The 144,179-nt window shown below is 41.0% G+C and overlaps 2 pseudogenes; one reads left to right on the forward strand and one right to left on the reverse strand.

The window, feature by feature from the left end:
* Positions 1-5,818: 5,818 nt before the first annotated feature.
* On the reverse strand, positions 5,819-119,625 carry LOC148033629 (uncharacterized; annotated as a pseudogene).
* Positions 119,626-127,367: 7,742 nt separating this feature from the next.
* LOC148033630 (uncharacterized) lies at positions 127,368-129,057 on the forward strand (annotated as a pseudogene).
* Positions 129,058-144,179: the final 15,122 nt, after the last annotated feature.

A 144,179-nucleotide genomic window follows, 5' to 3' on the forward strand; every position in this document is an offset into this window, starting at 1 on the left:
TGATCTCTGAACAATATCAACAAATAGCTATGGATATCAATTTTCTTAAGAAGAAACATAATTTGATAGAGAGCCGACGCCCTGAAGAGGTTGGTCCCTCAAGATTCAGCTATAAGTAGTGTGGGGGCCAACATTTCCCTAGGAATTGTCCGAATGTCAAATGTGATATTTGCGGAAAGTCTGGCCATTTAGCTGCTACTGGTTGGAGTAAGTTTAGTTCTCTCCAACAAGGGAGTAAACATCTAGGTCTAGTTAACCATCACGCACAAGGAAACAATCCCTAGCAAGACGATGGACCAAGGCAAATATTGCAAAGAGGAAAGGCTATTGTAGAGGAGTTAACTCATGGCAGTGGAGTTAGCCTTATTGAGGCTGTACGTGTCAATGATGCTTAGACTTCTAATCTACAAGCCATAACAAAATGTCAAAAGGCTAAAGAGGGTGAAAAAGATAATGCAAAATCTGTCGAGGGAAGCCCTAAGCAAGATGCTAAGGAAAAGTGAGTCCTCCTGATAAGGAAGGTGGACCATTAAGATTTGTTGGTAGTAAAGTCAATCCTGAGAAGGATAAAGGATTGCCAAGAAATAAGGTAAAGGCTAAAAAAGAGGTACCAAAGCCGATGGAAAGACCAAAGGAGGGAATGGTTTGGCACGAGAAGAGAACTTTGGCTAATTATCATGACTTTGATCTAGCAAGTTCCCTTTGCAAAGTCAAACCAGACGTGAATCTTTTGCAAGTGATTACACTTTCTCTAGGAGTACGCAAGGAATTCCAGAAAATCCTGCATATAGGGTATATAGTAGAACCTTTGGGCATAGCTAGAGTGGGGGAAGATTGGTTTGATCATGCTGAAAAGCATTGCCCTAGGGTTCCAGCATATGTGGATGGAATATTAGTGGAGCACGCTATCATGGACACTCGATCCTCCGTCAATATCATAAGTTCAGACTTGATGGAGAGGTTAGGTCTAGAGATCCAAAAAGACCGCTCCACACTTCTTAGGATGGCTAATGATAGTCTAAGACAACCAGAAGGTTGCATTACTAAGGTCCACGTTACAATTGCGAGTGTGGAATGCTATCTGGACTTTAGGGTGATAAGGTTTGTAGGACATCCTAGTTATCGGGTTTTGCTAGGCAGGCCATGGATTCTACGGACAAACTGTCAAGTCGATATACCTACTGGTCGAGTGATTCTAGGTCGAGGTGCCCATCGTGTAATAGTGGATGTTTACCTTGAGTCTCCTAAGAGTGAGAGAGCTCCACTATCCTCCACTAAATTAGAAACAGTAGATGATCCATCTGGTAGTGAGACGTCATCGAGCGATGGATCTAAGGAAGGGTCCACTATAGAGGATATTTATTAGATAACCTTGAATGAGCCGATATAGCCTCATGATCGAATAAGAGACGCGGATGTTATTGAGCTGAATCTTGGTACGCTAAATGATTCGTGGCCAATAAAATTAGGGTCCATTCTTAGTTCGAAAGAAAGAGAGGATTATGTGTCCTTAATTTGAGAGTTCCGCGATATCTTTGCTTGGAGCTATGATGAACTTTAGGGTATTCCTCCCAGTCTAGTTGTGCATACTATTCGTGTAAAGGAAGGTACCCATCGTATACGACAGAAAGTAAGGCATATGCCTTTTGAATTAAGGGACGGGTTGTACAAGGAACTACACAAGTTGCGAAAAGTGGGTTTGATCTTCCCTGTTCAGCATACTGAATGGTGCTCACCAGCTGTGATCAGGAAGAAGAAGAATAATCAAATCCATCTTTGTGTAGACTTTAGAGAGCTGAATAAGCACATTGCTAAAGATTACTACCCGTTGCCATTTATTGACCAAATTTTGGATCAACTAGCGGGTAGGAAAATCTATTCGTTTGTGGGGACTGCTTTGCAAGGTATAACCAAATGGTGATTGCTGAGCAAGTCAAGCTAAAAACAACGTTTATTATAGTCTTCGGTACCTTTGCGTACCATGTGATGGCATTTGGGTTGTGTAATGCGCCTGGTTTTGGCAAAGAATATCCAACAAGTCCTTTGGTGACATCTCCCCAAAGGAGCTGAAAGTATTCATTGACGATCTAGGGGCAACCACCATAAGGGATAGACAGTTGATCATTTTGCACAAGTCTTTTGAGCATTGTAGACAATTTTGCAAAGCTCTTAACCCACGGAAGTGCACCTTCGGAGTCCATTATGGGCTCTTGTTAGGCCATGTGGTCAGTTCCGTAGGGATTGCGACTGATCTTAAAAGGATCAAGGCCATAGTCGCCATGAGTCTGCCATGTACTCCAAAGGAAGTGCATAGCTTTCTGTCATCACTAGGATATTATCAGAGGTTTATAAATGCCTTGGTAGAAAGAACGTTGCCGCTAACAAACCTATTGTCTTTTAATTATCAGTTTACATGGAGTGATGCTTGTAAAGTGTCTTTCGATGATGTGAAGCAGAAGCTTGCCAAAGCACCTGTTTTAAAAGCACCAAAAAGGGGAGAAATGTTCTATATATTCTCAGCAGCAACTATGTATAGTATCAACTGCTGTTTGGCTCAAATTTGGGAGGAAAAGTGGTACCATCCAATAGCTTTTGCTAGTTGGAAGTTGGGCATATCGAAAATTAACTACACCTATATGGAGAATTTGTGCCTTGCAATGGTATTTGGGATCAAAAAGTTCAAGCACTACATTCTTTATGAGAGTGTGGTTTTTTATACGAATGTGAAAGGGCTTCGATTGTTGTTGAATAAGTTACAGCCGCCTCACCATTTGCAAAGTGGTTAATCACTTTGCAGGAATTTGATTATGAGATTAAGAGCAAGCCGCCGAAGCTTCAAGGCATTGTAGAGTGTCTTGTGGATTTCGAAGAGCCAAAAGAGATCTTGGCTGAAGGCAGTGACATGGAAACTTTGTGCAAGATTGATACAACATCTATTTCCTCCTGGTATGCTACTATAACACACTATCTTTCTACGGAAGAGACTAGAGCTGGTTTATCAAAATCAAAGAAGAGGAAAATTAAACAACATGCATTGAAATTTTCATTGATCGCACGCACATTATATCGGCAGGGTGTTGATGATATCTATCGCCGATGTGTAATGCTTGTCGAGGTTCCCTTTATTTTGGAAGAGTGCCATGACTTCGCTTGTGGAGGGCACTTTGCTGGGCGGTTAATGGCACAGAAGGCTTTAAGAGCTGGATATTGGTGGCCTTCCATCTTCCAAGATTCATTGGACTATGATACATGTCAAAGACAAGATAGTCGAGAGAATAGGAAGTGTCCACTTACACCTATTATGGCTATCCTTCCATTTGAGAAGTGGAGCATTGACTTTGTGGGTCCTTTCACCCCGTCGTCTACTACTCAGAAGAGATATATTATAGTAGCAACTGATTACTTTACAAAATGGTTAGAAGCACAGGCGACGAGGCAGGACAATGCAAAAGAGACTGCCAATTTTCTACTTGAGCAAATCATCTGCCATTTTGGTCCGCCAAAAGAAATAGTATCGGACTGTGGAACCCATTTTTTAAATAAAGTGATTAAAAGTCTGACTGAAGCTTGAAAAATCAAGCATAACAAGATGATCCCCTATAATTCGCAAGCAAATGGACAAGTTGAAAGTACCAATAAGTAGCTTGTGGGTATCCTATCCAAGATAGTCTCCAAAAAGAAGTGGGATTGGGATACAAAATTATATGTGGCGGTTTGTGTGTATAATACCACGTTTAAATGAGCCACTAGCCACACCCCATTCAAATTAGTTTATGGGGAGGAGTGTGTCTTGCCCTTAGAAATCGAGTTGCCGACCATTAGATTCGCAATCAATCATTATCTGGGTGATGAAGATGCCCTATTTGAGCGGTTTACGACTATAGCCCACTTGGACGAGCTCAAGTTGCAGAGTTTGTTGCACCAAGAGGTGGCTAAATGTCAGATGAAACAGTTGCATCATCTAAAAGCAAAGAAATATTCCTTTAACAAAGGGCAGTTAGTTTTATATTACGATGTCGTAGAGTTCACGCAAGGGCTGCAGAACAGGGGGTTCAAGGTACAGCAATGAAAGAGATTAACAAGAAGAACTCAAAAATTTGATGCCAAAGTTCACTATATTCCTTGTCAAATGAGTTACAAGAAGTTCATGTTCAGAATAAACTGAAGTTCATCATAAAATGTTTCCATTCAGGTGTATGTTGACAGTAGCAGTAGGAAGAAAAGCATTCTTCACTTCAGCATGTTCGTTCATGGTAGTTGCCCTGTTCTTCAATTCAGCATTTATTGTAGTGATCACCTCTTTCATACATGAAAAGCAGTTACAACAAGTTGTTCATCCTTTGAGTTGTTTAGGAATGACACAAGATTGACAGCTATTTGTGAGTCATTGGCAGAAAACTCCTGTTATGTAGTCACCAGCAAAGCTAAGTGCAAGCTGTATAGTATCACAAATTCCATCTTGTGTTGAATGGATTTATGGCTAAAGAAAAGGACAATGTCACAGCCACTTCAGCATGTAATTACAGACACCGGCTGCTAAATAGTTTAAAGCTCTTGATCTTTCACTTGGAATCACGTCCTTCAATTGGTTCTACAGGCCCTCATTATGTTTTTTAGCACCATACTGTTATGTGGGACCCCTGTTCAAAATCGCAGTTGGTGCAGTCACTTTGCTAGTGCTCTTGATGTGAGATTGCAGGGAGCATTGAAGGTGCAAGGATCGTCCGAAGGTCTCACAGGCAATCAACTGTCGTACAAGTCATAAATGGTATTCTTCCCCTGGATCAGCCACACACAAGCTAAGCGATTCCGTCGAGTCTTCTTACGAATTGAGCACCTCAAAATGAACGCAACCAAGCCAAAGGAGTCAAATTTGTGTCAGAGGCATAAACCTTTGTCCGGCTAGACAAAGAAGAAGAAGGAATCAATCAAAGCATGCTGCTCGAAGGTCCTTGCAGACGAACGGGCTTAAGTCCTTAGTTGTCTGGTCTCCTCAAAAGCTTCTTCAGTCTGATGCTTTATGTCCAGTGCGGGAGACAGAACACACACGCGCGGGGGGAGAGAGAGAGAGAGAGAGAGAGAGAGAGAGAGAGAAGGGACTTCCTTCTTGGCTAGCTTTCTTGTTGGGAGAGGCATAACATATTGCCTTTACTTGACGTGATGGAGATGCGAAAGCACTAGATCCCTTAATATTCAGCACAGAGGGTCCAGAAACTGGCAATTCCCAAATCCAACTCTGGTAGAACGAGTTAAGACTCTCCCCTTTCTTTCAATCTCCCTCCCTCCGTTTAAGTAACAGATATGGTGGCTTTGCACAGACAAATCTGTAGAAACCAGGTGATAGAAGCGTGTTCTCCCAATCTCACAGCACAACCAGTGTGGGTCTGTGGAGATAGACCCTTCACAAGAGCCAAAAACCTCTAATCAAGACGTACCGGTTCATGAAAAAAAGAGCTCCCTCTCCCGACGTTACCATGAAGGCCTCAGAAGAGAATTCTAAAAATTCCCCCTTGAGACCAGGCTGTCGGGACCCAAAACAGCGATCAGAAACCAATTTTAGCATGAACCCTGCAGTGTCTTTCCACCAGTAAAAAAAACCCAAGAAACTTTTGTGCTTTTGAGGAATCTTAAAATTCCTAAAACAAGAGAACTACTCCACTGCACATTTGCTTGCTCAAGTGCCTTCGCAACTGCAGAATTCCAAGAGTGTAAAGCATGGGTGAATGAGAGTATGTCAAAGCCCTCATGTATATAAGTCACAGACCTCCACTCTGACAAAGGAAAGTCTTCTTCATACATGTCATCACCACCATAATCTTCACAAGAAAGCATTTTCATTTAGCTCATCTAAACTCAGCTCGGGTGAAATTTCTCTTAATAGAATTGTGGCCTCATCCAGCTTCCCTTTTACCTTCAATGCCGTAATAGCTGGCATTAACTGCTTGATAGGTCTGTGAAAATATTCCTTCATTTCATCCAGAAGTTCCAGCACCATTTTAACTCTGTTTGCTTTGGCAAAGCCATTAATGACGATTTCAAAGGTCACCCTGTTTGGCGTCATATGCATGTCCTGCATCATTTCTTAGAGATCATCATTGAAATTATCAGCTTGATAATGTCCTTTGGCATCAGTTTTTCATATTTTTCTAATACACACACATCATGCATCCAAACAAAAGCATACACATGCACTAAGGGAATATATAGATTGGATGCGGATTATCGAAACGCATCACACAAACAATGAATCACACGCAGAAATTAACAGAAATGCACAACAAAAGAAATGGAGGTGTATACGACTCGGATGCGCAGCAACACGACAACGATGTACATAGGGAGCTATTTCTAGGAAAGTTGGAACCTCGATGGGATGGCCCTTACAAGATAGTTCGAATAGGTAAAAATAAGTCCACAATTCTATTAGCTGATCTACAAGGAGTGGAATTTAAGAATAAGGTTAATCTTAATAAGATTAAACCTTATTATTTCTAAGTATGCTAACGCAGAAAAATGCATTGCAGGTCCATGCTGGGGCTGATTTGAGACCTGCAGGAGAGCTTAAATTGGTTGATGGGGCGGTTAATCCCTTATTTGGAGCACCCATATCTCGAGCAAATATATCATCAGGGGAGGCTTATTTGGTGGAGCAAGGGATATAAAGTGATTGAGCAAGAAGACGGTATCTTTGTGTGGAAAATTAAAGTTTTCTGACATCACTGCTTACAAATCTTGACAAGCATCCCTGTTGCGTTTACTGAAGAAGGTGCGATTGAGCCGTCATTTCATCCTCTAAATATGTTGAAATTTGATTATCATAATTACAAATAGGAAAATCCTTGATGGCTGGCTGTGTAAACCCATTATGGACGTATACATTATACTTTGATGGAGCGTCCAAGGGGCCCTAATAGAAAAGGAAGTGTTGGAGTAGTCATCGCAGATCCCTGACATAGAGTCACAATGAAATTAGCTGCTTATCTCGGGGTAGGATTTACTAACAACATGGTCGAGTATAAAGCCTTGATTATGGGATTGAATATTTCTAAGAAAGGTGGCATTAGGCGGTTGTTAATAAAAGTGGATTCCCAACTAATCTTAAATCAACTCAATGGGACATATACAGTTCGGAATCCTCTCCTTCGTATGTATCATCGAACTACTATAACCCTATTTGCTGAATTTGAGAGCATATCTCTTCAGCTGATTCCACGTTATTGGAATCAGTTTGCGGATTTCTTAGCTAATTTTGCTTATGAAGAGGACCTCTTTTCAACTGTGGTCCTAGTCTAGACGACGTCGTTATTGATAATGAGACAAGACCTGGTCACTTCTGGGGAATGTTATCAGACCATGTGTTATATGGCAGGTGATGGTTGATATGGGTAATGCAAAGAGTAGCCGAGACCCATCTACCGTTGTTATCTTGGACCCATAGGTTAATCCGAAGACATGTTGGCTTGTAATTCTTTTGAGATGACTAAACCAGATATTATGGTTTCATCTAGCAAAGATTTCCACTATTCTAAGAACTTAGTGGCATATTATTCTTCATGCATAATGGGAGTAGATAGCTTTCTAAACATGATCATTTGATAAACAATATTTGTGTGTTCATATGTATTGTTGAAGAATTCCCAAATACCTTTTGTAGTGGGTATTGTTCTTACTAGTTGTACTTGTCGATCTCCAAAATGGACAAGTATTTCCATTCTTGTAGCTGCATCTCTTTGCATCCAATCTTCCTTGTCTTCTCCTTCTTTTTCAGGGCAGTATTCTTTTCCATTGATAATATTCCATAGATTTGCTTGAGATAGGTAAAGTTCCATCCTTAGCTTCCACACTTGATAGTTGGTGCCATTGAGTTTGTTGATCTTGATGTGTTGATTGTAAGAGGTGGTGGCATTAACAAGAGCCATTGAAAGAATGAGAGTAAAGGTGGATGAGTAGTTTGTGAATTTGAGGAGAGTATGGTGAGCTAGAAAGATAGGACTTGATTCTCTGATACCATGTAGTAAAAACCAAGAACTTGAAGATAAGAGGATAATGTGCACAATAAAAGATAGAGATAGAGACAATATAGAAAAGGTAGTTAACTGTAGCTAAGCATTTCATTGCTAGTGGTTGCATATATACAAGGTACATTAAATGAGGTAGGTGAGCTTTATCTCTAAATATCAGAGATATTTACAACGTCGATATCTATGAGATCCTTTTGTCCACATACTGACTTGTCTTTATCTTATCCAAACTTTTATCCTTATCCATAAATTTATCTTAACAAGAAATGCATCTCTTGCATGATCTTTTGCTTGAATGGAGAAGTGTATGGGATGGCAATCCTACCCTAAAACCATAAGAGACCGTTCTTAAGCTGATATGGAGAGTTATCTTCCACATGCCCTTCTTGTAAATTCTGGAAAATGTGGCTGAAATCAAAATCTAACAAATAGGCCTCCTTAATCTCTTCTATCCAATCATTATGAAGTTCCATGATGGTTGAAACCTTACAAGCCCACATTCTAGATAATGAATCAGCAACTACATTGTCTTTCCCCTGCGTATGTGTAATGTCAAAGTCATAGTTCTGCAATGTAGCTACCCATCGGTGTTGTTTGGGGGTAAGATTAGACTAAGAGAGGAAATACTTGAGGGCCCTATGGTTGCTCTTAACCCTAAATCTACTGCCATACAAGTAGTAGTTCCATTTCTTAATGGCAAGAAGGATGGCTACCATCTCTTGGTCATATACATTCATGGTCATCTCATTTTCAGCAAGTTTGTAGCTCTCAAATGCTATAACCCCATGCTCTTGTAACAATACAGCCCCTATGGCTTTGCCACTGGCATCACACTGAATGGTGAATTCTTTCGACAAATCTAGGAAAACTAAGATGGAAGCTAAGGTAAGAAATTCCTTGAGCTAATTAAAGCTCTTATCAACTATATTACCATCCCAGAAAAAGGCCTCTTTCTTAAGCCTATCAATCAAGGGACCTGCAATAGTGGCATAATGTCTAATGAATCTGCGATAGAATGATGAGAGACCAATAAATCCTTTAATTGAAGTGGTATTTGTAGGTGTGGGCCATTCTTTTATACACTGCACTTTCTTAGGATGAGCCCTAATTCCATCTTCACTAACAATGTTCCCCAAGTATTCCACTTCTGTATGCATGAAATAACATTTTGTCTCCTTGGCAAAGAGTCTATGCTGCCTCAATACATCAAACACATGCCTCATATGCCAAAGGTGATCCTTCAGTGATCTACTATAGATGCGGATGTCATCAAAGAAAACCAACACAAATTTGAAAAGAAAGGTCTGAAGTATTTATTTCATTAAACTCTGAAAGGTGACTGGTGCATTAGTTAACCCAAAAGGGATAACCAAGAAATGATAAAGCCCTTTAGTTCAAAATGATATTTTGAACTCATCCCCTACCCTCATGCGGATCTGGTACTTATTATATATAGTTTATTGCACCTACTTACAACAATTGGCATAGTTATATCATGAGTTTGTTAGTATAGTTAGCTATGCACTGTTTGACTTAGTAGGCCACTTTCCTTTATGTTGTATCTTATCCATACTTTGTGTACATTGTAAAGTGTGAGGAAGAAGAATAAGAAATTAGCAAGAAAATTTTTTGGCCTCCATCTCTCTTCTTGTGTTCTTGAGTGAGCTTCCTCTTATGTATATGGTGTATGTTTGGTGTAGTAACTCAAGCAAGTCTCCCCACTAGTGATTCTTCACATCCCCATGAATCTCCTCCTTGTTATCTAGGCTACACTTTTTTAAGATCTACACTGATCTCTCTAATTAAAGGGTCCTTAGTGAGATGTTTTTGTAAAACTACATGATGGAACTGCCATAAATTGCAAACCATCAATAGCTTTTCAAAAAATGTGCATTGGAGGCACTTCAATTACCTTTTCTCTTCCAAATCACTCTTGAGAGGCATTCAAAATGTTAACCTCATGTTAGCTTCACTAAATCATAGCCTTTTAAGTTGTGTTTGGCGATTCCGTAAACCAACCAAGTCTAGAAGCTCATCAAAATGGTCACCACATTCCATCTACCATATAGACAACCATATAAATACTAATAAAGAACCATTTTATCTTAGCTTGAGATCTCATCCCGAGTATACCCAATACCTCCTAAAGAATAGGGAGGTCCCTTTTTCCATATGTGATGCACAATAAAGTAGGTAGCTAGCTCCTTTTTAGTTGTAACTTTGATTACCTCTCCAAATCTTGAAAAGACAATTGGCAACACTACTGAAGAAGTAAATTGTGTGAGTTATTCTATCTCTTTGGAAAGGATATTTCATGTTCATGATGGATATCCTTTTATTACTGATTTTGGTGCTACGGGAAACATTACATATTAGTCCCAATGGTTACATAACTATCATTTTATTCATGTCAAGAAATTGGTTTATCTTGCTGATGACATAACCTACCAAGTCAAAGGTATAGGTGATTTATATCTTGGTACTCTTTCTTCAACAAGAAATATGTGTGGAGTTTTACATGTGCTAGATCTACAAAGGAATCTTCTTTTGGTTGCAAGACTTATGGATCTTTGTCTCTTTTTCCATTTTGACCATACCAAGTGTCCCATTGAGAAAGATGGCCAAACCATCGTTGTTGCTCCTCGAAATGATAATCTTTTTCAGTTATCTTAAATGAAGATGTTGAAAATTTTGTTACAACTCCTAGCAATCTTAACATCAAAATATGACATCATTGCTTTGTTCACTCTGATTTTGCAAAGCTTGTCAATCTTTATCAGTGTGACCTTGTTCAAGATATGGAATTCAAAGCTTGTCCTCGTATGGGTATTTGTGAATATTGTGCACTGGGAAAGCATTTTCATAAACCCTTTTCCATTTCCATCACAACTCATTCTAGAGATTTGCTTGATCTTATTCACACTGATATGTATGGACCTTTTCCTCCATCAAAATCTCAATATCATTATTTCATGACTTTTATTGATGACTTCTCAAGATACACCACAGTTTTTCTCTTGCAACAAAAATAAGAAGTGAGAGCGGAGTTTTGAGCCCAGGATGTGCCTAAAATTTGCCAAAAAATCTAGAATTTAGGGAGAAAATATTTAACATCGAAGGCGGCGGCTCCAGCTAGGACGATTTTAAGCACCAAGTGAAAGACAACTTTTAAAAGGCGCCCGAGCGACACTTGAAGATTTTTGATAATTTTTCAGACTGCCGTGCGGGATGTTAGGAGTTGCCAGTCAATGCAGAATGTCAAGCCGGACGCGCAAAAATTTACAGCACTCGAATTGGAGCCAGGACAGGGAAATGGCCACAAATGGGGCAAGATATGAAAAGGTGGACATTGGAGAAGACCAAAAGGGGTGCCCTTTGGAGCCTTGGACTCCCCCACACCCCCCCCTCCCCCGCGCCCCTCCCACCCCTAAAAATTTTAACCAAGAATGAAGCAAAAAACGTGGAGAGAGAATGTGGGAGCATGGCGTGATCAACAACGGCCGAAAATTGCGCCATGGATCTTCATGATGGAGATGGCAGGTTATACACAACCCATCCAACTGATGATACCCCCGATCTTCTCCTTTCTTGCTGGTCTTATCGCCTGTCTTCACTCGTGGAATGATGGACTGAATGAAGAGATGGAAATCTAGTCTTTCTCTCTCCTCCCTCTCTCTCCCCTAAGGGGCTGTTCTTGTGTGCAAGAGGAAAATGAAGAATGGTGAAGGAAAGCTTGTCCGGTTGGGACCGGATTGCTTTCGGGTCAATGTAGACATGAAGATTGCTGATTGTGAAGATGATGGACATTGAATGTGGGCTGACCTACGGTCCCGCATCAAAACGAGATCCCGAGACACGGAGCCTAAGCGGTAATTCAATTTTTATGGAAGAAAAATGAGTTTTTATGCAATTTGATTGATGAAACATTGTTCCCATGGGGTGAATACGCATTATAATGTTTTTTGCTATAAGTTTCGACAGTTTATAATATGAAAACCAGAAAATCATAAGTGATATGGCTGAAATTAATGTCATAAAACCCATAAAACATGCGTTTAAGGGGTAAAAATGGGGTTCTTGCAAAATAAATGGGAAATATGAGACATAATACCTACAAAACCTGAAATTTTGCTGTCAAGGAGCCTAAGGGCCACAGCGCTCAATCAATATTAATTTTTAGTCATTTTTTATTGAAGAAAATAGAGGAAAAATACCAAAAAATGGTGAAAAGTGGATTTTAAATGGGAGAAAATTAGGAAACGGTAAAAAGAAACTTTCAAAAAATTACATGTGTGTTTGTGCAATGTATAATGAAGGTAAAGCATGAGGTTGGCCTCGGTTTACCCTTGTTTCTATGTTTCTGTTCATGTTTATCACTTTCTTTGTAAGGAAATACACATAAAATGACCCTTCTACCCATCAACGAATGCAAAACATTAAACGATAGGGTGAGAGGGGAGGTTGAGTGTCAAAATATAAATTAAAATCTGGTTTAGGTGTTGCCTCATGCCTATAGGACGTTGTTTCAAAATAAAGAGAAAGGTAACATGAGCGTAAGGCTCGGTGTCTTTTCAGCACATAAACGTTAGCATGGAAATTATGGAAAGATTGGTTTCGCACGATGCACAATGCTGATTTTCTTCTGTTTGTGCACTAAACCATTCACATTATGCACTATGCATAGTTCATGGTATCAACGGAAAAGCTCCTCGACTGCATAGCAATTGTTTTCTTAGGAATTGGACCCACGATTGAGAGTGTAAGGTTATCCCTTGCCGTAGGATAGAGGGTCGGTTTCCTAAGGGACTGTTAAGTAAGGACACATGGTATATCTCCTGGAAATACGAGAAATATAAAAGAGAGGAGTTTGTGTTCGTTTTTGTTATATGTTGAGCAGCGCATCAAGGGACCAATCCCTACGATGTAGGAGAGCTGCAGTGGGGCCGCGGTGTTCCTACAGAGAGGTTGTCTCCATATATGTGATCGTGGCATTGCCAATGTGTATGGGATCTCCCTCTGTGGAGCTTATGGAAAGGGAAACATTGGACTACAAAACGATGAAATTATAAACGCATAGATTAGGCTTTAGGGAAGTTTGTCCTTTAGCATTAGATAGACGCTCCTAGTCCGCGAGGCCATGAGGGGGTGTTTGTCTATCATGAGTATGAGGTTTGGCTAGTGCCATAGCCAGTGCCGGCCCATTTCAGGTCCCATCAAGAAGCTTTATTATCTATTAAGCAATATCAAGAAGCTGCAGAATTGAAAACAGTTGGCTACTCTCCTCATCAAAATGGTATTGCTGAACATAAAAACAAGACTGTTCTCAATGCCATGCAATGTATGCTCATTCATTCTGGCTTATCTTGATGTTTATGGTTTAAAGCAGTCTTAACTGCAATATTTGTGCAAAATCATCTTCCTACAAGTGCTCATTTTTGTAAAATACCGATTACTACTTGGACACGTAAAACTCCTTCTATTTCATATTTTCGAACTTTTGGATGTATTGCTTATATTCAAGCACCCAAAGAGACTCGCAAAAAACTTATTTCTCCCAATTTTAAAGTTATTTTCATTGGATATTCAACTTTTCCTAAGGGATACAAGTTTTATGATCCATCTTCCCAAAAGGTAATCATAAGTCGTGATGCTATTTTCCATGAGCAACTTATGGGTAGCACATGGTCTTAGGAGGATGTTGGGTGGATGTGGTCGCTAGAGAACATTGATGATACAAAGTCATTACTCACTTCTTTTCCTTTTCTATATGATGATTGAGAGCGGAATTTAGGTGACGGGAAGTGCTTAAAAATAGCTAAAAATTATGAAGATCAAGGGAAAAATATCCACTGTCAAAGGCGGCGGCTCAATCTAGGACGATTTTAAGCGCCAAAGTGCTTTAAAGGCGCCCGAGCGACACTTGGTGATTTTTCATAATTTTTCAAACAGTCGTGCGGGTTGACACGAGCTACTGGCCAATGCGGGATGCTAAGCCGGACGCCCAGGATTTTTCAGAGCTCGATTCCGAGTCCGGACGGGGAAAAGGCCACAAAGTGGTCAAGATTTGAAAAGGTGGACCAAACTTTGGTCAAGTGGTCATGACCCTTGGGGGGGGGGGGGATGTAACATTAAAATGTAGCACAAATCGTGGGCAAGAAAGGAGAGGAAAAAACGTGGAAGCATGGCGCCTGTCAACGGCCGAAAAATGCGCTATGGGGTGGATGGAGGCAACATGCTGGCTGTGAATACCCTACCCAATCGACATTGGGGCTTCAATCCTCTCTGTAGGCCGATCTTATCGCCATTCTCCGCTCCTCAATTGATGGCCTGAATGCTGAGATGGAAATCTAGTCTTTCTCTCTCCTCCCTCTCTCTCTTCTAAGAGGCAGTCCATGTGTGGGAAGGAGCAATGAAGAAAGAATGATGGAGGCTTGTCCGGCATGGACCGGATTGCTACACGGGCTGAGAATGGTGATTTGTGATGTTGCTGGACATGAAGTGTTGCTGTTTTCCTGATCTACAGCCATGGACACAAAACCCGAAACACGCGTTTAAGGGGTAAACCAAAAAATTACAAAGAAAATTTAGTGTTTTATGCTTTTGATTGATGGAATGCCGTTCATATGGACTAAGATTTGATTATGTTGCTGATTCTTCTGAGTTCTTACTGTTTATAACCAGAAATTATGAAAACATGCATTTCATGGCTCGAAATAATGTCAAGAAACCCGAAAACGCATGAAAAATGGGGAAAAACAAGGGTTTTGGGCATATAAATGGGGAAAACCGTCGATACACATCAACTAATCTTTCAATTTTGGTGCAAATGAACTAAGGGCCACAGCCCATAAACTGGTTTTCATTTTCAGCAATTTAAAAAAATACCAGAAAATGAAGAAAATGGGGAAAAATGATAAAAACACCCTTGAAAAATAGGGGAAAAATACATTTGGGGCTACGAAAAATATAGGAAAATAGGATTTATGTTTGTTGATGTATAGCAAGGCTGGGGCATGAAGTTATGCTTCAGTTCAGCCTTGTTTATATGTTTTAGTGCGTGTTTCCTTCCTTTCTCCACATAAAATGACAAGGAAACCCTAAAAGAAATGAATGCAATGATGCACTATCAACGGGGAAGGGTAGAGTTGTGGAAAAAAATGGTTAAATGCCGCTGAGCATGAGGAATAATTTGCTGATTTTATATGCATTGCATCTAGGACGGAATAATAATGATAAAAATTAAAACCTAGTAGCACGAAGATCACTTCGGTGCTAGGTGTTGCAACGAAGCACAGTCGTTAGAAAGGAACCATTAAAAGGATGTTTTTGCACTTGCACGCTGCTGGTTTTTAAAATGTTTGAGCACTAGGCATCCACCTCTTTGCATGATCATTTAGAGGAAATTAAAAGTATCAGAGTTAGCTCCTGGATATGCATAGCAATTGTTTTCAGTAGGCCTGTGACCCACCGTTGAGAGCGTGAGGTTCCTATGCTGTAGGCTAGTCGTGGGATAAAAAAGGGGAAGTCAAGTAAGGACAATGGTACATTCCTGGATACGTTTATTTGGTACCTTGAGCGACGTTTGTGCGAAATGTCTAAATGTTGAGCGACGCATCGAGGGGCCAATCCCCAAGGTGTAGGAGAGTCGCAGAGGGTTGACGGCATTCAGCCGTAGGGGGAACCCCATGTGTATGTGATTCGAGCCTTTTGGCTATGTGAAAGGGACTCCCTCTGAGGAGCAATATTGGGTTAAGATCAATTGGACTACAACGTATTACAAACGCAATGTTTAGGAAGGCAGAGATTTTGATAGACGCTCCTGGCCGCGAGGCCGAGGGGTTGTCTTGCGCATAGTGACGAGGTCCGGCTAGTGCATGAGCCAGTGCCGGCCCGTTTTTAGGTCCATCAGTGGTGCGTCTGCCAGGAGCTGCTTAAAAGTGGCGGTTCTCGAATCCTGGTTGTTTAAGGACCAACTAGTAGTTTATGCCAAAGGATACTGAGATTGATCCGTTATTTATTGATAAGCATCGTCTAGCAGAAATCCAAAAGCAAGAAAGAGACGAAAGAGCTAGGCGACGTGCTAAAATTTTTAGGAGATATTCCCCTAAGCGTAGCGGTGCTGAACCCTTACGAGGGAGTGGATCTAGTGGTCTTAGGACCACGAGCAATAAGTTAGGAGAAGGTGGAAGCTCTAGTGCTCCCCTTCCTTCTATAAGCCAGTCCACGTCAAGTACGGGAGGTGTAACCCCACCGGTCCCTATTCCTAGTGCAAATCCAATCCTCGTCATGGCGCAGCCTATTGCAATTCCAGCAGGAACGACGGATTTGCCGGCTCTAGGTTACCCGCTACCCATTTTTAATGGGCTAGTTGAGGAAGATGCGGAACTCCACATTAGGGAGTTTCAAAAGCTGATGTTTAACTGTCGCATTCAAGAAGAAGGGCATTTAATGATGTTCTTCAACATGACTCTCAAAGGAAGAGCCGCTATACGGTATCATGGTTTAGAAGCCGGAACTATATTGAACATTGATGCATTTTATGGAGCTTTTCGAAGGGAGTTTGCCCTTGAAAGGGGTGGGCAGTATTGGTTGCGTGTACTCAATGTGACCCGCCAAGATCCACACGAGGATATTCGTGCTTATGCGAAGAAGATAAAAGAGGTCTTCCGTAAGTTGGACACCTCCATTCCTATCTCCGCAGCTGCCCAATTGCAATATTTTCTACATGGGTTGGACTTCAATATCCAATTGCAGTTGAGTAGTGTCCCCTTGGGGGATATAGACACTGCCATTACACGAGCACAAGAGGTGGAATCCCGACTACAAGCAGCTTATGCTTCTCGAGGCAATTCGAATATGGGTTTAGTATTGGGAAACAATATGGCAATAGCCAATGGTAGTAGTGGCCAAGGGATAGCGATGGCTAATCCTAATGGGAGAGGGAACATGATGCAGAATGTCCCTTTATTACCAGCTCCCCCTAGCATGTCGATGCCTACGGGCAGCCAAATGGCTCCAAGTGGTGGGGGCCAGGCGGTCAATTCTAATCCCATGCCTGTGGTTCAACAACCAGTGCCTAATCGAATTGTTCGGTCGATGGAGCGACATGGTAATGACCAAGGCTATGAGTCGAGTTCTTCCAATGTTCTTGGCGAGGTTAAGGACATGATGAAGCATTATACCGACATGATTACGGAGCAGTATCGACAAATAGCCGTTGATGTCAACTTCCTTAAAAAACAACAAAATTTGATAGGAAGTAGATACCCGGAGGAGGGTGCACCGTCGAGGTTTAGTTGCAAATGGTGTGGCGGGCAGCACTATCCAAGAAATTGCCCAAATGTTAAGTGCGACATTTGCGGAAAATCTGGCCATTTAGCGGCTACTTGCTGGAGTAAGATTAGTTCCCTCCAGCGAGGAAGTCGGCAACCAGGGCCTGTCAATCATCGTGCCCAAGGAAATGACCCCCAGCCAGAAAATGGGCCTAAACAAATACTTCAACGACCAAAGACTACAGTGGACGAGCTACCAAGTGGAAGTGGGGTTAGTTTGATTGAGGCTGTACGCGTTAATGATGCTGAAACCTCTAATCTACGAGCTGTCCTTACAAGAGGTAAAAAGGGTAGAGAAGCCGACATGGATAAGCCTGTCGACGGAAACCCTAAACAAGGCGACAAAGGGACGCAAGTTTTGGATCCTGCCCTAGAAGGGGGACCTTTGAAGCCCGTAGAGAGTAAAGCCGATAAGGAAGCACCAAAGAAGAAGGTGAAAGTTAAGAAAGAGGCAATAAAGCCAGTGCAGCGACCTAAAGAGCGGATGGTTTGGCGTGAAAAGCGAGCTCTATCGAACTATCATGAATTCGATTTGGCGAGCTCTCTTTGCGAAGTCAAGCCGGATGTGAACCTTTTGCAGCTTATTAAGCTTTCCCCAGGAGTACGCAAGGAATTTAGAAAGATCCTACGTACCGGGTATATCGTAGAACCTTTGGGTATTGCACGAGTTGGTGATGACTGGTTCGAGCATGCTAAGAAGCATTGCCCAAGGGTTGCAGCCTATGTCGATGGGATATTAGTAGATTATGCCATTGTCGACACGGGATCATCTGTTAACATTATGAGTTCTGAACTGATGGAAAGGTTAGGTCTTGCGATTCAGAAAGATACCTCCACAATTCTCAGAATGGCAGATGACAGTTTGAGACAGCCGGAAGGCTGCATTACTAAGGTCCATGTCACTGTTGCAAATGTAGAATGCATGTTGGATTTTAGGGTGATTCGTTTTGCAGGGCGGCCAAGTTACCAAGTATTACTTGGACGACCTTGGATCTTGCAAGCGGATTGCTAAGTGGATATACCCGCCGGTCGATTGTTATTCGGCAGAGGTGCCCAGCGTGTGGTGGTTGATGCTTATCCTGAGTCCCCGCAGAGTGAGAGAGCTCCTCTATCTTCTACAGAATTGGAGACATTAGAAGATTTATCTGCTAGTGAGACATCATCGAGTGATGAGTCCAAAGAGGGATCCACCACAGAGGACATCTATCAGATCACTTTGAACGAGCCGATAGAGGCCCAAGATCGTATAAGAGATGCAGATGTTATCGAGCTAGACCTTGGTACGCTTGATGATTCGCGGCCAATCAAATTAGGCTCTATGCTCAGCACAGCAGAAAGGGAGGACTATGTGGCCTTGATCCAGGAATTCCGTGATATCTTTGCCTGGAGTTATGATGAGTTGAGAGGCATTCCTCCTAGTCTTGCTGTTCATACAATTCCGTTGAAAGAGGGCAGTCGTCCTGTACGGCAGAAAGTAAGGCGTATGCCTTTCGAATTGAGGGACGGGCTGTTTGAGGAGTTACAGAAGCTTCGAAAAGCGGGTTTGATTTTTCCTGTACAACACACGGAATGGTGTTCGCCAGTTGTGATTAGAAAGAAGAAGAATAATCAGATCCGTTTATGTGTAGACTTTAGAGAGCTGAATAAGCAGACAGTTAAGGACTACTACCCATTGCCATTTATTGACCAGATTTTGGATCAATTAGCGGGTAGGGAGATATATTCATTTATGGATTGCTTTGCAGGATATAACCAAATGGCAATTGCAGAAGAGGACAAGTTGAAAACAACTTTCATCACTGTATTTGGTACTTTTGCGTACCACGTGATGGCTTTTGGTTTATGCAATGCGCCTGGTTCGTGGCAACGAACAGCCGATAAGACATTCGGTGACATATCCCCTGAAGAGTTGAGGGTGTTTATTGATGACTTAGGGGCCGCCACCGTGAGGGAAAGGCAGTTGATCATTTTGAGAAAATGCTTTGAGCGCTGTAGACAATTTTGCATCGCCCTAAACCCACGGAAGTGTGCTTTTGGAGTACCTTATGGGCTGTTGCTGGGCCATGTGGTCAGTTCGGTAGGAATTGCGACAGACCCCGAGAAGGTCAAAGTTATAGTCGCCATGGGTCCACCACGCACTCCGAAAGAAGTTCATAGCTTTCTGTCTTCGGTTGGTTACTACCGTAGATTCATTAACGCCTTAGCAGAAAGAACGTTGCCACTTACAAATTTATTGTCCTTTAGCTGTTCATTTGTATGGGGTGACCCTTGTAAGGTAGCATTCGAGGATGTGAAACAAGAGCTAGCAAGAGCGCCCGTTTTAAAAGCACCTAAAAGAGGTGAGGTGTTCTATATATTCTCAGCAGCCACCATGTATAGTATCAGCTGCTGTTTAGCCCAATTTTGGGAAGAGAAGTGGTACCACCCGATTGCTTTTGCTAGTCGGAAGCTGGGGGTATCCGAAATCAATTACACCTACATGGAGAAGCTGTGTCTAGCGATGGTCTTTGGGACCAAGAAGTTCAGGCATTACATTCTCTATGAGAAAGTCGTGCTTTATACGAAGGCGGAGGGACTTCGACTATTGATGAATAAGTTACAGCCGCCTGATCGTTTAGCGAAGTGGTTGATCACTTTGCAGGAATTTGATTATGAAATCAAGAGTAAGCCACCAAGGTTGCAAGGCATCATGGAATGTCTAGTGGACTTTGGGGAGCCGAAAGAATCTGTGGCTGAAGGTAGTGACATAGAGATGATATTTAAAATAGATACGGCATCTATTCCCTCCTGGTATGCTGCAATAACGCATTATTTATCAACGGGAGAGGCGGGATCCGAATTATCTAAGGCTGAGAAAAGGAAAATTAAGCAGCAAGCGTTAAAGTTTGCCTTGATCGCAGGTACATTATATCGGCAAGGGGTTGATGACATCTATCGCCGATGTGTGATGCCTGACGAGGTGCCATTCATTTTGGAAGAGTGCCATGATTCTGCTTGCGGTGGCCATTTTGCTGGACGGCTTACAGCACAAAAGGCTTTAAGAGCAGGTTATTGGTGGCCTGCCATCTTCCAGGATGCGTTTGCGTATGTTAAGCGATGCGATATTTGCCAACGACATGATAGTCGAGAGAATAGGAAACGACCACCCACCCCTATTATGGCGATACTTCCATTTGAGAAGTGGGGAATAGACTTTGTGGGTCCTATTACTCCGTCATCGACTACGCAAAAGAGGTACATCATTGTAGCAACTGACTACTTCACAAAGTGGTCAGAAGCACGAGCAACAAGGAAAGATGATGCTAAAGAAACTGCTAGTTTCCTTTTAGAGCAGATAATATGCCGGTTTGGTCCGCCGAAAGAATTAGTGTCGGACCGCGGAACCCATTTCCTGAATAAGGTGATTAAAGGTTTGACAGAGATGTGGAACATCAAGCATAACAAGACAACCCCATATAATCCGCAAGCCAATGGTCAAGTTGAAAGTACCAACAAGCAGCTTGTGGGCATCCTGTCCAAAATTGTGTCGGAAAAGAAACGAGATTGGGATAAAAAGTTATACGTGGCAGTGTGGGCCTATAATACGACCTTCAAACGAGCCACTGGCCATACCCCGTTCAAGTTAGTATATGGGGAGGAGTGTGTCTTGCCTTTAGAGATTGAGCTGCCGACTATTCGGTTTGCCATCAATCATTCTTTGAGTGATGAAGATGCTCTTTTTGAGCGCTTGACGACACTGGCACATTTAGATGAGCTTAAGCTGCAGAGCTTATTGCACCAAGAAGTGGCGAAGCGCCGAATGAAGAAGCTACACAACCTCAAAGCCAAGAAATACACCTTCAAGAAAGGACAGCTTGTTCTGTATTATGACGCATGACGAGAATTATTTCCAGGCAAGCTAGAACCCAAATGGGATGGGCCCTATAGGATCGTTAGGATAGGAAAGAATAAATCCACAGTTTTGTTAGCTGACCTTGAGGGGATAGAATTTAAAAATAAGGTTAATCTTAATAAGATTAAACCTTATTACTTCTGATTGCACTAATGCTATGACTGCTTGCAGGTCTAGGCAAGATTGATCAAACATCTGCAAGGAGATCGTGATAGAGGTTGATGGGTCGTTTGATCCCTTATTTAGAGCACCCATATTTGGAACAGAGATATCATCAGGGAAAGCTCATTTGGTGGAGCAAAGGATACAAGGTGATTGAGCAACAAGGCGGGACATTTATTTGGGAAATCAAGGTCTTCTGCCATCACTACCTACAACTTTTGACGAGCATCCCTGTTGAATTCAATGATGATGGAGGGATGGAACCTACAGTCCACCCGTTGAATATGCTGAATTTCGATTACCATAATTACGAGTAGAGTTCAGGATGGTAGAATATGTAAACCCTTTATGGACGTACACCTTGTACTTTGATGGGGCGTCCAGGGGTGCATGCAAAAAAGGAAGTGTAGGAGTTGTCATCCGAGACCCCCGCCGGCGCATTGTTATGAAGTTAGCCGCTTATCTCGGGGCGAATTTTACCAATAATATGGCAGAATACAAAGCCCTGATTATGGGTTTGAATATTGCGAAGAAGGGTGGTATCCGCCAGTTGTTGATAAAAGGGGACTCTCAGTTGGTTTTAAATCAACTCAATGGGACGTACATGGTGCGGAACCCGATCCTTTGTATGTACCATCACACTGCCATAGCCCTGCTAGACGAATTCGATAGAGTGTCTTTTCAGCTGATTCCACGGAATTGGAATCAGTTTGCCGATTCATTGGATAATCTTGCGTATGAAGAGGACCTCTTCTTTAATTGTGGCCCTTGTCACGATATATCTATTGATGGTGATACAGGACCTGGTCGTTTGTGGGGTATGCTTTCTGAACATGCCCTCTTTGGCAGACGATGGTTGATTTGGGTGATGCAAAGGGTAAGCGAGACGCATCTACCTTTATTATCGGGGACCCACAGACTGATTAGACGACATGTGATGCGAACACCTCTTGCGATATACGCAGGGGGGATAGGTCATAATCTACTGCACCTAGTTTAGGGCTACAAGCCCTGTTCCCCTGGGAATAGTATGCTTTGATGTCTATCATGGTTGTTTCCAGGAGGATGTTATGCATAGTATTGTTTTATTTCATTAGGCCAAGAGGGCCGATTCAGTTTTATAGCAAAGTCATGTCTGATTTCATTAGGCCAAGAGGGCCATTTTCCTGTCTAGTGCGGGTGCGTTTAATTGGGTTTTTGTTGAGTGTTGTGCTGGACAGGTTTCGTGGTTCGTGGAATTTGGTGGAGCCTGGAGGAGCCTTTGCTGCGATGGAAGCTTCTTGTGGCCACTCCAGGTGATATTTCTCCTTTACGAGTACCTTTCTTTCCTGTTATATGTGTATTTGTACTTGTCAAGGGGACACATTTTTTTTGGGGACCGGCAACCAAGGCATGAAGTCCCAGGTTTAGGCTACGTATGTTTGAGGGAGGTCGGAGTAGTCATTGCCTCCTGTAAAGACATTGTTCGGCATTGAAAGACCTATTTTAGAAGGAAGTCCTAGTGGCTCTGTTCTGCTAACCTGTTAGGCAGCCGTTCTAGGAGTTCTTGTTAGTAGTGAGGCAGTTAGAGAAGCCTGCTAGAAGATAATAATAATGATGCCAAGAAATCCTGAATATCCTAAAAGATGAATATAAATACGAAGGTGTGTAAAAAGGGGTTCTAACCCCTATCAATGAAAAGAAAAGACATGAAAATATATAAGCAGTTGATCATTGCCTTGCGAAGGCCTGGTAGGTTCCTGGGGACGAGTCAGACCCGGGGCCGATACCTTGTCTTCCTCGGGGTGGCTTCTTGCTGGAAAAATAATATCAAAACAAGGAAGGTTGGAGCGAAAATAAAAGTGAGCGTTAGAAAAGGATTAAGTGTCGCCTTGCGAGGGCCTGGTAGGTTCTTGGGTGCCGAGACAGGTCCTGAGGCCAATGCCCTGTTCTCCTTGGGTCACTACGCTCAGCTCCCTCCTTTTTACATGCCCAAGTATGTTCATCCAATCAAAACCTTCAAAGAAGAGAAATGGACTGAAAGAAAATATCCTTTGTTCAGGCTATAGGAGTCCTCGCCTTGTGGGAGCTCCTAGTTGTGTTGTCTTTAGTTGGTCAGTAGTTCAGACTACTACTTAGGCCAACCTCTTTGATAGGTTTTTTTGTTTGGCTGTGTTGGAGCAGCTGGTTAGTGACTCACTTCGGATCTTCTATTAGATGATGCTAGGCCTACTCCTTGTGGATATCATGCCTTGGTTTTGTCTAGGGGTAGGGGGAGCATTGTGCTGAGTTTTATGATGATAATTGTTTTGTATCAGTTTGATGCTTCTTTGGTTGTTTATGTGCAGATATGTTCGTGGGTTCGACGGACTAAGTCATCCTATCCCGTGGTCGCCAATGAGAGCGGAATTTAGGTGACGGGAAGTGCTTAAAAATAGCTAAAAATTATGAAGATCAAGGGAAAAATATCCACTGTCAAAGGCGGCGGCTCAATCTAGGACGATTTTAAGCGCCAAAGTGCTTTAAAGGCGCCCGAGCGACACTTGGTGATTTTTCATAATTTTTCAGACAGTCGTGCGGGTTGATACGAGCTACTGGCCAATGCGGGATGCTAAGCCGGACGCCCAGGATTTTTCAGAGCTCGATTCCGAGTCCGGACGGGGAAAAGGCCACAAAGTAGTCAAGATTTGAAAAGGTGGACCAAACTTTGGTCAAGTGGTCATGACCCTTGGGGGGGGGGGATGTAACATTAAAATGTAGCACAAATCGTGGGCAAGAAAGGAGAGGAAAAAACGTGGAAGCATGGCGCCTGTCAACGGCCGAAAAATGCGCTATGGGGTGGATGGAGGCAACATGCTGGCTGTGAATACCCTACCCAATCGACATTGGGGCTTCAATCCTCTCTGTAGGCCGATCTTATCGCCATTCTCCGCTCCTCAATTGATGGCCTGAATGCTGAGATGGAAATCTAGTCTTTCTCTCTCCTCCCTCTCTCTCTTCTAAGAGGCAGTTCATGTGTGGGAAGGAGCAATGAAGAAAGAATGATGGAGGCTTGTCCGGCATGGACCGGATTGCTACACGGGCTGAGAATGGTGATTTGTGATGTTGCTGGACATGAAGTGTTGTTGTTTTCCTGATCTACAGCCATGGACACAAAACCCGAAACACGCGTTTAAGGGGTAAACCAAAAAATTACAAAGAAAATTTAGTGTTTTATGCTTTTGATTGATGGAATGCCGTTCATATGGACTAAGATTTGATTATGCTGCTGATTCTTCTGAGTTCTTACTGTTTATAACCAGAAATTATGAAAACATGCATTTCATGGCTCGAAATAATGTCAAGAAACCCGAAAACGCATGAAAAATGGGGAAAAACAAGGGTTTTGGGCATATAAATGGGGAAAACCGTCGATACACATCAACTAATCTTTCAATTTTGGTGCAAATGAACTAAGGGCCACAGCCCATAAACTGGTTTTCATTTTCACCAATTTAAAAAAATACCAGAAAATGAAGAAAATGGGGAAAAATGATAAAAACACCCTTGAAAAATAGGGGAAAAATACATTTGGGGCTACGAAAAATATAGGAAAATAGGATTTATGTTTGTTGATGTATAGCAAGGCTGGGGCATGAAGTTATGCTTCAGTTCAGCCTTGTTTATATGTTTTAGTGCGTGTTTCCTTCCTTTCTCCACATAAAATGACAAGGAAACCCTAAAAGAAATGAATGCAATGATGCACTATCAACGGGGAAGGGTAGAGTTGTGGAAAAAAATGGTTAAATGCCGCTGAGCATGAGGAATAATTTGCTGATTTTATATGCATTGCATCTAGGACGGAATAATAATGATAAAAATTAAAACCTAGTAGCACGAAGATCACTTCGGTGCTAGGTGTTGCAACGAAGCACAGTCGTTAGAAAGGAACCATTAAAAGGATGTTTTTGCACTTGCACGCTGCTGGTTTTTAAAATGTTTGAGCACTAGGCATCCACCTCTTTGCATGATCATTTAGAGGAAATTAAAAGTATTAGAGTTAGCTCCTGGATATGCATAGCAATTGTTTTCAGTAGGCCTGTGACCCACCATTGAGAGCGTGAGGTTCCTATGCTGTAGGCTAGTCGTGGGATAAAAAAGGGGAAGTCAAGTAAGGACAATGGTACATTCTTGGATACGTTTATTTGGTACCTTGAGCGACGTTTGTGCGAAATGTCTAAATGTTGAGCGACGCATCGAGGGGCCAATCCCCAAGGTGTAGGAGAGTCGCAAAGGGTTGACGGCATTCAGCCGTAGGGGGAACCCCATGTGTATGTGATTCGAGCCTTTTGGCTATGTGAAAGGGACTCCCTCTGAGGAGCAATATTGGGTTAAGATCAATTGGACTACAACGTATTACAAACGCAATGTTTAGGAAGGCAGAGATTTTGATAGACGCTCCTGGCCGCGAGGCCGAGGGGTTGTCTTGCGCATAGTGACGAGGTCCGGCTAGTGCATGAGCCAGTGCCGGCCCGTTTTTAGGTCCATCAATGATGAACCTCCTTCACATGATAAATTGACTCTTCAAATCAGGATTCACAATCTGCACCTATTATTGATGATGATGACCTTGGCATTGATCTTTATTTGATCTTCTAATTGATAATGAGCATGGTACTTGTCATGTTGATGATTTTAATATTCTTGAGAATGCTCCTAATATTTGTGAAGATCCTCTCTCTTATAGTAATGCCATGGCATCCCCACAAAAGGAACAATGGCAAGAGGCCATGGAAGTTGAGTATGAATCTCTTCTCTCTAAAGATACATGCGTTCTAACTGGGTTACCACCTAGATGTACTATTATTAAATGCAAGTGGGTTTAGAAGACTAAAACAAAAGTATATGGAAAATTTGAAAAATTCAAAGCAAGGCTAGTTGCGAAATGTTTCTCACAACTTGTAGGAGTTTATTATTAGGAAACTTTCTCACCTATTGTTCCCATTACCAATATTCGGGTCTTGTTAGTTTTGGCTATTGAGTTTGATTTGAAGGCTCACCAAATGGATGTGAGAACTTCTTTTCTTAATGGTGATTTAAAGGAAGAGATATACATGGAGCAACTAGAGGGATTTGTAGTCAAACATAAGGAAAATCTTGCTCCCAGAATTCACTGGGCACTCTATAGTCTCAAACAATCGTCATGAGCTTGGTGTCAAAAGATTGATCTCTTCCTTACAAAACAAGGTTTTATCTCTTGTTCTTTAGATCCTAACTTATATATCAAGCACTGCAATGATAGTTTTGTTATTCTTTCTCTATATGTGGATGATACCATACTTGTTTCTAACAATCTCAACTTCCTTCAACAAGTAAAGGAGGTTTATCTTATGCGTTTCACATGGTCGATCTTGGAGACATACACTCATATCTTGGTATTTAGATTCAATGCTATCGAGTAAAGGGTGTTCTATTACTACGTCAAACAACGTTCCTTTAAGATATTCACGATGGACAATTAGCATTAAATCAACCTTATGTAATTTTATTGGATGTCTTCAATTTGTTGTCTTAAATTCTTGACCTGACATTCTTTTTGTTGCAAATTTTCTTGGACAACATCTTAGTTCTCCATGCCTTAAACATTGGACTACAACTAAAAAGGGGTTTTGAAGTATTTGAAAGGCACTAAAGATTTTGGGTTGGTTTATTGATGCCAACAAAACTTTGATTCTCTATATCCACTTCAACTTTTGGGCTATACAAGTGTAGATTGGGCAAGCTCTCACTTATCTATGCATTTTACAAGTGGAAATTATTTCTTTGACTAGTAAGAAACAACGTTGTGTTGTTGTTTCCACTGCAACGGCTAAATATGTAGCTGCATCTTTAGCACCTTGAGAGTTAGTATGGCTTTGATAGGTTTTATTAGATATTGGCCATCCTCCTCTCTCCATCACACCACTTCGATGTGATAATCAAAGCGCTATTAGTCTCGCTAAAGATTATGTTCGACATAACAAGTCTAAACATATTGCACTGCATTATCATTATGTTTGATATGAAGTAAAGAAAGAAACAACCATGATTGAACATTGTTCAAGTGATCAGATGATTTGAGATATATTCACCACTCTATTATGACATTATAGTGCCATTGTCATAATCCTTGTAGGCACCATATACTTCGCATATGCACATCTACCTCAAACCTCTTGGTCATCTTTGTATAAACATATTTAGTTTCACTTCAGATGCACACAATAATCCTTCTTGATCATGTTTATATATTTGTATATAGGAGCTCGGGTTTTTCCCTTGTGCTATCGAAGAGTTTTTTCATTTGCACCTAGAGACCTTTGTTTGAGTGGGGGTGTTGGAGCTATATATAGCTCACCCTATCTAGACTAGGTCTCACCTATATATATGTAGATTGTGATCAATATGATGTAGTCTTTGGGAGTGTATATGTTATGTCTCTTCTCTCTATTAGAAATCTGAGTGAGAGATGGACAAAGGAACATGAAAGAAGGGTAGTAGGCATGCTCCCTGTTCATCCAATTATCTTCAACACTATGAAGTCAACTCAAGTATAACACACTCATACACAAGCAGTAACCTAGTTCAAGTCAATATGACTTAACCTTATTCAACTAAGGTAGACAACTGATAGAAGACTATGAACTTGAGTCTCAACACCCTGCCTCAAGCTTAAGTGGGGTACTTCACTCCAAGTAGCTCTCTGAAATGCACAAACTTATCTTTACCCAATTACTTGGTAAAGATATCTGCAACTTGGTCTTTTATCCTCACATGTACCAAATCAATGTTACGTGCAATCACATTTTCTCTAATGAAGTAAAAGTGTACCTCAATGTTCTTAGTCCTAGCATGATAGACAAGAATACTAGCTAGGAGCACACTAATCATAACCCATTTAAAATGAAGAGACAATGGATAAGTTGGTTGCAACCCGTCTCAATGCCTAAGTGATGAATACCTTTGATAGGTAGCACAAGATTCCACAAAGTCAATAATGTCTGCATACATCCCCTTCCACCACCAATATATTTTTCTAGTTTTCTCAAAGGTGCCCCACACACCTCTATGACCTCAAAACAACATAAGATGCAAAGAGACTTATGAAGGAGCATAAGAAAATAGCTTGTTGGAAGAAGAAGACCAAGAAGTGCAGGAAAATTCTTAAAATCAAGAACAAGCCATGCAAGAAAGAAAATGCATTTTACCCCCTTGTAAAAGAGCTCCAAGCTCCCTTCTTTGCAAGTTGTAAATGAAAAGGTGCATGTAAAAGAGCCACGAGGATAGGAAAAGAATAGGAAAGAAAGTGGAAAGGAGGCCCAAGGTCGAATTGCCAGTCATGGGAATGGGTTGGGTGCCCAAGGGAAGAAGGGCATGTATAAAAGTCAAAAAGTGAATGGATAAGCTCATTCTTGGTGTGTTTGCAAACTAGCTCTTTTCTTATTCTTATTATTGCTTCTTTCTTATGCATGAGAGAGAGAAAGAGAGAGGAAGAGTGTGAGTGTGTGAGAGTGAGGGACCTAAAGAATCTCTTCTTCTTCTCTCTTCTTCTTCTCCATCTTCTCTTCTCTATTCTTGCATGCACGACTATGGAGGTTGGAGGTTGGAGCTTGGAGATGGAGCTTCCTTGAGCAATCACTTTGAATTGTAGATCCATTTAAGGATTTGAGGAAGAGGACTACAACGATCAGATTCAACGGTAAGCTCAATGCATCCTTGTGCGAGAGCATGCACGACTATGTGAGAGGTAGCCATTGCCACTTGCTTAAAAAGTTTGACTTGATAAGTGATCCATAAGGTCTTGGTCGTTACTAGTGATAGCAAAGACATTTTGGTTCCATTGTTGGGACCAATGGATTCAAGCTTGAGTGCTTGCACGCTCCCAATCCAGTGATGGAGTAGGAATTTGGCTTCAAAATGGTGCTTGGTTTAGGTAGGAAGTGAGGGAATTGGACGATCTCCTTTGTCGGATAGTTTAGGTGTTGGAAGATTTAGAAGCATTAGTTAGATCATTGGTAGGAATTTTTTCATTAGTAGGATGCATTAAGGTTTGGAAAATAGGAAAAATAAAGAAAACATAAGTTTTTGTAACAACCAAAAAATAGGAGAATAGAGAAAGAAAGGAAAAAAAAAGTTTTTGAATATCTTGGAAGGAAAACAAAGAGCAAGGAAAGAAAGAGAGAGACATTAAAAGGAGAGAAAAAGGGGGGGAGAGCTCATTTCAACTTGTAAGAAATTGAGAGAGAGCAGGAGGTTAGGAGGAGCAGTAGGCCAAAGGAGTAGTAGAAATCCATGTGTTATCAACCTCAGTGGTTATAAGTATGCTTAGAACCCTCATTTCGTTGATGACTGATGAATGAGGATAGGATCATATTTAGGCACTTGCCATCAAATGTTTTTTATTTGGCATGTTTTTCTATCACCACTCGAACAACGCCCCAAGCATTGAGTGACTGAATCCTTATTGGTCTCGGATAGTAGAGTCACTTTTGTCCACTTGGACAACTCTCACTCGAACTTGGATGGTCCCCCCTCAAACCGCTATGTTGGTCCACTTGAACACTTAACAAGTCCACTTGGACAGTCCCACTCAAACACCCATATGACCAAATTTTCCTCTTTGACACATCTTCTTGGACTCGGATGTGCACCTCTATCCGAGTCGGATCTGACCATTCGAACAAGCCAAACTCACCACTTGGATGACCGAATTTGAAACTTGGATGGTCAAAGACCTACAACTCAGATGTCCAAATTGGAAGATTATCATGACCAAAACACATTCTTAGGGACCATCGCGACTCCCACACATATTAAAGTCTATGAGCTAAATATTGAGCAACCCTAGCTGGATCCCAAGCAGCCTGCGAGTGTGACCATAGAACTTACCAGCACCAGAATTTTTCTCGACATGTCCAAGAATTAATCAAATCAATCAATCACTTGCAACTTGCTACCTAGTAGAGACACTATTTGAGTGCCTGGTGGGTGTGTGAATGATTTCATTGAAGGTTGCACATTGCATTGTAGGCACTTGGGTGCATGAGAAAGTTGAAAGCTTGATTGTGCACAACTCACTATGCATTGCACCATCCAAGTGTGTGAGTAGGCATAAACTAGTAAAGTGATTTCATTAACAAGAAACACACTAAAGAGGATTTATGCAAAGAAACAAACCCACCAGTAGGACTTGAAACACCCCTAGGACTACAAAAACAAACCAAACACCCAATACTAATGAGAGTTGAATAGCCTTAAACCACTTATTACCCAAGTGAAGAAAGAAATGGACCAGAATTAGAGACATGTCCTTAGCTGACCTAATCACCCTTATGACACCTTAGTGGTTCATGAGATCACCAACATGGTAGGTGCTAGCATGAACATATGTAACCTAGACCTTGACCTAGGCGATTTTCGAGTTGACATACAACAAATCATATCATGATATGACTGTCAAATGCAAATAGCACACCACGGGAGATCCATAGATGAAATCATAGCAGATCTCGAGGAGAAGAGGAGGCTAGGAAGAGTTTCCTTCATCACTTAGCTAACTACAACCAAGAGTAATGTGCTTAGAAGCTACACTAGGAAATAGAGCTCAATGAGGTGCAATGAGTCCTAACCATTGCAATCAAGATATAGTTAGAGGAAATGTTGATAGGGAGACATCATTGGAGACTGGAGTGAGCTTCTCATGAATCGATTGTTGGATAACACTATTGTAGAGCAAAGTGGAGCATCCCTAGCAACTTCGTTGATAGCAGGACTAGGAATCATCCCAAATGCCAGAAGCCAAACCAAGATACCTATAGTTGCAAAGAAACATGAGAACTATCAAACACGTAATGATCCTTATAGCTTGGTTGAGTAGTTTGAGCAGGTGTGCAAGGCAAAGAGCCTTATGGATCCCACTTAGCATGCACAAGATTTTGGACTCTACTTAGGAGACAAGGGACGAACTTGGTTTACTAGCGTAGACAATGAAGAGTGCAACAACTTCAATATCTTGAAGGATCTTTTCATTAAAAGATTTTCCAAAGCAAGATACTTAGATAGCCTCATTGTTAGGTTGATGAATGTTAACCAAAAAGATAAGGAGGAAATCAGAGACTATGCCACTCACATGAGAAGCCTCTATAAGAGGATTCCAGTGATGGAGCAACCCAAGGAGAGAGCACTCTCCACCATGTTTATCAATGGAATCCAAAATGAAAAAATTTATAAGGCCTTAGCTAGTAACTGGAACCTACAAAGGGACATGTTAGCCAAGGTCTTTGAAGAGGTGATATGTGTGGAGGACTTGCTGAGAGAGAGAAGCTCAAGAGTCACACCACAAGAGAACACAACTTTGAGAATAACCAAGTGAACAATGACCCTTAGCGAGTGATCAAGCCATGGCATGCAAGACAAGGGGAAAAAAATCAACCAGAACTAAGAAATAGCTGACTTGAAGTTAGAGTTGGCCAAGCTACAAGAGATGTTGAGAAGGCCAGTTTAACCCCACATGTAGTGTGTGCGTTGTGGTGAGAATCATCTTCCAAGTGAATGCCCTGAACCTAGATCACAGCCTTGTGCTATTTGTAATAGGTTTGGACATGATGCGTGGCACTGCTAGTTGCCAAGAAGGCTTCCATACCCACAACCTTATAGTCATCCCTACTATCCATGGAATAGGTATCCCTACTTTGGAAGCCCCATTAGCTCTACTAGTGCCCAATGACTTGAAGCCAACTATCCCTAGGTTAGACATTAATCCTATGGAGATCCCAAGGCCACCTGGACCCATAGTGACCTATCCACTAAGAGATGATTTGATACACTTTGTAGAGGAGCCACTTGAGAATGAAACATATGTGAATCCTTATGTCTCATATGATTAGGAGGGTAATCCTATACTAATGGATGGATTTTAGACCCATACTCATTATAGCTTTAGGCAAGGGAAGAAAGATTTTTGGAGCGGGTGTCGACCAAGAACCACTAGCATATTGAACTTGTGGACATCCTCAAAGCATTTCATCTTGATGTCTTGAAAAGGAGCATGCAAACAAGGATAAGGATAACTTGAGATGTCCAGAGTGTGGATTTATAGATTTGTATGCTAATTGCCCTAGATTAAAACCCTCCACTAGTACGGAAATTGTGCCATGAGTGCCACTTGGACTCTTTTGTCCTTTCTTCTTGTAGTAGAAGCACTCTCCTTGAGACTTCTTCTTACCGCCTTCTTTCTTTTATCACCATCATTTTTGGTGGAGGAACCACCTTAGCCTTTTGCATTGGCAGAGAATGCAAAATCTCCATTATTGCTTCCTTCTCGGGCTTTCAGCCTCAACTCCTCCTCCAGCAATAATGCACAAAAAACCTCAAAACTCAAAGCTTGAGGTCTCACCTCAGTATTAAGGGCAGTTACTAGTCCATCAAACTTTTGTGGTCAAATATGAAGACATCTCCTCACTAGCTCCTCGCTAGACTTTTGTATCCCAGCACTAGCCATTTGGTCGGGTAGATTCTTAATCCGAGTGATGAATGCTTCAGTTGTCTCTCCTTCAGCAAACTTCTCCGCTGCTAGTTGATTCTCTAAGTTTTGAATCCCTTCTGGTTTCGTGTTTCATACTGACTCCTCTGTACATTCCAAGCCTCTGATGCTCTGGTTGTATGCTGAATTAAAGTCAAAACACTATCAGAATAGCTTGTAACTAAGGCACACAATGCATCTGCATCGTGGATGGTATTCTCAGAAATCTCAGTCCAAGTCTCGTGGGAAGTCACATAGCAAATCCCGTGGTAGGAATGCAGATGTTACTTGTCACCATTGTGAGAAAAAGGGCCATATTAGGCCACAATGCCATGAATTGCACAATGAAAGGCACAAAGATAAGGGGAAAGACAAAGTGCAGCCTGAGAATGTTGATGATGATGATTATATCCTAGCAGCTTCTTCTAGTGCTTCACAAATGACAAAGATACACTTTATCTATGCAGAGTGTTGGCTCTTGGACTCAAGTGCGTCCTTTCATGTGACACCTTGTCGAGAGTGGTTTCATTCATATCATACTGTTTCGGGTTCTGTGCACTTGGGTGATGACAGCTCTCTTGATATTGTGGGCATTGGTGATGTTAGGCTACAGTTTCCTTCTGGCAGCAGTTTTTATGCAGGATGTATGTCATGTACCTACTTTGACATGTAGTCTCATGTCAGTTGGACAGCTTGATGACGCAGGATATCATGTATGTTTTGGAGATTCTGCATGGAAGATCACTCGTGGTATACTTGTGATTGCGAGAGGTGCCAAGACTGGCAATCTCTACCCCTTGATTGTATCAGCTTCTTCCCTTAATCATGTTTTGTCTGTGGATTCTATCCCACATGTATCTCTTTGGCATACACGTTTGGGCCATATGTCTTTGAAGGGAATGAAAATTCTTTCTGGTTTGCAGTACTTAGCGCTCCTTGATTATGCATGTTTTGATTCATGTGAGCATTGTCTTTATGGCAAGCAGACTAGGTCTACGCATAAGAAGTCTGGTAGGCCACGCGTGAGTGAGCCCTTGGCATTGGTACATTCGGATGTCTGTGGACCCATGCCTTGTCAGTCTATGGGTGGTGCAAAGTATTTTGTTACGTTCATAGATGTTTTTTCACGAAAAGTTTGGTCTTATACCATTAAGTTGAAATCCGATGTCTTGGCTATGTTTCAAAGATGGCTTGCATTGGTTGAGAACCAGTATGGGTATAGGCTAAAATGCCTAAGGATAAATAATAGAGGTGAGTATGTCTCACGTGCTTTTGAGCAGTTATGTGATGAGAGGGGTATTAAGCGTCAGTTGACCATCCCCTACACCCCCCCAGAATGGTTTGGCTGAGCGGATGAATAGAATCATCCAGGAGCGTATATGCAGTATGCTTAGCCATACAGGCCTACCACAGAGATTTTGGGCTGAGGCAGTTAGTACAATTGTGCATGTCATAAACAGGTCACCCTCTAGTGGTTTGGATTTCCAAGTTGTAGAGGAGGTATGGACTGGAAAACCTCCCTCTTATGCGCATCTCCGTGTCTTTGGATGTGAGGCATTTTGCCATGTGCCTAGGGACAAGAGAAGTAAGCTAGATTCCAAGAGTGTCAAATGCATTTTCCTTGGTTATGGGGATGCAAGCAAGATGGATTACCATCTCTGGGATCCGCAGGCGCGAAAAGTCATCCGCAGTCATGATGTAGTCTTCCATGAAGACAAAATGCATAGGCAGCTTGAGAGAGTTGTTGAGATCCGTAGGGTCATATTTCAGGAGGAGCCGAGAGCTCCCCCACAGCCAGTTGGACAGCCTACAACTGCAGCAGCTGCTCATGGTCAGGGTGTTGGACAGGCAGCTGGGTAGGCATCAGAGGCTGCCATAAGACGGCGGTCTACTAGAGACAGATGTCCACCTAATAGATTTCAGCCCTCGATGCATTATTTCTTGGTTACAAATGCAGGAGAGCCTTTAACCTATGATGAGGCTATGAGCAAGGATGACAGTCACTCTTGGGAGAGGGCTATGCAGTCTAAGATAGACTCCCTGCATAAGAATGGCACTTGGAATTTGGTTTCCTTGCCTATGGGTAAGAAGGGTTTGCCATGCAAGTGGGTGTACAAGCTAAAAAGTACCCCTGGACACCCCAAGCGGGCATACAAGGCTAGATTGGTAGCAAAGGGTTTTAAGTAGGAGCATGGTGTGGACTTTGACGAGGTCTTTTCTCCTGTGGTTAAGATGACCACCCTGCGCTTAGTCTTGGCTTTGGTTTCTTAGCTTGACTAGGATTTATACCAGATGGATGTTAAGACAGCTTTCTTACATGGGGACTTGCATGGTGAGATTTATATGGAGCAGCCTAAGGGCTTTGCAGAACCTGGCAGACAGCACCTAGTGTGCAAATTGAAGAAAAGTCTTTATGGCTTGAAACAGGCACCTAGGGAGTGGTATCATAACTTTGATGCCTTTATGCAGTCACAGGGCTATAGTAAGAGTGCTATGGATCCGTTTCTTTACACGAAGAAAGCCCATGATGGTTCTTTATTGATTTTGGTACTCTATGTGGATGATATGCTGATAGCAGGGAAAGCTCATGATGAGCTAGATGCTCTTAAGGCTTAGCTCAAGAAGAGATTTGAGATGAAAGATCTGGGACATGCCGCTCACATACTTGGTATGCACATTAGACGCGACAAGCATCAGGGACCCCTCTACTTGTCACAGAGGGAGTACATTCATAAAGTCCTTGAGCGCTTTTGCATGTAGGACGTAAAGCCTATTGGCTGTCCATTGCCTTTTTATGTGAAGGTATCATAGGCTGATTGTCCGCAGACAGATGAGCAGAGGGCCGAGATGGCTAAGATTCCCTATGCATCCGTAGTGGGCAGTCTTATGTATGCTATGATAGCCACTCATCCAGATATTGCCTTTGCAGTTGGTGTTGTGGCATGCTATATGGCTACACCTGGCAAGTGTTAGAATATCAAGCTCATTTAGTGTGTGTTGACCGACATGAGCTGGACACAGCTAGTCTAGCCATAGTAGTTAGATACATTAAATAAGTCGGTGCCTTTGGTGTGAATGGTCTTATGACCGTAGGTTGTATCTTTCACTATTGAGTGTGGTATAAATAATAGAGTGTGTGAGAGGAAGCTGGTTGCTTCACTCTGTCTGTCATCTATCTGCCTCTTTGAATCTGAACATGGTATCAGAGCTTCATCCATGAGGCTGTGGGAGAATGGGCATGACAACTTGCAGTGCAAAGGAGATGGAAGTAAGGAATCAGGAAAAATCGTGGACTGCCTCCTGAAACCTGTGTTTGAAAATCGTGGACTGCCTCCTGAAATCTGTGTCCTGAAATCGTGGACTGCAACATGTGTCTGAAAATCGTGGACTGCCTCCTGAATGGACAGCAACTTGTATCTAAAAATCTGCGCCCGCTGATCTGAATGGATAGCAACCTGTATCTGAAAATCTGCGCTTGCTGATCTGAGTGAATAGCAACCTGTCAATCTTCAGTGGGGCACCTGGATAAGGTTCATAGAGCATGTATGCTCACTATTGAAGGTATTTGAAGTGTGCAAGGAGTAAATGCTTGTGTGGGAGCTCTGTTATGAGCTGGAGTGACAGACACAGACCTGTAATCATTTCTGAACTGCTATAAACATGAATGGACAGCATGCATTCAGTGATTACTGACACACAGGAGCCTTGTACTACACTCAGAAAGCATCTTTGGAGCACAAGAATGTGTCAAAGCATGTATACATTGGATCAAATGTCTTGGAGCTGAGATCTCTTGCTCAGAATACTCAGATCTAAAAAATCTGAAAACTGTCATACACAGTCAATGACAGAATACTCAGATCTGAAAATCTGAAAACTGTCATACACAGTCAATGACAGAATACTCAGATCTGAAAATCTGAAAACTATCATACACAGTCAATGATAGAATACTCAGATCTGAAAATCTAAAAACTGTCATACACAGTCAATGACAGAATACTCAGATCTGAAAATCAATGATAGGCTGAAAACTGTCATACACAGTCAATGACAGAATACTCAGATCTGAAAATCAATGACAAGCTGAAAACTGTCATACACAGTCAATGACAAGTACTGTGCATTACTGAAGCAATACAGGTCATCTTGGGGGTTCCATCATCTATATGAACTGGCCTATACATGCTAATGCATGGAGAATTGAAGCAAGCAATGAGCATCATTGAAAACTAAATTTTGAAGCTGAAGTAAATGCAGTTACACTGTCCTGGCTAATTACAATTTTGGAGCTGCTTGGAGCTTGGTATGCTGAATTCTGGTTGACTGCAACCTGAAACTGAATTTGTTGACACACTCAGTTTTGGACTTGAAATTGCTGCTGGTTACTCACAGTTTACAGTTTTCAGACTGCATGTATGTACCCTGGCAGTGAGGTTACATAAGCTTAAGCTGTAGCAAACACATAGCTTATGTATTGACAATTATATCTACAGTTGAGACCACTTGTTTGTGGGTTGTTTTGGGGTGTCAGTGGGCTGAAATACTCTGGTTTTTTTACTGCAATTAATTGCAGAAAACTGTCATAAACAGTTCCGGGCTGAAGTTGAACTGTTAAGAAAATCTTGGTTTGCAGGTAGTCAGGCAAGGTCTGCAACATGGCAAATGCTGATAGAAGTGATAATGTAACCCAGATTGTGGGAGAAAATCTTGATAGCAACAACTATGCAATATGGAAGTTCCGCATGGAGAACTTTCTGATAGGCAAAGGATACTGGGACTTAGTGACAGGTGTTGAGGTTGAACCTGAAGTTCCAGATAGGAATCCTACAGCTGATCAAAGACGAGCACATCGAGCTTGGACGGAAAGAGCTCGCAGAGTTTTACATTGGCTGTCATTATGTATATCGGATGCTATGGTGATGCAGATCATGAATTGTAAATCCCCAGCAGATGCATGGAACATATTGGTCAGGTACTATGGCACAACTACAAGTGCCAGGAAGATACAACTGAAGCAAAAATTCAACAACATAGAGAGGAAGAACAGATCCATACAGGACTATGTCACGGAGATTAAAACCTTAGCAGATCAGCTCGCATCTGTTGGCTCACAGGTAGAAGATGAGGATATGGTTGCAGTGACCTTAAATGGCTTGGGTCCGGAGTATAAGTCTTTTGACACTTCAGTATCTGTGCGGGCTGAGATGCCTGACTTTAATGAGCTGGTTGCATTATTGATTCATGAAGAGGTGAAGCTTGGCTTAGCTACAGGGTCAAGCAGCTCTAAGAATAAGGATGCAGTTTTTTATTCGAATCAGCGTGGTCGTGGTAGCCGTGGTAGAGGCTTTGGATCTGGCAGGGGAGGCCAGCAGAATGCATCCTATAGTAATAGCAATCAGCAGTCATCAAATGCAAGAGGTAGTGGCAGCTTTCGAGGTAGGGGGAGATCGAACTCCCGTGGCAGAGGCTCATGGCAGCAGCAGCGTCAGTCAGACAATCCAAATAAGGACAAGGATTGTCACTACTGCGGAAAGTATGGGCATATTGCAAAGGATTGCTGGAAGAAGCAGGGAAATCAGAAGGGCAAGCAGCATGGACATTATGCTACGTCCAGTCAGGCAGATGACTCTGGTGATAGACTGTTTGCCATGCAATATGTCAAAGATAAGGCTGCTCAAAAATCATCTGATGATGTAATGTGGTACATTGACTTGGGGGCGTCGAATCACATGACCCCTCATGGTGATTGGTTCATGGATATGGTGGCTGAAAAGCATGGCTATGTATGCACAGGTGATGACACGCAACATAGCATTGAGCATAAAGGCAAAGTGCCTCTGGTTGTACATGATGGCAGGAAGAAGAATCTTCATGATGTTTTGCATGTTCCTTCGATTACGAAGAACCTATTGTCTGTGGGTCAAATGACAGAGCAGAACTTGCAGGTTCGCTTCAATAAGCATGGCTGCTTTATTGAAGAGTTTCGCAATGGATGCAAGTTGATCGCGAAAGGCCACAGAAATGGAAGAATGTTCACTCTTGATGCTACACTGCCAGAGCTGAATTCCGCTATGTTTGCTCAGGGTTCTGGCACTATCAGGGACTTAGAGATTTGGCACAAGAGAGTGGGGCATGTCAATTTGCAGAGGTTGCAGACCATGCAGAAGAAGCAGCTGGTAACAGGGCTACCTAGATTCCAATATTCAGATATTGGTCATGTCTGCGAGGCTTGCCAGTTTGGTAAGCAGTCACGATTGCCGTTTGTCAGGCATGTAAGACAGAGTACATGACAACTGCAGTTAGTGCACTCTGATGTTTGGGGACCAGCTCATAATGCATCTATGGGGGGTTCCAGATACTATGTATCCTTCATTGATGACTACAGTCGATATACCTGGCTTTACATATTGAAAACAAAAGATGAGGTCTTTGCTGTTTTTCAGAAATTTAAGGCACAGGTTGAGAAGGAATTTGAGTGTTACATCTCTTGCTTGAGATCTGATAGCGGTGGGGAGTATGTCTCCAATGAATTTGCTGATTTTTTGGCTGAAAATGGCATTCGTAGGCAGCTAACCTGCAGCTACACTCCGCAGCAAAACGGAGTAGCTGAAAGGAAGAACAGGGTTCTAATGGAAGCTGCCAGGGCCATGATGAATGAGAAGCATATGCCGCTTTACTATTGGGCAGAGGCTGTTGTGACAGCCGCATATATTCTGAACAGGACTCCCACTGCAGGCATTCATGACATGACACCGTTTGAGAGGCTCTATGGCTATAAGCTGGATGTAAGACACATGAAGGTCTTTGGCTGTCTTGCTTATGTGCACATTCCAGATGAGAAGAGGAAAAAGCTGGATCCCAAAGCGCATAAGAGTGTGTTCATTGGATACTCGCAGGAGAAGAAGGCATACAAATGTTATGATCCCTCTACCAGGGAGACTTTGGTAAGCAGGGATGTCATCTTTGATGAGCTGGGCTCTTGGTATGTCTCACCAGTTGCAGTGCTATCTGATCTGTCTTCCACTCATGTCTCTACAGTTGATATGCAGCAGAGCACTGCTATGACAGGCCCTATCAGTCAGACAGTATCCCCATGGACAGGGAGATTGAGGAGCTCACCGTCCACTGACACGGGTATGTCAGTGAGGGGGAGACATGATGTCTTGGACAGCAAAGGGAAAGAGAAAGTTAGTGAGGATGGTATGATGACACCTGGCAGAATGACTTCGGGCTATGAGTCTAGTGATACTTTAGACAGCGAACTTGGTATTCCGACTGTCTATACGCCTGGCACGAGGCAGAACAGGTACATTCCGCCTCATGAGAGAGGTGAATCGAGTAGTGCACCACAGCCTAGACGATCGCAGAGGGTCAGATACCCTGTTGACAGGTTGACGTACTCTGGTTATTCTACAAAGCATTATGCATACATGACAAAAGTGATGGAGATCAAAGAACCAGGTACTTATGCTGAAGCTGCAAAGGATGAAAATTGGTGCATGGCTATGGACGAAGAGATGAAAGCCTTGGCTGAAAATCAGACTTGGGATTTGGTACCACTGCCTGAAGGGAAAAAGCCTGTTGGCTGCAAATGGGTGTATAAAATCAAATGTAAGTCTGATGGCAGTGTAGAAAGGTACAAAGCAAGGCTGGTCGCTAAAGGATATGCTCAGCAGTATGGCTTGGATTATGATGAAACATTCAGCCCGATTGCAAAAATGGCAACCATATGAACTGTTATTGCCTTGGCTGCTGCAAAAGGCTGGAAATTGCAGCAGATGGATGTTAAGAATGCATTCCTCAATGGCGATTTAATAGAGGATGTATACATGGTTCAGCCGGAAGGGTATGAGCACCCTGATTTTCAGCATTATGCGTGCAGGCTGAAAAAGGCACTGTATGGGCTGAAGCAGGCTCCGAGAGCCTGGCATGCTAGGATCAGCAGTTACTTGCAGAGTCTTGGATTTGTTGTTGGCAGGGCTGATCACAGCCTGTTTACAAAGAAGACTGACAGTGGCTTGGTAGTGCTGGTCATATATGTTGATGACTTGATAATCACTGGAAATGATGACATGGGAATTCAGCATGCTATGAAGATGCTGAAATCTGAATTTGACATGAAAGATCTGGGAGATCTGAAGTATTTCTTGGGTATTGAGGTCGTACCAGCTGAAAATGGCTTATGGCTAATGCAGAAGCACTATGCCATGGAAATGCTTAAGAAGTATGGCATGGCGGAATGCAAACCACTGGATACACCTCTGGACCAGAATGTAAAGCTAGACATGAACACTGGGGCTGAAGTAGAAGATGTGACTATGTACAGGCAGATGGTCGGCAGTCTGATTTACTTGACCATCACTAGGCCTGACTTGAGCTATGCAGTAGGGCTGATAAGCCAGTTTATGCAAAAGCCGAGAAAGCCGCACTTGGATGCAGTTAGACGCATCATGAGGTATGTTATGTCCACTGTAGACTATGGGTTGTTCTATGTCAGAGATAAGCCCTTGATACTGATTGGATACACAGATGCAGATTGGGCAGGATGCTCAACTAACAGACGATCTATGAGTGGCTATGCCTTTGGCTTTGGTAGCAGCATGATCAGTTGGAGCAGCAAGAAGTAGCCTATGGTTGCTTTATCTAGTACTGAGGCAGAGTACAAGGGGGCTGCATTGGCAGCATGTGAGATTGCTTGGCTGCTCAAGCTTATGGCTGACTTGGATATTCAGGTTGATGCTCCAGTGAAACTGTTATGTGATAATCTGAGTAGTGTACTCCTGGCCATGAATCCAGTTTACCATGCTAGGACAAAACACATAGAGGTACACTACCACTTTATTCGTGAGATGGTTCTTGTACAAGAAGCATTGGGATGCCGTGAGGGGTATCATGAGGTACCTGAAGGGCACTGCCGATATGTGCATATGCTATGGCAGCTAGGATACAGGAGTCGTGGGGTACACTGACTCTGATTATGCAGGACATGCAGATAGTAGGAAGTCCACTTTGAGCTATGTATTCACCTATGCTGGAGGAGCTATTTCTTGGATGTCCAGGGTGCAGAAATGCACGGCCTTTTCTACTACAGAGGCCAAGTATGTTGTAGTCACTGAGGCTTGCAAGGAGGCCATTTGGTTGGGTCATTTAGTTGCTGACTTGGTATTGATGCTATCCCTACACTGCATTCGGATTCTATGAGTGCAATTCAGTTAGCCAAGAATCCGGTCTTCCATGTGAAGACGAAACACATTGAGGTGAGGTAACACTTCATACGTGGGGTCATTGAGGATTAGTCTATTGTTCTTTTCAATATCTCGACTGGCCAGAATCCTGCAGATCTGCTCATGAAAAGCCTCTCTACAAAGCACTTTGCCTTCCTCAGGAGGTTGATGGGCATGGATGAGATGGCGTCTTTCCTCATCTTGTTGTACATGTGTACATGTTGTACTGTCCTTTTTATTTTTCTTTTCACTCTCCTCACTGGGGCAGATTCACCTTTAAGTGGGAGGTTGTTGGGGGTAAAGGCGCCTCTGCCTAGCCGCCCGTGTATTACTACACTGACAGTCACTACCACTGCTCACTATAGGTGGCGGGCGCCCGTCACCGTCACTTTATTCTTTATTATTTTAGTGACAGTTTGAATAAAGGAAGGCCTGATCACACATTGTAACTGTTGGAGTTCCCATTTCTAGTCTCTCCCTTTCTTGCTCTTGCTCTCTTGCCATAGCTCTCGAGTCCAGCCTTCGATCCGTCGCTCCCTTTCAAAACTATAAATTGAGGACTTGGGGATGACCAATGAAGAGAAACAAGAGTAATCCTGATGGGACGAGACACTGATCGAGAAGGAGGAGACACTATTGAGTCCCACAATATCCAACATCATCATCGAGAGTCTTACACCCTTGCCAACTGGTATTACTGTCGTGCTCTTCTTCTTCTACGAATCATATTTTTGTCATGGCCCCAAAGAAAAAGAATTTAGAAGCGGAAATCGCAAATGACCTACTAACGTCAAAGCAAGAGTTGGAGTTGCGAGTACAGGGGTCATCAACGGAGTCACGGGTGCGAATAACAACCCTTTACCAACCACGACACCACAGGTTTGTCTAAAAACATTCTATCCAAATAAGATAAGTCTCTTGAGAAATACTATCTTAAGGCCAAGAAACTTGGTTACAAGAACTAGGAAGTTAGAGATCCCAAAATCAAAATACCCCTAGTTAAATTTCAATGGAAAGATTTCATTATGTGAAACTAAAGTGTTGTTTGCTACTAGAATTAAGCATCACTTGCAAGTTCCATGATTGATTGAAGTCATAACTGCTTGCAAACATCAATCTTGTTTGATATTTTCTAGATTAGATCTTGATTGAATAAAGAATTGGAATAGATGATAGGTGTCGAGTCCCCATACCAAGAGGGGATACTTTTACCGCCTTAGAAGCATGGATCGGCTCGGTGAGGTCTCCCAGCAGGGATTGTATTAAGTAGGAGGCGGATAGGGTGCCAAGGGGGCTCTGGCTAGTAAATTGAGGACTTGGGGATGACCAATGAAGAGAAACAAGAGTAATCCTGATGGGACGAGACACTGATCGAGAAGGAGGAGACACTATTCCATGAGACGAAAAGACATCATTCCGCTCAACCCAACAAAGGGGATACATTGAAGGTCTCTCATCCTCTTCTACTCTGATCCAAGAAGAGAAGGCATTGACGAACTCTATCCTATTCTATCATACCTCTATTATCATCTCTATTCTGTCTACTAGAGAGGTGAAGTATTTCTCTCCACAAGGCAAGAAGAATCATCAGCGTGATCTACATCATTGAGTCCCACAATATCCAACATCATCATCGAGAGTCTTACACCCTTGCCAACTGGTATTACTGTCGTGCTCTTCTTCTTCTACGAATCATATTTTTGTCATGGCCCCAAAGAAAAAGAATTTAGAAGCGGAAATCGCAAATGACCTACTAACGTCAAAGCAAGAGTTGGAGTTGCGAGTACAGGGGTCAACGGAGTCACGGGTGCGAATAACAACCCTTTACCAACCACGACACCACAGGTTTGTCTAAAAACATTCTATCCAAATAAGATAAGTCTCTTGAGAAATACTATCTTAAGGCCAAGAAACTTGGTTACAAGAACTAGGAAGTTAGAGATCCCAAAATCAAAATACCCCTAGTTAAATTTCAATGGAAAGATTTCATTATGTGAAACTAAAGTGTTGTTTGCTACTAGAATTAAGCATCACTTGCAAGTTCCATGATTGATTGAAGTCATAACTGCTTGCAAACATCAATCTTGTTTGATATTTTCTAGATTAGATCTTGATTGAATAAAGAATTGGAATAGATGATAGGTGTCGAGTCCCCATACCAAGAGGGGATACTTTTACCGCCTTAGAAGCATGGATCGGCTCGGTGAGGTCTCCCAGCAGGGATTGTATTAAGTAGGAGGCGGATAGGGTGCCAAGGGGGCTCTGGCTAGTAAATCCCGTTTTTTTGCACCTAGGAACTACTTGGTCCCCCTATATGGCCCGAGTTCTACTTGGGACACCTATAAATGATAGCTATAGGTGGATTTGATATTGGTGACATATATATGTGACGCATGAAGCAGCACGTGAATTTGTAATTTTTCTTGTGTATGGGTGAGAGAACACATATTATGGAATATAATCAATGAGTTTGTTTTATTCTAATTGTATGTTCGTGTGTAAATTACCCAAACGAACAACTGTGCATAAAAGGATTTTAATTAATCAAGCTAATTTTATATGTTTCACGTAATGTGGTAGGTAGCTGGATAACTAAGAACTTCCATAGAGGGAAGTGGGCGGATGGATTCCCAACAAATCCAGTCTTATGGCAGGGTGGTCTCGGTTAGCCGAGAGGTTTCTCCAAAAACAAACTCTAGGAAGGGCCAATTCATTGACTTACCTAGGGTTTTGTCTCAGAACCCGAACTGTAAATTATCTTAGGGGAAAGGTACAATGGTTGTGCTAGAGCACTGGGAGGGATTTCATAAATTCTTAGTCTACTACTGGAAAAAAGTGTTGTACTCCATGAACCAAAGGTAATGACAGTCGCTCCTTCCGAACAAGAAGCCTTTCGAAGGACACCTCCCGATGTAAGCTAGTTGTTGATAGGTAACTGTTAGATCAATTAGGAACCTTCAGTATATCCAATGATTTTATTGAACCAAGCATAGGCTTTTGTTTACCTTTTACTTGTTGTGGTACTTCAAACATTTCTTCACATATGTTTTAATGTCCTTCTTCATTTCTAGCCAAGCCTTTGAAAATGCAAGATGTTTTAATGTCCTTCTTCATTTCTAGCCAAAAGAATGAGTTCTTGACTCTGAAAATGCAGGATGAGCAGAAAAATGCAAATTGTGGCATTTCTTAGGAATTTCTTTCTTGAATTAGTTTGAAATAGTAGGAATACACAAACGATTCAAATAATAAAGATTTTCCTTAAGCATATGAAACTTCCCATCATACATTTCTCCCAAATGTTTATTTAAGAACAAAAAAATTTTAGAGTGTATGGGATCATCTTGCACTTCAAGTCACGCATAATCAATCAAGTCAGTCTATATAATAGATAAACTATTACACATAGATGTACGACTTAAAGCATCAACAACTTTATTTTCCTTTCTCGTACATGTTTAATATCACAGTCATATTCACATAACAACTACAACTATCTCTTTTGTTGATTTTTTATGATCAGTTCTCAATTCAAATTTTACACCAAGTAACAAATGTCTCTAATGTTTTAAAGCATGAACTATAACAGCAAATTCCAAGTCATGTACAAGATAGTTCATCTCATGCCTCCTTAATTTCTAAGATTCATAAGCTACTACTCTCCCCTCTTGTGTCAACACACATCCTAATTGCTCCCCATTGGCATCACAAGACAATACAAAAGGTTTTCCCATTTTAAGAAATTTTAATACGTAAATTTCAGCCACTTTCCCTTTCAATGTTTCAAAGGCTTCTTCACATGTGTGTGACCAAATAAGAGGTTTAGTTTTCTTAGTAAGTTCAGTCAAAGGACTAGCTATCTTAGAAAAATCTCGAAGGTTGGTTCTCTCATATTGAGCTAATCCTAAGAAACTTCTCACATCTCTCACACTTTTGGGTACATTCCAGTCAACAATAGTCTATACTTCTCTGGATCTATATGAATTCCCTCTTTAGAAATAAGTCTTCCTAGACTTTTGCAAAGAGACATTTACTCCATTTAGCATAAATTAGTTTATGTTTCCTCAAAATTTGAAGAGATTTTCTAATATGTATCTCATGTTCCTAATAATCTTTAGAATATACAAATATATCATCCAAGAATGTAAGAATGAATTAATCAAGATGTGGATTAAAAATGTTATTTATCAACACATGAATGTAGCCGGTGCATTAGTTAATCCAAAAGCTAGAACTCTGAATTCATAATGACCATACCTAGTCCAAAAAGAAGTCTTTGTAATATCCTTAAAATTTAAACGAATTTGCTAGTAACCCAATTGTAAGTCTATTTTTGAAAACACCTTTGCACCACTCAATTGGCTCAACAAATCATCAATGTGTGGAAGGGGATATTTCTTCTTTATGGTTTGCGTATTAAGACCTTTGGATAAATACAAAGTCTATAGGTCCTATCCTTCTTCTTTTGGAATAGTATAGGAGCACCCCAAGGAGATACAATGGGTTTGATAAATCCCTTTTTCAAGAGAGCATCAAGTTTCAGATTAAGCTTTAGACAGGGGAACCTTATACCCATATAGAGCCTCAAAAGGAGAAATCCCAATGCTAGAGTGGATGGATCTTTTTTTTCTTTTTTCTTTTTCTTCTCTTTCTCTCTCTCTCTTCATTCTCATTAATTTTTTTATTTTCTCTCTTTAACTCCATTTACAAGTTGTGGAAGAAGATTACCCTCCAAACCAGTGAGGTAAAAAGAGTTAGTGTGTGAGGCATGGAATATCGAAAAGGGGTAGCTCCACCATAGTTTGCGTTTTTTGGAAAGCTTTCCCATGCAAGTATGGAACACCAGGATGGTCTATCCATGCTTGAAGAGACATTTCTTTGAAAGGCAATCTGCTTGGTGCTTTTATTAGGATTGAACCTTAGACAAGAGGTAGAAACTTTAAATGCGGTCCTTATTGAGTTGAGCCAGGTTCTTGATGTGGAATGGAAGGTAATCCTGAGGGAGTAGACAATCTTCAACAGCAATTTAGAGGCTCATAATGACAAATTCCAAATGCATGATGGCCTCTATGCAAAAAGCAAGCTCAAATGGGTGAGGCATGTCACTACTTTGTTCAATAAGCCCAAAGGGATACTAAGAGCTTGGCATCCCAATCTTTGCGATGATGCTCAACTAAATGGGTACGGATTTTTGCAAAGGGTTTTGTTGGTGGATTGAGCCAAGTTGTTAGCTTGTGGATAGTACAAGGATGATTTCTTATGTAGGACCACAAAGGTGAAAGTCATATGCTTGATGACCTTATCGACAAATTGACTTCCCCAATCACTAATTGAATTAGACAACCATAATAGTTGAAGATGTCCTTGACGAGGCACTTGGCTACTAGTCTCTGTGCAGAATTGGTTTGTAGTGCCCATGCTTCAACCCACTTGGTGTAGTAGTCGATGGATGTCAACATATACATGTTGCAGGTGTATGCTATGGTGGGCTTGATGGGACCAAAAAAGTCAAGTCCCCATTTTTGAAAGGGTATTAACAAGGCACTTTAGAGTTAATGGAAATGGGAACACCAATTGGTCCACATGACAGTGAGATTGGTATAGCCATTCCCTTAAAGCTCAAGTCTCGCAATGTTTTGTTAATAATTTGGCATGGACACTCCTATATAGTGCTTCTATTAGGAGATTGAAGTAAGATTGCAACCATTGAAGCATATTAACCATGGAGAAATATTTGGGGATTCTTCATCAAGGTTCAATTCTTCATCAAGAAAAAGTCCATATTGATGAAGGATCTTGAATCAAAAGATTCTATCAACGTTCAAGCATCAAAATCAATTTATTGCTTGGAATTGGAGCTATTGGATGATTTGGAGCATTTAGAAAAGCTATCTTTAATGCATTAGGCTAAATGTTGATTCTTCTTGATTCATCAAGGTGCAACATTCAATGTAAGATGTAATACTGCGATTAATTTTGAAATATCTCTAATTCCACTTGTTGTAGCCAACATTCAATTGATGATTAGGGATTATTCCATGTATAGAATTTACTTTAATGCTTACTCAAATAAATACCTATTGTATAATTATTAGAATCTCATAGAGCAATTCTTTGCCTCCTTTTCATTTTATTCAAGCTTCCATTTCAAGTATCATTCATGGATTCCATAATGTTGATCTTGCATTCGTACTCTTGGTTATTTCTAAAAGAATTGTAAGGGTATGCTTAAGCAATTAGTGAGTCACTGAATTGCAAGGATAAGCAATAATTCTAATCCATCATTTCAATTCAGCCCATGCACATTATCAAAATTGAAAGGTTCTACTTTAAGCAATTCATCTCATCCTTAATTTCTTAGTCTATAATGTTCTTGCCATGTTGAGAATCCCCACAAAAGAAAAAGGTGTTTCTCAAGGGAGATAGTGGGACAAGAGAGAGGTGACCCTCCTTCACTATTAAAGAACACAAAAGGGATGCAACAACTTGACGCGATAGAACTTTGCCCAATTCCTAGTGATTGGGAGCTCGTATAGGGAGCATTTGACCACCACTTTATCCCTCACATAAGTACAATGAGAGGAGCATTAAAAACACAATATGGAAGAAAGAAACAAAATATTTGTTGATCAATGTAGAGAATTTACAGGGTACTATAGGGTTCGGATAACAAATTAGAGGTGGATATAGGAGAAACATGGCATTCAAGCCTTCCCTAAATTTTTTCTAGGCATTACAATATATTATTGGGATTTTTGGGTTTTTAGTAATAGATTAGAGTTCATATAGGGGTTTTTCCAACATATAAAGGTCCTAAAATGATTGCTATAGGGTTTGGATATCTTTTACAGGGCCTACATGTGGTTTTATATCTGAAGCAGAGCTATTACACATTGTTGTAATATTCTAAACAACCATTTAAGAAAAGCCCTATAATATTCAAATCTAATTCTAACACATGTATGATAGGTCATCTCAAAGAGCTTAGTCTTAACTTTGATTTCAATTTAAAAATAAGTCATTTACATATTAGGATCAAAGGATCTAGACATTTTTGTGATAGCAGGTCTGTTAGAAATCAAGCTCACCGTCAGTGTGTCTTCATCTATGACCAACATCTATGACAGCTAGTGTGTACAACTGTCTACATGTGACTACATTAAATAAGTCGGGTTAGTAGTCAGTCAGTGACCTGACTAGAGTTAGTCAGTCTAGTCTACGTTTACACTAGGTCACTTTATCTTGTAGTGTGTGTGTGCTTTTCAGTATAGTGTGTGGAAATGAAGGAATGAGCTTGAGAGCCTGAAGGCTCATGGATGTGGAGTCTTCCCCTTTCTCTCTCTCTACTCTTTGAACATGGTATCAGATCTTCATCCATGAGGCTGTGGGAGAATGGGCATGACAACTTGCAAATGAAGCCATAGTCAAAGGAAGGAATTAGCGTGGACTGCCTTTTGAAAATCGTGGACTGCCTCCTGCAAATCAGCAACCTGTGTCTGAAAATCGTGGACTGTCTCCTGAAAAACAACAACCTGTATCTGAAAATCTGCGCCTGCTGATCTGAATGGACAGCAACATGTGTCTGAAAATCTGCGCTTGCTGATCTGAGTGGACAGCAACCTGTCAATCTTCAGTGGGGCACCTGGACAAGGTTCATAGAGCATGTATGCTCACTATTGAAGGTATTTGAAGTGTGCAAGGAGTAAATGCTTGTGTGGGAGCTCTGTTATGAGCTGGAGTGACAGACACAGACCTGTAATCATTTTTGAACTGCTGTAAACATGAATGGACAGCATGCATTCAGTCATTACTGACACACAGGAGCCTTGTACTACACTCAGAAGGCATCTTTGGAGCACAAGAATGTGTCAAAGCATGTATACATTGGATCAAATGTCTTGAAGCTGAGATCTCTTGCTTAGAATACTCAGATCTAAAAATTAATGACAGGCTGAAAACTGTCATACACAGTCAATGACAGAATACTCAGATCTGAAAATCAATGACAGGCTGAAAACTGTCATACACAGTCAATGACAGAATACTCAGATCTGAAAATCAATAATAGGCTGAAAACTGTCATACATAGTCAATGATAGAATACTCAGATCTGAAAATCAATGATAGGCTGAAAACTTTCATATATAGTCCAATGACAAGTACTGTGCATTATTGAAGCAATACAGGTCATCTTGGGGGTTCCATCATCTATATGAACTGGCCTATACATGCTGAATGCATGGAGAATTGAAGCAAGCAATGAGCATCATTGAAAACTGAATTTTGAAGCTGAAATAAATGCAGCTACACTGTCCTGGTTAATTACAAACAGCTCATGAGGTTTATGCCATTGGTCAATGAAGAGAGGTTGTCTATGCCTACTCAGATGCTCATGTATTGAACTTGCCACTACAAAGTAAATGTATGACATGGTCAAAAGACATTTTGGAGCTGCTTGGAGCTTGGTATGCTGAATTCTGGTTGACTGCAACCTGAAACTGAATTTGTTGACACACTCAATTTTGGACTTGAAATTGCTGCTGGTTACTCACAGTTTACAGTTTTCAGACTGCATGTATGTACCCTGGCAGTGAGGTTACATAAGCTTAAGCTGAAGCAAACACATAGCTTATGTATTGACAGTTATATCTACAGTTGAGACCACTTGTTTGTGGGTTGTTTTGGGGTGTCAGTGGGTTGAAATACCCTGGTTTTTTTCTGCAATTTAGTGCAGAAAACTGTCATAAACTGTTACGGACTGAACTTAGTCAGTCATACTTATTGGATTGCAGGGAGTCGGGCACTTGATAGACAGTCTATTGCATCATGGCTAATGCACATGGGACTGACAATATCACTCAGATAGTTGGAGAGAAGTTGGATAATAAGAACTTTACATTATGGAAATTTAGAATGAAAAATTTTCTGCTTGGCAGAGGTTATTGGGATTTATGTACAGGAGATGAAGTTGCTCCTGAGTTGCCTGCACACAATCCAACAAATGAACAGAAAAGAGCCTACAGGCTATGGAATGAAAGAACATGCAAGGTGCTGCATTGGTTTTCCTTATGTATATCTGATGCTATGGTAATTCAAATCACTGGATGTGAGACTCCGAAGGATGCTTGGGACATACTGATGAAAAATTATGGAACCATGACACATGCAAGAAAGATCCAGTTGAAACAGTAGTTCAACAACATGTTTAGGAACGGCAAGAGCATCTAGACGTATACCATGGAGATTAAGACCATAGCTGATCAACTTGCTACTATTGGCTCAAGTGTATCAGAAGATGATATGATTGTTGTTGCTTTGAATGGTTTAGGCAAAGAGTACAAAGCTTTTGACACTTCCATTTCTGTCAGAGAAGAGCCCCCTAGCTGGGAAGAGCTAGTTGCTTTGTTGCTGCATGAGGAAGTCAAACTTGGTTTGAATACAGGTTCTAGTGCATCTCAGAGTAGAGATACTCTGTTGTACTCTAGCCAGCATGGCAGAGGATCTAGAGGTCGTGGTTCGTTTCAAGGTCGTGGTGACACTCGTAATACTTATGGACAGCAGCAACAGCAGAGTAATTGGCATGGTGCAAATACACAAGGTCAGCGTGGATTTGGTGGGTTTAGAGGCAGGGGGAGATCACCTCGAGGAAGAGGAGGTGGATCTGGATCTTGGAAGTCTACTGATCAGTCCAACAAGGACAAGGACTGTCATTATTGTGGTAAGTATGGGCATATTGCAAAGGATTGTTACAAGAAGCAAGGAGATATGAAGGCAAAGGGCAGACAGCATGGGCACTATGCATCTTCCAGTGGTGCTCATGATGAGTCAGTTGATAGACTCTTTGCCATGCAGCATGTGTCCAAGACTGCGTCAAGGCAGAACAGAGATGACATGTGGTACATTGACTCTGGTGCGTCAAACCACATGACCCCGCATGGAGAGTGGTTTGATGAGATGGTTGCAGGTACACATGGTCATGTATGTACTGGGGATGATACCCAACATGACATAAAGCATAAAGGGATTGTTCCATTGATGATGCCTGATGGCAAGAAGAAAGGCCTGCATAATGTCTTACATGTACCGACCATAACAAAGAATTTGTTGTCTGTGGGTCAAATGGCAGAACAAAATCTGCAAGTGATGTTTAACAAGGATGGATGTTTCATTGAGGAGTATGAAAATGGCTGCAAGCTAATTGCCAAGGGCAGAAGGGATGGCAGGATGTTTACTTTCAAAGCGACCATTCTTGAACTTAAAGCAGCTATGTTTGTTCATGATGAGAGTGCCATCAGAGATGTAGAGATCTGGCACAAGAGAATCGGACATGTCAATGTACAAAAGCTAAAATCTATGCAGCAGAAAGAAGTAGTACTTGGATTACCTAAATTCAAGTATAATGATTTTGGTCATGTATGCCCTGGATGTCAGTTTGGGAAGCAGGCACGGTTTCCTTTCATGAGACATGTAAAAAACAGCACTAGCCTTTACAGTTGGTACACTCTGATGTCTGGGGTCCTTCACATAATGCTTCCTTTGGTGGTGCACGATATTATGTCTCATTTATTGATGATTTCAGCAGGTACACTTGGCTTTATATCTTGAAACATAAGGATGATGTGTTTGATGCATTCAAAGACTTCAAGAAACATGCTGAAAATGAATTGGGCTGTTACATATCATGTTTGAGATCAGATGGAGGAGGTGAATATGTCTCAAACTACTTTGACAGATATCTTGCTAAACATGGGATCAGAAGACAACTCACATGCAGTTATACACCGCAGCAAAACGGTGTTGCAGAGAGGAAAAACAGGGTTTTGATGGAGTCAGTTAGAGCTATGCTGAATGAAAAATGTCTGCCAAATGGTTATTGGGCTGAAGCAGTGGTGACTGCTGTATATGTGCTGAATCGAACCCCTACAGCAGGGATTCATGATGTCACTCCGTATGAACGGCTGTATGGTCATAAACCTGATATTTCACACTTCAAGGTATTTGGCAGCATTGCATATGTGCATATACCGAATGAGAAGAGGAAGAAATTGGATCCTAAGGCAGTGAAAAGTGTGTTTATTGGATATGCACAGGAACGGAAAGCTTATAAGTGTTATGTACCTTCTGCGCATGAGACACTCATAAGCAGAGATGTGGTATTTGATGAGTTAGCATCTTGGTATGGGAATCCTGTTGCAGTGCCTACTGATGGCTCACCCAGTATGAGTCATGCTGAAAATACTCCTGCAGAGAGTACTTCCATGACTGGTCAGACAGGTGATGTATCATCTACAGTGAGTCCTTGGACAGGACGATTACGGAGTCGCACTACTGCATCCACTGACACGGATATGTCAGTGAGGGGGAGAACAGATAAGGGAAAAGAAAAGGTTTTTGAAGATGTAACAGGTGCACTCACTGCAGGTTATGATTCATCTAGTAGTGACAGCTTAGATAGTGAATTGGGGATTCCGTCTGTTATGACGCCAGGTGCTAGACAGAGCCGTTATGTGCCGCCTCATGAGAGGCAAGCTCACAGTGAGCCACAGCTCAGGAGATCAGAGAGGGTCAGACAACTTGTTGACAGGTATACTTACACTGGATATTCAGCCCATCATTATGCTTATATGAGGAAAGTAACAGGTTTTAGAGAACCAAGTAAGTTTGATGAGGCAGTTTTAGATGAGAATTGGCATGCTGCTATGGATGAGGAATATTCAGCTTTGGCCGAAAATTGTACATGGAATTTGGTACAATTGCCTGAGGGCAAAACACTTATTGGATGCAAGTGGGTGTATAAGGTAAAATGTAAATCAGATGGATCATTGGAAAGATATAGGGCCAGGCTGGTTGCAAAAGGGTATGCGCAGCAGTATGGTCTTGATTATGAGGAGACTTTCAGCCCTGTAGCAAAGATGGCTACAGTTATAACTGTGATTGCTTTGGCAGCAGCTAGAGGCTGGAAACTATGGCAGATGGATGTAAAGAATGCATTTCTCAATGGAGAATTACAAGAAGAGGTTTACATGGAACAGCCTGAAGGCTATGTACATCCAGAATTTCCAGCACATGTATGTCGGCTGAAAAAGGCATTATATGGGTTGAAACATGCACCCAAAGCATGGAATGCTCGCATCAGCAGTTATTTACAGCAACATGGTTTCCGATTGGGAGATGCTGATCATAGTCTGTGTGAAAAAGACAGATAATGGCTATGTTTTTCTAGTTGTCTATGTTGATGACTTAATCATTACAGGAGATGATGAAAATGGGATTGCTCGAATAAAGACATGTTTACAGACTGAATTTAAGGTCAAGGACCTTGGAGAGTTGAAATACTTTTTGGGGATTAAGGTTGTCTCTACACCTCAAGGCATATGGCTGCTACAGAAGCAGTATGCTCATGACATGTTACATAAATATGGTATGGCTGATTGCAAGCCTATGGATACCCCTTTGGAGCAGAATGTCAAGCTACAGATTGATGTTGGGACAGAGATTGAGAATGTTACTATGTATAGACAGATGGTAGGCAGCTTGATCTATCTCGATCACTAGACCTGACTTGAGTTATGCTCTGGGGCTGATCAGTCAGTTCATGCAGAAGCCTCGCAAGCCACACTTGGATGCAGTCAGAAGAATTCTGAGATATGTAAAGGGTACCACAGATCATGGGCTGTTTTATGCATATGGGAAAACCCTTGACTTGATGGGGTACACTGATGCTGACTGGGCTGGTTGCACATATGACAGGAGGTCAACCAGTGGCTATGCATTTGGATTGGGTAGTAGCATGATCAGTTGGCAGAGTAAGAAACAACCTATAGTTACATTGTCCAGTATGGAAGCAGAGTATCGTGGTGCGGCCTTAGCGGCCTATGAAGCTAAGTGGTTACAAAAGTTACTGAATAACTTGGGAGTACACTTGGACAGCAAAGTCAAGCTATAGTGTGACAATTTGAGCAATGTTTGTTAGCAAGCAATCCTGTTTATCATGCAAGATCAAAACACATTGAGGTTCACTACCATTTCATCAGGGAAATGGTTTTAGCAGATCAGATTGACTTGGAGCATGTGAAGACTGAAGACCAGGTAGCAGACATCTTTACCAAATCACTTGGTAAAGATAAGTTCATTCACTTTAGACAGCTACTTGGAGTGATGCAGATGATTTGATTTTTGTTTTTGAGCTTGAGGGGGAGTGTTAGAAATCAAGCTCACCATCAGTGTGTCTTCATCTATGACCAACATCTATGACAGCTAGTGTGTACAACTGTCTACATGTGACTACATTAAATAAGTCGGATTAGTAGTCAGTCAGTGACCTGACTAGAGTTAGTCAGTCTAGTCTACGTTTACACTAGGTCACTTTATCTTGTAGTGTGTGTGTGCTTTTCAGTATAGTGTGTGGAAATGAAGGAATGAGCTTGAGAGCCTGAAGGCTCATGGATATGGAGTCTTTCCCTTTCTCTCTCTCTACTCTTTGAACAAGGTCTATTAAGACAACATTCAAATGTGAAACTGAGGATGTTTAGTAGTAAATGAGAGAGAAGAGTGTCAAGGACATGGGACATATAATGAGCATTAGTCATACCAAATGGCATGACTATGTAGGCAAACACACTCCATTCTATCGCAAATGCTATTTTTTGCCTATCATTTGGGTGCACTTATACTTTGTTATAGTCAGAGAAGCCATTTAGGAAACTATAGGTTTCCTTCCTTGCTAATGTCTCGGGCACGTGCTTGGCGTATGGTAATGGATAATTGTCTTTCTTTGTCGCTACATTGGCCTTTTTGTAATTCATGCACACTCAAATCTTCCCATTCTTCTTCAGGACAATTACTATGGGTGATACCCAATCCGTGTGCTCATTCTTGTAAATGAATCTAGCATTCAAATAGCCTATCTATTTCCTCCTTCACATCATGAGCATGCTTTTTGTATTCATTTCATATGGTCTTTGTTTGACTAGTGCCATGTTGGGGGTAATAGAAATGTTGTGAGTCACAATACTCGGGATGATTCCTTTCAACTCGTCTAAGGACCAAGAAAATACATCTACATACTCTCGTCAAAGATTAATGAGATTGTGCTCCTCTTGCTCAGTTGAGTCATCAGCTATTTACATGGGTCAAGGTTTGCCCCCTTCCCTTGCCAAGTTGACTTCTTTAACTTTAGTGGGTCCTTCAATGGGTTTCACTAACCTATCCTACTTGTTTGTTTAGCGCATAATACCAACACCACTATGCAGTCATCCATATTCTTGGTGAAGCATTTGGGTAGGTCATGCGGTTTCTTTTGTCATTTAGTTTCAGAGGACTTGGACCATTTTCTACTTTCTTCTTTGAGAGGGAGGTCGTCTTTGGTGCATTTGGTCTTAGGTGATTGTGAGATTTCTTGATCACTTTTAGAGCTGACTTCTAACTTAGATTTGAACTCATAGCCTTCATAAAAAGATGGAGTTCCTCCTAGGGGCTGTAGATCTGAGAGTGATTTCATTCTAAGTGGTGGTGTAGTGTCTTATTGCACTAATCCAACCTGCCTAATCGTGTACAATCATGATTTTCCTTGAAGACCCCTCTTTCCATTCTAAAGATATTAGCTTCTTAGGGTCTAGAGTTCACTCTTATCTACTCAATCACTCCTTCCTCTATGTTGTATTCTATGGTTTTGACTTCTTCCTCACTTTCTTCACCAATGGAGTTGCACTCTTCATACTCATCACTTGAATCCTCATACTCATGTTGTTCATCATTCCCATGGATCTTATTTGCAGGATATTTCTCATTTGCAATGAGGGCTCAATTCTACAACATATTTAGGTCATGTATCTTAGTCCATTGCCACTTCAGATTCTCCATGAGATCCTTAAGAGTTTTAAAGTTTGTAGCTAGGTTACCAACTAGCTCGCTTGTCAAGTACTCAAGAATTTTATGGATTTCAAGTTTATTAGTCAGTACATGGTAGGTGTGTTAAATATGCTCAATGCCCCACCCTCATAAGGTGCCACCAATGATTCATGGTGCTCAAAGTTGTAAGGCCCCCATTATGAGGAGAAGCCAAATGTGAGCTCGTACATTGGTTGAGTCCTGACTTATATATCAGATGACCATTGTGGGTCTAATCTTTGGGTTGGATTGAGTAGTTAAGCTAGTAGCAGCTCGAGGCACATTGCATTGAGTTGCGGGGTAAGGGAGTTAAAAGGGGTCCCTGTTTTGGGGTCCGAGGTAAAGGGAATATTCCCTGTAATATTCCTTGGCCGACTAGTGGAGGCTCATATGGTAGGTCGGTCATACCGACCTAACCCCCTTCACGGGCAATAAAAGCTAAACCCCTTCACAGCCATCGATCATCTATCTTTCACCCAGTTAGAGTTGTTCCAGCTAGCCTTAAGCTCTTCACCTATCGTCTCTCTAGATATCCATCTAAGCTTCATTCTGGAAGTGCACGGGTGGACACAGCCATCTGTGTATCAGTTGTTTGGAGCTAAAGAAATTTTCTAATTCCCCTCTTATCTATTGTGTACTCTCTATCTCTATCTCTTTCTTAGATTTTGTTCGCTGCGTCGTGTAATTTTTACATGGTATCAGAGCCAAGGGGGCTCTAGGGATCGAAGAGTATGCAAGAGGCAAAGGCTTCAACAGCAAAGAGGAACAATGTCGTCTTCCGGAAATGGTTCTAGTGCATCACGAAGCGGTGCATGAGGTGATGCTACTGTACCAGCTATTCAAACATTGAGGATTTGTCCACCAACCTTCAGCGAAGGAAAGTTAGATGGTACAAACTATACCTTGTGGAAGTTCAAAATTACAACTATCCTTGATTCTTATGAGCTTTTGGAGACTGTGCTGGGGACTGATGTAGAATCATAGCCTACCCTCGACCCATCAAATCCTAGTGTGATGATTCCTCCTAATGCAGATCTTCTACAAGCTTGGAAACGAAGGAATGCAGATATTCTATGAGCTTGGAAATGATGCTTTCCATATCCATCATTCCTGCCTCTAACTGTCATAGCATGAAACACACGAGAGGCATCCAAATTCTTATGGTTAACCTCTTCCTGCAGAAGAGCACTCTCAACATCAAATAATTTCAAGGCAGCAGTAAAGGCACATAATGCAGTGCGAAATATATCCCATGACTCATTAAGAGTACCAAGCAAGAAAAGAGGAGTGATATCCTCTGTAAAAGTGATGTCCTGCGAAGTCAAGTTCTTAAGTATAGCATGGAACTAGCTCAAGTGAGCAAACATAGTCACATTCTCCTTCATGCGTAGATCCATAAGCTACTTTAGCCAATACATCTGACTCGCTGGACTTTTCTTGTCATAGAGATTTTTTATCTTTTCCCACAACTACCATGCACTCTGTTCTTCCTCAAAGACATTATAGTGAACCTGTTCTGTGAGAGACAATACAATAGTGGACTTGCATAACTCATCAAGCTCAAGCCATTCCTCATCTGGCATAGTTGCAGGTGGATGCCCACTTAACCTCAAAGGTTTGATCTGTGATTTCTGCACCAACACCTGCCAAATCTGGCTCTTCCAATAAGAGTAATTCGTACCATCAAGCTTAGTGATGTTGAAAATAGCATGTGATCAATGGACAAACTCGCCATAATGCAGGCTGGAAGACTGTAGACAGTTCAAAACTACTTGTTGTTTATTGTAGAAAATGACAAAAAAATCACCAAAATCAAGGAAAAATGGCGAAGAAAGTGGAACCAAAGCTGCTGCCCACCAATTACTAGTGAAAGTACATCATTTCAGAGTGTTTCAGCATGAAAAATCCATGTCAGTCCATATATATGCTTGCTGTAATAAATTTCAGATTTTAGTAAAAGAGAGCTAACAGTGCCGAAATCAGATCTCAAGGCAATCACATACTGCCAAGACCAAAGCCAGAATCATGTGGGCATAGCATAAGCATATGAGAGTCGATAAGCATGAATCCAACATCCAAGTATGTCATACAAACATCTGCCAGTGAGAGTAGGCACACCCCCATGCAATGGGGCAAAGTGTTCCTACCACTACCAAAACTTGACACAAATAGGTGTCAGTTCACAAAGATACAGATCCAAAACTGAGACTTAGCTCATAAGCATACAGTGAACCAATACTATGATGTATCATCCCAAAAGGTAAGAAATCCCAAAGTCTCAAGTGTCTGTAACTGCTCAATAGCATGTAACAGCTCAATGCATAAAAGTACCACCTGCTCAATGTCTGAAAAGCATTCAAGAATGCTCCCACTAGCACAAAATCCATATGTACGAGCTCAAGAGATCAAGCCAAGGTAAGACACAGTGCCAATGACAGAAGTCCAAGACAATACATCAATAGTACATCCCGAACATGTAGGCGGAAGAGCATCCATATGTAGCATCCATAAGCATGTAAGACATCAAGTACATCCCAAGATATAACTCTGGCAAGCCAAATAGTCAAAACTGAGAATTTCAGCACCAAAATCAGCTCCAAATGGTTGCCAAAAAATAGGCATACATTCCCCTAACATCCGAGCATCAAGGGGACCAACCGGGCATCAAATGACAATGCCAAACAAGATGTAGCATCAAATGTCAGTGTAACACTTTCATAAACTGCATGTGGACTGTTATGAAAGTCCCAAAATAGTGTTAAATTAGTCCAAATGCTATGCCAACATATCAACCATCAAAACCAAGCATCAAAGCATGTTCATATGCCCGAAATGGAGCCTTTCCAAGTGCCAATGGAGGGGGAGAGCTGTTGTTGTGACTGTGAATGCTGAAGACACATATGGGAGGGCTGCATGATTCTACCAAGTGTAAATGCTGGTCTTGGGGCTGCAAAAAATGGTGGCCAAGCTTCGGAGGGGTCCGGTTAAAGCCAAGGAAGGCCTGAAACAAGCTCCAGCAAGTCTTGTTCAAAGGCAAGTGAGATATGAAGCAAGGGAGCTTCAATGGTGGCTGCCCAATCTTGTTTACAGCCTATGAGACCAAAGAACTAAAGTAAACCCTAAAGAAAATGATCAAATACCTCTGATGTAATGCCCTGAAGGTGCCCAACAATGCCGAGAAGGTGCTCAGAAAGTCGGGGAGTGACAGGAGCTCGAAGAGTCAGATATGGCTACTGAGAAGGAGACCCAATGCAAGTAGGGAGCCGATGGGATGCTGAGAATGCCACGAACCAAGCTCAAGAGTCGGAAAGCAAAGCTCTGATACCAGTTGAAAGGGAGCGACGGATTGAAGGTTGGACTCAAGAGCTATGGCGGGAGAGCAAGAGCAAGAAAGGGAAAGATTAGAAATGGGAACTCCAATAGTTACAATATGTGACCGGGCCTTCCTTTATTCAAATTGTCACTAAAAGAATAAAGAATAAAGTGACGGTGACGGGCGCCCGCCACCTACAGTGTGTAGTGGCGGTGACTCTCAGTGTAGTAATACACCGGCAGCTAGGCAGGGGCGCCTTTACCCCCAACAAGTTTTGCAAGGGAGAGAGGGTGGAAGAGAGAAGCTTGCTTTTTTAGTGATTTTTGATGACATCATCAATGACAAAGAGAGGTGATGGGCGCCCACCACCTACAGTGTGTAGTGGCGGTGACTCTCAGTGTAGTAATACACGGGCGGCTAGGCAGGGGCGCCTTTACCCCCAACATGTTTTGCAAGGGAGAGAGGGTAGAAGAGAGAAGCTTGCTTTTTTAATGATTTTCAATGACATCATCAATGACAAAGAGAGAATGTTTTCTTTTAGCACTTAGCTTTACAGCTTATATTTTTTTTTCACTATTTTTATTTTTTTCGGTCTTGCAACTCATTTGGATCATAACTTCCTCATATGGACTCCAAATATTTGGAAACTGAAAATGATCGAAACACATCTGGTCAACAAGCCCATGCGGGCAGAATTCTAAAAATCCATAAGAAATAGGCGAAAATGATTATTTTCGTAAATCAAGTTATTTTTATCCATCTTTTTTCTTAAACAACTTATTCCCTTCAAAATAAGTTACAATATATATTTGGATTCATCTAAAGCAAGAATTAAGTCATCTAAACATGATATTAGAGATTTCAAACTATTCTAGTAAACCAGTCTTGCTTCCTGTAAATCCTATAGGGATTTTTCAGCACGTACATGCACACATAGACTAAGTAATGGATACATTACATGTGACGTACCTGCCTTGATTTCTTGAGGGATAACGTTGTAGTAGTTGCCCAGAGTTTACCTTCCAGTCATCACCATCTGTACTCTAACCAGAATGATCAAATTTTTTTCGGTTGGTTAACCCTAGGTCTATCCCATAGTGGAAGCGTCCTACTGTTACCATGGAGGACTAACTTGAAGGTTCCTAATGGATCTAACAGTCACCTATCAACAACTAGCTCACATCCAGAGGTGTCTTTTTTGAGAGGCTTCTTGTCCGGAAGGAGCAACTGCCAATACCCTTGGTTCATGGAGTACAACACTTTTTCTAGTAGTAAACTAAGGATTTATGAAATACCTCGCAGTGCTCTGGCACACAGCCACGGTACCTTTCCCCTAAGATAATCTACAGTTCGGGTTCTAAAACCAAACCCTAGGTAAGTCAGCAAATTAGCCCTTCTTAGGGTTTCTTCTCTTAGCGTTTGTTTTTGGAGAAAGCTCTTGGCTAACCGAGACCACCCTATCATAGGAGTGGGATTCATGGGGAATCCATCTACCCACTTCCCTCTATGAAAGTTCTTAGTTATCTAATTAGCTACCACATTATGTGAAACATATAAAAACAGCTTCATTAATTAAAATCCCTTTATGCAAAGTTGTTTACTCACAGACATACAATTAGAATAAAACAAGTTCATTGATTTTGTTCCATAATGTGTGTTCTCCCACCCATACAGGAGAAAATTTACAATTTCATGTGCTACCTTATCTGGTGCATCTGCACGTCACCAAGATCAAATCCACCTATAACTAGCATTTATAGGTATCCCGAGTAGTAGAACTCAGGCCATACAGGGGACCAAGTGGTTTCTAGGTGCAAAAAAAGGGATTTACTAGCTACAGCCCCCTTGGCACCCTATCCACCTCCTACTTCATACGATCCTTGCTAGGAGACCTCTTGCCATTAGAGCCATTCCATGCTTCCGCGGTGGTAAAAAAAATCCCCTCTTGGTATAGGGATTCAACACTTATCCTTGGGGGAGGTATAGGGATTCTCAATTCTTATCTGTTTCAATTCTTAATTCAATCAGGATCTAATCTAGAAAATTACAAACATGATTGATGTTTGCAAGGAGTTATGACTTCAATTAATGATGCAACTTTTAAGTGATGCTTAATTCTAGTAGCAATTGACACTTGAGTTTCACATAATGAAATCTTCTGCTTGGAATTTAACCAGGGGTATCTTGATTTTGGGATCTCTAACTTCCCAGTTCTTATAACCAAGTTTCTTGACCTTAAAATAATATTTCTCAAGAGACTTATCTTATTTGGATATAACTTTTTTAGAAAATCTTGTGGTATTGCGGTTGGTAAAGGGTTGTTATTCGCGCCTCTGACTCCATTAGTGACTCTCGTGCTTGTAACAAGCAGGATACACACCGACTAGGGTTTAGACACCCCATAACACTGACCAGGGTATTTAAGGTGTAAGATCCCTAGATTAGGGCAACCAGTTATTATCAAGATCATACTCTTCACCTTCATCTCCAGATTCCATGGCTTCCTCCTTCCTTTTCTCCTCTTTTCTCTCTTTCTCTCTCTTCTTCTAGTCTTCTTCCTTCTTCTCTTATTCTCTTTCTCTCTCCTCAACTCTCCTTCTCTCTCCTCTTAGCTTCCTTCATTAAAAGTGGTATTAGAGCTTCAGGATTTGGTCCTTTTCCTCTTTCCCCTTTCTCCCTTTTCAAATACCAAAAACCCTAGTTACTCAGCTTACATGTACAGATACAGCAAGAAGGACTGCAGTTAACTTCAGCTTTTTGGAGCAAGCAAGAGTTATGGCTGGATACTTAGACATATCTGGAGGTAAAATGATTAAAATAGCAGGTCATCACTTCTTTTCATGCAAATTTTAAGGGTTCCAGGCCAAGTTTAGAGCCCCACGAGTTGGAAGAGGGCAAAACCTCAGTCACTTTTTGCCTCAGCCCTCTTTCTCTCTCTTTTCCTGCAGGAAATTGCCATGGCTACCAACCCAAAGAAACCCAAAAATCTGACCTAAGGGTGCTCCCTAACATCAACCAGCCCCGGTACTCCTTCCCTGACTCTCCAAGCTACTGATCAAGTAGTGGACTGGGGGGATTTGCTACCCAGAAGGCCTGTAGGACAGCCCGTGTAATTTTCAACACATTTTGTGCTGGCTGTCCTGCCCCATCCCTAGTCCTCCTGCCACTTCTCCTCTTGTTGCCATCCCCTTCCTGCCACTCCAAGGCACTAATTTAGCACATTGGTCTTTTGCTCCTGGAATTCAGCCCCAAGATGGACAACACTTGGACTGTTTGAAACAATTTGGGGCAACCATGGATTCTTCAAGCTGAATCCATCCCTGACCTTGCGAGCTCACACCCCACAAGCCCTTTAGCCCATGAATGATCTCTCTTGCCCGGATGAAGCCATTGAGCTCAGCATGCATGGGAGCTTTGCGGGCAGCCATGAAAGCTTCACTTGAAGCCCATTCTTGAAGCTCAAGCTCGTGGATAAGCATGGGAGCCTTCTTCATCAGCAGGAGCATTCAAATGCTGAAGCACTCTTCCACGGATGCCCAACCAACAATGGGACTTGATCAATGGAGCAAGCAAAATTATGATGATTCGTGCTTCAAAGGTCTTCCCAAGCATTAAAGAAGTATGCCATTTTGATATTAATCTCTCAATTTAGCCACTTGCTGAGCTTAATCCATTGTTGGAGAGATTCAAGATTGCATACAAGCATCATACCTCTTCCTGAAATTCATTGTAATGGTTGACATTAACCCCCTACCTTGTCTTATGATCTTGGATGAATAATAGCCATTGTAAATTGGGTAAGTAGCAACCAGTGAGTCACTGGACTGCCAAGGTAACCCCTACCCCAATCTTTATCATTCCTTGCATCTCACGAAAAGGCCCAATGTCTTCTTTCCAATGCATCTCATGCTGATTGCTTATTAAAAATGTCTACCATGTATACTCCGACTAAGGAAAAAGGCCAATGCCAGGCGAGGTGGTAAGACAAAAGAGAGGTGACCCTCCCTTACCACTAAAGACCCTAAAGGGGTGCACAACCTGGCCCGGGGGAAACTTTGCCCACCTCCCGATGATCCAAAGCCCAATACTTGTTTGCAGGTGTAGGCACTTCCATGAGGTCCACTCCCCTGCCCAATGATGTCTCTTGGATACCCTACAATGCTAATGGCACCCATGTATGACACTTGAAGTGCATGCAGTCAAAGAAGATGTATGGCAGTGAATGTACTTATGCATGAATGGCAGAGTTGATGGGTATGCAATTATGCTCATGATTATGTTCAGTATGCTCAAGATGCTATTGATGTGGTAGATCAGCCCCCTTGATCTATGCTCTATCCATGTAAGACATTGGTACTAAGGGACAGGCATTGTTTTTGGTCACAGTCCTGCAGGACTGTCACAAAGATCCCATTGCAAAAAATTCTGTCCTAAATCTGGGGGTGAACCCTATAGCTCACCTCGAAGAGGGCTTCATCCCCTCCAGTCCAAAAACCTTCACAATTGGAGCTACACTGTGAAAGTTATGCCCATTTTTGTGCACTAGGGTCACTATGAACAGGATGCAGACTGCACTATAAACCCCTTACAAAAAATTCTGATCATTTTCTGTCATAAAGGTTAATAGCTCATCTCGAAGAGGCCATCGTCCCCTCTGACTTGAGCCATCGGAGTTCTCTACAAAGAGTTACGCCCCTTTTACTGACAATAGGTCCTGTGGACTACATCCAGATGGTTGGCCAGAAAGGCAAAAGCAAGGCCCAAGAGGAACTCCAGAGGGAGATTAGAGATTCCCAGACCTCCATGAATGAGGAACCAAGCTCAGTGCAAGATTACCATGGTGACATATAAGAGGAAATGCCTGAAACGGACCCGTATACCCTTCTCAATCACACCCTCTGCTAACATGAGCTTCGTCATATGGAACGCCACAATGATATGGTCACCAACCACCACCAAATGATATCCGAGTTTGATGAAGCAATCGAGCACATGGCTATCTCAAACTCAAAGACTCAACAGACCTTTGAACAACTCACTGCTCTTGTTGCTCAGTTAGCAACCTCTTCATTCCAAGAGAAGACCAATGACTCTAGACATGAGTCTAGATGTCCTCCACATTAGGAACCGTTGCATGGCCCACAAGGTATACTTGGCGCTAAGGGAATTTCCCCTTCTACCTATGAGATCGGGGAACCCTCTCATACACATGATGAGCCCCTATTGAATTCCCTCGTCCACTATGCTGGCAACATTCACTTAAGGCCTTCTCCCACATTGGGTCGAATTTCACCCGCTCTACCTAGGAGCCCCCATGCACCCCATATGAATCAGCCCATCAAGGATAATATGGTACAAATGGCCAGCCTGACACTCATGGACAACATGGTTATAATGGATAACATGTGCTTAATGCACCACAAGGGATGTATGGACAACAGGGCATGTATGGCCACCACGGGTTGCATGGACAGCAAGGATTTCATGGGCAGCATGGCCCTTATGATCTGCATGAGAAGGTAATCCTAACAAAGTATAATGGGCAATCCCCCTCACCATCTGACCTAGAAGAATGGACGTCCAAGTTGGAGTCCTACTTCAACATCTACCCCCGCATTGATGATCAGAAAATATTTTTTGCTTCTCTCCATTTGGAAGGTTTTTCCCACACTTGGTGGTGCTATATCGATCGGGAGAATCAACAGTTCATTGATTGGGAAGATTTCAAAATGCATATGGTCCAAGTTTTTGTGTCATGTGTGAAAAAAGAACGGTTGGCAAGAGATGGTACACTCTTGACCAATGTAACCTCACTGTACGTGACTACACAAATTAGTTCATGAACTTGACCATGTATGTGGAAAGCATTAGTGACGATGCTAAATTACACAAGTACATCTATGAACACCATATTGGGGAATATGGGAATTTCCCATAAGTTTGGGACACGTGGTCAAATCTTTGGATTTATCATAACTTGAACAATATAACTCCAAATCAATCGCTCTATAGCTCAATAGATTCCATTTTTCAAGTGTTTTCCAATGATAGGTCACATCATATGGTTTTGAAGAACTTATGGGCATGCTATCCGTGTGCCACCTTTTTAGTATTCGGAAAATGGGAATTGGGAGATTCCCAAACTCACTATTATTGTGTTTATGGGTTGGAACCGAGTCTATCGGCTGATGTCATGGCCCAAAAACCTACTACACTGTTCGATGCAATCAAACTGGCTGAAAGATATGCAAGAAAGTACCCTAAGAATGAGCATTTTCAGCAAGGTGTTGGACCTCCCCGCATCTCTTCACGATTAGCCCCATACGGAGGTGGTTTTCGAGGCACTTATATGCCTAATAACAGCCCCAAAGTACCCACTTACCCCGCCTTTCATGCTGAAAGAAAAATGGGCACTTTTGGGACAACATCAGGCTCTACTACTACTGAAAATAGGTATGCTGAAAATAAACAGTCCACTACATCACCTTCCCATGGATCCAGTAGTCAACGATTCATCTCCCCAGATGTTGTGAAGGAATGGAAAGAAAAGGGCCTATGCTTTAAATGTGGAGATAAGTACATTGCTGATCATGCCTCCAAATGCCTGTACAAGATAGCTAAGGTCAAATTTCATAGCATGTATGCCATGGAAGATTGGCACAATGAGGAGGATGACCTGGCCATTGACTAGGCTGAGCCCACAGAGGATGTTGATCATGAGCAGTTCTATGACCTGGAGGATGGGTTTCCCTTTGACGCGGGTGGTGCTCCCTCACAGATACTTGATTTAAAATCCCACCCACCTCTCACTTCCCTTTGCTCAATCTCCTTGGATGCTTGGATGGGTTCCCGTAGCCCTAGTACCCTCTGCATTCAAGACAGTATCAATGGAAAACATGTTTTTATCCTTGTGGATAGTGGAAGCACTCACAATTTTGTCAATAAATCAACCATTGATAAACTAACATGTACCCCTATGGAATTACACCACCCCTTGAAGGTTTAAGTAGCAAATGGAGAAGAAGAAATCAACACACATGTATGTCCCACAGTTCCTTTATGCCTGTCTGAAAATTATGTGGCACTGGTGATTGCCCTAGATATGGGCCCCGTTGATGTTGTTTTGGGCTGTGATTGGCTGAAACAATTGGGGAAAATTGCTATGGACTTCTCTCAGCTTTACATGGAGTATGATGCATGGACAGTCTATCCACCTAGAGGGAGTTCAAGATCATGTTGATTTTCAGCTCATTACAGCAAAGCAACTCAAACAGGAGTTTCATAAATGCTCACAAATCTTTGTTTTGCAATTAAATAAGGACACTTCTGATCAGCCCTCCGCAGTATCTCATGACTCTGCCTTGAAGGCCTTACTTGAGGAATACAATAACTTATTTTAGATGCCTACATCCCTCCCTCCCAACAGACAAGTGGACCACCCACTTGACCTAGAGCCCCATTCCAAGCCAATGAACAAACCCCCCTATAGACTCTCCAAGTGTGAGCGTGAGGAGGTTGAAAAGCAAATCAAGGAGTTGTTGGAGATGGGTTTCATTGAACCGAGTTCTTTCCCCTATGCATCCCCTGTCCTCTGTCAAAAAGAAAGATGGCTCATTTTGCATGTGCATTGACTACATAGATTTGAACAAAATTACTGTGAAGAACCGCTACCCCATACCACGGATTGATGATTTGTTGGATGAGTTAAAAGGGGCATGCTTTTTCACTGACATTAACTTGCGCTCTGGCTACCATCAGATTCGTATGCAGGCAAGAGATGAGGTCAAAACAACCTTTAGGACTGATCGTGGACTTTACCATTTTCTTGTGATGCCTTTTGGATTGACTAATGCCCTTGCCACCTTTCAAAGCCTCATAAACAAAATCCTACATCCCTTTGTGTTCAAGTTCGTGCTTGTTTTCTTTGATGGCATCTTCATTTACAGCAAGTCATCTATGGAGCACTTGACACATGTTTGGAGGGTGTTTTCCATATTGAGAGAGCATCGATTCTTTGCTAAGGAGAGCAAATGCATATTCATGCAGACATTTGTGGAGTACTTGGGAGACATTGTGAGCAAAAATGGTATACAAGCTGACCTGAAAAAGGTGCAATGTGTTAAAGATTGGCCCATTCCTTCCACCACCACTTCTTTGCGTGGCTTCCTTGGTCTCTCTTCATTCTACAGACGCTTCATTAAGCACTATGCTACCATTGCAGCGCCTTTGACTGATCACTTGAAAAAAGAGTCATTCTTTTGGGATGCCACTGCGGATCATAGCTTCAAACAGTTAAAGGACGCGCTTACTTCAGTCCCCATCCTTGTTTGCCCTGATTTCTCTAAGCTATTTACAATTCATTGTGATGCCAATGAACAGGGTATTGGTGGAGTCTTGTTGCAAGAGCATGGTGTGATTGCATTTGAAAGCCGCAAGCTTGATGTGAAGGAGTTGCAAATGAATGTATATGACCAAGAGATGTTGGCCATCCTCCATGCCATCAAGAAATGGCACCACTATTTGTATGGTAGTCGCTTCTAAGTAAAAGGCGATCACCGAGTCCTCCAATACTTCTTAACTCTGTCTACTTTGACTCCTAAGAAAACGTAATGGGTGGCAACCTTAAAAAACTATGACTTTGACATTTCACACACACGAGGCAAGGATAATATTGTGGCTAATTCTGTCTCTTGAATGTGGGCGTGTAGAGTATCCTATATCTCAGAATTGCACAGTGATTGGGTTGAAGAGCTCCAAGAGGCTTACTTGTTAGATGATCATTTTAGCCACACATTTCAGAAATTATAGCATGGGTTTATGGCTGAAAACTCCCAATATCAGCTCAGGCATGGCCTTATTTGGTCCCATGGCAAGATTATCATCCCGCACACTTCCCCCTTCATGTAGAAGATCATGGAAGAAATGCATTTTTGCCCCACTGCTGGTCACTTGTGTGTTTTCAAAACTTATGACAGGATTGCCAAGAGCTTTCATTGGAAAGGCTTATGGAGGGACGTCAAGGACTTTGTGACCAAATGTTCCATGCCAACAAAACAAGGATAGTACACTCAGGCCTGTCGGCCTCTTGCAGCCTCTCCCTATCCCTAAAGGGAAATGGACTCACATCACAATGGGCTTTATCACTGGCCTTCCTGTGACTAAGAAAGGATGGAATAATATCTATGTGGTAGTTGATCGCCTCACCAAAGCTGCCCATTTTATCCCCACTAAGGTCCAATATACTGCCTCTCAGGTGGCCACTCAATTTATGGAAAATGTCTTCAAGCTGCATGGCTTACCACAAGTCATAGAACATGATCGGGATGCAAAGTTTATGAGCTTCTGGCAGATAGTTTTCACCTCCATGGGGACCAAGCTTGCTCCATCCCTGCTTACCACCCTCAGACTGATGGCCAAATTGAGAGAGTGAAAAAATGGCTTGAGACATATTTGAGGCACTTCTGCCATGATGTACAACATAGTTGGGATACGTGGCTTCACTTGGCTGAGTTTGCATATAATAACTCCACACACTCTAGCATTGGGGTTTTCCCTTTTGAGGCCTTATACGGGTATAAGGTGTTGAGATATCGAGCTCCACTCGTGATATGCCAGGGTGACCGTTGTGCATTTATGTCACCGACGTGTCAGTTGCAGATGCGATTGGTAAACCGCCCATGAATAATAGCTAGACGACAGCTATCCTTATCTACTCTAGTTCGTGGCTCAGTTAGTATGCCACCTTAGTTAGTTGTCTTTGGTTTGAGACCCATACATAGGGTTCTTCTATTTCTTTGTATGAGAGTTCTTTTGGCTTACACAACTAAGAAGAGGAAAACTGTTTTCAGTCTCCACCCTTGTGTGTATTCCCCCATTGTGCAAGCAAGAAAGCTACAAGTGAGACTCCTTCCTTCTCTCCCACAATCTTGACATGGTATCAGAGCCTTGTTCGTAGTAAGGAGCTCAAGAAAGCAAGCCAAGCTCGCGGTGTTCTGGTAAGAGGACCAGTATTGCTTTCATTTTCTGTTTTGGGAGCAAATCTCTACAGGTAGCACAGCCGGAAATTGCAAGAGTGCATTGTCTCAGGTTGAGACGCCCTTCGCGGTGAAGCAAGAGGGCAGTATGTGCTGCGGGAAAGGCCTTTAGCCCTTGACGACCCTGTTTTTTTTATTTGAGGCCATTTTGGGGACTGTTTTGGAGGCAGAAGTTTTCTGCACGCACTCAGGAAAAGGCCCAGTTTTATGCTGTGCGACCACTGTTCTACAGGTCGGTGAAAAGTTACCACAGAAATTGCATCGTATGCTTGTGTGCAGAGACATTGGGAGTTACAAAATCATCCTTGGTTCTTGTTTATGCAAAATCATCACTAGGAAGTGACTGTGTGGTCAAATACCACTTTTGCCAGTTTTGCAGATTTGCCCTTGTGAGGGTGAAGCTGTGTTTTTTGCAGTGACAGACCTTTTTGTAGTGTTCTGTAATGGCATCTGATTCTCTTTCACAGATTGTCACTGAAAAGCTTGACAAGAACAACTTCCAAGCATGGAAGTTTAGAATGACGATTTTCCTTATGGGAAAAGGATATTGGGAATTTGTTGTAGGAAATGAAGAAGAACCAGTTCTTCCTGAAGTTCCCAATCAATAGCAAATGCAGGCATTCAAAGCATGGCATGAGAGAGCCAGGAAAGTTATGTACTGGCTATCTATCAGTATTTCAGACTCTATGATTGTGCATATTCAGGATGCAAGTACGCCAAAGGAGGCATGGGATACTTTGTCAAAAATGTATAGCACAAATACGCAAGCCAGGAAAATGTAGCTCAAGCAAGAGTTGCATAATGTGCAAAGAGAAAGTATGAGCATCAATGACTACCACATGAAGGTGAAGAAGATTGCAGATGCACTTGCTTCCATTGGGTCGCCAGTGGAAGATGATGATTTAGTTTCTGTGACCTTGAATGGTCTAGGAAAGGATTATGCACAGTTTCGGACATCCATTTCAGTTCGTGAAAGATTTCTTGATTTTGAGGAGTTGATTGCTCTTTTAATTTCGGAGAAGCAAAGAAATGGTGGTGCATCTTCTTCAGGAGGAACTTCAAAAGAAACTGTCTTCTACTCAAATGTTGGAAGAGGTAGAGGCAGAGGTAGAGGAGGCCGATTTGGAGGCCGTGGTAGAAATCAGAATATGCAGCAGACTCAAGAAAACCAGTCCTATGGAGGAGGACGTGGTAACTCTAGAGGCAGGGGGAGCCAAAGAGGTCGTGGTGGATGGCAAAGAGGCCAAAATGCAAACAGTAATGTTGAATGCTACTACTATGGTAAAATGGGTCATATGGCTAAAGACTGCTATAAAAAGCAGAATGACATCATGAATGGAAAACTGCAACAAGGAAATTATGCATCTTCTAGTAGACAGGGTGATGACAAAAATGAGCATTTGTTTATCGTGCAGCACATGAACAATTCTGTGACAAGTGCAGAAGAAAGCAACGATGTGTGGTATGTTGACTCAGGTGCATCAAACCACATGACAGGTCATGCAAAATGGATGGAGGATGCAAGGAAAATGGAAAAACCAGGATTTGTGGAGACTGGTGATGATACTGCACATCTTATTGTGCAGATTGGAAAAATTCCTTTGTCTATGCAAGATGGGAAAAAGAAATAACTGTCCGATGTATTTCATGTCCCAAATATCACCAAGAATCTGGTTTCTGTTGGTCAAATGGTTGAGCAGGGCTTGCAGGTCAGATTTAATCCTCATGGATGCTTTGTTGAGGATATGAAAAATAAAGGTCGCTTGACAGCAAAAGGAAAGAAGAAGGGCAAAATGTTTACGTTGGATGCAGACATGTCTGAATTGAGTGCAGCAATGTTTGCACATGGGACTGGTGTAGTTGCAGATATTGATATTTGGCATAAACGCATTGGTCATATTAATGTACAGTGACTTAAATCAATGCAGGCCCAAAATATTGTTGCAGGATTGCCTAAATTCAAGGTTGCAGAAATGCATAAGGTATGTGAAGCCTGTCAGTTTGGAAAACAGGCAAGGAAACCATTTCCTAGACATGTTCAAGAGAGTAAGAAGCCATTGGAATTAATCCACTCTGATGTGTGGACTACTAAAGCTGCATCTCTTGGAGGCTGTCATTATTTTGTCAGTTTTATTGATGACTATAGCAAAAAAGTTTGGGTGTATTTTATGAAAAAGAAAAGTGAAGTTTTTGGGCATTTCAAAACTCTTAAAGCTATGGTTGAAAAAGAAACAGGCCTGCAAATAAAATGCCTAAGGTCAGATGGAGGGGGAGAGTACCTCTCAAATGAGTTTGCAAGGTTCCTGCAGGAGCATGGCATAAAGCAGCAATATTCATGCAGTCATACCCCACAACAAAATGGAGTTGCAGAAAGGAAAAACAGGCATATTGGAGAGGTATGTCGTGCCATGCTCAATGAAAAAGACCTGCCAGATTTTTATTGGGCTGAAGCAGTTGCTACAGCAGTCTATATAATGAACAGGACTCCCACTGCAGCAATACATGGGATGACTCCAGAGGAGAGGTATACTGGTAGGAAACCAGATATTTCTCATTTGAAAATTTTTGGTTGCATTGCCTATGTACATGTGCCAAATGAGTTGAGATCCAAGTTGGATCCAAAAGTTGAGAAGTGCATCTTTATTGGTTACTCTCTGCAGTAGAAAGGGTATAGATGCTATAACCCTTCTACTTGTAAGTTTACAGTGAGCAGAGATGTTGTTTTTGATGAGATGAGTAGCTGGTATAAACCAGTAAATGTGATTGATGATGTAGATGCACAAAATGGTAATGCTGCACAGAATTCACAGCAGCAGTCACAAAATATTAGTGGACCTAGAGCGTCCTCTAGCAGTGGTTCACATTCTTCGCCATGGACACGCAGATTGAGATCAGGAGAATCTTCTCAAAGCAATGCAGATAGTGGTATGCAGGTATCACGAAAAGGAAAAGAGAAGATAGATCAGCCCATGTTTGATGTGAATGCAGGTCACTCTTATGTGGATGGTGAATCCAGTGGCTCAGAACAGAGCATTGATGATGAGTTGGGTATTCCTTCTATTGTTACACCTGGAGTAAGGAAGACCAGGGATGTTTTGAGAGCACCTAGGAGTGAACCTATTTTGCGCAAGTCTACGAGAGCTAGGTATCCTGTGGATAGGCTGAAATATGATGGATTTACAGCCATTCACTATGCATATATGGTCAAAGTGATACAGGAACCAGAACCCACTTCTTTTGAGCAAGCCATGGGAAAAGAAAAATGGGAGAAAGCCATGGATGAAGAAATGGATGCCTTGGAAGCAAATGCTACATGGGAGTTAGTACCTTTGCCTAAAGGTAAGAATGCAATTGGCTGTAAGTGGGTTTATAAGGTAAAGCACAATGCAGATGGTTCTATGAACAGATACAAGGCAAGATTAGTAGTCAAGGGGTATGCACAAACATATGGCATTGACTATGAAGAAACATTCAGTCTGGTTGCAAGGATGGCAACCATAAGAGCAGTCATTGATATGGCTGCATCAAAGGAATGGTCTTTACATCAGATGGATGTAAAGAATGCCTTCTTGCATGGTGATTTGCAAGAAGAGGTCTATATGGAGCAGCCACTAGGTTATGTGCTTGCTGTTCATCCTGAGTTTGTTTGCAGGTTGAAGAAAGCCTTGTATGGCTTGAAGCAAGCACCTAGAGCATGGTCTGACAAGATAGGACAGTATCTTGTCACTATTGGCTTTCAGATTTCCAAGGCAGATTTCTCACTTTATGTGAGAAAAACAGAGAAATGTATTATGCTACTTGTCATTTATGTTGATGATTTGATTATGACAGGTGACAGTGATGAAGATATCCTTCATGTGAAAATGCTATTGAAGCAGAAGTTTGAGATGAAGGATTTGGGAGAGCTGCGTTATTTCTTGGGCATTGAGGTGATTAGATCACCAAGTGGGATACAGCTCTTGCAGAGGCAGTATGGATTGGACATGCTGTCCAAATATGGGATGACAGGCTGTAAGCCTATTTCAGTTCCTTTGGAGCAGAATGTGAAGTTGAGCACAGATGCAGGTGAGCTTCTGGAAGACCCTACTATGTACAGATGCCTAGTAGGAAGTTTGATTTATATGACTATTACCAGGCCAGATTTGAGCTATGTTGTTGGATTGGTAAGTCAGTTTATGCAGGCTCCAAGGAAACCGCATTTGGATGCGGCTAGACGCATACTCAGGTATGTGAAGTCCACATTGCAGTATGGACTATTTTATGAGACTAGGGTTCAGATACAACTGCATGGATACACTGATGTTGATTGGGCTGGTAGTATTTCTGATAGACGATCTACCAGTGGATATGTGTTCTCTTTTGGGAGTGCTGCAGTCACTTGGAGCAGCAAGAAACAACCTACAGTTGCCTTGTCGAGCACAGAGGCCGAGTACAGGGGTGCAGCAATGGCTGCATGTGAGGTAGCTTGGCTGCATAAGCTACTTTATGATATGCATCAGCCTACAGATGGGCCAGTTGTCATTTATTGTGACAACATGAGTAGTATACACTTGGCAAATAACCCAGTCTATCATGCTAGAACAAAGCACATTGAGGTGCATTATCACTATGTGCGAGAGAGGGTTTTACTAGGTCTTATTGATCTAGTTTATGTCAGCACAGAGGATCAGGTAGCTAACATATTCACGAAGGCATTGGGCGTAGAGAAGCTGTGCAAGTTCAGAGACCTGCTTGGTGTGCAGGAATTGGGATTGAGCTCGAGGGGGAGTGTTGAGATATCGAGCTCCACTCGTGATATGCCAGGGTGACCGTTGTGTATTTATGTCACCGACGTGTCAGTTTTGCAGATGCGGTTGGTACACCGCCCATGAATAATAGCTAGACAATAGCTATCCTTATCTACTCTAGTTCTAGCTCAGTTAGTATGCCACCTTCGTTAGTTGTCTTTGGTTTGAGACCCATATATAGGGTTCTTCTATTTCTTTGTATGAGAGTTCTTTTAGCTTACACAACTAAGAAGAGGAAAACTGTTTTCAGTCTCCACCCTTGTGTGTATTCCCCCATTGTGCAAGCAAGAAAGCTACAAGTGAGACTCCTTCCTTCTCTCCCACAATCTTGACATAAGGTTCCCCTTTCTATAGTCTTCTTTACTGATAAGATCAACCCTCTGAAGTCAAGGTGAATTGGATCGCATACAAGCTTTACTTTAGCAATGCAAAATGAATCTTTAGAAGGCCGAAACACACATGAAACTCTATGCTGATGAAAAAAAAAGGCATTTGGAATTCCAAGAGGGGGAATTGGTCCTTTTGAAAGTGCCTAAGTCCCGCTACTCAACTCTCAAAGAGGGTGGCAGTAACAAGCTAGCCCATCGCTTCTATGGCCCATACCAAAACCTGAAGAGAGTTGGCGACTTGGCCTACCGCTTAGAGCTCCCCCCTACCACCAAAATCCACAATGTGTTTCATATCAGTCAGCTGAAACCCTTTGTAGGCTTCTCATTGGACTATGTGGAAGAACTTCCCCCCATATATGAAGAGGGCATCACTCAATATGTCCCTGAAGCAATCATTGGGCAGTGAGATAAGTACTTACGATCCCGATCCATCAAATAATACCTCATCAAATGGCAAGGACTACCCTTGGAAGAAGCCTCTTGGTGTCCAGCAACCATCCTCAATGAATTTCCCTACCTCCATGAACCCCAACGCGACTCGAAGACTAGCCGGTCATGCTCCAAATTACCCACCTTCTACTCGTAGACTGCACACTATTTTAGAACATTTTTATACTTACTCAAATCATATGCATCTGTATTCTATATAGGCTAAAAGTACTCATCATAAGCTCCGTTTTGACATATGGTGCGTCCTATTTGGAGCAGCCTATCAAAAGTTATGACCAGTTTACTTCAGCAGACCGATTTCGGACTACATGCTGTCCCTAGTCTCTCCACACCTAATCTTCATTGTCAAAGGGCTCTGAGTAGTACTCTGCAACCCTCTCTTAGCCCATCCATCACTCTCCTCTATTTCTCCTTGTTTTTTAGGGCAAAAACCTTTCGAGTGGGGATGGATTATAATAAGTGAGATACATACCGACTAGGGTTTAGACACCCATCACACTGATCGGGGTATTTAAGGTGTAAGAGCCCCAGATTAGGGCAACCAGTTATTATCAAGATCATACTCTTCAACTTCACCTCCAACTTCCATGGCTTCCTCCTTCCTTCTCTCCTATTTTCTCTCTTTCTCTCTCTTCTTCTAGTCTTCTTCCTTCTTCTCTTGTTCTCTTTCTCTCTCCTCAGCTCTCCTTCTCTCTCTTCTCAGCTTCCTTCATTACAGAGCTCGTAACTCTAACTATTGCTTCCACGTTAGTAGGGTCATTTGTGATTTCTGCTTCTCATCTCTTTTTCTTCAAGGCCATTAGAGAATAGAGAGGAGAGTAGAGGTATGCTAGGATAGAGTTCTTCAATGTTTTCTCTTCTCAAATCAAGGTAGAAGAGGATGAGAGTCCTTCAGCATATCCTTTAATTCCTTGGGTTGAACAGAATGATGTCTCTTTGTCTCGTGGAATAGAGTCTCCTCCTTCTTGATCAGTGGCCCGTCCTCGTCAAGATTGCTCATGTCGCTCCCTCTGGTCATCCCCAAGCCCTTAATTTATTTTGCAAGGGGGGAAGGGGGTAGAAGAGAGGAGCTTGATTCTTTAGCAATTTGTGATGGCATCATTGATGACAAAGAGAGAACACTTTCTTTTAGCTCTTAGCTTTAAAGCTTATGCTTTTTTTTCATTATTTTTGTTTTCTTCTACCTTACAACTTGTTTGGATCATAACTTTGTCGTATGAACTCCACATATAGTTATTCGGGTAGTCAAAATGATTGGCACATATGTGGTCAACAAGCCATCTCGGGCACAATTGCAAAAATCCATAAAAAATAGGAGAAAATGAAAGATTATGTAAATCACGTTATTGTTATCCATTTTTTGTATTGGACAACTTATTCCCTTCAAAATAAGTCACAGTATATATTTGGATCCATCTAAAGTGGAAATTAAGTCATCTAAATATGATACTAGAGATTTCAAACTATTCTAGTAAACTAGTCCTGCTTCATGTAAATCCTGTAGAGATTCTACAATTTTTATTTTTCTATGTGTGGACATCCAACACCACGTATACGCACCTTAAAATAAACTAAGTAATGGGGACATTACACATCTATGGCTATTTGTCTGTACTACTCCATTATCATATTGTTATAATTCTTCATCATGTCCTTGACTTTGCCAAGAACATTGGATATACTAGATTGATAGTCGGGATCATCTACTTGATGTTCAGTTGGTCTAACCAACTAATTAGGGATCAACTACTATTGCTATTAATTGGAACAACATTAGGGTTTGTCATTTGACTTCCATTATTTAGTGGAGCCATCTGGCTAGCTATCGACATGATCACATTAGAGGGAGCTGGTAACATAGGCACACTCTGCATTACGCTTCCTCTCTCATTCAAATTAGTCATACATACACCTTGACTTCCGCTAGTCAATGCCAAATTACTTCCAAGTCCTAAACTCAAATTCAAGTTTTTCCTAAAGGCATAGGCTACTTGTAATTGCAACTCTACCTCCTCTACTCATGTAATAGCAGTGTCAATGTCAGCGAGAGCAGCACTACTCATTTGCACCTAGATATTAAAGTCTAACCCATGTAAAAAGTACAACACTTGAGCAACAACTGGAATGGAAATATAGGTTTTCAATTTACGAAACACTTCTTTCAATTTATTGGCATACACTTGAACATTCTCATGAGGTTCATGGCGTGTTACATTGAGAATGCATAGCCAATACTGACTGCCTCTCTTAGGAGCAAACTCTCTTTGGAAGGCCGCAAAAATAGATCAATTGTAGTTATGGTTCCAACTGATTGGCTATGATACCATACTATAGCTCTTCCTTTCAGAGTCATATTAAAGAACATCATTAGATGTCCCTCATCTTGAATTTGATAGTTAAACATTAACTTTTGGAACTCACTAATTTAAAGCTTCAAACAACATATTGGGGAATATAGGAATTTTCCATAAGTTTGGGACACATGGTCAAAAATTTGGATTTGTCATAACTTGAACACTATAACTCCAAATCGAGTGCACTATAATTCAATAGATTCCATTTTTCAAGCACTTTCCAATGATAGGTCACACCTTATGGTTTTGAGAAATTTATGGGCATGTTGTCTAGGTGCCACCTTTTTAGTATTCAAAAAATGGAAATTGGGAGATTCCCAAACTCACTAATATTGTGTTTTTGCATCTTTCGCTACTCATCAATTAGAAATGGGTAGAGGGAATCCTAAGGCTGGCAGGTTTGGCATCCTTGCACAAATTGAAATAGGTTGTACCATGATGACAATAATATTTGCTAAGGTTCTTTGAACTAGTGAAACCACTATCCCACTCAAAGTGGGATGATCGATTGAAAGAGGGAAAGTATTGGAGCTTTCTCCTCCTCCTAAAGAACTGCTTGTAGAATTAGGGTTGCTAAGACTCATCTCTCGTGGGGATATCGAGATGATCCATTTAGGAGAATATCTCCTAATGATTTTAGCCTACCCTCTATCCCTTTCAACTCTTTCTTACTTCTGCATCTCGGCTTGATGGTCTTTTGGGTCTGTATCATTATCACTCTCTAATCTAGCTTATACACATGTTTAAACTGTTTATAGTCCAACGGATCCCTTTTCAACTCCTCATAGGGAGTACCCAAACATAATGGTGCCTAGTATCTCACAACACATATACAAGGAGCACCCCTCAATTGATTGCCATGGCGCCCATGGCTCTCCTAAACCTTGGGGATTGGCCTCAAGATGCATTGTTCAAACATAAGGCTTGTGATGTTGACTCCTTTAACACTTAAACCAAATGAACCCTATATGCAAAAGGCAATGAATAAATCAAATTTAAAACCACAATCATCACTCATAAATCCCTCTCTCTCCCTATCGTTTAATGTTATGTTGCGATGGTAGGTGTAAAGAGTGTTTTCATGTGATTTTCTTATCCAAAAAACAATAAATCACGCAGTATAACATGAAAATGGGGCTAAGCCGAGGTTAGATCTCATGTCTTAGACCCATCATACATCCATAGACACATTTGTAATTTTTCGTAATTTTTTGGTACATAAAATATATTTTTTTATTTTTCTCTATTTATTTATTAATAATTTTTTCTCATTAAACCTAATTAGAATTACTGAGATTCACCACTACCATTCATTTTATCCCATAAAAATAGGATTTTCCTACTCCAAATGAAAAAACCCTTATTTTTCACTTAAATACTGCATTTCAAGCTTTAAGTTAGTAATAATGACCAAATTTAACTACTGGTTTTGCATGTTATTATTTGCATCCCCACATGGGTGATATAGGTGAGAATATCCATGAGGAAATCTCCTATGTTCAAGCAGCTAGCAATGTGTCATTCGGTGGAGCTGCATTCTATAAAGCTTGTACATATTGGCCAATATATGGTAAGATCTTGATAGATACTAAGCCTTTGAACAAAGCTTATTATCTCTTTTAAAGGTTTTGGAGAATCCATAAGAAGCAAAGCCTCAGCTTTACTTGGTTTAGGTGAACTTCCATTAGCAAGAACTTCATGACCCAACAATATCACTTAAGTCATTCCTAACTTGCATTTTTTTCAAATTTAGTTGTCCTTCTTCATGATCCAATATGCAAAATATCTCATCCAATTTTTGAACATGTAAATCTCTAGAGCTGCATACACAAAAATCATCCATAAATGCCCTCAAAGATTTTCCAATGAAATGTGAAAACACTTAGTTGACCCATCTTTGAAGTCAAGCACATGAATTGCTTTAAAAAAAATCATTACTCTATAACAAAAGCATCGACCATAATGGATAATAAATTATATCTTTTTTTATCCTCTTCTATTAGTTTGATCTATAAGTATCTAGAATATCCATCACATATACTATAAAGTTCATGGCCAACTTTCTGATCCAAAATATCATCCCAAAATAGAGGATAATAATCTCTTTTGATTTCAAAACTAGGAGGATAAAAATAAATATATAGTCTCCATTTTTGTTCCTTTTTTCTCTAATTACAAGAGTGGAATGGATATCTCCATTGTCAATGGGATAAGTACATCTACATCCAACTATTCTTGTACTTTGGCATTAAGTACGTTTTTTTCAATTGTACTAAGTCTTCTTAGCTTTTGAGCTAATGTTTATAACTCTCTTTTAATTTGATTTGATACACAATGCTATTAGAACCTCTAGCTCATAATATTCAATGGAAAATAGCTTAGGGTATTTTTGAAAAGTAGTTGAACATTTAGCTCTTTCATCATTAGTTAAGTCATTTCCCAACATGTTCATCAGTTTAGACATTCCAACATTTATTTTCTACTGGCTATGAATTTCTTGTGCAAGATCTACCCTTTTTTTCTCTTTCAATTAGCCTAGAATTGATAACCCAAAAAGGTCAATATCTCTAGAAAGTAAATTGACTTATGTTCTCTATCTCCTTCACCAATGCTAGAGATTTTTGAATCCTTGGTCTTATCTCTCTCAACATCAATTTCATTCCCACCTTGAATGAAAAATACCCATTTCATAAAAAAAATCTTATGATATGGTTAATCTAAGTAGAGCTTCAAGTGGCCTCTATACAATTATTGTCTAGATCTCATATCAATCAACCATAGTCTACTCAAAATGAGAGGACAACCCCTAGCTTTATAAGCATTACATGAAAATCCACATTAGGGCTAAAAACACTTCAAAAAAGCACTTTTTGTAATGAGCGGGGATCACGGGAACATGGCATGGGAACATACCAGCCATATTGACGATATATAAGGTGTAAGAGGGTATTTTGAGGTATCACAGAATTATCAAGAATTTCTCTTTTCACCTTCACAAGCTTTCATGGCTTCTTCTTCTTCTTCTTCTTCTTCTTCTTCTTCTTCTTCTTCTTTCCTCTCTTTCTCTCTCTTCTCCTTGTCTTTCTCTCTCCTCTTCTTCTCCTCCTGCAGTCCTTCTCTCTCTTCTCTCCCTTAGTTAGGCTAGTTAGGTCTCTTTCATTATAAGTAGTATCAGAATTTTGTCCTTGATCCTTTTCTTTTCCCATAGATTCAGGGTTCTCACAGTTCTCACAATTAGAAAACCTCAGTTACAACTCTCTCACAAGTACACAGGGAGTACTCAGGCAAGCTGTCAACCCTCTTGAAGATTATGGTAGCCTTTCTTGGAGCTTTCCCAAGAACCAGGGACACATCTAGAGGCGGGAAGATAAATTTGGCAGGTCGTCACTAATTTCCATGTAATTTTCTTGAGGGTTTTGGACAAAAAGGAGTGTGGCAGAGGTAGAGAAGTCCAAAAGCACAGTTACTTTTCAAGAGAACCTTCTCTCTCCTTCTTCCTTCAAGCTGCCATGGAACCTTCTGCCCCAAGAACTGCAGAAATATTTCTTCCTCCTCTTCCTCAGCCGGAATGACTTCTCCCAGAGCTTTCCTCTCATCTTTCTCAGCATCTAGAGCAGTCATGAGCCCTACCTCACCTACTTGGAGCCTCCTGTGGACAGCTCGAAAAATGCAGTGCATTTTGCGCTGAGTGGTCCGCTCACTCTTCCTGCTCTAGCTTAGCTCCAGCCTTCCCTGCTTCATCCCCCAGCCTTTGGCACACTCCTTCAGCATGGGTATTGAGGTCCCCCATCAGTCCTTGACAATACCTCAAACCCTATTATGGGCAGTAGCCATGGCAGCCATGAAACCTTCAGCCTAGCTCATGGTACACTGAAGTCCCTTTAATTTTCTTACCTCGGGAGGCTTGGGAGCAGCCACAAGCTTCAATAAGTGAAGATATACCACATTGAAGGCCTCCCATACAACCACGGGCTGCAAGAAGAAGGGCAACCACAAATTTCTTAAAGAAGGGTAGCCATTAACTCTTTCCCAAGCTTGAATAAGGTATGCCAATCACTTCTTGCTCTCTCTTTTACATCCAATTGTTGAGCTCAGCCACTTGATGAGAGAGATGGAAGAATTGCATGCCTTCTTGGGTTGAGAGTGCCAATTGGATTCCCATCCTCAGTCCACACCCTTGAAATGCATGCATGGCTCGATGATCTTTAAAGTTCTTTCCCATTGATCAAGATTTTACTCTAATCCTTAACCATACTCTTATTTTGATTCCGATTGATAAGGAAGAAATTGTGAGAAGAGTAAATCATGCAATCAGTGAGTCACTGATTTGCAGAGGTAAACCCTTTTTCCATCCCATTTTCCTTATTGATTATGCATATCATGAAAGGCCCAATCCTCAATTTGTAAATGCATATCATGCTGGTTTCTTAATAATAAATGTCTACCATGTATATTCCAGGTATGGAAAAGCCCGATGCCAGGCGAGGTGGTAAGACAAAAGAGGGGTGACCCCCCTTGCCATCAAAGACCCTGAAGGGGTGCACAACCCAGCCCGGGGGGAACTTTGCCCACCTCCCCATGATCTGGAGCCCAAAGGTTCTTATAGGTGTAGGCACACTTGAATGAAAAGCCCAAGCCCTGATCATTTATGTCTACAGACCTCTACATGTATTGGTAATGTCATGTATCACTTGGGAATGTATGGTGGATGCATGCAATAAGGGCACGGTATGCAGTCATGAAAATGGTCTCAACAACGGAACTATGGATGCAAATGATGTATGGATCTATGTGGCATTTGAGAACCACCATTGAGGCCCTTGATTTCTTGAAATAAGCACCTCAGCTTTGGGATAAGGTATGATCTTTGAAGGAGTTAGGGTATTGCAAACAACTAGTCCCACACAATCAGCCCCTGCAAAAGTCTATTATAGCAAAGTCTTCTTGTGTGATTGAGTGCAGGCCCCATAGCTTCATTCGAAGAGGCATCCCCCCCTCTGCTCTAAACCGAAAATCTCCCCATTCCGCCCTATGGTTTGGGAGATACGCTCAATTTTGTGCTGAGAGATACTGTGGGATAGGCAGTAGTTCTACACAGTCAGCCCACAAAAGTCAATTACATCAAAGCCTTTTTGTGTGACCGAGTGTGGGCCCCATAGCTTGATTCAAAGAGGGCATCCCCCTCTTTGATTGAAACCAAAAATCTCCCCATTTTGCCCTATGGTTTGGGAGATACACTCAATTTTGTGCTCAGAGGTACTGTGGGACAGGCAATAGTCCTACACAGTCAGCCCACAAAAATCAATTATAGCAAAGCCCTGATCATTTACTATCAGATATATTTTTACATAGCCTCATAGAGGGGATTAAGAGATTCAATTTGAATCAAAAATTTTGGCAACCGGAGCTTCCTAGCTCAAGATATTGCCATTTCTGTAACAAGGGGTCTAGTGGCTTGCACTTGGGATGGCAGGCCACAAGGGTAAAGCAAAGGCCCAAGAGGACTTCCAGCGTGAAATAAGGGATTCCCGTGACTCAATGAATGATCCTAGCTCAGCCCAAGAGGATCGTTAAGATATGTTTGAAGAGGGTGCCCCCAAGATGGACCGCTTCTCTATGCTCAACCATACTCTATGCCAACATGAGACCCGTCATGCCGAATGACATCGAGAGTTGGAACAACGCCATAGCGAGATGGAAACCCGCCAAGATCATCATCATTCCGAGATGATGGCCAAGATGGACTTACTCATTGAGCACATGGGCGCCCTCATCCCCGCCATTGCACCCCCCTCTGATCGACCCAAGGAGCATGTCCCTCCCCATGAGGCCAACCGCCCTGCTCCCTTGGAGACTGGGCATAGCCGATAAGGTTTTGGTGGCACCCATGGCATCCCCCATAGCACTTATGAGACGGGTGAGCCCTCCACTCGACATGATGAACCCATCCTTCCCTCCCCCATTACGAACCCTTCAAGTCCAAGCTTGGGACCACAACTCCCCCGTAATGGAAGTTATATGCACACTCATGGGAATGGCCAGCAAGGGCCTAATGCAAATTCTGGGCAGCATGGAATGCAAGGGGTACATGGGCATCATGCACATGGCAATGGGCAGCACATGCACATGGCAGTTTTGGGCAGCATGGTCATTTTGGACAGCAAGTTCCTAATGTCCAGTTTGGTCCTCATGTAATGCATGGGCAGCATGGCCCCCATGGAAATTTTGGACACTCAGGGTTTGGACATCAAGGCATATATAGGCAGCACAACATACATGGGCAGCATGTAGCACATGTTATATATGGGCAGCAAGGCCCAAACGAGCTGCGTGACAAGATTGTGTTTACTAAGTTTAATGGTGGGTAGTCCTCATCCCTGGCAGAATTAGAGGAATGGACCTCTAAATTGGAAGCCTATTTTCTCATCTATCCCCATACCGATGAGGAAAAGTTTAATTTTTCCTCCCTTCATCTGGAAAGTTTTGCCCACACATGGTGGAGATTTATTCAAAGAGAAAATCAGCAGTTTCATGATTGGGAAGATTTCAAGATGCATATGATCCAAGTTTTTGTCTCCGTGGTAGAGAAATAATGTTTGGCTAGGCAATGGTATCAGTTTGATGAGAGAAATCTCACCGTGATGGAGTATACCAACCAGCTTATGAGCCTATCCATGTATATTGAGGCTGTCAGTGATAAGGCCAAATTGCATAAATACATTTATGGGCTAGATGTGCATCTTTGAGCTGATGTAATGGCTCAAAATCCAGCCACCTTTTTTGCAGCCTTAACGATATGGTCGAAAATTTTGTCGCAATGAGGGCATGCAACCCATTGCAAGACAACAAAGATACCCTATTAGGCAACCCCCATATGCCGGTAATTGTCGCAGCAACAATGCAGGGAATGGCAGCTCCAAAATCCCCACTTACCCCACTTTTAATACTGAAAGGAAATATGGCAATTTTGGGACAGCATCTCCTTCCAAAAGTGGCCCAAAGTATGCTGAAAATAAGACACCAAATGGCTTCAGTCCTAATGATCAAAAATTCATTCCTCCCAAGGTTTTCAAGGATCGCAAGGCTAAAGGCTTGTGATGGGACCTGAAATGGGTTGGCACTGGCTATGGCACTAGCCGGACCTCATGCTCATGACACACAAACACCTTCACGGCCTCGCGGACCAGGAGCGTCAATCTAATGCTAAAGGACAAACTGCCCTAAAGCTTAATTCATGCGTTTATAGTTTATAGTCCAACGTTTCCCTTTTATAAACTCCTCAGAGGGAGAACCCTTACACATTGGCAATGCCACGATCACATACATGGAGGCAACCTCTCGGTAGAAACACCGCAGCCCCACTGCAACTCTCCTACATCGCAGGGATTGGCCCCTTGATGAGCTGCTAAACATATAACACAAACAAATACAAACTCCTCTCTTTCATATTTCTCGTATTTCTAGGAGATATACCATGTTTCCTCACTTAACGGTCCCTTAGGAAACTGACCCTCTACCCTACAGCACGGGATAACCTCACACTCTCAATTGTGGGTCAAAGTCCTAAGAAAACAATTGCTATGCAATCCAGGAGCTTACCATGCATAGTGCATAATGTGAATGGTTTAGTGCACAAACAAAAAGAAAATCAGCATTGTGCATCGTGCGAAACCAATCTTTTCATGATTTCCATGCTAGTGTTTATGTATTGAATGAGGAGAGACATCGAGCCTTACGCTCATGCTGCCTTTTCCTTTATTTTAAAACAACGGCCTATAGGCATGATGCAACACATAAACTATATTTAAGATTATACTTTGACGCTCAACCTCCCCTCTCACCCTATCGTTTAATGTTTTGCAATCGTTGATAGGTGTAAGAGTGATTTTATATGTATTTCTTTATAGAGAAAGCAATAAATACGGACAAAAACATAGAAATGAGGGTAAACCAAGGCCAACCTCATGCTTCACCTTCATTATACATTGCACAAACACTTATGTAATTTTTTGGAATTTTTCTTTTATCGTTTCCTAATTTTCTCCCATTTAAAATCCATTTTTCACATTTTTGGGTATTTTTTCCCTATTTTCTTCAATAAAAAATGACTAAAAATTAAGATTGATTGTGGGCTATAGCCGTTAGGTTCCTTGACAGCAAAATTTCAAGTTTTATTGATGTTATGTCATATTTCCCCTTTATTTTGCAAAAAACTCCCATTTTACCCCTTAAATGCGTGTTTTACGAGTTTTATACCACTAATTTCAGCCATATCACTTATGATTTTCTGATTTTCAGAGCATAAACTGATAAAACTCATAGCAAACAACAACATAATGCATATTCAGCCCATGGGAACAATATTCCATCAATCAAATAGCATAAAAACTCAATTTTCCTTCATAAAAATTGAATTACCGCTTAGGCTTTGTGTCTTGGGATCTCGGTTTTGCTATGGGACTGCGTGTCAGCCCTCATTCAAATGCCATTGTCTTCAAGATCAGCAATCTTCATGTCTTCATTGATCCGGAAGCAATCCGGTCTCATCCGGACAAGATTTTCTTCACCATTCTTCATTTTCCTCTTGCACATAAGAACAGCCCCTTAAGGGAGAGGGAGGGAGGAGAGAGAAAGACTAGAATTGGCTCTCTTCATTCAGGCCACCATTGGACGGGTGAAGACAGGTGATAAGACCGGCAAAGAGGGAGAAGATCGGGGGTATGATCGATTAGGTGGGTTAATTGCAGGCTGCAATCATGATCTCCATCTCCACATGGCACATTTTTCGGCATGAAGATGGCGCCTTCTTCCTCTATTCTCTCTCCACATTTTTTGATGGCCCCCAAACTCAAAAATTGAAGGGGAATTAAAATTCCCCCAAAGGGCACCCCTTTTGGCCCTCTCAAATGTCCACCTTTTCATATCTTGCCCCTTTTGTGGCCATTTCCCCGTCATGGCTCCGATTCGAGTGCTGTAAATTTCTGTGTGTCCGGCTTGACATCCCGCATTGATAGGAAATTCGTGACAACCCGCACGGCAGTCTGAAAAATTATCAAAAATCCACAAACGCTCGGGCGCCTTTTAAAAGTCGTATTTCACTTGGTGCTTAAAATCGTCCTAGCTGGAGCCGCCGCCTTCGACGTTGAATATTTTTTCCCTAAATTCCAGATTTTTTGGCAATTTTTAGGCACATTCTGAGCTCAAAACTCTGCTCTCAGCTTGTGCTTTAAATGTGAGGATAAGTATACGATTGATCATGTATCCAAATGCCCCTTTAAGAACGCCATTTTCAAGTTTAATAGCATGTATGTGCTAGAAGATAGTGACAAGTTGGAAGAGGACTCACATGACAACTCTCCCACGATAACACTTGCTAAAAATGCTGAATACGAAGAGGATCTCGACACCGATCAGTTTTATGACTCACCGAACAGGTTCCCTTTTGACCCTGGTGGCTGCCCCATGGATGGCATGCTTGGGAATGACCCTTTGCACCCCACATTTACCATTGTATCAGCTTGCTTGATCTCCATGGATGCATGGACCGGCTCTAGGAGCCCGAAAACCCTACGGGTACATGGTAACATTGATGACAAGAATGTATACATTCTTAGAGATAGTGGCAGCACACACAGTTTTGTGAATAAATCGACTCTTGGCCGTTTGACATGTGTTCCTACTGAATTACAACAACCTCTTAGGGTTCAAGTGGCCAATGGAAGTGAGGAAATAAGCTCCCATGTATGCACACAAGTGTCTCTTATGCTAGCCGAAAATTATACAACAAAGGTGGACTTAATTACCCTTGATATGAGCCCTGCGGATGTTGTTTTAGGCTATGATTGGCTGCAAAAGTTGGGAAAAATCTCTATGGACTTCTCTTAGTTGTATATGGAGTTTGTAATGCCTGGGCAGCTTGTACATTTGAAGGGCATCAAAGACATTGAAAATTTTGAGCTTATAACAGCAAGACAACTCAAAAAGGAATTCAAGAGATGCTCACAGATCTTTGTCTTGCATTTGCATAAGGATAATGATGACCAGCACACCTTGGGGAAGCAAAATGCAGCACTAAAAGTACCTATTTCAGCCCCCCACCATGCTCCCACCTCAGAGATCATCAGTGAGATCACCCAATTGACTTGGAGCCCCATGGCAAACCCATCAATAAACCCCCATATCAGTTCTCTAAATGTGAGAGAGAGGAAGTAGCTAAGCAAGTCAAGGAGCTCACTAAAATGGGATTCATAGAGCCTATCTCTTCCCCTTATGCCTCCCTGATTCTATTGGTTAAGAAAAAGGACGGATCCTTCCGGTTATGCATTGACTACTGTGATCTCAACAAGATCACCGTCAAAAATAGATACCCCATCCCTCGAATCGATGACTTGCTTGATGAGCTCAAGGGAGCATGCTACTTCACCAAGATTGATTTGTGATCCGACTACCACCAAATCAGAATGCGAGTGGGTAATGAAGCTTAAACAACCTTCCAGACTGACCATAGCTTGTACCATTTCCTTGTCATGCCATTTGGGCTCACTAATGGCCTCACCACATTTTAGAGCCTAATGAACAAAATATTGCAGCCATGGATTTTTCCGTTTGTGTTGGTATTCTTTGATGATATACTCATTTACAGCAAGTCACTATTACGATTCAGAGACAGAGACAAGAGTGAAGAGTAGAGTTCTCTCTACTTCTTTCATTATCTCACAGACCACACACATAACATAAGTGTATACAAAAGTACTAAGGTCCGTAGGACCATTCACACTGGGTCTAAGACCACCGACTTATTTAATGTCCCACACTTGCTGATATAGCTGGACACAGCTAATGTCGGCGGTCATACATACTGACAGGAGAATAATGGGAGCTTGATATTCTAACACTCCCCCTCAAGCTCAAATCATTTGATGAACTCCAAGTAGCTGTCTGAAACTACTAAACTTATATTTACCCAAGGACTTGGTACAGATATCTGCAACCTGTTCATCAGTCTTCACATGCATAAGATCTACTCTCCTTGCAAGAACCATCTCTCTGATAAAATGGTAGTGTACCTCTATGTGTTTTGTCCTGGCATGGTATACTGGATTCGTTGCCAGGAGTACACTACTGAGATTATCGCATAATAAGGTCACTCGAGCATCCACCTGAATATCCAAATCAGCCATAAGCTTGAGCAGCCAAATCTCGCATGTTGCCAATGCATCACCCCTGTACTCTGCCTCAGTACTAGACAATGCAACCGTTGGTTGCTTCTTGCTACTCCAACTGATCATGTCACTTCCAAAGCCAAAAGCATAACCACTCGTAGATCTGTGATCATATGAGCATCCTGCCCAATCTGCATTTGTGTATCCAACCAGTTTTAAGGGCTTATCTCTCATATAGAACAGCCCATAATCTACAGCGGACTTAACATATCTCATAATCTGCCTAACAGCATCCAAATGTGGCTTCCTGGGCTTCTACATAAACTGACTTATGAGCCCAACTGCATAACTCAAATCTGGCCTAGTGATGGTCAAGTAGATCAAACTTCCAACCATCTACCTGTACATAGTCACATCCTGAATTTCAGCTCCAGTGCTAATGTCCAGCTTGACATTTTGATCAAGGGGTGTATCCAATGGTTTGCATTCAGCCATGCCATACTTTTTGAGCCTTGATTACCTCAATACCCAAAAAGTACTTCAATTCACCGAGATCTTTCATGTCAAATTCAGATTTCAGCATCTTCATTACATGCTGTATGCCCAAGTCATCATCACCAGTGATTATCAAATCATCAACATATATGACCAGCACTACCAAGCCACTGTCAGTCTTCTATGTAAATAGGCTATGATCAGCCCTACCAACAGTAAATCCCAACCTCTGCAAGTAGTTACTGATCCTAGAATGCCAAGCTCTTGGAGCCTACTTCAGCCCGTACAGTGCCTTTTTCAGCTTGCATACATAATGCTGAAAATCAGGGTGAACATACCCTTCTGGCTGAACCATATAGACATCCTTTGCTCAGTCACCATTAGGAAAGGCATTCTTCACATCCATCTACTGTAATTTCTAGCCTCTAGCAGCAGCCAAAGCAATCACAGTGCATATGGTTGCCATCTTGGTATGAGGGCTGAATGTTTCCTCATAATCAAGTCCATACTGTTGGGCATACCCCTTAGCAACCAGCCTGGCTTTGTACCTTTCCACATTTCCATCCGACTTGCATTTGATTTTGTAGACCCATTTGCAGCCAATGGTCTTTTTTCCTTCAGGAAGTGGCACAAGATCCCATGTCTTATTTTCAGGCAAGGCATTCATTTCTTCATCCATAGCTGCACACCAGTTCTCATCTTCCATTGCTTCAGCATATATACCTAGTTCTTTGATCTCCATCACTTTTGTCATGTAAGCATAATGCTTTGCAGTGTAGCCACTATATGTCAACATCTCAACAAGGTATCTAACCCTCTATGAGCATCTAGGCTATGGTGTACTCCTCGATTCCCCTCTCTCATGAGGCAGAATGTACCTGCTCTGCCTTGCGCCAGGCGTATAGATAGTCGGAATACCAAGTTCACTGTCTAAAGTGTCAGCAGACTCATATCCAGAAGTCATTCTACCATGTGTCATAATACCAGATGCATCCTCAGTAACTTTCTCTTTTCCTTTGCTGTCCAAGGTATCATATCTCCCCCTCACTGACATACTGGTGTCAATGGATGATGAGCTCCTCAATCTCCCTATCCATGGGGATACTTTCTGACTACTAGTGATGCCAGGAGGCATATTTCACGGTGGATTTTGTGCCACGGTGGATTCCGTGAGGTTTTACGGTGGATTCTGTAAACTTTGATGACCGGGGCTCATACAAAAAGTGGATTCTTTGTGCGAGAAGTTGATGGGGATGCCTGTCCTTTTCGGGCGTTTCATTAATTTAGTGTGTACTGGGTGATTCCATAGCGGGTGATTCCGCAAAATGCATATTAAATTAATAAACGTTTATGAGTTTAGAGTGCGCACTCAAAATAAATTAAGGTTAGGATTTATTTCTAACCAATTGATTTATTTATGTAGCTGAAGACTGCTAGGTATTCACTTTTGTCGGTTTAATTGTATTATTTTACTAATGATTGTGAATGCTTCAGTTGATGTGTAGAGATAGCAGCAATGACGGAGGAAAGCATTGGAGGATAGCAAGTATTTTTGATAGGCACCACGCCTATATTTTTTCGCGCCTATTTATTGAGGCGTCAGTTATTTATTATTATTTTGTATGCGCATGGACGTATGATTATGTTATTTCTATTTGGACATTGTATTGGGCGTGCCAGACTCTTTGGGCACCGTCCATTAGCTTTATTTCTATTTTTGTGTTAAAGCAAACTCAAAAGCTAAAAGCTTGCTATTTTGTAATTTGGGCTATTATTTGAGCTTGAAGATGAATAATACATAAAATACATGCTTTGTGGAGCCCTCACACAAGGCATGGGGGGAGATTGTACCCAATTGGTCTCTTGCTCTTGTCGTTCATGCTTTTTACCTTGTAATTTGTGCAAAAAGTAGAGTTCTATTGTTCTTGGGGACCTTCCGGCATTCACTACGCGAGCGTATATCATTTGATTTGTGCACCAGTGGTATCAGAGTGAAGCTGAGATCAAGAGCTTCCAATCGTTATCCATCTTGTGCGAAGGCGGAGCTCCTGGAACGATCGGGCTCTACAGTCAATCTCGTCGCGAATCATTGATACAGGCAGACTTCTGGCGATCAAGAACCCCTGTTTCCATCATTGGATCGCGAAGGACCGGTCTGCAGAGGCGGAGGACCACTCCTACATCCTCACATACAAGTCGTCAAAAACCAGTGAGATAAAACTCCATAGCTCACAAGCTTAAAAGCTTTTAATTTTAATAAGCTTAGTATTAAAGCTTATAAGCTTTAAGAAGCTTAAAAGCTTCGAAATTGTCACGTGAGGTATCAGAAGACGTCGTGGATTTTTCGGCGGTATCAGAAAACGCCCCCCCCCCCCCCCCCCCCCCCACGATTTCATGAATTTTATCAACTAAGCTTAAAAGCTTAGTTACTTAAGCCACAAGCCATATAAGCCTCTCAGATTCAGCAAGTACTGCAAGTCTGCAAAGTTCAGATTCAGCAAGTCTCTCAAGTCTAAATTCTGCAAGTCAGACAAATCAACTAAGTTCTGCAAGTCTGCAACTCTGCAAGTCACACAAGTCTGCAACTCTGCAAGTCAGACAAGGCAATTGGAGTCAGAACTGACTTGTGCTCAAAACTCATAGAAGGGCTGTTCCTGCGCAGAAACTCCAAACTGCAAAGTTGTTCATTGGAAGGTACTCTACCCATACGCAAGTTTGTTGAAGCATTTTCAGCATACGAAGAAGGATAAAACACATATTTTTCGAAGATTGTGAAAGCTATACCCAAAAACACATAAGCCTTGTATTCCCGAACTTGAGCTACGCTCATCCCACTAACTTGATTTTGAGTGAGAAAGGTCTTTTGAGTTTTCCAGGATGACGGAACCACATATGGCTGAAGGCGACCTACCTGAGCCTACGATGGAGCAAAAGCTGGACTTAATCATGATGCAATTGGATGAAGAACGAAGGGCTAGGCAAGCATTGCAAGTTCAACTGGAAAATTTACAAAGAGTGTCTACCGACAAAGAAGAACCTCAATGTGAAGATCTTATTCGACGTACCGTTGACGCAACTCTTGAAGCTCAAACCATCCGCAAGGAATCAAAGATAAGTAAAAGAAGTTTCAAATTCCGTACTTTCAATGGCATGCGAGAAGGAAAAATTGTTCTTGCATTCATTAGTCAGTTTGACGACTACTTTCATGAGGAAACCTATGCAGAAAAAGATAAAATCAAGTGTGTCACTAATCATTTAGTGGACAGAGCATCTCTTTAGTGGACTGTAGTACGCAAGAGTATAGATTGTCCTGCTACTTGGGAGAATTTCAAGAAGAAGTTCATGCAGAATTTCCTTCCTCCACAATTTCATGAGAAAGCTATTAAGAAATGGGATCTTCTTCAGCAACGCGATCATAAGCCTATTCCTCAGTATATAGAGCGTTTTTGGAATGCACTACTCCGGCTACGCATGCTTGAAGACGTACCTGAAGCGACACACAAGCGCAAGTATATGTCTGGACTTCTTGGGCATTACTACACTGAAGTTAACATGTTTAAGCCTACTACTCTTGAAGACGCCATTTCACTAGCTCATGACATTAGCTCATGACATTAAAGACAAGCTGCGAGGTAGAGACAGACGTCCACAGCAATTCCAAACCAATGGTAACTATGGATCTAAGCAATTCAATTCCAATTTTAGAAGATTTAATCCAGGTCGTTTCTCTTCACCATCTTTCCGTAAAAATTGGGCAAAACCACCTGCATTACCATCCAATGTCAATCAAAACCCTAAGCCTATTCCACAGCCAAATCCTGATGTCCCTAGACTTCCTGCTATTGAAAACAATGTAACCAAAGCCAAGCCAATAGTATGCTATAAATGCCACCAGCCTGGACATCTAGCAGCAAATTGCCATTCAAAGAAGTCACCTGCTCATATCAACTACCTTGGAGCAATGGACGAAGACGAACATGAAGATATGCCTGATTTCACAGAAGATGAGGACGACACTACTACTCCTTCGGATACTTTACCAGGTATGCCAACTCCACATTCTTTTTTGACTATGAAATGTTTGGTGCATGGAAAGGAAAAGATTATTTTGCATGATGACGGAAGCACTCATGATTTTATTTCAGCAAAATTAGTAAAGAAATTAAAGTTACAGACTGTACCTACGCATTATCGTATTAAAGCAGCATTCTTAGGCACTAGGTATAATGGTACACAGGAAGTGCATGACTTAGAGATTCAAATTGGTCAATACACTGAAAGAAGAAATTTTCTAGTTGTCCCATTACAGTCGAGTGACATTATTTTAGGTATGCCTTGGCGTCACCATCATAACCCAGATATAGATTATTCCACACATTCAATGAATATTAACTTTCAAGGAAAATCTATTACATTATATGGTATGCATGCATCTAATGTTTTTCCACTGCTTTTGCATACTCAAGCTAAACGTGCATTACGCAAGAGTAGTAAATCCTATCTCATTTGGGTGAATGAACTGCAAGTAAAAGAAAATCATATGCATCCTAGGCATAAAGAATTTCTTGCACATTTTAAGGACTGTTTTGCCGAAGACCTACCACCTGGTTTACCTCCTTCACGTTCGGAAGACCATAAAATAGATTTGATTCCTGGTACACAACCACCTTGCAAAGCACCATATAGGCATAACCAGATAGAGCAAAAAGAAATTCAGAGTCAAGTTAAGGAATTACTAAATAGAGGATTGATTAGACCTAGTAGTTCTCCATTTGGTGCACCTGTTCTGTTAGTCAAGAAAAAGAATAATACCTATCGTACGTGCATTGACTATCGATCTTTAAATAAGATCACTGTAAAGAATAGGTATCCCATTCCTAGAGTTGATGACCTTATGGACAAACTGCAAGGATCTGCTATATTTAGTAAAATTGACCTTAAGTCTAGTTTTCATCAGGTGAGACTAGATAAGTCTGACATATTCAAGACTGCATTTAGAACACAGTTTGGTCATTATGAATTTTTAGTGATGCCATTTGGATTGACTAATGCACCTGCTACATTTAGTAGAATGATGAACCGTATATTTTTGAAATATCAGTATTGTGTAATTGTCTTCTTTGACGATATTTTGGTGTTTAGTCAAAATGAGAAAGAACATTATGAGGATTTGTCATTGGTTTTCCAGTTATTAAAAGATAATCAATTGTATGCAAATCTTGAAAAGAGTGAATTCTTTAAAACAAAAATTGAGTATTTAGGTCATATTGTATCATCTGATGGAATTAAAGTTGATCCTAAGAAAATAGATGCAATATTGAATTGGCCTGTACCTAAAAACGTGCATGAGTTACGCTCATTCCTTGATCTTGCTAGTTTCTATAGGAAGTTTGTGCGTAATTTTTCATTACTTGCTTTACCATTAACCAAACCTTTGAAGAAAGGAATTGTTTATCATTGGTCCGAGAATCAACAGAAATCCTTTGACTTATTGAAACATGCATTAACCCATGCCCCTGTCCTATAGTTGCTTGATTTTAATAGACTATTCTTTCTAGTAGTGACCGATGCTAGTAGATCAGGAATAGGAGCTGTACTAATGCAGGATAATCATCCTATAGCCTATTCTAGCTGTAAGCTGAAACCCTCTGAATTGAAATATTCCACATATGACAAGGAACTATTAGCTGTTGTACAAGCATTAAGACAGTGGAAACACTACTTAATGGGTTCAAAATTCATGATTAAGACCGATCAGCAAAGTATTAGACATTTACTTAGCCAACCCCAAATCTCTGACCGACATATCAAATGGGCATCCTTTATTCAAAGTTTTCATCCTATCATTCAATATCAACCCGAAAAAGAAAATGTAGTGGCTGATGCATTAAGTAGAAGACCTGCCATTCATAACATTTCTGTTATATCTTTTGATTCTTTGATTGCTATGAAAGATACTTATCATCAGGATATTACTTTTCATGCTGATTGGAATAAATTAGTTCAAAATAACTTCATTCCTATTGATTCATTGTCATATAATGATGGATTTATGTTTTATGAAAAGAGATTGTGTGTTACAATTCCATTCCGATCTTTTATTTTGAATGAAATTCATTGTCCTCCATACCAAGGTCATAGAGGTATCATATCTACTTTATGTACATTAACTGAAGATTTTTATTGGCTGCATATGGACACTGATGTATCTAACTTTGTTTCTGAATGTTTGATTTGTCAAAGAGTTAAGAGACATCATGGTAAACAGTATGGATTACTTATGCCTTTGTCTATTCCATCTAAAACTTGGAAACAAATTTCTATGGATTTTATTACTGGCTTACCTAATACTAAATCTAACCATGATATGATTTGGATAGTAGTAGATAGATTTAGTAAACAAGCATATTTCATACCATGTAAGAAAACTTTAACAGCATCACAAGCAGCACAATTGTTTTTGAAAACTGTTTTCACTAACCATGGATTGCCAAAAGTTATTATTTCATACCATGATTCTAGATTTTGTAACAACTTTTGGATTACTCTGTTTGCTAACCTAGGCACAAAGATTAATTTCTCATCTGCATTTCATCTTGAAACTAATGGACAAACAGAAGCCACTAATAGCACTATTCTAGATCTTTTACGTGCATATACTATCTCTAAACCACAGACATGGGACACACATTTGCATTTATTATAGTTTGCATATAACAATACACCACACACATCTACAAAGAAAGCACCGTTTGAAGTGATTTATGGATATAGATTATCTACACATGTTGCATCTTTGTCAAATAGAATTCAGAGTGCTGATGATATTGCTAGTATGCATAACACTATTTTTGATGAGGTTAAAGACATGATTGCTAAAGCCCAGCAATCATATACCAAACAAGCCAATAAGAAAAGACAAGCAATGAATTTCAAAGTTGATGACTATGTTTGGTTGAGAATAGAAAAACGTAGACTACAAAGTGTAGATAGACACCCAGTTGTGAAATTAGCCCCTAGATTCTATGGACCATTTAGGATCATTCATAAAATTAACGACAATGCATTCAAGTTAGAATTACCACCTCACTGGAAAATTCACAACACATTTCACATTAGTTTATTAAGACCATTTAGAGGCCAATTACCTGTACACCCTGTTTATGAAAACCCACCTTTGTTAGAGGAAGAGACTGAAATACTTGAACCAGAAGCTATCATAGACACTGAATTTATGACCACTAGAATTGGCCGAAGATATTCTAGATATCTAGTTAAATTTAAGAACCACCCTGTAGAGGAAGCACAATGGATGCACGCTAGAGACTTAAATGCTTTCCCCACTCTGTTAGCTCCACATTGAGCTAATAGCAATTGAGGTCAATTGCTATCCCACCCCGGGGGTATGATGCCAGGAGGCATATTTCACGGTGGATTCCGTGCCACAGTGGATTCCGTGAGGTTTTACGGTGGATTTCGTAAACTTTGATGACCGAGGCTCATACACAAAGTGGATTCTTTGTGTGAGAAGTTGATGGGGATGCCTGTTCTTTTCGGGCGTTTCATTAATTTAGTGTGTATTGGGTGATTCCATAGCGGGTGATTCCGCAAAATGCATATTAAATTAATAAACGTTTATGAGTTTAGAGTGTGCACTCGAAATAAATTAAAGTTAGGATTTATTTCTAACCAGTTGATTTATTTATGTAGCTGAAGACTGCTAGGTATTCACTTTTGTCGGTTTAATTGTATTATCTTACTAACGATTGTGAATGCTTAAGTTGATGTGTAGAGATAGCAGCAGTGGCGGAGGAAAGCATTGGAGGATAGCGAGTATTCGATTTATGGATTATATTTTGATAGGCACCACGCCTATATTTTGTCGCGCCTATTTATTGAGGCGTCGGTCATTTATTATTATTTTGTATGCGCATGGACGCACGATTATGTTGTTTCTATTTGGACATTGTATTGGGCGTGCCAGACTCTTTGGGCACTGTCCATTAGCTTTATTCCTATTTTTGTGTTAAAGCAAACTCAAAAGCTAAAAGTTTGCTATTTTGTAATTTGGGCTATTATTTGAGCTTGAAGATGAATAATACATAAAATACATGCTTTGTGGAGTGCTCACACAAGGCATGGGGGGAGATTGTACCCAATTGGTCTCTTGCTCTTGTCGTTCATGCTTTTTACCTTGTAATTTGTGCAAAAATTAGAGTTCTATTGTTCTTGGGGACCTTCTGGCATTCACTACGCGAGCGTATAGCATCCGATTTGCGCACCAACTAGGTCCTATCATAGCAGTGCTCTGCTGCAAATCAACTTTTGATACATGAGTGGAAGGCATATCCGATGGCACTGTAGCCGATGATACATACCAAGAACCCATCTCATAAAAAATAACATCCATGCTCACCAAAATCTCCTTGGTAGAGGGATCATAGCATTTGTATGCCTTCTTCTCTTGTGAATATCCAATGAAAACACACTTATGCACTTTGGGATCCAGCTTCTTCCTTTTTTCATATGGAATATGCACATAAGCAAGACAACCAAAGTCTTTCATGTGACTTACATCTGGCTTATAGCCATACAACTTCTCAAACGGTGTCATTTCATGAATACCTACAGTGGGAGTTTGATTCAAGATATACATGGCTGTCATAACAGCCTTAGCCCAATAATAGAGCGGCATCTTCTTCTCATTCATCATTGCACGAGCAGCTTCCATCAAGACCCTATTCTTTCTTTCAGCTACCCCATTTTACTGAGGAGTTTAGCTGTAGGTAAGCTACCTGTGTATGCCATTTTCAGCAAGAAAGTTGTCAAACTCATTTGACACATACTCCCCATCGCTATCTGATCTCAAGCAAGAGATATAGCAGTCAAATTCCTTTTCAACCTACTTTTTAAACTGCTGAAAAATAGGAAACACCTCATCCTTTGTCTTCAGAATGTAAACCCAAGTATAGCGACTGTAATCATCAATCAATGTCACATAATACTTCGAGCCTCCCATGGATGCATTATGGGCTGGCCCCCAAACATCAGAGTGCACTAATTGCAACGGACGTGTACTCTGCCTTACATGCCTGACAAATGGCAACCTTGACTGCTTACCAAACTGGAAAGCATCGCATACATGACCAATATCTGCATATTGGAACTTGGGTAAACCTGTAACACGCTATTTTTTCCTGTATAATTAGCAGCCTTTGAAAATTCACATGCCCCACTCTCTTGTGCCAAATTTCCAAATCTTTGATAGTGCCAGAACCATGGGCAAACATAGCTAAATTCAGCTATGGCAAGGTAGCATCTAGAGTAAACATTCGGCCATTCCTCTGACCACAAGCTATCAACTTGCATCCATTGCCAAACTCTTCAATAAAGCAACCATGCTTGTTGAATCTAACCTGCAAGTTCTGCTCCGTCATCTGACCGATAGACAGTAAGTTCTTTCTAATCGAAGGAACATACAATACATCATGCAAATTTTTCTTTCTGCCATCATGAACCACAAGAGACATTTTGCCTTTATGTTTAATGCCTTGCTGCATGTTATCACTTGTACAGACATAGCCATGTTTTTCAGCCACCATATCAGTGAACCAATCACCGTGAGGGGTCATGTGCTTTGATGCCCCTAAATCAATGTACCAAACTGCATGATCAGTGCATTTTTTAGCAACTCTGTCTCTTCCATATTGCATGGCAAACAATCTATCTCCTAAATTATCATTTGTCTGACTAGAAGTAGCAAAATGTCCATGTTATTTGCCTTTCTGATTGCCTTGCTTCTTCTAGCAGTCCTTGGCAATATGCCCATACTTCCCGCAGTAATGACAATCCTTATCCTTGTTCGGATTGTCAGATGGACGTTGCTATTGCCAGGAGCCTCTACCTCTAGGGCTAGATCTCCCCCTGCCTCTAAAGTTTCCACCACCTCTTACATTCGATACATGCTGGTTGTTATTACTATAGGATGCATTGTGTTGGCCTCCTCTATGAGATCCATAGCCTCTACCACGGTTGCCACGGCCGCATTGATTGGAATAGAAAACTACATCCTTGTTTTTAAAACTACTAGATCCTGTAGCCAAGCCAAGCTTAACCTCTTCATGGATAAGCAATGCAACCAGCTCATTAAAATCGGGCATTTCAGCCCTCAGAGACACAGAAGTGTCAAAATACTTATACTCAAGCCCCAAGCCATTCAAAGTCATAGAGACCATGTCTTCATCTTCAACCTGTGAACTAATAGATGCCAACTGATCTGCAATGGTCTTAACCTCCGTGACATAATCCTTTATAGATCTGCTCTTTCTCTCCATGTTGTTGAACTTCTGCTTCAACTATATCTTCCTGGCACTTGTGTTTGTGCCATAATACTTGACCAAAATGTCCCATGCATTCTTAGGAGAGCTGCAGTTTATTATCTGCATTACCATGGCATCTGAGATACATAAAGAGAGCCAGTGCAAGACTCTACGAGCTCTTTCTGTCCGAGCTCGGTGTAATCGTCTCTGATCAGCCGTAGGTCGATCTGGGAGCTCAGGTTCAGCTTCCGCTCTAGTCACCAACTCCCAGTAGCCTTTCCCTATTAAAAAGTTCTCCATGGGGAACTTCCATATGGCATAATTGTTACTGTCAAGCTTTTCCCCCACTATTTGGGTTATGTTGTCAGTCCTCTCTGCATTAGCCATATTGTACCGAACAATATTTAGTCACTGCTTGACTTCCTGCAAGCCAACAAGTATGACTGATGAAGTTCAATCCTCAACTATTTATAACAGTTTTTTGCAATTAATTGCAGAAAAAAAAACAAGGTATTTCAACCCAATGACAGCTCAAAATAGTCCACAAACCAGTGGTCTAACTCATAAGTATAACAATCAATACATATATTATGGAGTTGCTTCAGCTTAAACTCCTGCAACCTCACTGCCAGGGTAAATACATACAGTCTCAAAACTATAAACTATGAGTAACCATCAGCAATTTCAAGGCCAAAATCAATGTGTATACATGTCATACATGTTCCAAACCCTCCAGAATATCTGCTAGTACATGTGGCAGTCCAAACATAAGCATATGGTTACAAAACAGTGCATAACCAGCAAGTACGGTTGTCAAATAGCTTGTTCACAGATGGGTGGGGTGGGTCGAGCGGGGTTTTCGGAGGGGTGGTAGGGTGGTGTGGATGGAGCGGGGAGAAAAGAGAGAGAGTTGACCAGAGGGTGCAAGCTCTACCTCCGTACATGAGTCAGAGTCGAAGAAGTGCTCTCCATAGTTGATGTTCTTGCAGCCATCTGCTCTCAGCTCCTCCAAAACTTCCTTCTCAAATCTACCCCTTATGCCTATTACGTTTTTTTTAAAATGCTCTCTCTCTCTTTTGGGAATTTGTGCCACATGGCATACATGTAACAATTTTCCTGTGCTCTTATGCCTATTACGTTTTTTAAAAAAATTCTCTCTCTTTCATAGCGAATGCCAACCAGATGGGAAACTACCTCTGTTTCATAGTAAATGGCAATTGTGTAGCATTGGAAATAAAAGTAATCCGAGGAATAAAAACTCGTTCGCCCACATTTGACCCTGTTATTATCTTAGCATCTATCACTTTCCTATTGAAAGCTCTACATATCAACCGCGTACCATTACGCATACCCCTTTCTGGGTTTAGGTTTCTAAGAAGAATAATAGGTATTGACACTTATTTGCCAAACAACTGTCCCAAGGTCAAAACTAACACCAATTGACCACCAAAAGCCAAGCTGGCATAACTTGTTACAATTTTTTCCTTTGACTCCCACTTCATCATCGACCTTGGATCTTGTCTCATCCCCAGGAATCTACCACGTATTTGCAAGGTGATAAACAACAGCTCAAGGATTTTTCTTTCTTTCCTTTTCTATTGTTACAAGGGTAAAACCCCTTTTTACACACCTCCATATATTCATATATTGTCTTTCAGATCTTTAGGGTTTTGTCTCTTTCCATCATTATTTTTGTAGGCTTCTCTAACTACCTCACAACTAACAGGAACTCCTAGAACGGCCGCCTAGCAGGCTAGCAGAACAGGGTCACTAGAACTCCCATCTAAAACAACTCTTTCAATGCCTGACAATGCCTTGCAGGAGGCAATGACTACTCATACCTCCCTCGAACATACAGAGCCTAAACCTGGGACTTCATGCCTTGATTGCGGGTCCCCAACAAGAAAGAAAAACCCCTTCAAGTACACAGATACATATAACGTGAAAGAACACGCACTTGTAAAGGAGAGATATCACTTGGATAGGGTCACGCAAAGCTTCCACACAATAAAGGCTCCTTCCAAGCACTTCTTTGAACCTCTCTAGCACAGGACAAAAACAAGAAACCATTAACTACACCCATACTAAATAGACAATTGGCCCTCTTGGCCTAAAGAAATAAAGCATTTCATTGCAAACTAACTAGCCCTCTTGGCCTAAAATGGATAGTTCATTCTAATCCATGCAATATATGATCTCCTTGGCATATACAGCACATCCTATCAAACTAATCACGACAGCATAAAATAGGAGGACTAGCCTCATGCTACTCATGCGAGTCAGCTAAAAGCTTGATCGCGTCGCTAGCGACGCATATAGCAATGCTAATAGCGATGCCAATAGTGACGTTTCTATGGCGTCGTCAATAATGACACTTTTTGCGACGACGGGGGAAAATTTTGTTGTTTGTATTTTGGTCACTTTAAACGTCGGTATAAGGTCTATATCTTGTAGTGATTGTGATACTTGATTTTGATGCTTTTGCTCTTGAAGTACTTTGATAATTTCCAATGGATTGGGTTGGAGAAGTTCGATGTGGTGTTGGAGTAAGATCTTAGGAAGGAGGGATTTCGTGTTGATATTTTCTAATGATGTTATCCATAATTCAAGGTCTTGAAATTTTAGAATTAATTGTAAAAAATTATTTGTAATAGGAACATACCCTCAAAAAATTACAATTTTTGAAATCAATAACTAGGTTGCTAGCCAAAGTGCTCCAAAATCTTAAATATATTTTTAGTACCACTTTCTAGAGTTGCACTAGCCTATGTATACGTATAGCTTGAAATTGATGACTTAAGTAAACATAAAAATCACTAACACTTGCTTCCATTCGGAATCATCTAGAATTATCCTATGTGGACCAATTCTATGTGTTTAACTAGATGGAGCTTCATAGGGAACCATATGGCAAAACATTTGTTATGTTTAACTTCTCCCTCAAGGCACTTCTTTGGAGATGTTTAAAGTTTCTACATCCAATTGAAAACTTCCTACAAATTAGCTCCACGTGTAACACATGAAATGAACAAGCACAAAATTCAATTCTTGATACATATACCAAGAGTGCATTATTTATCGACAATTGCAACTATTAAGATATGGCATATACATAAAACATGCCAACAAGTCAATATCTTGGTGCACAGATCGGACGTCGTATGCTCGCGTAGTGAATGCCGGAAGGTCCCCAAGAACAATGGAACTCTACTTTTTGCATAAATTACAAGGTAAAAAGCATGAACGACAAGAGCAAGAGACCAATTGGGTGCAATCTCCCCCCATGCCTTGTGTGAGCGCTCCACAAAGCATGTATTTTATGTATATTTCATCTTCATGCTCAAATAATAGCCCAAATTACAAAATAGCAAGCTTTTAGCTTTTGAGTTTTCTTTTACATAAAAATAGGAATAAAGCTAATGGATGGTGCCCAAAGAGTCAGGCACGCCCAATACAATGTCCAAATAGAAATAACATAACCGTGCGCCCATGCGCATATAAAATAATAATAAATAATCGATGCCTCAATAAATAGGCATGACAAAATATAGGCGTGACGCCTATCAAAATATAATCCATAAATCGAATACTCGCTATCCTCCAATGCTTTCCTCTGCCACTGCTGCTATCTCTACACATCAACTGAAGCATTCACAATCGTTAGTAAAATAATACAATTAAATCGACAAAAGTGAATACCTAGCAGTCTTTAGCTACATAAATAAATCAACTGGTTAGAAATAAATCCTAATCTTAATTGATTACGAGTGCGCACTCTAAACTCATAAACGTTTATTAATTTAATAAATGTATTCTAGACATCTAGTTAAGTTTAAGAACCATCCTGTAGAGGAAGCACAATGGATGCACGCTAGAGACTTAAATGCTTTCCCCACTCTGTTAGCTCCACATTGAGCTAATAGCAATTGAGGTCAATTGCTATCCCACCCTGGGGGTATGATGCCAGGAGGCATATTTCACGGTGGATTCTGTGCCACGGTGGATTCCGTGAGGTTTTACGGTGGATTCCGTAAACTTTGATGACCGGGGGCTGTTAACTGCAACACGAAGAAAGCAAAAAGCCTTCAAAGCTTGACATTTTCCAACCCATTGAAAGGCTGATAGCCTCAACATATTGTAATGGTTGTACTCAGGTAAATCAAAAAAAAAAAATGAAAAGAAGAAAAGAAAAGAAAAAGAAATGACTGGAAAGATAAGAAGCACCCACGATCACAACACAACACCTAGGGGTTCTCAAATTAGGTACGTCTGGTGACCTTGGTCTACCGGCTTCGTCCCTAGTCCCCTAGCCCCTTACACTCACCCACAATTGTTCAGGGCACATCAAGGGCAGGACATACTTGGGGAGCTTGTCTCGCCTAGGGTTAGACTTGTCACCCTGACCCACTTGCACAATTTTCTTTTGCACTCTGCCTTAATACCATTGCAATCAATGGTGATAAGCACCGCACGATTGGCCATGAAACGTACACCGTACTCATCAAGCAAGTCCAATAGCTTCTAGCTACTACTGAAAGTGCGGTGTCCTTGTATTCAATTATGCTACATCGTGCAGTCACAATGCAAAGGATGTCTCACATACCTTCACGTGTACTCCTTCTCCACATGGACAACTTTGCTTCATCCACGAATTGTTATGAGAAACTAGCCCACGGTCTTCTAACTATGTAAAATCTAAGTATGCACGAGCACTCACATAATATTTGCACCAAAGTATATCCACAGTTTGGGTCCTCAAGTGCAGGACAATACTCTAGGTTTGCTTAGCGTTCGACTTGTCTCCCAAACTAATCAAAATATGTCTTGTGCACGATGGAAGCCTAGCACTACCCCTTAAGGAGAGATCACAGGTGAGGTTTTCCAATTGCAGGTATAAGGTGTTGTTTGCTCTTCATCAACACTCAACTTTGATACTTGTCCCTTATCATCCAACAAGCCTGCAAAGAATCGTCATGTGCAGAATCCCCAACAAACCAACACTTGTGCTGGCCATCAATGCAATCCCCAACACAGCATAGCCCTACCACCAACTCCAACAGCCTTCCACCAGCCACCTTGGCCACCAATAGGCCCCTAGGACCTTCTGCCACACCACCACCAACACTCCTCCACGGAAACCACAGGCGTCCTTGTCACCCACGTCTTCGGTGCATGTACAGCCTGCTACCTACGACGGTGAGTGCCATGGGACTGGCACTCATCTAGGAGGGGGGTAATGTTAACCCCAACACGAAGAAAGTAAAAGTAAGCGGAAAAGACATAGGGCAAAGGTGGAAAAAAGGTAGCTCGACTGAAGAAAGAAAAGAAGAAGAGGCCAAAAGCGCAAAGGCAACCTTGAAAGTCCAAGGCAAAGGCAAAAGGGGAAAGGCGCATTTTAAAATAAAAAGGAGCACCCTGAAATCTTGTAAAAGAGCGTCGGGCTCTCACCCGTGCAATTTGTAAATGTAGACGGGCGGTGGAAAGGAAGCTAGGAAGATAGAAGGACAATGGGAAAAAGGGCCTAGGCTATGGCCGGCCATGTAAAAAGGGAAAAAGGGGATGACCGCCCAAAAGGGATTTAGGGCTTTGTATATAAAGTTGAAAAGTGAATGAGAAGCTCATTCTTGTGCGTGGCCAAAAGCAGCTCTCCTCTTCTTGTTCTTCTTCTTGTTCTTGCTTGCTTGAGCTTGTGCTTGAGAGAGGGAGTGTGAGAGTGTGAGGGAGTGAGTGTGTGAGGGTGAGGGACCGAGGAGGAGAAGCTCTCCATCATCTCCTCTCTTCTTCTCTTCTCTTCTCTTGCTCGCGGCAATGGAGCTTGGAGCGTGAAGCTTGAGGATGGAGCTTGCTTGAAGCTTGCACTTGGATCGTGGAGCTACCGGAGTGTGCGGGAGAGGAGGTAACTCGAACGGCATCAAGGTAAGCTCACTACACCCGTAGATATGGATGGCACATCGGCTATGTGAGAGGTAGCCATTAGTGCTCGGCTTGGAACGCTTGAAACAATAAGCGGTCCGTGGGTCTTGGCGGTTGAGTGAAAGCTCCCACAGGGGCTCATACACAAAGTGGATTCTTTGTGTGAGAAGTTGATGGGGACGCCTGTCCTTTTCAGGCGTTTCATTTATTTAGTATGAACTACCTCCAAGAGATACATTTTGTGTAGGCCCCCAAATGTCTGTATGCACAACATCAAGGATATTTCTGCTTACATCTCTGTCATGTGAAAAGGGTTGTCTTGCCTGCTTACCAAACTGACATGCTTCACATACCTTCTGAAATTCTGCAACTTTAAATGTAGGCAAACCTGTAACCAACCCTTTGTACTGCATTAATTTCAGCATTTGTACATTTGCATGTCCAATGCGTTTGTGCCAAATTTCAATGTCTGCAATAACACCTTTTCCTTTGGCATACATAGCAGCATTCATAGTAGGAATTCTAGCATCTAGAGTGAACATACGTCCAACTCTACTTCCCTTTGCTACCAACCTGCACTTGTCATTGAAGTCTTCTACAAAGCAGCCCTTTGCATTAAATCTGACTTGCAGCCCTTGCTCTACCATTTGACCGACTGACATCAAGTTCTTTGTAATAGATGGCACATGTAATACATCTGAAAGACTCTTTGTCTTACCATCATGCAAGGACAAGGGAACTTTTTCAATGTGTGAAATTGGGTGGCATGAGTCATCACCCGTCTGCACATAACCTGCATTCTGCAAATCCTGCATCTCTCCAAACCATTCTGCATGGCTGGTCATATGATTGGATGCACCTAAATCAACATACCAAACATCTTCATGTGTTCCCTTTCCTGTAACAGCATTCATCATATGCTGCATAACGAACAAACGTTCATTTTTTTCTTCATTCTGTCGTGAAGACGATGCATAGTTTTCTTGCTGCAACTTACCACTGTGGATATCATCTTTCTTAGCATAACATTGGGCTGCAATATGACCTGTTTTGCCACAGTAGTGGCACACAATACCAGAGTTGTTAGAACCTCTGTTCTGCTATCCACCTCTTCCTCTAAAGCTCCCCCTGCCTCTAAAGTTACCATGACCTCCTGAAACCTGCATATCGCCAAATTGCTGATTCAATTTGTTTTGCTGGTTGTCACTACCACGTCCTGTACCACGGCCTCTTGAAGAGAACCTGCCACATCCCCTTCCAGAACTGGAGTAGAAAGCTTGGACATGTTCACCACTTCTTTCAGATGTCTCACTCTGCATGTTGATCTCTTCAGTGATCATAAGGGAGACCAATTCATCGAAATCTGGAAATGGCTTTCTGACATATACGAAAGTTACAAAAGACTTCCAAGCCTTTTCATTGTTAAGTTCACCCAAGGTAGACGACACCAAATCATCATCATCGGGCATTGCATCAATCGCTGCCAATGCATCTGCAATGCTTCTTACCTTCAGTGCATACTCATTGATAGACATCTTCCCTTTCTTTAATGTATTCAACTCTTGCTTGAGTTGAATCTTTCGTGCTTTTGTATTTACAAAAAACATACTTTCAAGTATGGTCCAAGCTGCATATGAATTCTCTGCATTTCTAATGTGTCCCAGCATATTATTATCAATTACTGCAGACAACCAATACATGATCTTTTTATCCTTTGCATTCCATTCTTTCCGTGCCTTTGTCTCTTCTGCAGTTGGAGGATCACTCATCTCCGGCTCCTTTTCTTCACCTGAAACGAACTCGTAGAGGCCTTTTCCAATAAGGAAGTTCGTGACACGAAACTTCCATGAAGGGTAGTTGTTCTTGTCGAGCTTCTCAATGATGGGGCTTCCACTATTCTCTGCCATTATCACAAAATTAATACCAACAGCAAGCAAATCTTCTGCAACCCTGGACCTGTAGTGCACAGCAATACACCAGACAGCCTTTTTCACTGTCTGCTCAACAGTATATGCAATTTGCAACCTGTTTGCAGATAAACCTTGTGTTTACTCACTAGTAAACACATTTGAACTTACAGATCTAAAATCTGTAACCTGCGCACCCACGTTCGGTTAATACAGTCGAAGTCACAGCGTATCCTGAAACTGATGTCCGCAACCTTGCGGCTCTAAAACGGGCCCTGAAACAGCCTCAGATGCCCAAAATAACTGCGGTAAGCCCTAAAAGGGCTTATCTGCACAATACATAGCGCTCTTCGCGCACACCAAATCTCACTACAATCTGAGATTTTTGCTCTGCCCTGCTTCCGGTGCCTCCACAGGCACTATCCAAGAGAAAGAGTTGAAGGATGGGAGAGCTTCTTACCCGTAGCTTGCTTGCTCGAACATTGCTTCTTCTCCTTTGCTTCAACCTTCGAAATCAGCCTCTCTCAATGGCGTGGCTCTGATACCATGTCAAGAATCGCGTGGTGGAGGGGGTTGCTCAAGATGTTGCGCCGAACACACACAGAATGCACAAGGAGAAGCTCACTCAAGAGACAAGAAGAGAGATGGAGGCCAAAACGTTTTCTTGCTGATTTTCTCCTTCTTCTTTCACACACTTTTCAATGTACACAAAGTATAGATAAGATACAACATAAAAGGAAAGTGGCCTACTAAGTCAAACAATGACTAACCGACTACACTAGTCGACTGGCACTATAACTATGCCAGCTGTAAATAGGTGTAACGACCTGAATATAATAAGTAATGAGTCAGTGGCCATGTGAGATGCATAATGACCACTGACGTGCTAAGTGTAGATGTGTGGACCCATCTTACCAGGCGGTCCATCATCAATGTCTGCATGTGTTGAGCTTGTCATCTCAACAAATGTGTGTCCCATGTCTGTGGTTTAGAGATAGTATATGCATGTAAAAGATCTAGAATTGTGCTGTTAGTGGCTTCTGTTTGTCCATTAGTTTCAGGATGAAATGCAGATGAGAAATCAATATTTATGCCTAGGTTAGCAAACAGGGTAATCCAAAAGTTGTTACAAAATCTAGAATCACGATCTAAAATAATAACTTTTGGCAATCCATGGTTAGTGAAAACAATTTTCAAAAACAATTGTGCTGCTTGTGATGCTATTAAAGTTTTCTTACATGGAATGAAATATGCTTGTTTACTAAATCTATCTACTACTGTCCAAATCATATCATGGTTAGATTTAGTATTAGGTAAACCAGTAATGAAATCCATAGAAATTTGTTCCCAAGGTTTAGATGGAATAGACAAAGGCATAAGTAATCCATACTGTTTACCATGATGTCTCTTAACTCTTTGACAAATCAAACATTCAGAAACAAAGTTAGATACATCAATGTCCATATGAGGCCAATAAAAATCTTCAGTTAACGTACGTAAGGTAGATATGATACCTCTATGACCTTGATATGGGGGACAATGAATTTCATTCAAAACAAAAGATCGGAATGGAATTGTAACACACAATCTCTTTTCATACAACATAAATCCATCATTATATGACAATGAATCAATAGGAATCAAATTATTTTGAACTAATTTGTTCCAATCAGCATGAAAAGTAATATCCTGATGATAAGTATCTTTCATAGCAATCAAAGAATCAAAAGATATAACAGAAATATTATGGATGGCAGGTCTTCTACTCAATGCATCAGCCACTACATTTTCTTTTCCAGGTTGGTATTGAATGATAGGATGAAAACTTTGAATAAAGGAGGCCCATTTGATATGACAGTCGGAGATTTGGGGTTGGCTAAGTAAATGTCTAATACTTTGTTGATCGGTCTTAATCATAAATTTTGAACCCATTAAGTAGTGTTTCCACTGTCTTAATGCTTGTATAACTGCTAATAGTTCTTTGTCATATGTGGAATATTTCAGTTCAGAAGGTTTAAACTTACAACTAGAATAGGCAATAGGATGATTGTCTTGCATAAGTACAGCTCCTATTCCTGATCCACTAGCATTGTTCACTACTAGAAAGAATGGTCTATTAAAATCAGGCAACTGTAGAACAGGGGCATGGGTTAATGCATGTTTCAATAAGTCAAAGGATTTCTGTTGATTTTCGGACCAATGATAGACAATACCTTTCTTCAGAAGTTTGGTTAATGGTAATGCAAGTAATGAAAAATTACGTACAAACGTCCTATAGAAAGTAGCAAGACCAAGGAATGAGCGTAACTCATGCACGTTTTTAGGTATAGGCCAATTCAATATTGCATCTATTTTCTTAGGATCAACTTTAATTCCATCAAATGATAATATATGACCTGATCTAGGACGATTTTAAGCGCCAAAGTGCTTTAAAGGCGCCCGAGCGACACTTGTTGATTTTTCATAATTTTTCAGACTATCGTGCGGGTTGACAAGAGTTACCGGCCAATGCGGGATGTCAAGCCGGACGCCTAGGATTTTTCAGAGCTCAATTCGGAGTCCGGACGGGGAAGAAGCCAATAAACCGGTCAAGATATGAAAAGGTGGACATTAGAGTGGCCAAATGTAAGTGACCTTTGGGAGGGGGGACATGCAACATTTTATGCCAAACAAAATCGTGGCATTTCATGAAGGAAGAAAACGTGAGGAGAGCACGCAGTATAGCGCCGATTTTTTCGCCCCAATCTTGGGGATGGATCTTCCAGCTTGAATACAACCCATGCCAATGATCATTGCCCTTCAATCCCCCCTGGATGCTGACTCTATCACCGTGCTTCGCTCCTCCAATGGCGGCTTCTATGAAGAATTCTGATTTCAGTCTTTCTTTCTCCTCCCTCTCTCTCCCCTAAAGGCAGATTCATGTGGTGAAGAAGAAGAAGAAGAATGGATGGCGGATGCTTGTCCAATGAAGACCGGATTGCTCCGTGGTGCAAGAGGAAGGAAGATTGCTGATTTTGGGCTATCATGAGCATTAATGGTGGCTTGAAATCAGTCCCGAGATATGGCAAATAAAAACCTGCAACCCGCAAAGAACAGTATTCTCATTTTTACAAAGGAAATTGATGGTTTATGCAATTTACTTCATGGATACTTGTTCCCATGGGATGATTATGCATTGTAATGTTGTTTGCATTGTCTTCCAACTGTTTGAAATTAGAAAATCAGAAAATCATAAGTGTTGTGGATGAAATTAATAGGGTAAAACACGTAAAATATGGAGAAATTGGGTGTTTTTGAGATATAAATGGAAAATATAGTAAGACACACCAACTAAACTTGTGCTTTTTGCTGCAAATGAACTAAGAGCCACAGCCCATAACCTGTTTTGAATTTTTAGAAATTAAAAAATACAAGATAAATAGGGAAAATGGGAAAAAATAGATTTTGAGTGCCGAAAATTAAGAAAAAATAAGATTCATGTTTGTGGATGTATGGGGGGTCTGAAGCATGAGGTTTATCCTCAGTTCAGCCTTACCTTTATGTTTTAGTGAGTTTTTATGGCTTTTTATACAATGAAAGCATGGAAAATGAACCCTAAACCTATGCACCATGCAGAACCTAAACGGGTGAGCGGGTGGAGTGTATGAAAGGTGTTTAAATGCTGAATGAAATGATGAAAAGATTGCTGGTTTTTATGCATACCATTTAGGTTGGTCAATAATTGAAAATTAAGAACCTAGTAGCACGAGGGTTTCTCGGTGCTAGGCTCATGCAACGCCGCCTACGAGTGATAGTTAATTTCATTGAAAGAAATGTTTTCCACATGTGCACAAATATTGATTTTCTTAATTGTTTGAGCATGTGGACATTCACAAGTTGCATAAATCATAAAGAAGTTTAAAAAGTATCAGACAGTACCTCCTAGATGCATGGCAATTGCTTTCTAGAGGAATATGACCAACGTTGAGTAAGTAAGGTTGTCCAAGCTGTAGGCTAGGCATTGGGTCTAAGGGAAAATAAAGTAAGGAAGCATGGTATATCTCCTGGAAATATGCGAATCATAAAAGAGAGAAGTTTGTGTTCGTGTGTTATATATGTTTAGCGACGCATCAAGGGGCCAATCCCCAAGGTGTAGGAGAGTCGCAGTGAGGTAGCGGCAGTGAGCCATGGGAGGACCTCCTATGTTTGTACTTCGTGCTATTTGGCAATGTGTAGGGACTCCCTCTGAGGAGTGTTAATTGGGTTAGATTTGGACTACGAGACGTGATACAAACGCAAGATGTTTAGGAAGATGATGTATGTGTCATCCACGCTCCTGGCCGCAAGGCCCTGGGGTTGTTGAGCGCATGATAGAGGTCCGGCTAGTGCATGAGCTAGTGACGGCCCATTTCAGGTCCCATCACTATCAAGGAACAGGACCAGAAGCTACAGGCTAAGTATCATGAATTCTCTATCAATAGTGGACATGTCTACTATAGAACGAGATTATGTATACCGGCAAGCCAGTCACTTAAGCAGAAGATACTATGGGAAGCTCATGATTCCCCTTTCTCAGGACATCCTGGCTATGCTAAGACTCTCAATGCAGTTAGGAAGAGCTACTATTGGGAGAGGCTTAAAGGTGACATTCTCAAATATGTCACTTAGTGTTTGTCTTGTCAACGTATCAAGGCCGAACATGTCAAAATGCCTGGGAAGTTGCAACCACTTGACATTCCCCAAATGAAATGGGAACTCATCAATATGGACTTTGTTGTTGGCCTACCCCAAGTTCAGGGAGGATACAACTCCATCATGGTTGTGGTTGACATGCTTACTAAGGTTGCACACCTTATTCCTATTAAGACAAACTATAAAGCCTCAGACATTGCAAGGTTGTTTATCAAGGAGATATTCAAGCTACATGGGTTACCCATAAGAATTATTAGTGATCGTGGTTCTCTCTTCACATTACACTTCTCGAGAGCTATCTTTGAAGCCATTGGGACTCAACTCTGTTTTAGTACAGCTTACCATCCCCAAACTAATGGCCAAATGGAGCGAGTCAATCAAGTCATCGAAGATATGCTAAGGGAACATTGCTACCATGAACCAAAAAGGTGGATTCAATACTTGCCTTTGGTTGATTTTGCCTACAATGCTTCTTACCAACAAAGCATTCAGATGACCCCTTTCCAAGCATTGTATGGGCATGACTGTCGAAGTCCCCTAAACTTCTCATATCCAACCTTGAGGGTTAAAGCTTCAAGGCAGATGTTGGAAGAGATGGATGACCAAATGAAGTCAATAAGATAAGACATCCAAGCTGCCAAGGATAGACAGAAGGCATACACGGATTTGAAGCGTCAAGATAGAACCTTCAAGGAAGGAGACATGGTCTTCATTCGCATACGGCCAAAGAAGAGCTCTCTATCCTTATGAGATTGCAAGAAGCTAAGTCCAAGCTATTGTGGACCATACAAGATCCTCAAGCGCCTAGGACCCAATGCTTATAGACTGCAACTCCCTAAGAACCTAAAGGTTCATAATGTATTCCATATCAGCCTATTGAAGAAGTATGTACCTAATTGTGGGAGCTTTCACTCAACTGCTAAGACCCACGGACCGCTTATTGTTTCAAACGTTCCAAGCCGAGCACTAATGGCTACCTCTCACATAGCCGACGCGCCGTCCATATCTATGGGTGTAGTGAGCTTACCTCCATGCCGATCGAGTTACCTCCTCTCCCATGCACTCCGATAGCTCCACGATCCAAGTACAAGCCTCAAGCAAGCTCCATCCTCAAGCTCCACGCTCCAGGCTCCATCACCGCGAGCAAGAGAAGAGAAGAGAAGAGAAGAGAAGAGAAGAGAAGAAGAGAGGAGAAGATGGAGAGCTTCTCCTCCTTGGTCCCTCACCCTCACACACTGACTCCCTCCCACTCTCACACTCCCTCTCTCAAGCACAAGCTCAAGCAAGCAAGAAGAAGAAGAAGAAGAAGAAGAGGAGAGCCACTTTTTGCCATATACAAGAATGAGCTTCTCATTCACTTTTCAACTTTATATACAAAACCCTAAATCCCTTTTGGGCGATCATCCCCTTTTCCCCTTTTTTACATAGCTGACTGTAGTCTAGGCCCTTTTTCCCATTGTCATTCTATCTTCCTAGCTTCCTTTCCACCGCCTGTCTACATTTACAAATTGCATGGGTGAGAGCTCGGCGCTCTTTAAATCAAATCATGATGCGCTTGCGCTCTTTTACAAAAGTATTGATTCGTGCTTTTTCTTGTGCACCCTTTTCCTTTATTTAGGACTTTTCTGCATTTCTTGTGCTTCCATATTTTTCTTGGCATGCCTTCGTCTTCCGTTTCACTTTTGCCTTGGTCTTTGTCTTCTGCTTTAGCTTTTTTAGATTTTTTGCCTTGTTCGTCTAACGGTTAACATTACCCCCCTCCTAGACGAGTGCCAGTCCCATGGCACTCACCATTGTAGGTAGCAGGCTTTAGCATGCACCGAAGATGTGGGTGGTAGGGACATTGGTGGTTGCCATGGAGGAGTGTTGGTGGTGGTGTGGAGAAAGGTCATTGGGGGCACGTTGGTGGCCTAGGTGGCTGGTGGTAGGGTTGTTGGAGTTGGTGGTAGGGTTGTTCTTTGTTGGGGATTCTTGGCGGGCCTGCAAGATGATAAAGGATAAGAATTCAGAGTTGGGTGTCGATGAAGAGCGAATGACATTGTTGTTGGAGTCATCCTTGAGAATGAACTTTGCTTTCAAAACCACTTTAAAATTTATCACCTACACGCCCTTTGTTTCTTCATAACTAAACAAGCCAAGTAGTAGCATTCTTATAAAGTAACTCAAGCAAGGTGATGTTGGGGAAAATAATGTTGACATTCAATTATTTAAATAGAGCACATAGATTGGTTGAGCCAACATGGAAAGATTTGGTGTCTGATGCAATATGTATCAACTGGTTCCCTGGTTGTTGAAACTTTACCACAATCTATGGTAGATATTGTATTTTACATTATGTATGCTACAAGTGGGTTATTTTCTTCATAGTTAAAGGATAAAACTCCTACATGACTTCCTTATCCACTACTTTTGCGCCTTCCATGGCAATATGTGAAGCTAACATGAAATAACCAATTTAGATTCCTTAATTATTTCTACTAATGGGGATTATAGAGTTTGCAACTTCATTTGGAACTACTCTAACATTCCTATATGCAAGTAAACAATGCTAATAAAAAGTATTATTGCACCTCAATTTTTGGGGCGATTCAACTAGGTAACTACTATGTACACATACAAACAGCTCAATTTGCTAACTAAAGAGGATGTCTAATAGTAGCTAGCATTTTCTCTTTTCAACTCAAATATTTACACTACAAATAAGGTTATGTAGCCCTAATACAAGGGTTCATATACTAGTTGAGATGATTGTCCCCCAAACTTACTCAACTTCCATTGAGGAATGCTTCTAAATCTTAAGCGTTGATGTTTGTTCTTAGGTGCACAACACTATTAAAAATTTTAGAAAATTGAAAACCTAATCTAGGATGAAGTTGCAGGCCTTCCTTTTGAGGCCCATTAAGGGGTACCAATCAAGAACTAAGAACCCACCCAAAATCCTTACACAAGGGTTAACTATGCATCCTAAACTTGGCCACCCCCTTGCTTTGAAGCACTTTCAAGCGTGTCCACATTCAACACCCATGACATTGTATTTACTCTTACGTGTCGTTTGCATGCTTGGTAACTACAAGTGGGCAACAAGTTTAGCATGCATGTTGACTAGAGAGCCTCGCCCACCCTAGACAAAACATGTGCCATGCCAAAAATTATGTGTTGTTCTATTCATTATACACGAGTCATAAAAACAAAATATGCGATGAATTTGCAATGTAAGAGAATGATCCACATAGTAAGGTTTACTCAAAATCCTATATGACATGTGTATCGAGGACTATCCAAATTCCAAAGAGAGTCTCACACTACATCATCCTCGAGTGTGTGCTGCTCATGAGTACAATACCAACCATCCTGAGTCTAGAAGCCAACACATGTGTCACCACTGACCCATTGGGAAATGAGAGAGTGAACTGGCGCTCCTCATTCTCACCGCTATATGCACAATCAGAAATAGTGCAAATGCCCTTGTAACTCTCGTCATAGAGTTGCACCATCATGCCAATCAAGATAGATATCACTGTATGTGGTACATACCGTAAGGTAAGGGGAAGCAATGCATGGCAAGTGTGACATGAAAAAACAACCAAAGGGTCCACCAAGAATGTTTTGGTGCAGCAATGAGGACAATATATGTGTGGTTTTGCATTGAACCTAACAGGGCCCCTTCCTTGTTGATGCTTGCGTCTCAATACACCTGTGATGTGGGGATGCTTTGGTTGTGAGGAGGATCCACATTCCTCATTTGGTCAAGGATGGTCACTCTTGCCATGTCCCAAGCATGTCTGTGTGACATTTTCCTGGACTTGATAGATCTCACCCTTTGTAGGCATATCAATCTCATGTAGGGCAAACATGCGAATAAGAGACTCCCTTGCACTTTGCAATTGACTCATACAAACTTCCCTTTGTGTTGAGGTATAGGACGAAACCTCAACCTCAATGCGTTTGAGGAGCCCTCTGAAGTCCTCAATAGAGGACACAATATCCTCTTTCTGCACACCTCCATCGGCGCATGGCCTCTCTAGTACTAGATTTTCATCACGATAAGGACTATGTGGTGTGTCATCAAAGGCCCATGCACTATCAATGATGGGCACAACCTCATGAAGGTGAGGAAAATAGCTCCTCAAGATGAGCCGCAAGCCATAGAGAAGTTTACAATCTGCAACCCAATCAACACAATCACAATAGTTTCTTGCACACTTACATTATACCATTTGTCTTGTTGTGTTGCACTTGCCATTTTGAAGAGCATGGTTCCCTCATGAATGACTTGAAGAGACAAGGGATTGACCTTGTAATATTGGAGTATCCTCTCCCCTACTGCCAATCTAGTTGTGTGGCTCTTGCTCGCCCCATAGACTTTGAAGCACCTAGAGTCAACTACGAGAAAATAGTCCCTTTCAAGAACATAATGTATCACAACAAAATGATAATAACATTCCAACTCAAAATTAAGCAGATTACCTATCTCCTGCTTCTGTTTGAAGAACTCAAGTGCGGTTCCACCCATTCTCGATCCTGATGATGAGTTGCCAACAAGGGTGTGCAATAGATCCAATATAGACATGTTGATCTTGGCATCAAGTAGAGTGTACTTGATGTACTACCATAGTCTCTCAATTAGATTGGTGGTGTCAACATTACCATGTGGAAACATGTGACCAAACTTGGGACATCGTGTACGCCATATACAATCTTTTCCACACCATCCATTTGTAATGTATCGTACCACGTTTGGATGAGAGGAGTAGCGGTGCAGTAGCTGTTGAAACAACTCGTCAAATTGCAATTCTATTGGACATTGCATGAGATTGGACAAGGATGCGTATACCTGATCATGCTCATCCAATGGAACCTTGATCCACGAGCACATGGGACATTAATCACTACCAAGCTCATTGAAACACACGAAAAGTAGTTCTTAAAACCAAAGTAATCATAGTAATGTGTACCTGTGGGAGAAGATTCTCAACCCAAGCCTTCTTTGTATGGAACCAACAAAGAATAATATGGCATGCAACTTGGTGTCTAGTGCCATCGAGATAGTTGGCGGTCCAGCAATGAGGATCATCGAAGAAAACCTTTGAGAGTGCCTCCAACTCTTATTGAGACTTATCGATGACAAGTGCAGAAGGGTGAATGTCACCCATTCTAGAGAGAACAATTTTCATTGTGATCTGCAAAGTGATGACCTCTTGGTTCAACCCATTGTCACATGTGCACAACATAAACCAAAATAGGAATGCCCATTCCATGTTGGTTTGGTAGAGCCGCCACATAGAGAGGAAGGCCAAACAAATTGGTCTTAAACGTGCTATCAATCGCCCAAGCATTGTTCTTCGAGAACCTCTTGTTCATTTCTAACATCCATTCATCTTGGACAACCAATATGAATGGTCTATCCTTGTCCTCTTTCGCATGTGGATTATATGGTTAGCAATATAGCACCCAAAGGACCCAAGATTGCTTTATCAAATAGATGTACTAATCACTATAACATATAAATATCGAGAGAAATATGACAAGTACCTTGTTTTTGTCTCGTAGACAAATCGCTTCCAAGTACGTCGCGGTCCAATCATCCTTAAAAAGTTTGCCTGCAATATACCAATAGCATTAATGCTCAAGGTAGCCCAAGATCATCGAACAATAACTTAAAAGATGAGAACATACCTTCATCTCGCATTTGGTAAGATAGTCTTTGCACCTCTTTTGGAATCATGAAGAACCTATACGTTACACGATCTAATGGAGAGGCATTTTTGAAATGAAATTGCTCTTTCGTCAAGCTCATCTTGGCGATGTGGCGGCATGTCCCCCTGTCAAATAGATCGTCCTTACAGCAATCAACCACACATGGATGCACTGGCAAGTGATACAAATCACTGCGAGAACCAGGTGTATGGCCCTCGTGTAGAGCATGTACTCATAAAGTAACCTTGTGGAGACCATCTTTATACTTGATTTGCACCTTGAATGGGCAACCACATTTCTTTGAGGTTCTCAATCTATGAATTTGGGAGCCTTTGTGAGTTGCGCTGCCACCATGATGACATGCATATTCCAATATTGTCTTCCCTAAACCATGCGTTTTGGTTGAGTGAACCTTGACTAGCCTGGCTTTGTGTTGAACCATGATCTCTTGAAGTTGGCACTCCACAAGAGATATGTCTGAGGTAAGCTCCAAGATAGGTACTTTTCCGTCAAACCCATGGGTCTTTGTGGATGCCTTGCAAGTACAAGCACCAATGAGCTCTTTCACATAAGCGAGAGGGATGCCATGCTTTCTGATATCCATACACCAATTGGATTTGATGGAGTCCACTATGGCATTAATGCCTGCGTGAGCACCTGTAACCCTATTTATGTGATTTGCAAGGAAAATACTCTCCCATTCCTCTATGCATGCAATGTGCAATGATGGCTCCGATTTAAGGGCTAGCACAACTTGTCCATCATTGTTTCTTCCCATGCAAAGACTTTATTTGATCCTTCTCCACTTCTTCAAGTCTAATAGCTCCCTTTTGTCATATTTCTTGAGCACCCCCAATGTGATGGCTTTTTCTCCATTCAAATCACTTACCATCAATCCATAGCTCTCCCTGTCGAATGAGAAGTACCTTGATGAGGTGAAATTAAGCGTGCTTGGTGCAATGCTGCTGCTTTCTTGTATTGTTGAATCATTGCCTTTAGCAAAGAAGTCAATCATCTCAACCGCATCACTTGTTGCTGATTCATCCGATGTTTCTTCATCGGTATCGACTTCCTCAATCTCAGGATCACTCTCCATAATCCATAGCCGTTGACTATATAAGCACATATCACCCATATATCACGAAAACATCATCACAATGTCGCAATGCATCCATTGCAAACATAAGAGAAAGAGATAGAGCTATGTGTACCTTGATGGGAAAACCATGATTGACAGATCACGAAGATTTCAACTTGTGATGCCCATGTATGGTTGCCACGCGGACCTCAAAGCTCCTGCATAAAGATTCCTTCAATATGCATTGCATGCAGAGAAATTCTGTGGGTAATACCGAGAGTGTTTTTCGCATCGACAGTTTTGCGCTTACCCCATGGCAAAAAGGTGGCCGGGTTTACTATTCGGGTTGGGTTTACTTTTGGTCCACTTTGGAAATTATACAAAGAAGGGACTCCCCACGCCATTCTATTGACCATGGGGCGCAAATGTCTTGTATGACTTCCATCAATCACCCCTCAGCAACCATAATAATAATCCGAGCCCCACCATATCCATTAATCCGAAGTACCCCCTTCATTGTCATAATGGACCTGCGTCATGCCCGGTGAAAATCGCGGGCCCCATCCACATGTTGCATGACCCCTCACCTTTTCCAACAGCCCCTCTTTTCTGGTGGACCGGGTTTACTTTAGTCGAACCAGGTTTACATTCTGGACCGGGTTTACTTTCGGGGGCGGGGTTTACCCTGGGCCAAAAGCAGGGGTCTAGATCCTCGCTGCGATCCACGGCCCCCCTCAACCATCGATCCCAACTCCTCCTTCCCCATGGCACATAGTCCTGAGGGGTTCGCAACCCACACCCTCACATTGGTAGCCTCCTACAACACAATAGTAATAGGCCCATCAATGTTCCTTTTCCTTTCTAATTGGAATAAATTGATAAGAAAGCTCTTGAGACTTGGAGAAAGATGAGACGCATGGTAGCATGTGTGGCCATTGAAAGAGAGTGGTCATTAAGGTTATTATAGTAATAGTAAAGCTAGCCCAATACATACTAGCTCTCATGTTGACCTGCATGTAGGACAACGTTGTGGGTAAGCAACCATTTGGGCTGGATAGTAAGGAGGAAGATCAAAATGGGAAGAAGAAGGTAGCTACCAATGAGACAAATACTAAGCTCAACCATTTAGTTGATGCAAATAGTCTACAACAAACAAGCACAAGATTGAGAAAAGCATGCAAAACGAACAAAATTCACACACAACAAGCACAAGAAGGCCAAGTTTGTAGGTACTAGAACACGATTTCTTAAGGTACCAATTGCTAGGCTTACTCTCCTGGAGCCCCAAGAGTAACACCAAGGAAAAGGGAATTTTCTTGCAAGACAATATATCTTGTAACATCACCAAGCTTTTATTTCATTCTTCTGATAACCAAAACAAAGAAAACAACAAATCTTCACGCAGTATCATAATAGATATCTCCCACGGATTTGATAGAATCAACCATAATCTTCAACATCTTCATAGAATTCTTCAATATAACAAAGAACATAGAAGAATACATCATCTTTTGAATGGAAATCAATCACATATTATTCATCTTCAATGTCTTCATAGTTCTCTCTCTCAATATCTCATATACAATTATACTATTTTGATAGAATTGGCTATCTCTGGCTCTCTCTCTCTCTCCCTCTCAATAGTACATCATCTCATCACTACAATACTCTCATAATAACTCTCAATAATACTTCTTAGGTTGTGGATGCACCTCCTAAGAGGTATGTCGGATATGAAGAGTCACCAGAGCCACTACAGTGTCTTTTCACAGCTCACTATTGTCACTGTCACTCAGTCTTCTCTTCAGTCTTCAGCAGCTGCTTCTTCCACTTGTTTTAGCTCTTTTGAACTTAGATTCATCCTTTCCAAAGGTTAGAAAACTTTCCCAAAGTCACACATACTTTCTACATAACACTTATAGAAGGTCTACAGAACAATTACAGTATAGTACCAGAGCAGCTACAGTACAGTTACAATACAGAGACACAGCAAAGATAGAGGCTCTACAGAGGGTCTACAGAGGGTTACAAAAGGTCATCAGAACCTCATTACTCATACTCAAACCATTCCATACTATCAAAAAATATTCAATAGGCTTCCAAAAGATCTCAATCTTCATCAATCATCAATCCATGCTTCATACAGAAGACAATCAGAACAAAACAGAAGCTATACAGAAGGTATACAGAACCTATAGAGTTTCATATCTCCACTGAGAATCATCATGAACTTCCAAAACACAATCAATATCATCCAAAACACTCTCAAACACTTCTATTAAAAACCATACATCACTCTAAATCCATAAAAAATCAATCATTCAATCCTTAAAAACAACAAAAATCAGTCAAAAATTCCGTCTTTTTCCACTCTCAATATATCCCCACACTTAGAAAGGAAGCGTCCTCACAACCTAAGGAAAAGAAGAATATAAGTTCACTAAAGAGCTCAATTTTATCCTCCGTAGGATCTTTAATAATCTTGCCAAACCACGACCCCAACTTATTATCTGTATCTGATGGAAAAAACTACTAAAGGAAAACTTTCGTTATTTGTTAACTCATCTGATAACCATTTAAAAGCCATAACAAATTTGTAAAGGATATGAGACGTTTGTCTTCAGCTTTGCACCATAAGCTTTCCATCCACAATCAATTGTTTGAAAAGAGCTCTCGAACAAATTATTCTCAATCAGCACGAACTCATCACATACAAACATTACAATATACACACACAAACACTAACACAACCATCTGAATGACACATCCAAAAAGAGAGATATATATCATTAAAAATCATCTAAAATACATTGCAAAGGCATCAATGAAGATGATCCCTTTTGAAGGCTTGGTGGTTTCGAAAATGATCCATGGAGAAGGATTCATCTACAAATGTCTTTGGAGGATTTTGAAAGAACTACAGGCATCACATCCTTTCTAGCAAAACAAGGTATGTGCTAGGGAGACATAGGGCATGAAAATATAGGACGTCCAATTGGTGGGAGTCAATGTTCACATTAACATTCATACAAAGTTTTGGAATGGCCTTTTGATGATTATGGGAATGTCTATGCATGTATGCTAGATACCAAGCAAAATGAGCTGTCAATCTCATTGAAGGATCTAGAGATTGTGAATATTGGTGAGAAAAATGTAAGTAGTTCTAGTATGCTTGACTGGCAATTGTCCAATCTCCTGGAATTATTGGCCAGTTTATCTAAGGTCCTGTAAGAGAATCAGTCGAGCTCCATCATATTCTTCTTGAAATCTGCTGATCAAACCCTTCATATTCACTAGCCAACTGAGGGGGTTGAGAAATAGAAGTGGCAGGAGATGGAAGTGGAATAAGTAAAAGAGGATGAAGAGATGGGTAGGCAAAATCATAAAAGGAGGAATAAGTTAAAGGAGTGGTTGAAAATTTAAGGGAATAGGTTAGGAAAGGTATTAATTGATAAATAGGAAAAGTAGAAGGTATATGGATGGATGGTGAAGGGCATGGTGGAGAATGAGAAAAAACTCTATCTTCAATAAAAGAGCAATAGGTAAATATGGGAATTTGAGGAAAAGATTGAGGTTGGAAAAGAAGAGGTAAGATTGCTATTGAATTGGTTTGATAAAGGGAAAGATAGGTATCATAGCGATGAGCCGTTTGTTGATAGTACAGTAGGCTAGGAACAGAGGGACCTAAGACAGATCTTCTCTAATAGGCATAAAAAAAGGTTGAATCAAATGGATGGTTTTTGGAAAGGTGAGCTAAGAGATCCACCCTCAGCTGGTTAGTGCTCTGTACATAGGTAGAAGCTGTGTTCTGATGTTGATTCAAGACCACAGAATCAATCATTGAGTGCCAGGAATTGTCAGGGCAAGTAGCCACTTTTGAGGAGTAACATTGAAATATGTCATCTATCCACAACTCCAAATAGTGGACATATAAAACAGCTTGCAAAACCACATCCCCCACATACCAGGCCACATCTACTTCATCTGGAATCAACAGATCTCCCCGTAGATACATGTAAGATAGCAACATGGTATCCGTCGTCACAGAATCTTCAAATACCATACAGACCACTTCTGTCAGCAACTCAGGAGACCAAGCCCCACTCCACTGGAAGAGGAACATTGGGTCTTTGGACTGCATCAGTTCTTCGTAAAAAGAAGCATACAGCTGTTGAACACAAGCGTCACTGAAAGTTCAATCGAACTCTAGATGTATTTATAGAGGAATGGAATGGCATCTCCCGACACTAGACTGTTCAGTAAAGGGACTAATATGTCCAAAGAACCTTCTCTATATGCTCTGAACAAATTGTTACATGTGAGGTAAGTAGGGAGGTCACTTCCAGATGTAGCAGGAATTGTGACTGAAGGAAGAACTGAATGAGTTTTATTTGCCACATGTTTCAAACTCTTTTGCTGAATGACCAGTGGAGGAGGAGAATCAAGATCCTCTATATCAATAGGTTTTGACTCTTCTGAAGGTGGTGGAGGAGGTACTAGATCAGATGGAGGAGGTGGTAGCACACCCTTCTTTAGGCCTGAGTATGTCAAGAAAGCATACACGTAGGAACCATGGGTGACATTTGTAACATTTCCTCTTGTTACTTTGACAAAATGTTGGTCCATCTTTGTAAGCAGGTAAGTGCTCCAATCAATAGCCACTCCTTTTAACACCATCCTGGAAGCTGTGAAGAGCTCTTTGGACAAGTAATGGGATGGTGTTTTGGCAGGCATAAACCTGTCTTGGATGAACTGGTAGACCAACTTCCAAAGAGGATCAGTTATCATGGAAAAAGATACGCCTGAAGTGTTGATCACTTTCTTGACATCCAAAATTTTCTTGGTATGTTTCTGTAACAGCTTGAAAATCTCATCGTTGGAGAATAATTGTCTAGCTGTAACAAAGAGCTCTCCTTTGTAGGGAAGAGACGAAGCCTTCCCTAACCCTCAGGGTGTCAATATCAAGCCTATTTCTGTTTCAATAGTTACCTTTGTTAGAATATCAAGCTCCCGTTACTCTTCAGTCAGTCTATCTTTATGTGTGTGACCGACATTATCTAGATATAGATGTACACGTGTGTGACATTCAATAAATTGGTGTAGTCAGTGAATTAACTATAGTTAGCCTTAGTTAGTCATACCTATTTGTGTATGTCTCTTTCAGTGAGTATGATGGAAGAATAATGGAAGAAGAACAACAATGAGCTGAGGCTCATCTTCTGCTCCACTCTATCTCTCTCCCTCTCTTTCAGAGCTGAACACTTGAAGCCTGAAGGCTTGGCAGTGGCCATTTGAGATCAAGACATCAAATTTGAAGAAAACATCAACAAAGGAGACTGTGCTTGCATCCCATTTTTTTGCAAAAGCTATCCTCAAAATCTAGCATGACCATTGGCTCTCCTCAAGTGTCGGACTACATTCCGAGCTTGCTTGGAATTCATCCTCTATTAGAACCATGTATCCATGAAGGCTTCATCTTTATCCTCAAGCTACAAATAACAAGAGCCATGAGGAGAGACCTAGTACTTCATCAAGGACAACTACAAGTCCTCCAACAAGACCCTTTTTTCAGGACTATCTCCAGCGTGAAGCTCCTACCCATAATGGTGCATACCAAGGGACTAGCATCTGTAGGAGAGGGGTAATGTTAACCACATTTTGGAAGGACAAACAATAGGAAGAAATCAATGCAAAGTGCAAAAAGTCAACTCCAAGGACACATGCGTTTTGATCTTTGGAAATCTTTGACAAGGGTCATATTTTTTTCAGGAGGACTTTATGTTGCAACTATACTATTTGAGAGCCCCCATGTTGGAAATTCATTTTAACACCAACAAAACTTCGAGGGTTTCCTTATAATAGCTTACTAGGTGTCATCCACTAATTGAGAATGTGTGCACCTTTCAATGTCTACACTCATAATTAAGATGGTGATGGCTTTGCTGTGCCTTTAGAGATAACTCTTTGACCCTTTGTGCAACACATAGGCAATCAGGAGCTTTGGACAAAGTTAACTTTTCAATCAATTTTTCTTTAGAGACTAATATAGGAGCAACTTCAAAGGGTTTTTGTGGATGAATCTTATAAATTTCCTATTGTGCTTTCTATATAATTGAGTGGACTTGCATTGAAGTTTGTAACACATCTTAACATGCTATAGCTCAATAGATTCATATGCTTAAGTTATAATTTTGAATACAATGAATACCTTGATTATCTTAACGATTACCCCTACTCATTACTTCAAAAAGACTCACAAATTTGTATTTTCAAACAAGATTACTTGACCAGTCTTCATAATTTGCATGTAGAAATATACATTGACTACTTTCAATTGTCTCCATTATATTGTGTATGAAGAAATTTCTTCTTATACACGTCAAAAGGGAGTGAAAGTACCCACCTTTTAGTAGGAAAGTGCATGTATTTTTTGTCTTCCTATGAAAAGTGTCAAGCAAGACCATCTCCATCAAGCTCCATTCTTCTAAAGAAGATGAGAATTATTAACTTGCATTGCTTGATCTCAATGCCCTATACTTTAAATCTCTAAATAGATGTCTTTCTCACATGCCTTTTCTTTTAATCGTGACATCATCCTATACGTGACAACATTTCCTATACTTTAAATCTCTAAATAGATGTCTTTCTCACATGCCTTTTCTTTTAATCGTGACATCATCCTATACATGACAACATTTCCTAAGTTTTTTTAAATTGGGTATTTCGTAATTAGAACATGCCTCCATACAGGAATTGGTAATTATGCTCCTATACCAAGTGACCTCTATCTTATGTGAATTCCAAAACTATTTTGGATATACACATGACGTTCGCATATGCATGTGTGTGTGCACATTATGTGTTTGATATGCATGTATACACTCTGACTTAGTTCAAGTGGATAAGAATTTGGTAGTTTGAGATAAGAGTAAGTTTTTCCTATTGACTTATAACACATTTGTGCACAAATGTATGCTTACCTTTAAAGCATGGATGATCACACGGTTAGGGAGACCCTCCTTCCCTTGCAACTTGCTAGTATGACAATCTCCCTCGGCTGTCCTACATCTTATGCACTTACACACATGCCCAGATAGCCAATTTTCCATGCAAAAGGAAGGGGCATTTGGTTGACGTGACGACTTTCGATTTGTTCCCCAACCACGGGGCAACAAACTCTTGCCCAAGTGGAATAGGACAAACATGTTAATTCAAAAAGCCGATTCGCAGTTGTCAAAACTTGAATCTTTGCCCCATTGGCACGCAATCCCTACCACTTACCACCAAGGCAAATGCTCTCTTACGACAATTTCTCTGGCACCGCGTGTAAACAAACTGCTGGGCAGCAGGCTAGGAAGGGGCTTGCGGCTAGTGTGTACGGGCCTCAGGCTATATCCTACATCTTAGCAAAAAGTCCTAGCTGATAAAAAGCCATAAAAACATCACTGATATCGGACTCCGGGAGTTCCAACAAGAGTCGTCGTGACTCGGAACTCCCATGATCGCAAAACTGCTGAATTCTAATCACATAATAGAAAAATTATAATGCTAATTGGGTTGGCAATTATAAGTATGCAGCAGGAACTCATTTTCAGAAGCCAGACGTAAAATATAATGCTAATTTGGTTGGCAATTATAAGTATGCAACAAGAACTCATTTTCAGAAGCCAGACGTCGAGATATTGCAGCTTACTATACCTACGTCGCAGCAACAGGCTGACGCGAGACAGAGAGAGAGAGAGGGGGAGAGAGAGGAGGCAATGGCTCGAGCTCTGGTTCAAACAAGAGAAGGAGAGTCCAAGGAGGTGATGCAGCTGGTGACCATCAAGGAGAAGCATGGTCGACTGCCATCGCCAGGGCACGTCCTTGTGAGGATGACTGTCCGCCCCATCCACCCAATCGACGTCATCTATATACGCTGGGGCCACCTTCTCCATCAGCTCAATGGCAAGCATCCCACCATTGGCACGGAGGGCTTCGGGATAGTCGAAGAGGTATAATCATGGTTACCATATTCTGACGTCCCTCTGTACAGTAAGTTAGGGTTCGTTCTTTCTCCTGCTTGTTAGTTGAAAACTTCATTTGCTATTAGCATGTTGATCATTCTGACTCTTTGTACAGTAAATTACGGTTCATCTTTCTCCTAAGTCCTGATTGTCTGTTGAAAACCTTGGCCAGATTGGCGGTAATGTGAGCAAGTTTAAGCCTGGCCAGCGTGTCATCCCCCTTGTCTCGATGGAGTACTTGAAAACGGGAGTTTGTGGTGCTGCCAGAGGAACACATTGTGGCTTGCCCCGATGGCATCAGCAATGAGACAGCTGCCCAGTTTTTTGTGAACCCCTTGACTGCCTTTGGCCTTCTCGAGGATCTTGCTGCTCCCAAGGGAGAATACATATTACACACAACAGCGGCATCTATCCTTGGCAGGTCTGTGTGTCCCTCTTGTATGTGCATGTTGCATTAACTTATATCACTCATCTGAAACTCACGATGGAGATGATGCTTGCTGACTGTCCTCAGTTACGTTTAGAACGATAGCTTATCTGATGCTCTAAAAAGCACTCGCTAGATGCTAGATAGGTTTGCTTGAACCAGCTAATTTAGTTGCTTGTGCAGAACGAGCGAGAGAGAGAGAGAGAGAGAGAGAGAGAGAGAGAGAGATTGAGAGATTTTCATTCCATCCTGCATTGAACAACAGGCAGCTAATACAACTAGCTAAACATTGGGGTTTGAAGACCATCAATGTGGTTAGAAAAGACACATATAAAGATGAATTGATAGCCCTTGGTGCGGACTATGTGATCAACTCCGAGACCGAAGGTAATTGTAAGCATTTGTGTATATGTATGGATGGCGTTGATTGGCCCCTTTTGCTTGAAGATGGAGGCAAGAATATTCAGTTATATGAACTAATGGGAACATGTGTGCTTTCGTACTACATCAGATGTGGTTCAGTTAGTGAAGGAAATAACAAGTGGGAAAGGAGCCTATGGGGCTTTTGATGCCGTTGCTGGCAGCTTGACCAAAGTAAGGAAGGCCCTTTGAATTGTTCCTTGTTTATTCATCAATCTAATAAGGAGAGATTGTGAGCAAGCATCTCCTTTCATGATGGATTGCTGTGTAATTGTCTGTTTTGTTGTATTTTAGGTTGTGGGTGAGAGTGTAAGGGATGGTGGGAAAGTGTTTCTGTATGGAGCGCTATCTGGATGGGATATCAGTTTTGGTATGGCGGATCTGATGAGGGGAGTGCAAGTGATCTCTTGGAACGGTTGGCAATACGTCGAGGATGCAGAGAGACGAGCTCGCGCGTGCGCAGAGGTTTTGAAGCTACTGGAGGCGAAGGTCATCATGCCCTTGGCAGGGCAAAAGTTCCCGCTAGAAGACTTCGGGGCAGCCATCCGAGAGTCTGAAAAGGACAACAAAGGTGGAAAAGTGCTTCTGATAAGCTAAAAAATGTAATTGAAAGTCTCGAATGGCTAATAAATATTGCCCATTAAAATGGTATGCAAAGTTAACATACTATTTTATTATTGAAAGTTATCATTCTATTATTATTATTAAGTTGGCTTTCAAACGCCTTAACATAGTATGTGAAGTCCTCACACTACTCTTTCAATCTCTTAAAAGCCTAAATAACTTTTGGGTGTAATTGTAAAAACGTCTAAAGTGATGGTACTCTAATGTCTCAAGATATACAAAATTTTCTATAATGGCTAGTATGCATGAAAAACATTGTTAACTTTTGAAACCCTTAATAGACACATATTTATGCTAGCTTCCTACGAAAAGAAAAGAGAATATCTCCATAAGCAAGATATCTGGATGAGCGATGTGAATTGGGTCTTATTGCAACATATATCACAAGGCTTTTAATTTATTGCTACATGAAAATGGGAATACAATTTCTTGATCAACAAGATAGAGGTTACAAGGCATGAGGAAACAAATCATTTTATGGCATACAAGAGAAACCAAAATGTTTTCTAGAATGCAAAGTAAAGCAGATAGGTTAATGTTGTAACGTGCTTGCCAAATGCCCCCTTGATGGCACGATTCAGTAGTCCATCAAGAGATCATTCTAGGCAACATCATTCTGAACTCCCTTGGAATGTTGTGGACTTTGCTACCTAAGATCACTAGAGTCTACCTCGTACGGGAAGGTCTGCACAATTCCACGAGGATCATGAGAGTTGATTAGGACCAACCATGGATTGAGGTTTTGAGACACTAGATGTCACACTACCAACTTCCTATATTAACAACTTAATGGATGGACTCATTGGAAGCATAGACAATTGTCATTGTTTCAAAGAACAAGATATAGGAAACCATTTTGACTTTGTGAACTAGATGGTAGGCATGATTCCACTTTGCAATAATCGTCATAGTCCTTTGGTGATGCCTATAATGAGTGATTTATTTCTATTTAGGGCCTTCCCAAGTTGCCCAAAAGAATGCATAAAAAGTGAAAGAGTTGACATGGTCCTTTGGGGATGCCTATGATGGGGGATTTTTTTCTGTTTAGGGCCATCCCATGAATTCCAAAAGAAAAGATGAAAAGGGCATAAAGAGATGGGTTGAATTGTGGCATCCAATCTAATTAAAATGGCTCATTATAGATGAGGTAATTCTAATGGTGTAGAGTGGTATTCCAAGATAGATCTAGCCAAATCTAGCCTCGAGTGGTTCTAATATCAAGAAACCATTCATGTGGATTTAGAGGTACATTAGATTGGCTAGGGAGGATGAAATCCATCTTAATATATTTAATATAACTAAAGTGAATTAGGCTCGAGCATGGAGTCATTATAGGGTCCTATGTAGATATAAAAGAGACTAATTTCTATATTGGACTCGCAAACAAAAAATTGAGTTTCACAATAATATGCTTGCTAGAATAGTTGTGCAAAAAAATGGTAGTTTGGCATCCCTTCACCATTTCAACCATAAATATCTCATCCAATGTTGGGTTGAGGAGTTCTAATGTGTCAAACAAAGAGCACAACAAACTTGCATGTTTGTGTGATCACAATTTTTGTTTTATGAGTTTTACAACTTCTTGTTTTGCACACAATACAATAGTCCTTTACTGGGACAATAACATAGAATTGGTTGTTTCTAAGTGCATCTATTGTAAATTTTGTATCATCAATATCTTATTGTAGATCTCCTTTGATAACTAAAGAGCTAAGAAGTTATGGATCCACTATTCAAACCATTTTAGAAGCATTTATTTGTCATAAAAGAATTGCAAGCTTTTGGAGGATATGCACAAGTCTATTGGAAGCGTAAATAGATTTTTGTGATACATATGATGCTGTAATGTATTCCAATAGCAAAGTAGATGTAAATTTGAGGTTGTTCTTTGCTAAGGAGTGGGTTGAACGTATGGCATATGCCAGTAGTGGCTATGCTTGTGTACTTTGTAGATGATTTTATTAAGGGTTTGAGCTAGCATTGAGCATTAGGATATTGTATTTTCAATACATGTTGAAGATATGTGAACTTAAGATAGAAGCTCTCATTATCTATGTTTTGATGTTATTGAGATAGTGATTGTGTGCACATTAGTACCCGTTGAAGTAATGGATGCATTTTGCTATATGAGATGTTGTCACGATAATTTTTATTTAAGAAGGCATTGTATGAAATGGCTACTAAGTGCATATGTAAATATGACTACAATGCAAAGCTGCATAGAAATAATTGTCCACCACAACACTTTCACATTAAAAAATCACGCTTATGGGTAGAAAAATTGTGCAAACAACCAATAAAAGAGTAAGATCAAGTTGCAATATGAAAATGTAAGGCCAAGGTAGAGGACAAGGCTATGGAGGTTAGTAACAAACAAAAAAATCAACAAAATTAGCCTCAAAATAGCTAGTATAGTGGTAAGTATGCAAGAGGAAAGAGGAGCAATAGAAGCTATGGAGGGAGCTGGTAATAGGATTGGAAATTCCATTTGCTTATCCTAGTACCACATGGTACTATACGTACAAGAGTTAGAGAAAATATGTTGATATGCATTTAGAAAAGAGTCCTATAAGGAAATTGTGCATTATGGTATTTGTCAGATGCGTAGGAGATTTCTTGTTCATGCAAATCCTACAAAAGTTCACCTAAAAATGTAAAGCAACTACAAAGGTATCTAAAGTAAATAGATCTATCAGATACCAATAGATTATTGTTTTAAGACAATAAAATTATCTTTATCTTACTTATAATAAAAGTAGCATAGCAAGATGAATGGTAAATGAGTTTTACTAAAAAATTTATAGTGAAATATGGAAGTTGTGGATCAATTTTAAATACTAATGTGCTCATAAAGTGCACACTAGAGTTATTCATGAGACTTAAGTATAATTGCTTCAATGACTCAACTTCCAAAATATATCAAACACTACAACAAAAAGGCCTCATAGACGCACTTTTAGACACGAGTTTTGAATATAGAGAAAATCTTACGAGCGCGTCTATCCGCCCGTCTATTTGCGCATCTACCGTGTCGCGTCTATAATCGCATGTATGAATGAATTTACATGCAAAAATAGACGCGCGTTAGACGCACATATAGATGCGTGAATACAAGTGCATAATAAACCAAAATTGCGATTTATTTAATTAATTTTGTGCGTCTATTAACGTGTCTATTTGGCAGTTAGACGGGCATATAGACACGCTTATAGATGCGCTTTTACAAGCACCCGTAGACGCGAACGGAAAACAAAAAATATCATTTTATAAAAAAAGATATTTAATTTCTTTTTTAAATTTGAATTATCTAGCGCGTGTACTCTGCATTGTAGACGCGCTTATAAATGCGCATTTTCTGCATTTTAGACGCGCGGATAGACGCGCAAAACAGAACTAGAAAAAAAAAACGAGAGAGCATGCTCTCTGGTTTTTTTTTCCCCCCTCCCATACATCATATTCTGCATTTGGAAAAAAGACAATGGATCTAAAAGCACGAGAATTGAAAATAAAAGTCCATGTATTCATTATAGATCAAAAGCATTTATATGGAAAGTTTAAGTGCTTGCGACCTAAAGCGTGGCTGAAAGCAGTAGGCTCAAAGATGGATCATACATATACAAGAAAACAAGGCCATAGAGGGGGTATGGTGCTCCTCTACGAATCTGAAGAAGAAACATCTTCGCTAGTACCACCATGGCTACTAGCGTCGCTATCCCCCTCCTCACTATGCTCCACATCCGGGTTCGCCTACACACACAAAAGATCAAGGTTTCTTACGTAGACATGGTGGAGAAAAAGTTATAATTAGCTATGCTTTTAATAGGAAAGTAATAAAAGCATACCTCCTCTGGCTGTCGAATCCTCATAGCCCGATTGTATTGGTCCTCAGTGATGAGACCCTCCTCATAGAAGTGAAGCCATGTGGCTGCACGGTTATGGCCTCGATGGTAACCTACCTCTCTAGGAGTAGGTATCCTACCAACGGTAGTAGTCTGCAAAACAATTATGATATATACAAACAATTATGAGACACAATGTATTAGAACAAATTATATAAAGAATTGAAAGAAATATAAATTTTAAAAAACTAGAAATCAAAATATACTTACAAACTCTGCCTCCCATGACTCTCTGTCGCCCGATCTGTAATGCGACGATCCCATGGTTTCCATTTGGATCCGTTGCGCCTCTGTGTGCTGGTGACTCTTCACTTTCTCTGCTGCTTTCTTCTTGGCTTTCTTCCACTCTATGCGGTGGCACATAGGTGGTTGGCTATAGGCTCCACGCCCCTCCTCCTGCCTCCGCAGTGAGTCCCTGGTGCGTGTCATGAGGTGGGATCTTTTGTTGTGAAGCAAATCCCTCACTTTTGTGTGTCCCCAATCATCCGAGAATTGCTGACCCTCAGGATTTGGGTACCTCCTATGGACTGCCCTCAACACCTCCTGCCACAAGCCGCTTTTTTGATTTTTGAAGGCAATGAAACAATCTTTATACGTCGCATGCATGACGCTCCTCATGTACGCCATTACATCCCTTCCTTCATCATCATGGAAGATGCCACCAGTATCTGTAACTCTATAGTACTGGCGTACAAGCTCCTCTACGTGATCTACTGGTGAGGGTGATCGCTTGCCACCTCCTAGGCAACCCCCACACAAGCCTCGTCCTCCCCCTCGACTCTCCCTCCTCCCTCTCTGTTGACTACCCTCTGCCTCGCTGGATGCACGTGCTTCTGCAAATGCACGTGCTTCTACAGATTCTTGTGCTTTAGCCGATGTACGTACAAGTGTTGCACGTGGAGTACCTGCATATGGAGTACCTGCATGTGGAGTACCTGCAATTGGAGTTTGGGAAGTAGTGCCAGGCAAAGACGTGAGAGGCGTTCCAGACATGACACTGAACACCTCGTCCACTTTGGGAGAGCGGCCAAGGTGTCTAGTCATCTCTCCCATGAAGTCTTCCCTACTAGGAAAACCTCCAAAAAATGCATTGACCCCCTTGCTAAATGAGGCCAATGTATCATTCATGCAATCCAAATCCGTGTCATTGCTAGATGAACCAGGATATGACATCTGCAAAAAAAACACAAGAAAAAGACAAATTTGTTTGCATACAAAAAATCATATATTACCTACATTTTCAAAGAGCTTTCTTTAGACATTGAGCATAAAACTTAAGTACTAATGCTTCTCATAAACAAGAAAACTGATAAACACAAACATGGGATTGGTCACATTCATCATTGCAAAAATATATTGTTTTTTATTAGAGCTAGGAGAGCTCGCGCGTGTATAACCGCGTCTAAATCTGCGCGCGCGTGTATCATCGCGTGTAGACTGTAGAGCACACGTGCCAGCACACGCGCTCTAAGACGCGTTCTCAGATGCAATGAGAGGAAACATTTTTTCGCATCTATACCTGCGTCTATACTGAAATGTAGACGCGCTAGCAGATGCGCTCAGTCGGCTGATTTTAGTCCGACGACCGCCATTGATGATTTACAAAATGCAATACATAATGGAATCAGAAATCCTAATACATAGACAGAGCAGAGAGAGAAAGAGAGAGACAAAGAGAGAGAGATAGAGAGAGAGAGAGAGAGAGAGAGAGAGTCACCTTGGATGTTTGGTGTGGCGGGTGGTGGCGCTTCTTCCTTCTTCTTCTTCCTCTCCTTGGTAAGTTACCCTCCCTTGATGCTTGCTTGCTTGCTTGCTGCTTCTTTTTGTTCTCCTCTCTCTTGTTCTCTCTTTCTTTCTCTCCTTGGCATTCATTTTTCCCTTCTTGTGTGTTTGAAATGAAAGAAGAGGCGAGTCATGAGGAGATGAGGCATGAAGAGACTAGGTGAGGCATGAAGAGACTGCATGTCGGCTAAACTCAATCTTCAGAACCGCAAAAAACGTAGGAAAGGAAAGGCGCAGTTTGAAAAGAAATGATTTAAGTATGGTTTGAATTTTGACGTGTGCATCTATTTTGGCATGTATATGCGTGTCTATTGTTCATGTAGACACGAGTATAGACGCGAACATAGACGCGCAAATAGACGCTAATATAGACGCGTATGTAAACGCGGATATAGATGCGCATTTAGGCTTTATCATATTTTTTTGTTCGCCTTCATAATCGATGCATGGCTACGACGAAAAATTAAATGCATGTGTGATTGTTGTCGAGGGTGTATTTTTCGAGCACGTCGAATTCCAATGTCACACCTCAGCTTATATGGAGAATGGGACCGAGAAAAATCACCGGTATTCATTGTTTTTTTTTACCACTAAGATTGCTAGTCTATGTTACGGGAATTATATATCAACGTACATGAAACTCCCTTTTGTGGTTGAGCAGGATGCGGTGCCACATCCTCAGATGCTCCCTCCCTGGTGTCGAGAGGCTGCAAAACGTCGACGCAAGGAGGCAGAGTCTTCAAGAAGAGTAGAGACTCACGACCATGATAGTAGCCCTCATAAAATGCCCCATCAAGGCGTAGAGGATGAGATTTTGGACAACATGGTACACCATCTATTTTCGCAACCGGTTCAGGGAGAAGGTCACTCTACGAAGCCAAATGATCCACTATATGTAGCATCATCTACTCCGTTGTATGAAGGTTGTATGTACTCCGTTCTTCGTGTGTCCCTCAAGATACTTAACTTGCAAACAATTTATGGATGGAGTAATGTCAGTTTGGATACGTTATTGAAGTAGGTATCAATTCAGTTTGGCTTATGAATCATAATATTAATTGTTCTATTTTGAAATTAGACAGAAATATATGTTGGTGGTTTTTTAACTCACTTTTAAAAATATATGTAGGTTATTATCACAAATGCTTCCAAAAGGAAACAAATTGCCAACTAAGAGAGAGCAAGAAAGACATTACTTGACATCTTTGGGAGGCCTCGATTATGTCAAGATCCATGTATGTGTCAATGATTGTGTCTTATTTCGTGGGATTCATGAGTTTGCACGAGAGTGTCCTGTTTGTGGCAAATCAAGATACGAAGTGGAGATGAAGTCAATGGATGTGTCTGGTAAGGTTTTGCGACATTTTTCGATTGTTCCACGTTTAAAACTTATGTTCAAGTGTAAGTCTATTGGAAAGCTCATGTCATGGCATGCTAGTCATCGTTCAAGTGATGGAAAATGGAGGATCCCTGCAGACACACCGGCATGGCAATATATAGATAATTTGTGGCCCGTTTTCAAGGAAGAGCCAAGAAATTTGAGATTTGGTTTAGGTATGGATGGAATCAATCCATTTGGCATCAAAAGCACATCATACAGTGTATGGCCAGTGGTATTGGTGAACTATAATATTCCTCCATCCATGGCAATTAAAAAGGGACATGTAATGTTGTCCCTTCTGATTCCTGGAAAGCACAAGGTAAAAAACATGGACATTTACTTAGAGCCTTTGATTGAAGAGTTAGAAATGTTATTGGAAGGTATTGAGGTGCAAGATACAAGTGCATCTGCATCCTCTAGAGATTTCACATTGAAGGCCATGTTGTTGTGGACCATGCATGACTTTCCAGGATACGGAGAGTGTTCAGGTACATGTATATAACTCTATATTTGAAATTCAAGACTTGAATCAATTGCATTTTATTAATTCACTTGTTTTTTCAGGTTTAACCACATCAGGATATCATGCATGTCCTATTTGCGGTCCCTCTCTAGTTTTCTTTAGGCCGGCATGTTTAAAGAAGGTTATCTACAACAATCATCATCGATTTCTTCCTATTGACTATCCCAAATATGTTCTCCCTACTAATGGAATGACTCCACAATCTCTAACCATTCGAGATTGGAAGGAGAGATGGATTAATGCCGATAGCCACCCTCCACTCGGCATGAGTCGGTAAGAAGTGCATTTCTCTCAATTGACTTTAAAGTATTTAGCATGATGAATTATTTGCATAATATATTGTTTGTTTGTTAGGTTCTCTATATACTGGACTAAACTCAAGATCAATCACCTGTTGGACCCCATGCACATATTCAAAAATGTTGTATCTACATTATGGGATCACTTGATAGGGGCTCATGATTCAGTTAATTAAGGGAGGATTTACGTAACATTGGTCGAATGAGATGAGCCTGGCCACATATTGGACCCAGAGGAAAGATTGAGCTACCCCATGCACCTTGGATGTTGTCAAAGAACGAGGAGAAAATAGTGAAGGAACAAATATATAGCTTTTGAACACCCACAGGATGTATGAGATGTCTCAAGGGAGCCTTCATAAAGAAAAAGAAAAGAGGTGTGGAGCAACTATCTGGTTTGAAGTCCCACAATTGGCACAAAATGATTCAAGTAAGGGTATCTCTAACCATGAATATAGTAATTAGTGGAGTAACTATGTGTAAACTTTGGGGTATGATGCAACTAATCATTTGATCTATGAATATTGTTTACATTTAGTTCGTACTTCCTACTAGCATATCCCATTGTGTATCCAAGGATGTACGTGATATCATTTACAAGATGGGAGAGATTGTGAGGTGTGTATACATTGTATTTTTTCATTATATATCTTTGAATTTCTACACAAAAATAAACAATTCTCAAATACATCCTGACAGATACGTGAGCTCGAAGGAAATTAATCCAAACACATTGCAAGATACTCGAGTATTATCTGTTGAGGTGATTTTTTTGGTGGAGGAAATTTTTCCTTGATCCATTTTGACTACTCAATTACATTTACTCGTACATTTGATTGATGAGATCGCACTTTGTGGGGCAGTTCATGCAAGGTGGATGTTTTTTCTTGAGCGCTTCATGAAAACCTTGAAAGATTTTGTGAGGCAAAAAGCATGGCCCAAGCATGGCTAAGGGTTGGTTAGTGCAATCATCCCTTTTTTATATCTCTGAATATCTTGCTGAAGTGGATCCCTCTCAACCACGACTATGGAAAGATGATGAAGACTTGAGGATGACCTCTATAGTACCTCAAGGAAAAGGAATGAGTAAAGTGCTAACAAAAGAAGAACTTCGTAAGTTAAATAGTTTTTGTGTGCTCAATAGTGATGTAATGAGCAAATGGGTGACACTATATAATGAAGCAAGGGCAAGAAGAAAAAGTGAAAGACAAGAATTTCACACTAGATATGGATGTAATATCTCATTTCCAGATCATCTAAATGCGCTCCCACATCATATTGGTATAGATTGGTTACATGAGGAAATGGAGAGAATGGAAAAAGAGGAAATTAATATATCTCAAGAAGAGTGGGAATACGCACGAGGTTGCTTATCAAAGGTGAGACATACTATCAATTAATTTGTTTCTATAAGTTTTATTTTATATAAATAATTGACATGTTTGATCTTTTATCTTTTACTACTAGTGCACATTATTCAATGCACTTTGGTGTGAGGGTAAACATCTTCGAACTCAACGTATAGATGAAAAGATAAATACCCAAGATTGTGGTGTCCTTGCTCACTTTGAGGATGCCAATGGTACCATGGAAGGTTATTGTGGCTTGATCCAAGATATTCTGAAGCTTGACTTCAGACGATTCTTTATATATGTATTGGATGTGAAGTGGTTTAAAGAAGTGGTAACAAATGGTAAGCATTGCACAATCAGACGTCATCCAAGTGGTTCTGTAATCATTGACTCTACAAAATTTCACCAAAATAGGAATGGCACATTAGTACTACCTCAACAATGCGAGCAGGTATATATGCAAAGGCTAATTTTTTAATGCGAGCAGGTATATATGCAAAGGCTAATTTTTTAATATGTATACATGTGATACATATACACAATATAATAAGTATTTAAGTTTCTTGCTTTTGTTTTTCAAATACAGGTTGTGTATCATCCAATGGTAAATAATAACCGATGGTGGTATGTCATCCCTATATCTAATTGTTCAAAACCAATATATGGTAATATTACCAACATGGAGATAGCAGATGAAAATCCAACAATTAATGATGATGTGCATGATGACACCATAATGGATGATATGCGTGATATCGTACAAGATGAACCTCGCGAGGATGTTCAAGGAAACGCAGAAGAACACAATAATGTGATTGTCGATGATATTGATGAAGTTATTGAGCAATATAGCAACACATCTGATAGTGGGATACACTTATTTGTTTCGTTACCTCTTGGTAACATAGACCTAGAAGTAGATAGTTTAGCAAGGGCTGATCTCATTGAAGATGAGATGGATCATTCACTGTAACATACTTAATTTGCTTAATGATTCAATGTGTATTCTTAATTCTATGGTTTTATCATGCGCACACGTGTATACTCAAGAATCAATAGTCAAGTTTAAAGTTAAATTGAATTTTCCATAATAAAAAGGAAGTATTTTTTATCATCTTCAAGTAGAGAAATTACGAGATACATATTGTAATGCTTGCTACTAATTGTAAGGTTTCTGTCGCTTGTCGCTAATTACTTATATCAGGCTTGTCAACTGGAGGAACTGCCATTCATTAGAGAGCAATGAAAAAGTAATTATTAACTCTATTTTTTAATTCAATGATTCAATGTGTATTCTTAATTCTATGGTTTTTATCATGCGCACACGTGCATGTTCAAGAATCAATTTCAAGTGGTTAAATAAGTATTAACTTTGGTTTTTTAATTATATTAATTCCAATTTTAGGTGGTTAAATAATTGCGCGTCTGTTGGCGCGTCTATATTGGCATCTATTTGCACGGATATATAGACGCAAAATTCGCATCTATTTACATGCACTTTTACATGCACATATAGACGCAATGATAGACACGCTCGACTTTGCGCGTCTATGCCTCGTTTCTGTTATAGTGAAAGACAACATATTTTGGCTTTTGAATCTAGTGAAGCAAAAGTCCCTTGCATGTTTATATTTAATATTTAGTGCATATACAATGTTTCATTGTGAATTGGTTCTTCAACATGGCATGGTTGGAAGTGCAAGAAGGTGCTTTAATTCTTACCTGGATGGATTGTTCAAAGTAAATCTCTAAAAATGACTGTGCCAAATATATCTTTCCATGCATGCAAGACTATGTCATATTGCAGGGCTGCCCTGCCATGGTACCAATCCCATTGGTCTCATGCTAACATAACATATACATATAATCATAAAATTAGACCTAATAATGCTTTGATGATCAAAAATAAAATTGAAAGTATCTCATTTCATAATGCATTTAATGTTGCCACATGAAATGTCACACCTATGAGTGCATCAAGGCTATCCTCATGCTACAAACCCACATTAAATACACTTACTAATGAGTTTATTTAAAGTATTTTGATCAAAATGATGATTTTTAAATGAAGAAAAGTATTAGAATCATTGCACTATTTTTTCATGTTTTTTGATATTTTTATTGATTTATTATTAAGCATTTCTATAGCCTTTTTTCTTCTTTTTTTGGCTATTTTCAGTAGAAGAAATAGGAATACATAGCAACCAATCAAAATTACAGACCAAAACTATCATAAATTGTCATGTTTAGCTAATAAGAACATTATAAATTCCCAGTTCCACAAAATATGTAGAATAAATGCTCACTTATGTGCAATTTTGATAATTTTATTCATGTTACGAGAAATGGAAGAACTCCATGAATCGTTGGATGGTCAATGATGCTCTACTTGGCCATTGACACAAGTCCTCCAGCCTTGTAAGTGCTCAAGTATGCTTTGTTCAAGCATAGACACAACCCTCTCTCTTTCATCTCACCCATCCCCTCTCTCATGTGAATCAATTTTAGTGGCTATGGAGGAGGAGAGAGAAAGATTGCATAGCGGAAAAGTAAAATATCAAGCTATAAGAGTGGTACCATCTTCAAGAGCATGAATATTAGGACCCATTTCAATAATCAAGCTATAAGAGTGGTACCATCTTGAAGACATGAAGATTAGAACCCATTTCAATAATCATGCTGTACATGATAAAGATTAAGCTTGAGAAGATGAAAGAATCCAATCAGCCATGGCATCTTGTTTTTCATTTTCTTGCTTCATCCTCTCTTTCCATGATTTGCCAACATGCCCTTTCGCACCTTAACCATGTGCCCCTTCCAAATTGGGCATACCCCTTTCAAATTTGGATATTTTGTGGTAGTTTTTCTATCTCATAACCATTCTCCTCATAAACTAAGGTGTTTTCACATGCACTCTTATTCCAATATGCAAATTTTACACAAATCTTATGTCTTGAGAATAACAAATGATACTTGCCCATAGAGGCTAGATCTATGCTCTAAAGATGCTAGAAGATAGATAAATGATGTATGCTCTAGGAAGAGGCGTTTAGAATCCCATAAGTACAATGAGGAAGAGTGGTACTATCCAAAGAAGAACAGAGGAGTAGGAATAGGTGCAAATCATTACAAATGCCAATATCGCACGATGATGAGGATGACTCAGCTTTACCCTTGCATAGGTTTGCACAAACATCTAGTGAACATCATGGTAATTATGTTAGGACTATTAGAGAATTAAATGAGGCTTTGGAAATAGAACGTGATGCAGCAGTGACTATTGTAAATGAAACAATGAGGAAAATTACTGAGTTACAAAAGAAAAAGGAAAAATTTCAATTTAGAGAAAGGTGATATCTAGATGAAATTTAACTACTAGAGTTGTGTTTAGAGAAACGGAGGTCGAAATTTAGTAGTGGTGAAAAATAGATGGAACAAGCTTTAGGTAAGAACTGTTGGGATGAATATGAAAAGACTAGTCGGTTTTGGGAAAGAGATAAGTCTAAGTGTCCTTTTGAACTAGAAACTCGAGGGAAAAACCCTACTAGTGCTCCATGGTTGTATCATCCCTTAAAGCACTTCAATGGAATTATGTAGAAGATGTGTCATTGTTCTAAGGGACCACTAGTTGGTTATCAATGAGTCCAATATAAATATGATAAGATCAATATGAAAAATATGCCAGAGGTTGCAATACCTCATCCCAAATAAAAGGTGATGGATTTTACTATCTAAGGGGATGGAAAGGAACCACAACATAGATGATTTGAACCTGTGACACACCTAGGGATTTTGTAGAACTTTAAAAAATCATATTTTATCTGGATTGTTGAATTCAAGGTGAAGAAAATGAGGATTTGCACTCATTTATTCTTAAGCTTAAGGGTAACCAATGGTCTTGGAGTTTAGATGATCAAGAATGTTTAGAAAAGAACAATAAAATCTTCGTCAATACCATTGTCGTAAGTTACATGATCGATATCCATGTGATGAAGAGCGGATTTTTCAGATGATAGATTCTATAAATACCATGCTCACAACAAAGTATAATATAAATTTGAAGCCTATTTTTCATGGTTGGAGAAAAGGACAAGGAAGACATACTAGTAAGCTATTTCTAGATCTATTGAATGTCCATATGATAGAAATGACTGAGGGTCCTCAAAATGGTCTTGCTATTATTCCTTATACGATTGTACCCTTGGTACATTCTGTGAATGTGAGGGAAGAAGAACCAAATTTGAGCACTAGGAATCATTTCCTTGAAAATTTATCAATGGGGATATCTGAGGATGTACATACAATCAATCCTCGAAAAATAGCCTCTTTGTTTCTTGAAGAGCTCGAAGTGGAAGTAGTTAAAATAGAAATGGTAGAAGGGAAATATTTGAATCTAGGGGCTCAATTGGAATCCCAAGATCGAGAAATTTTTGAGGAGGTATTACAAGCACATGTTGGGGAATTTTCTTGGTCTTATACTGACCTTAAGGGTATTAAAGTTGAACTTTGTCAGCATTATATTGATTTAGAACGAGGCACAAAACCCATATGTCAATGCCAACGACGAACAAATCCTGTGTATATAGAACTAGTGTGTATACAGAACTAGTTAAAATTGAAATTACAAAGCTTTTAGATGCGGGATTTATTTATCCTGTTGCATATAGTGAATGGGTTTCCCCTATTGTGGTAGTACCCAAAAAGAACAATAAGAAGATTCGAATTTGTGTTGATTATAGAAAGATAAATAGCAAAACACGTAAAGATCATTTTCCTTTGCCATTTATAGATCAGGTACTTGATAAAGTTGCAGGCCATGAGCTATATTCTTTCATGGATGGGTTTAATGGTTACAACTAAGTGCTAATCCATCCTGGAGATCAATCCAAAACTACCTTTACTACTGAATGGGGTACATTCGCTTATAAACTAATGCCTTTTGGTTTGTGTAATGCACCTGCGACATTTCAAAGAGTTATGATTGCTACTAATCAAGATTTTCTACAATAATGGATGGAAGTTTTTCTAGATGCTTTTTGTGTCTATGGGATGGAAAAAGAAATGCCTGATCAATTGGCACAAGTGTTTGAACGTAGTGATGAAGTAGGTATCTCCTTGAACCCTGATAAATGTGTTTTTGGAGTGATAAAATGAACATTGTTGGGGCATATCATTCTAAAGAAGGCATTGCTATGGATTTGGCTAAAATTTCTAAGATTTTTGCACTTCCACCTCCAACAAACCTTAAGCAATTACGTGGATTTTTGGGGCATCTAAATTATTATTGACGATTCATTTTCGATTTTGCAAAAGTGGCCTCACCTTTGACAAATTTGCTATGAAGGGATACTCCTTTTAATTGGATTGCTGCTTGCCAAGGAGCATTTGAATTTCTTAAGAAAAAGTTAATTGAAGAACCACTAATGGCACCCTTGGATTGAAAGAAATAATTCCATATTCATGCCGATGTATCTATGTATGCTTTAGGAGCAGTTTTATGCCAAGCAGATGATAATAAGGTGGATCATCCAATTTATTACGCAAGCCGTAATTTAAGTGATGCGAAAAAAAATTATACTACCACTGAGAAAGAATGCTTATCAATGGTATTCGTAGTGGAAAAAAATCGTAATTATTTATTAGGGAATAAATTTACCATTTATGTGGATCATGAGGCGTTAAAGTATTTGCTTAACAAAGCAGAATAGTGGGGAAGTGTAATTCATTGGATGTTGTTATTTCAAGAGTTTGATTTTCAAATAGTTACTCGTCCTAGTAGAGTTCATGTTCTAGCGGATCATCTTTCTTTGCCGGATGCATCACTTTTTACTGTGGAGACGCAAGTTCCATGGTATGCTA

This window comes from Lygodium microphyllum, chromosome 7 (genome assembly GCF_053477565.2).
Source record: "Lygodium microphyllum isolate KBCC chromosome 7, Lygodium_microphyllum_v1.1.10, whole genome shotgun sequence".
NCBI lineage: Eukaryota > Viridiplantae > Streptophyta > Polypodiopsida > Schizaeales > Lygodiaceae > Lygodium > Lygodium microphyllum.